At 43.9% G+C, this 137,679-nt stretch overlaps 2 protein-coding genes and 1 long non-coding RNA gene across 13 annotated transcripts; 1 reads left to right on the top strand and 2 right to left on the bottom strand.

Moving 5' to 3' along the window:
* Window positions 1-17,817: 17,817 nt before the first annotated feature.
* Window positions 17,818-23,229, bottom strand: LOC307217327. 2 transcript variants are annotated; one of them, XR_013839563.1, is made up of 4 exons: window positions 22,380-23,229; window positions 22,229-22,286; window positions 21,606-21,695; window positions 18,675-19,606 (listed from the first exon to the last, which is right to left on the bottom strand). It is a non-coding gene; the product is annotated as an uncharacterized lncRNA (long non-coding RNA). The 2 variants fall into 2 exon arrangements; XR_013839562.1 differs by lacking the exons at window positions 18,675-19,606; window positions 21,606-21,695 and adding an exon at window positions 17,818-18,288.
* Window positions 23,230-36,076: 12,847 nt separating this feature from the next.
* NUP50 (nucleoporin 50) lies at window positions 36,077-50,303 on the top strand. Of its 8 annotated transcripts, none has more exons than XM_079975327.1 (10): window positions 36,077-36,191; window positions 37,415-37,489; window positions 38,235-38,438; window positions 40,822-40,902; window positions 43,099-43,182; window positions 44,639-44,828; window positions 46,095-46,745; window positions 48,449-48,527; window positions 49,180-49,298; window positions 49,916-50,303. In XM_079975327.1, exons 4-10 carry the CDS (start codon window positions 40,834-40,836, stop codon window positions 50,116-50,118), a joined length of 1,395 nt encoding a protein of 464 aa, XP_079831453.1. In that variant the 5' UTR covers window positions 36,077-36,191; window positions 37,415-37,489; window positions 38,235-38,438; window positions 40,822-40,833; the 3' UTR covers window positions 50,119-50,303. The 8 variants fall into 8 exon arrangements, with proteins under 8 accessions (XP_079831453.1, XP_079831454.1, XP_079831452.1 ...); XM_079975328.1 differs by having other exon boundaries at window positions 38,235-38,444; XM_079975326.1 differs by having other exon boundaries at window positions 36,078-36,191; window positions 38,235-38,428.
* A 5,353-nt stretch (window positions 50,304-55,656) lies between these two features.
* KIAA0930 lies at window positions 55,657-117,426 on the bottom strand. Of its 3 annotated transcripts, XR_013838605.1 has the most exons (11): window positions 117,144-117,423; window positions 81,986-82,134; window positions 76,789-76,896; window positions 72,364-72,441; window positions 72,138-72,239; window positions 70,234-70,374; window positions 67,363-67,557; window positions 66,634-66,796; window positions 65,324-65,479; window positions 62,083-63,388; window positions 55,657-59,183 (listed from the first exon to the last, which is right to left on the bottom strand). XR_013838605.1 is itself a non-coding variant. In XM_079975354.1 (10 exons), the coding sequence occupies exons 1-10, from the start codon at window positions 117,289-117,291 to the stop codon at window positions 63,348-63,350; spliced, it is 1,281 nt and encodes a 426-aa protein (XP_079831480.1). In that variant the 5' UTR covers window positions 117,292-117,423; the 3' UTR covers window positions 59,958-63,347. The 3 variants fall into 3 exon arrangements, 2 of the variants coding, with proteins under 2 accessions (XP_079831480.1, XP_079831481.1); XM_079975354.1 differs by lacking the exon at window positions 55,657-59,183 and having other exon boundaries at window positions 59,958-63,388; XM_079975355.1 differs by lacking the exons at window positions 55,657-59,183; window positions 67,363-67,557 and having other exon boundaries at window positions 59,958-63,388; window positions 117,144-117,426.
* Between the last annotated feature and the right edge of the window lie 20,253 nt (window positions 117,427-137,679).

Genomic DNA, 137,679 nt, shown 5'->3' with positions numbered 1-137,679 from the left:
TCTGGTGAACCAGAGCAGCGCACGGAAATGCCATTTACCTTCCCGCTGGAGTGGTAGCTCTTTATTTACTTGCACTTCGTGCTTTCGAGCTGCTAGGTTGGCAGGAGTAGGGACCTAGCAACGGGAGCTCACCCCGTCGCGGGGATTTGAACCACTGACCTTCTGATCGGCAAGTCCTAGGCTCTGTGGTTTAACTCACAGCGCCAACCGCATCCCCTACCAAAGCATTAGGAACCAACGAAAAGAAGAGATGCCAAGGTTCCATGTTACTAAATGGGTAGAAATTTATTAGAAAGTATGATATTCCCAGTATATTTTGGCACAGCACCTTCTTCATAGACAAATAATTATACTTTACTTATTGTGGCAATTCATTAAGAATATGAGACAACATGCTTCGAATGTATCAGAGTAGTAAAACTGCAAGCCTAAACAAACTTCCCATTAATTCAGTTGAACTTACTTCTGAGTAGACATGCTTAGGGTTGCTCTGTAAGTGGACCTGCGATATCTTTGTCCTGAAGTGAGTTATGCCCAAATGCATCAAATTACATGCTCTCATCCAATCCAGCAAAGGAGGTCTAACATGGAAAGAGCCTAATGCACAGTTAGTGCAGACGCTAACACACTTTCCCATTTGCATTACATTGCAATACTACTGGGTTGACTGATTTACTCTTTTGACGCACTTCCTCACCCAGTTGTTTCCTGTTGGCTAAATACACTGAATGGTTCCCACCCCTCCCCACAAAAATGGGAATGTGTTAAGAAATGCAGCAATAATACAATTGGCTGAATGTTTTCTCCTATGTGTGTGCTGTTGTTTTTTTAATGTCCAGACCTTAATCATGATGATTTCAAATACACCACATAGCGATTCTCTTTGACATAGAAGCACTCACTCACTTCTCACTCAAAGACGTCTCCTGTGTCAAGGCTCTGTTAACAGCAGCAAAGCAAATCAGAAGTGCCAATGGTGCCCCCATTGGTATCAGTGACACCCCATGTTACCGCTCTTGGATTTTTCCATGACATTGACTCACTGAGGCCACTTACAAAATGGTCAACAGAATGGAAAAAAAATGTATTAGACCTCTACCATGTGCTCTCCAAAAATAGTAAGAGAAACTGATACATATATTTGGATTTTTCTCTTATGTCTTATACTTTCTCATCTACAATTAATTATGTGGTATTTTACCCTCTTTCCCCCACCCCAGCCCCTATCTAGATGTCCTTTTCCAGCTTAAATTATTATTTCATTTTTATGGCTTCACGCTTGAGATGCAAGTCCAGCCTTAGCTGGCAAAACCATTATATCTATTACAAACATGTGCTTTAGTGTGAAGGGCATTGACCTCGGTGCTTCAGTGTTTAGAGAGTTCAAGAATAATTGCTTCTCAATCATAGATCTTGCCTTCTGCCCAAGACTCTTCCATCTCAGTGTGTCTCTGAAGCTCTAGGTACTAATATCGATCCATCAGTTGTGGGATTGGCCTTCAGAATATTATCATTCTGAAGTTCAACCCCTGGAACAAGTTCTCATGCTCAGTGGCCTAAATCAGCACCATGACTCCAGTCCAGCAGAGTTGGACTTCACCAAGATGCCAGGAACTGGACTCCTTTCCAAACCACCTGCGTTAGGAATTCTGTCCTATAATTTTTCTATTGAAATCGGATCTTCAATGGTGACACTGATTTCCAGCTAATTGAGATAGCTTTGGTAAAATTTATCCATGTGTTTCTCTACACCAGGCATGGCCAAACTACAGTTCCCATCATCCCTGACCATTGGTCCTGTTAGCTAGGGATGATGAGAGTTGTAGTCCCAAAACATCTGGAGGGCCAAGTTTGGCCATGCCTGCTCTACATAATTAGGGTTGCTGGCTCCCCCCAGCTCTTTTTACTGGCCCAAATCTCTAAAGCACAAGAGTGCATATAGCTTCTCTTGGGTTTTTGTTTGTTTTACCCCAGCTTTGTCTTGTCCTTAATCCGAAACCCCCAAGCCCTATCTAATTCCAGTTATGGATTTTGAGACACTTTAATTAACATCTTTGATCAACAATAAAATCCTCATGCCTCCTATACATTGTGTTTCAACAGGTAAAAGCCTGTCAGTGCACTGGTACTTCCTAAATACAAATACAGTCACACAAACAGTAGCAGATAGGGGATTATCTACAATAGAAAAATACCTGCCAGTAAGCTTGACACTTCAATGTATTGGCTGTGAACATATTTGAGGTACAAGAGGAGTGTGATGATCCCAGCCATGACAATGTTTACAAGTAAATATATATTTCATGTCTGGATGATGATCTCCTCATTAATGTTGAGTATTTTCCAGGGTGACCTCTCTGGCTGCCATCTTCTCAGTCAGCTGGTGTGGAACCTGCTCTTGCTAGGAGGCAATTACCAGGTGCTTTTCTTGGCTCCTTTCCACTGGCACTTTCCACGCAGCTTGCGAAGCTCTCTTTTGCTTTTCCACCAGGGTGTAAATGTTCTTCTAAAGACTGAACTCAGCTTGCCATATGATTCTGGCTGATTTCAGCCCAAAATGCACATTGCACACAGCAGGCCCATCCTTCCCCCCTCTTGCATAAGGATTATGTGATCATGTGACCTCATTGCACTGCAAAATTCTGTGCCTCATTCCCCTTCATTGCCTGCGGCTTCTGAGGGCATGGAAGCCTGCAATGCAATATTGTAGCTTGGGTGAAAGGACGGAGAGCGAAATCTCTCTTTTGAGAGGTGGGTTGCCAGACATAGTTCCAACTTGAGAACTTTTTACCTGGGATTCAAAATTGCCACCCGTACATTCATCCACATCATCCTACATTTGCTAGTGTTGATGAAAAAATAAATGAACAACAACAAAAAAGAAACCAAGATGTAACTTTGCAATTAATCGATTTTTGTGGATTTCTAAATTGTTTTCGAGGTTACCAGCATGAGTCTGACCAAACTGCGGGGGGCAGTGGAGGACAGGAGTGCCTGGCGTTCTCTGGTCCATGGGGTCACGAAGAGTCGGACACGACTAAACGACTAAACAACAACAACAAAATTGTTTGTTACAAGTCGTGAGCAATAAGTGAGTTGACTGGACTTCTGTCTCCATTAACATTTGGCAACCACCCTCAGTTTAGATGCCTGCTCAAAACGTCTTTGTTTCAACCAAAACCTCTCTGAATATATAAAAAAATACATGTATGTGTTTTAAAATTTTGTTAATTTTATTTGTATATTGATAAGACAGAATTGTAAAAGTGGTATGTATACCACTTAGGAATTCTTTAATTAAGTAGACTTCTAAATACATAAATATCCCATAGTGTTGATAGAACTTGTCACTGGTTGGCATGTCATGTTTCACAGATCAAGGTTTGATATGCTATACATGGTTTTTTAAAATGATTTCTTAAATTTGAGGGTGTTTATTCTAAAGTAAGTTAACTTAATGCCCCCTCCTCCTTGCAACATCCCCTGAAAAGACTATCATGAGAGTCAGGGAGGGCTGGGAGGGAGGGGGAAATTGTCCTAAATCTCTGGCAACTTACTCTTGCACTTAGACACCTAAGCTGAATGGACATGGCAGTAGGTTCCAGTACGTCCCTGTTTTTATTCAACTAGCTGACCCAATAAAATACAGTTTTACAAACTGTTTTGTATTTCTTCTGCCTTAGGTAGGATTTGATTATAGCAGCTTCATCCGTTTGCTTGTAACAATAATTAGACAGCTGTAAAGGTCTCTCCCATCTCAATCAAGAACTGAATGAAAAAGAGTGGTAGCTGGGAGTCTCTGGAGACCTGAAGAAGACTTGTAGCAACACACTCTTTGCCTTTTGTATCTTCTGCCCAAAGCTCAAAGTTTCAAGAAGACTGGGGACTCCCCTACATTAGTAAAGAAAAAGCGATTTATATGCGCTATAGCACGGGGACTGTGGAGTCCTGTCTTTCACCAACACGATTTCCCATAATCAAGTTTGCAATGTGTTTTCCTGAAATGCTTTTCTGATGTGTCCAGATCCAGCCTAGGTGAGCAAAGCTCATCCTATGAAGGAGTCCGACATCCTGGTTGCTCATTCCAAGGTGTGCCTGCTTGGTCCCCACACCCCAGAGCAGTGAGAAGTTCCAGAAGGGGCACTGCCCCACTTTGGTTTCCTTTGAGTACAAGGCAGCAGCAGACCAGGCAGTAGCCACCCACAGGCGGAGCTCAGGCCAGGAGGGAGAGACCTAAGCCAGGCCTCCCGAAGCCACCCTTAGTCTCCTGAGGCATTGTGAAGTCCTGTGGTACTTCACCCTGGGCTTGCGGTGCCCTAGTTTTCCAGGGACAGTCCTGGAATTATGAAAACCATCCCGGCTTCTGATTTGATCCTGAAATTCCCCTATTTCCTCTGTCTGTGCCACCACTGCTGACCTCGATGAGGAGGAGAAGGAACCAGCACTTGTTCCAAGCGATGGCAGCTGCTGCTGCTGCTACCAGGGAGCATCCCATGGCCTCTCCATGGCCACCGCTGCTGGCCTCCTCCCTTGGGCAGCTCATGGCGGCTTCTGGAGGGTGGAGGAGGAGGAGGAAGAGAGGCCACTGTCCCCAAGGCCCAGCCCTGTGTGATGCCCTAGCTCTGAGAGGCAGGCAGAGGGCCATCCTGAGCAGGAAGAAAGGGGGAGCAGAACACAAGAAGTCTTGTTTTTTAATAATAATAATAATAATAATAATAATAATAATAATAATAATGTTTTGTGCATCTGTGTCCAATACTGCCCCTTTCTAAAATTTATTTAGTGGTGTAAAATTGGGATTAACGGCTTTTCTCCCTTTTTCTCATAGGAAGTGCTCTGTGAGGGTGGGGAATGACATTCGATGTCAAAGCCTGCTATATATGACAGCCCAAAGTTTCTGGTGTTTTATCAAAGTGGCACAGCTAAATGGTATGTTTTTTATTTGTTCCTCAAACAAAGCAGAACTCCCTCAGGGATAATACTTCCTTTTGTGTTGGATAATACTGTACAAAGAACACCCCACCTCCCAATAATATTTTACAAATATCCAAAAATTTGGCTCTTTGGATTTTAATTAGTGCTATGTCAAGAGCAGCACAATGTCAAGATCTCTTCTCTTCTCAATCTAACTCATTGTTCAGCTAAAAAAACCAAGAGTACACGCTGGACCAAAATCTCATCTATGTCACTTGCGCTGGAGAAAGATGCAGAGTGTGCTTTGTGTAATAAAAAGGGAATGATATATTCCATTCGAGCTCATTATGCACTTCAGGTTATTTGAGGTTGTCCTAATTAGTTGAAATGAACAGGTGGCAGTAACAGCTCAGCGTAGAAAGCAAAGATTTAGATGAATAAACATTGGCTGCTTCTACAGTTGGGTGGGGGAGCTTGGCTTCTATGAGGCCATCTAGTGGCAGAGTTTGGAATTGCTATATTGACCATTTTAAAATTGCTCAACAGAAATATGGAATTTTAAAAGAAGGAAAGAGCAAGCTTATTACCACCTTCACAACTTGGCACCAGTTAACCTGTGAGATGGCCTTACCCTGCATGTGCCCACTTGGCCACTTAGATCATTGCAAATGGCACTGCTGCAGGTGCCACATAATACACATTTTCTGCACTTGTAAGAACTGGACCATTTAGTGTGGCAGCCCCTGCACTTTGGAACTCCCTGCCTATTGAAATCAAGCAGGCGCCTCACTGTACTCTTTTCAGCGCCTGATAAAAAGATTCCTGTTTAGACAAGCCTACCGAGATGCTTTGAAATCGAGGTAATTTTAATCTGTTTTAGCTTTTTAACTTTTGTGATTTTACTGTTTTATACTTTGTAAACCACTTTGAGGGTTATATATATACACACACACATATACACAATCGACCATATTTTGTATGATGGCTCCTAAGATCAAGGAGCAGGTTTTTGGCTATGTTTGGATATTGTTGGATGCCATTTTGAATCAAGATGGCAGACTGAACCTTTCAAAACTGTGCTGAATTTATCTACTGATTTTCAAACTGCAGTGAGTTTGTTTGTTTGTTTGTTTGTTTGTTAGAATTCCCAAGCAGTGCCAGGTTAGAGGCTGCTAGTGTTAAATAAATTTAAATCAAATTGATTTATCATGTTAGCACTTAGCAATTGTGCTTAACCTTCACCCATTGAAACCAATGGCACTTTCAAGTGCACAACCTTGGCTGGATCATACTCTTTGTTCATTCCATGTGCTCTCCTAGAAGTCTCCACCAATAAGGCCTCAATGCTGCACAGTTTAGCCATGATTTATTTATTCCATTTATCTCCCATCTTTCTTTTAACTAGCTCAAAGCAGCCACCAATTTTATCCTCACAACAATCCTGCAAAGGTAGGTTAGGCCAAGAGAGAGTGGCCGGTCCAAGCTCACCAAGTGAGGGGGCACCTGAACCTGGAGCTCCCTGCTCCTTGCCCATCACTCTAACCAGCAGATTTCATATAATTTGATCGTTGTATGTGCCTTGTCCAAGAAAGTAGCCTAATAATTTGAAAAAATAAATAAATGCAAAGTCAAGTGTTTTGCCCGATTCTAGGCCTCACTCTCACTTTGCTCACATATTTTAAGGAAATCACAGTGCACCGTGACAAGAAAACCTTGTCATATAAATATTTTTGCTGCTCAGGACTCAGTCGTCACACATTCCATTCCCGCCTTCAGCCTTATCCTTTTCCAGTTTGAGATGTGATTTATGACGCAAGTGATTCAGGGGGTTGGACTCGATGGCCCTTGTGGTCTCTTCCAACTCTATGATTCTAGGACCTCACCTCCGTAAGGGTCCCTCCCAACAGGTTCATCAATAAGCAGAAATGCCACAAACTTTCTTTATGTGGCCACTCAGGTAAATAAAAAGGAGCAAAACTACGTAGCACAAGACAGGGTTGAAACAGCTTCCCAGCAGCTTGGAAAATGCAGGGATATCAGCATTATATTTGCAGATTTCTCAACTTCTAAAGATGATAGTTTGAAAAAATAATAATTTAAAATTGCTAAGTGATCTCCCATGATAAAGTCACCCTTATTCAGTTGGTAACCAATTCATACACAACTGACATTGTTCTGGGAATATTTAACAGGTTACATTATTAGCCAACAGTATCAGGCTCCTTCATTTCACCTATTACCAATATGTTAGGCTTGAAGAACCAAATTAAGGAAGACAGAGGGACCAGGGGGTTATTTAAATACATTAGTGTCTTTGTTTGACATCTCTAATTTCATATGCTAGGTTTTCAGTAATAATTACACCAAAAATAGAAGCAGAAGTTTGATGTAGGCAAACAACTTGTTTTAAAGACTAAATGTCAGACATAATCTAGTGCTGTTCCCCTGCTTGTCTATCACCCACCTAAGGAGCTGTTTTGAACACACCAGAAAAGACTCAGCTTTGTCAAAATGCCATATCGAACTATTTTGTTATTTATCTCCTTATTGCAATTATTTGTCTCAACTCAAACCCTAAATAAACCTACACCTTCATATTGTGCTGAGTTTATACATGACCTGAATCTATGGTCAAGTACTATTATTCTGCTCTATAATCTAGAAGATATAGGCTTTTGTCTAACCACAAATACATTTCTCCAAGGGAATGAAAATAGAACAAGTGATCTTATCACTACTGCTGTAATTCTGTAATTTAGCAATTTCTGGGCTAGTCTACTGTAATGTCCTCTATGTGGGGCTGCACTTGGAGACCATTTGGACATTGCGGCTGGTGAAGAGGAGAAGGTCCTGCTGGCTCAAGTCAATGTCTAATCCTGTTCTCACAGTGGCAAACCGGATGGCTCTGAGGAGCCTACAAGGAGGACCTGGAGGCAGCAGCACTCAGCCCCCCCCCCCCCCCAGTTAATAGACCTTGGTAGTCCTACCCTCCATGAATTTGCTGGTGACCATCACTGTCTCTATGTACTGTGTGAATAAGGGCTTTCTTTTGTCTGTCTTGAATCTTCCAGCATTCAGCTTCCCTGGATGCTCCTCCGTTCTGGTGCTGTGAGAGAGGGAGGGAAGCTTTTCTCTATCCACTTCCTTCACGCCATGAAGCAAGTTCTAAACTCATCTATCCTGTCCCCTCTTACTCGCCATTCCTCTAAAGTGAAAAGCTCCAAATATTGTAACCTCTCACACTGATCATTCTGATCACTCTCTTCTGAAATTTTGGGGTGAGTGGACAGAACTGTCTATAGAACCTGCATGCGGTTGCACCAAAGAGTTGCATTATTTTGGCAATTTTATTTTCAATTCATTTCATAATCATCCCTAGCATGGAATTTGCCCTTCTTCTTTTTTTACAGCTGCTGCACAATGAGTTGACATCTTCCTCAAAACAACCACTACATTCCCAAAGGCTCACTTGTGGTCAGTCACAGCCAGTTCAGACTCCATGGACATATTTGTGAAATTAAGCTTTTTTGTCCCAATGTGGATCACTTAGAGTGAATTGCATTTGCCAATTTCCTGCTCATTCACCTAGTTTGCAGAGATCCTTTTGGAGCTCTTCACAATCCCTTTTCGTTTTAATTGCTCTGAACAATTTGGTATCATCAGCAAACTTGGCTATCTCACTGCTCACCCCTAATTCGTGAAAAAGTTTAAAACATAGGTCCCAATAGCAATCCTTGGGGGGCTCGACGTTCTACCCAGTCAGATGTGGTCTCCCTTGGGGAGCAGCCACAATGCTCTAGAACTTCCTTTCAGGGGATATCAATAAGCCTCCTCCCTTCTGTCTTTCAAAAATAAAAAAATAAATCCAGAAAGACGTTGAAATTGCTGCTTATTTAAAAAAAACCCAATGGCGGTCCAAGCAGGACATCTGGGTATCACCACTATTTAACATTCCCACAGGGAAGCAGTGTTGGGGACATGGAGGGGAAATGAAGTGGAAATTGGATCCAGCCACCTGGAGTTGTTTGGAAAGCTGTCCAGAGCGTTGTTGCTGTCCAGCACTGTTGCCAGAAAAGGCCACTCAGGCCCACCAGTGGAGGAGGAGGAGGAGGGAACCAGAGGACCCCTTGCCTTGAGCTCCCTCAGACATGGATCTGGTCCCACCTGAAAAGCTGAGGTCAGTCTCTTGTTCCTCTGCTAGAGAGTCTGGTTTACATTTAAGTTCCCAGCACTGGCAAGACCGTCAGCATCATTATTATTCTTTGCCAGCAGACATTAATATCCTTTATCCATCTGTAATGAGAACCAAAGTCCCCTCCATACATGAATATTTGGGGTCTTGAAGGAGGGTGTATTTTGTATTCAAGAGATTAGCTCATATACTTTACCTTCTGCTACTGGAGTTGCCATGTGAATTACTCTTTCAGAGAGATTATTATAGCAAATCCTTCCACACAAATGCTCAGAGTACAAAATCAAGCTGCTGTAAAACATCTTATGCACTTCACTAGGAGAAATTGCAAGCGGTCTTTTTTCTGAGAACTGTGTGTTTTATAGTCCTATTGGACTCCTCTTTTAAACAAAGAGGCCTGCTTATTAGTACATAGTATTGCAGAATAATGCTAAGTAAAGAAAAAAAATCAGGTCATAGTCATGGGATACATAAATCATGTTTATGTGTGCATGTTCTCCTCAGAGTGATTGTATGAGATGTTACATTCTTTCTATTTGCTGTCTGCCTGCTTTAGTTTTTTTTTTTCCATTGGCAAACTGAATCAAAGTGCAAAAAATGGTTGAGTAACGCAAATCCTGCTCCCGAGTGTCTCAATGGCAGCCCCAGATTAAGGCCGTGTGGGTGGTTCCCCCGCACAGGGCGACAAAAGGAGGGGGCGCAGAATAATAATACATAAAAAGAAGTTATTGTGAAAATTATAAATATTATGGGAAGGCACCAAATTTTGTCCTTGCTCAGAGTGTCATATTACCAAAATCTGCCTCTGTCAGTGGGCAACATAGGTCCTCATATTTGAGAATGAGAACTAAGGAAATCTGCAGGGGAAAAAACAAGTCCATTATCTGCTGGGGTGACATACACGGCAGTGACCAGGATCCAAAGGGATACATACGATTATTGCATGTGTGCACTGGGGCTTTTCTGCTAGAGAGAGAGGCTTCTCAAAAATAAACCTGTCTTGGCAGCCGCAGCATCGCACCGTTCCAGGATGATGCATTTCTGCAAGCCCTGTTCAAGAGAGGCTGTCATTTTCATGGCCTCAGTACATTGGCTACAGAAATGGTGATGATCTGTGGCTTGCTGAATTAGAAGTTCCTGCAGGGTCATAAATGCTACTCTAGGGGAGAAATGCATTTTTGACAAGATGTTACTCACAAAGGACTCCTTATTAGCCTTTCCTGTGCCAGCTAGCATACAGCTGCATGAGACGGAGTAAGAAGTGAGCTGCAGAGTTTTGCAGTGCAGAAGCATGACTCTTTCTCTATACAGGCGACATTAATTAAGGAGTAGTAAGAGGCAGGAGGGGGAAGCAGTAGTGGTGTTCACTGCTTCGAGGAACACTACAGGGCAGATGTAGGCACAGCAATAAAGGGCAAAACGGGAAAGAAGAGGCTTTTCATCAAAGTCTATTATTTAGCTTAGTGAACAATAATAGCTTAACTGCTGCTCAGCCTGCTGCCCTCTGAAGTGCATATTATTTCAAGTATTTCTCGATATGAAACGAGGATGGCATGATCCTGCATTTTCAAAAATAAAAAGAGGGAGAAAATCAAAATGTTTTCTGACATGTTTCTGTACTTGAATTATAAGGACTTGAAAGAAAGAAAGAGAGAGAGAGAGAGAAAGAAAGAAAGATCAGCACAATAGCTTAAAGTTTCCCTGAATGCCTCTTTCCAGCCAAAGAAAATTGTGGGTTCAGATAACTGAGAAATGAAAAAGAGAGAGGCAATTTCTTAAAGGTTTGTCATGTTAACCGGTTTTGCCCAGTTCTATTTTTTAAAAGCGTGACAGCTTTCTTGCATGCATCTCTAAGGTGATTGCCAGCTGCAATGTGGGTTTTGTTAACTTGAAATGCAAGAATGGGCACTTCCAAAGCATTTGTGTAGCACTTCACCAAACATCATTTGCTGAGGTGAATTTAGGATTAAAACTGTACACAAGTTAAAATGGCAACCTTACTGAAAACTAGGATTCAACCAGGCTATCACAAGCTGGACCAGGCGTAAAGCCTAACTGGTGCTGCCCAACCTATGCTATGCTTCTTAGATCTACATTGTTTAATGTTTATTTATTACAGATTAAACCCCCTATGAATGTAGGCTTCATAACTACTGTAGCTTTCCTTTCCTCTCCCAGGTCTTGTCTGTCTTGTCTGTGCTTAAGGAGTCGAAGGCAAGGGAAGTGCCAGTACAGCACACAAAACAGTGGCGTAGTGTGGGGGGTCCAGGGGGGGCCGGCCACACCGGCCGCAACATCTGGGGGGGGCGCGCTCGCACTCGCAGCTCTCTGCCCCTCCCTGGCTCACTCAGGTTAGGGGGCGCAAATTACTTGCCTTGCCCCGGGTGCTGACAACCCATGCTACGCCACTGACACAAAAGGTGGGTTGACAGAGGCTGCTTTAGGGGATCATGACGAATTCAGTTGCACTGGGCAGTCATGGGGCATCGGGGCTGCTGCAACAGGGGCCACCGCAACTATTGTTCAGAATGGAGCATGAGAGGTCGGGGCCTGCCGAATTTGGCATTGCACAGTGCACCACCGAAATCCTAGACCCCAAGTTCTGCCACTGGGAATCAGGCAACACTATGGGCGTCCCAGAGAGTGGAGGAGAAGCCGTGGTAGTTTGTTAAGGGGTGTTCGGAATTGCAACTCCGTGAGGGGTAAACCACAGTGCCCAGAATTCTTTGACGGAATGAATGTGCTTTGAATGTATCTTAAAGGTACAGTTCTAGTTACAGGTAGGTGGCCATGTTGGTCTGCCGTGGTCGAAACAAAATAAAAGAATTCCTTCCAGTAGCACCTTAGAGACCAACTAAGTTTGTTATTGGTATGAGCTTTTATGTGCATGCACACTTCTTCAGATACAGTGTGAGATATGGCTACGGGTTATGGGATGGGGCAAACACCACTGGGAGGGTGAAAGCAATAAAAGGTCTTCAGGTCCTCAGATGTGGCAATAAGCTCATTAGCAGCTCAGATCCAGTTTTTTCTCCTTCCTCTTGGCTCCTGCAGCTGAGGCTGGATGCTGAAACATTTAATACTGTTCTTCCCAACACACTGTTAGGAATTGCTGTTGCGGGGGTGGGGGTGGGGGGGGAGTTGCAATCCCTTCCCACAATTCAGTCTCCTGAATCTTTCCCATCCTAAGCAGAAATACCAAATCAAACCCTCTTCTGCATTTTTTGCACACACCAGAGGGGTGGACATGGTCCTCTAAGCCTAAGATCCCTTCTTTCTATGGTATTCATTTATTAAGCATATGGGCAGCTGTTGCAAAATACCATCATTGAACAACAGTGAAGAAAACGATACCCAGAGAAACTGGGATATATCAGAGCTTCATGAATGAAGCTATTTAAAAAGTTTGTGTTAGAAGAACAAGCAGTAGATAAAAAATTAAATGCATTCAGAACTCCAGTAGAGATAGGCATTGTTCTCAAGCATGTTTCCTGCTTTTTTGCAGCTCAATGTATGCATATTTCTTGTAGACAAGGCCTTAGGGAAAGAGGGAATTCAAATGAGATGTGCCATAGCTCAGCTGTCTGCGTCAGTCTGATTATCCTTTCATATATTCAAGAAGATTTACAAATGGATCGGCGTGCGCTTTCATTCTGCAAATGTCCTTGTCTGCATGATAGTCAGCAATTCCCAACTATGGTCCTCTCAAGGACGCTTGTTCTTTGTGCAGAGAGGTGGCATGATCTTTATAAGGGAATATCTCTGGTTCCTTGGTGCTAAATAGCAAGGATAACTGATGGGTAATTTTGCCTGCATGCAGTATCAAGCCTCACTGTAAAAAAACTAGCACAGAAATCAGACTTAGTTACACATACATGCGCTAGCACACTGTGGAGGCCCACTATTCCTATGTTCCTTAAACTACAAAAGTGTCTTTAAGAATGATTTTATTTGGGGGGAAATTATCGCTCTACACTGCCCCCTTCTGGGCTCCAATGGCGTTTTCTTGCTGTTTCTATTATGCAAGCACTTCTACTCTTTTTAGTTAGTGCACTGCTCTTCTCATTCATTCTTATGTCCTAGTCCTGAAGGGTAACACATTTCTTTTTCCATTTTAGCCCAAAACATATTTAGAATAAATTTGCACAAGTCAACCTGTAGTTTCAACACAGTTCCAAGTACATACACATACACATAAAAACAATGGCTTACTAATCTTGCTAAGCTTATTGTAACATATGCAGCATAAGGACTTTTCAGTTGATTCAAAATACTATGGACTGCATTGCCATATTAGAACAAAGTATTCTTTGCCTTGTGATCTTGTTTTCTGCATTTTATTTTTCTTCCTTTGCAATCCATGGATCTACAACTTATCTTGAAGAAACCTTACTAGATAGCTGTTGTCTGTGCACCTCCAGATAAGTCTTCTTCAACCCTGAGTATCCAGATATTCTTGGAACTACAACTCCCATCATCCCTGAGGGTAGTCCAACAACACCTAGGAAGCCCAGGTTGAAGGAGGCTGCTGTAGAGTATAGCAAAGTCAAGAGTGGGCAGTGGGGTTGAGGTGGGGAGGCAGCATTCACCTGACCTCGGGACTGCCGACTTTGCTCCTACTTAACAGAAGGTAAGGAGGAGGTGTGAGGAGGTTGGTGCAGTGCAAACGCAGCAGCAGGAGTACTGAGTTGCCTCTGCTAGTACATTTGCCGCACACTGACTGCCCCTCAAGCAGCTTGAGCTGTCAGGAGATCAGGTGGGCACCCCATCTGGCCACCTGTTCCATCCTAGCATGTTCATATTACTTGTTAGCCCTTCAAATGGTCAACCAAATTACATTGTGGAGATTGTCCTAATATTTGAGATTGAGGAACTAGGAATAAAAAGGCCATTCTTTCACATCTGTTTGAGTCAGCAGTGTGTCAGTGTAACATCACCAACACTGATAGAAACTGTTTTGATAGCATCATGATTATTAATGCAGTCTTTGTTTTCTAACAAAGTTGAACTTTTAGCTCACTTACAGTGTCTTCAAGTTTATTGTAGAGGGCTCACCAGCAGTAGATATGTAGGTTGCCTGGAGGCAATCTTGAGAACAAAGCTCTGAACGACATACTAGCCATTCCAAATGTCACCTTATTTTTCCTTCTTACTCCATCAAGCCAACTACAAAACGGGTAAAATGCTTTGAATACTATCCAGGAAAAGCAATGTATCAATAGAGACAACTGACTCATGTAGCTTACCAATGAGTCATTGTTAGATTATTGGCTATATTCACAATAAAACCCAACACTTTTTTAAAAAAAAAGCATAGTCAACAATATATAGAGACCAGTTTGGCTAAATAAGAGGCTTATCTTCAGTTTAGATTACCCTTCAGTAAAACCCACAACTGTAAGAATCATAAAACCATAGAACTGTAGAGTTGGAAGGGTCTCTAAGGATCATCTAGTCCACCCCCTGAATGTCAGAATATGCAGCTGTACTGAACCTACAACCCTAGTGTTATCAGCACCATGCTCTAAGCAGCTGAGCTATCGAGTAGACCACTTTTAACTCTAGACTACAATCATCCTATGGAAACACATTTCCTGTAAAAAGAACATCAAATGATGAACTTTATAGACATTTGATTATATGGACTGCATTCATAGACACATGCTGTCCCCTAATCTATAAGTGTGTGTTTCAATATGGCTAACATCTTTAATTATTCTTTTAGGATGCATTACATTTAGTGAATTATATCAAAATAAGGCATTTTAGAAAGTAGGGCTTTCACTGTACTAAGAAGAAAATACTTAGAGAAATGTTAACTGAACCTATCATGTAACTAGATATGGACCTTATGGACCTAACTTAGTCAGGTGTGATGGCCTGGGAATCTGATTCAGAGGCTGAACCGAAGGAATCCCAGCCTGCACAGGAGTCCCCGCCTCCAGGGCCGGCTGAGCCGGGGCAGGGCCTTGAATCTGAAGGGCCTGCACCTGTGCCGGATCCTCAGGAGCAAACACCAGATGAATCCACTCTGGCTCCGGAGGTGATTGAGGACCCATTGCCTGCAGTTGCTCCTCTCCCAGCTCTGTCAGGAGAAGGTGAGGCTGCCTCTGGGTCCAGCAACTCTCCAGCCTCTCCTGAGCTGCAGAGGCTGAGGGCAGAGAGGTGGAGGGAACTAAGTTCTATCAGGAGGAGTGCTCGCCTTAAGGCCAGGAGAGGCGAGTCACCTGTGGGCTGGGACCGCCCTAGGCCCCAGAGGAGATAAAGGCCAGTCAGCCCAGTCCCAGGTTGCGGGAGCAACGTCGTTGGAAACCTGTTTCTGCCAGCACCCAGACCTGTTCTTCCAGAGTGCCCGACCACGCCCAGCTTCTTGCTTTGGACCCCGCTTCGCTCTTGGTGGACAGTCTCCAGACCCTCAACCCAGGACCAGACTCTGACCACGCCTCACGGTAACCTCCCCCCCCCCTGGGACCATCACATCAGGTTTCACTCTGAGTAAAACTTTCTTGAATATCTCTCTGTAAGAGGTGGGAAAGGTTCCAACCCTTTTCAGAGCAGGTTTCTCACTGTGAGCTCTCCATGGTGCTGAGGCAACTGGCCATGGGTGACCTGACTAGAACTCATGTAGCTACAGTAGCAACTTGGGGGAGGGATCTGCAATGGTGTCAATGGGGACTTCTCTCCTAAGGCTCCTAACTTCAGGAGTGGGTGGTTTTATTTTTGCAAGGGAAAAGAGAATCCTCACTCACATACACATGCTGTATCCATGGTAAGGATCTACCCCTTGTATGTCTGCAATTTTTCAATAAAAAAACCAGAACTGCAGCTAATGAATGTTTGTTTGGCCCTAAGGCAGGATTAGCAGTTTTGCTGCTGGCTGAGAACTTGATTTCACTATGCTCTGCTTGAATATTTGAAACAAAGACATCATGGCTCTCAAGTACTCTCTCTCTCATCCAAAGAAAAACAAACCCTGTAGCAGTATCCGGGATTCCCTGCTGCATTTACTGTTTCAGTAAGTGAATGTTGGCATAGGAAAACTTAACTGATTAACAAGTATTTATTTCTGGGGCTGAACTATTTGTAATGTTCATTATGAAGCTGCAGTCCTTCAGCTAAGAGCAGACACCAAAGTCCTGACCTTTTGTGTTCCTTGAAGTTCCCACAGTATTTTTGCAAGACTGGATGTATTAAATATAGCTTGTGGCCAGGTTCCAACCTGGGCAATTATATTCTGCCTTAAATCTCCTGTGCAGTTCTAAATAGTACTCTGCACTTCCTGACACCTTTAGCTGTGCTTATTATATACTGAATGCAATTGGAGCTGAAAATATAGTAGCTCTATTTAAGGAAAATACAAACTGAACATTATTGGCAAGTGAACAATGTTGGAGTAGTTATCACAAACAGGAATGTGCAAAGGTTTTCACAGCACAATCCTAAGAACATTTACCTGAAAATAGGTCTGTGTTCACTCTTGAGCAAATGTGCTTAGGGTTGCAGCTGAGGAGAGTGAGAAATTCAGTTTTAGTTCTGATACTCAGTGCTAAATTACCTGGAGTGGCTTTTCTGTCTTTTTAAATGTAAGTACTATTTCTTACTGAAATAATGACCATGCAGGCACAGAGGCACCATTAATACCATGCAGGCAAATGTTTCCAGGCTTGATTTGTAACTTTCATGGTCTTTTATTACTGTGGAGAAGGAGGAAAAGAAGGTGTGTGCATACACACACACACTGTATGGAACTGTCACGAGCATCTCATGTTCTTAGTAGCAATGATATGTGCAGTGCATTGGAAAGTTCAAACCTAATATCTCTTATGAGAAAGGAGTTGAGGCTGGGGGAAAGGGACCTTGGGTGACCTAGTGAATTCAGAGTCTGAACAATGATAGAGCACTTTCATAGAATCACGGGATCATAGAATTTTAGAGTTGGGTATGTTATAACAGTGTCCCAATGGGAAAACCTGTGAAAGAATAATTGGAAATCTACTACGTGCTAAGCCATAAAGGAAAACTTGTTTAAAAACGCAACACCGGTGGTATTTAACTCCATGGAAATTAGCTAAAATGTACAAAGGAGCCAAAAGTAATTGTTGGAGATATGGAGACCAAACAGGCTCGCTGTACCATATATGGTGGCAATGTAGCAAAATAAAGAAATTTTGGGAGGAAATCCACTTTGAACTAGAAAAAATGTTAAGAATCTCATTTATTAGGAAACCAGAGGCATATCTGTTGGGCATTAATGATTCAGATATTCCTAAAAAATTTAAAGATCTTTTTTTGTATGCAACAGTGGCAGTGAGAGTTCTTATAGCTACAAGGGAAGAGCAACATAATTCCTTCTAGATAAGAGTGGATACAAAAATTGATTGAATATGCTGAATTAGATAGTCTATCTGAAAAAATAAAAAATAAACCGAGAGTTGAATTTGTATCAAAATGGGAAGCCTTCAGATCATATCTTAAACAAAATTATACCATGTTAAAATCTGTAGCAGCTTTTGAGTGATCCCAGCAGTTTTAATAATTGCTTATATAAACATTTATAAATGTGAAAATATTAACATAAAAAACAGTATTTTGACATGGCAGAAAATTTATGTAAAAATAATTAAGGAATAAATGTGAGGTTGGGTATAAAAGATAGTGAGATTTTTATTTTTATTGTAACATGAAATTGCAATCACAATTTTTATCTTATTGACAGGTTGTGCAAATTTTATTTTCTTTCCTTTTCCATCCCCCCTTAAGTTGTACCTATTGTTTTCTTTTCGTATGTAATAAGCATTGGAAAAAAATAAATAAAATAAGTTGGAAGGGATGACAAGGGTCAACTAGCCCAGCCCCCCGTGATGCAGGAATCTCAATGAAAGCATCCATGACTGATGGTCATCCAGCCTTTGCTTAAAAACCTCCCAAGGAAGGAGAGTCCACCGCCTTCCGAGGGAGTCCATTCCACTGTCAAACAGCTTGTACCATCAGAAAGTCCTTTCTGATGTTTAGCCGGAATCTCCTTTCTTGCAATTTGAATTCATTGGTTCAGGTCCTGCCGCCCTCCAGAGAAGGAGGAAACAAGTTGGCTCCATCTTCCATGTGACAGCCCTTTCAATAACTTCCTGGTTATTTACTAATTCTTTCCAAAGCAGCAAAAGAGCAAATGCGTAGCTTTTTTTCTAGAAGGAAAAGGAAATGTTTCATTTGTTAGCTTTGTTTTTAGCTAGGTGAATCAAATGTTTTATTTGTTTTCTGTTTTAGGTATTTAATACAGGGGCCTCAACCAGGAGACCCAGACCACAGAGGGGAAAGAAACCCAGCTGTTATGCAGATATTAATCCTTAAGACTAAGAGAACAACAATAACCCATTAACTGCATCACATCATCACCCAGACCCAGCTGAGGTCCATGATTGTTGTTCAGCTGCTTGTTGCTGAAATGCTGGCTACTCAGCCAAAGTAGGCATAGATCAGTGCTGTTGTGGCATTTGTGAGGGAGGGTAGAGAACAGGATGGATCCAGACTAACAGCGCAATCCAAATCATGCCTACCTAGAAGTAAATGCTTTTAAATTCAATGGGGCTTACTCCCGGTAAGCTGAGTTAGGATTGCAGCCTTGACTTACTGGTAAAGGTAAGGTTCACCGGAAGCGGCTTAGTCATGCTGGCCACATGACCTGGAAGCTGTACGCCGGCTCCCTCGGCCAATAAAGCGAGATGAGCGCCGCAACCCCAGAGTCATCTGTGACTGGGCCTAATGGTCAGGGGTCCCTTTACCTTTAAAGGTAAAGGAACCCCTGACCATTAGGTCCAGTCGTGGCCGACTCTGGGGTTGTGGTGAACCAGAGCAGCGCATGGAAACGCCATTTACCTTCCCACCGGAGTGGTACCTATTTATCTACTTGCAGTTTGACGTGCTTTGGAACTGCTAGGTAGGCAGGAGCTGGGACCGAGCAACAGGAGCTCACCCCGTCGCATGATTTGAACCGCCGACCTTCTGATCGGCAAGTCCTAGGCTCTGTAGTTTAGACCACAGCACCACCCGCATCCCATGACTTAGGTCCCACTTATTTCAGTAGGAACTGGCCTAAACCCACCTACATGGGAAGAAGCCTCCACTGACTTCAATAGAACCTGCTTCTAAGTAGACAGTTAGGACTGCAGCATAAATGTTCCTAGCTTCCTGTCCAGATCCAGCCCACTGTGCTTAGCTTATGCACCGAGTTTGTGAGAAGGCAGGGCAAGAAGGACTCTTGGGCAGCAACCGTGCCAACGAACAAGGAGGTACCTGTTCTCACCTTATTCACTTCAGAGGTGGTTCACACAAAACACATTGCCAATGAACTATACCCTAGGTTTGCACGTTTACATTATAAACCCATAAAAATAATTCAAAAGGTTCAAAGCATTTGGAATTTTGATGTTTTATCTCATTGGTAGCTGATTCAACTTTCTTCTCTGGATTTATTACACAGTAGGGGATCTTTGACTTGAAGAACTTGTGCAAAAAGAAGAGACAAACAAATATTGAACTAAATATAAGTGTATATTTCATAATATGCTTGGTATTTTATTAATACAACCATCAAATTGCAAGTCAGAAAGAGGGTGGGTGGGTGCTCACATCTGGAAGACATTTAAATATTTCCATGTGGCATGCATCCATGTTCTTACCTTATAAAGTATTCTGGTTTGGGATTTTCTAATCTTTACATAACTCACTTACTAAAAAAAATATTGCAGGCTTTCCACAAGTAGCTATTTTCTGAAGTCACCCCAGGAAATTTGTGTGATATGAAATCCATATGCTTACATTATGTCCTTCACACAGCCTTGATGTGCAAAGGCAGCAATAGCATTGTGTGTGGCCACTTTTGCAGTTTGTAACCTAATGGCAGCAGTATTTATTTTCAGATTGACGGGCTGAAAGAGACCAAACCCTGGAAAATATCCGTGAATTCTACCCAAATTATACTTGCAATCTCTTCTCCCAATCCACTTAATACAATTTTGAAGTCAAAAATGTTGTCTTGGTCACATGCTCAAAGCTTAAGCAAAGAAACTCCAGGGAAGTATAGAGATCCTATTACCATAGCAATATAAAATAGGAAATCAACACACATCAGCTTCTTTAACTTGATTCAGAAGACAAATGAGAGGAAAGAGCAACTGCAGACCTGTGTTGTACAAAGGCTGTGCCAGGATGTGGCAGCAGCAACATGTTCATCAAGTTCCTAGCTTGGTCCTAGAACCACTCCTTGTTTAGGCTCGTGCTGGAGTCACTTTGAATCGTGGATCTGGGAGCGTTGTATCAGTACAACGTAGCAAAAGTATTATTATTTTTTGAAAAAAATATTTTATTCCTTATTCTGAGGAAAAACAAGAGGATTTTTTGTTTTGCTTATCAGTCATTTTCCTAAAAAAAATTCCTTCCAGTAGCACCTTAAAGACCAACTAAGTTATCAGTACAACGTAGCAAAAGTATTATTATTTTTGAAAAAAATATTTTATTCCTTATTCTGAGGAAAAACAAGAGGATTTTTTGTTTTGCTTATCAGTCATTTTCCTAAAAAAAATTCCTTCCAGTAGCACCTTAAAGACCAACTAAGTTAGTTCTTGGTATGAGCTTTCGTGTGCATGCACACTTCTTCAGATACACTGAAACAGAAGTCACCAGACCCTTCTATATAGTGAGAAGGTGGGGAGGGGTATTACTCAGAAGGGTGGTGGGATTGGGTGATTGGCAGATAGCTGTGATGAGCCTGTTGACGACTCTTAACGACTGCAATAGGTCTTACAGGAAAAAGCAAGGGGTGAGAAGGTGAAAAATGGCTTTGTCATGTATAATGAGATAAGAATCCAATGTCATTGTTCAGACCAGGTCTCTCCATGGTTTTAAGTTTGGTGATAAGTTGCAATTCAGCAGCTTCTCTTTCCAGTCTGTTTCTGAAATTCCTTTGTAATAGAACAGCTACTTTGAGATCTTGTATAGAATGTCCTAGGAGATTGAAGTGTTCTCCTACTGGTTTCTCTGCCTTGAGAATGATTCTGATGCCAGTCCTGCCTTCTCCCACTGCCTCCCTCCACCCCTGCGCAGGCAATGCTCTTGCTGGTCCTGATCCCGCCTTCCCTCGTCAGCATGGGGAGCACCAATGACTCAAACTTCCTCTTCCAGTTTACTGTACAATGTTTCCTCAGATAACTAGCAAAAATGTGCATGTTCCAGATAAGTGTGGAATTTGAAAATCTCGTTGCAGAGGAAGGTGTGCCATTCCCTTCATCAACATACCGCCCCGAAGTAAGAAAGAAATTTCCACAAACTAATGTGGAAAATGTTGCAAAATGCAATCCTGGCCCTCCTGAAGATCTGGATGGATGGTTCTTATAATGCAGGGGTCCCCAAACTACGGTCCGCAGGCCGAGTCCAGCCCGCCAGGCTCATAAATCCAGCCCGCCAGCCAAAACGCCCCGCCGGGTTTACCTCAGTGCGCGGGGACTGACTTGGCAGACGGCGAGGACCTTCTGCTAATGAGTGAACGTGATGCCATTTCTTCTTTCTTCCCGGCCTTTTCCACATTCTGCATAATCTAAATAGGATCATTTGTTTGTATAGTTAGGTTACTTCCTAAACAAACAATGCAAAATTAAGAGACAGTCTTTTTTTAAAAGAAGTAGTAGTAGTAGTAAGTGGTTTGTTCCTTATGGCTGGGGGTGCCAGGACAGGAAGCATCTACGTAATCCAGTGACGAAGCATCAGGGGAGCATCTTGCTTGATTTAGTTCTTTGGGGGCAGAGATAGATAAAGAGATAGAGAAAGAGGTTGCATTGGAAGTAAGCAAGAGCACCGCAGGGACTTGAACCCCGTCCTGGAAACCAGGAGTGCCAACCACCAGCGCCTTTTGCTCTCGTGAAAAGCAAAACCTGAGAGAACACTCTGAATACAGAATGTTCTCTCGGGGGGGGGGGGACACTTAAGTGTTATGAAGTTGCAGACAGAACACAATCAAGGGATATTCACCTAGATGTGTTTAAGTCACAGAGTGCCATGTTGACTGCCATTAATTTGCAGGACACAACAGAGAGATTGGTTCCAGTCTTCAAACGCTGCCTTTATGCTCACCTTTTTCTTTGTCCCTCTGAAGTGTCAATTCATGGGCCTGGAAGTTCCTTCTGCCGGTCTGTGAAAAGCAATCTGGACTCATTAGTTTGTCCCCAGCCCTTTCCCACCAGTTCCAGAAAAATGTTTTTGGAACACAGCTCTTCTTACTGACCTGACTTCTGCAGGAAGAGCTGGCTTCACCTGAGTGTGGTGGGCTCTTGGACAGAACTGTGAAGAGATGAAGTGGGGGAAATGAAGAAGCCAGCCCAAAAGAATTGTACTGAAAAAGATGACTGAATTGTGGAGTGTGAAGTTCACTTGCCATTAAGTTTCCTGAAGGCTTGCAAAATTCTATTTCTTGCGTCCCTGAGATGCACCTGAAAGAGACTAGGGTCTTCGGCAGCCCTCCCCTCCAGACACAGGAGCAAAAACAGCCGGTTACCTAAAGCAGCGAAGTCAATCCCACACTGTAGATGTTCACTTGATGCATCAAGAGTTCTGACAGGGACTCTTACTTGTCAATGGAGAAGATCTGCTTCTGGCACAGGTAGGTCTGTGAGGTCTGTAAAAAAAGAGCTGGAACAAAACAAGGCTGGCTGTCCCACCAAAAGGTGTACCTTACTGTGTGCTGATGGCACAGGAAAGGGCCTCCCCTGCAGTGGTGTCCCAACAAAATAAGGCCCTCTCGCTGGAAGCACCGAGACAGACTGCATCGGCTTTTGAGTTCACAGCTCTTCTGAAAAACTGGTTGGATAACCAACATTGCTCATTAAAAGCTCTTTGGAACACGTAGTTTGCATATTTAATGTATTATTCCATTTAGAGCCTACCTTTTCTCCAATGGGCTCACGGTATTTGAATGGTCCCCCTCACTGCGACCTGAAAGAATCTTTGTACAAAGAGTTGCAAGCAGAACACAGAGAGATTTTCTCTTTAGCCAAGCAAAAGGCTGCTACAAGTACAATGGAGCATTTAGAGACCAGTGGTTAGTTATTAGTGCCTAATAACTCAGATTCAGAGGAAGCAGCCAGCCCCCACCCGCCCACCATGGACCCCCCACCCCCCCAGGGATCCTTCCAGACCCAGCCCCCAACCTCCACCCACCCCTGCCCCCCATGAAAGAAGCCAGCCCCCACCCTACCACACTGCCCCCACCCCCACCCCCAGGGAAGAAATCAGCCCCCATCCGACCACCCTGCACCCCCCCAGAAGAAGCCAACCCCACCCAAACACCCTCCCTCATTCCCACCCCACCACCAGGAAAGAAGCCAGCCCCCACCCAAGCACCCCTGCCCCCCTCAGGAAAGGAGCCCCCCAGGAAAGAAGCCAGCCCCCACCCAAGCATCCTGCCCCCTCTGGAAAGGAGCCCCCCAGGGAAGGAGCCCCCCAGGAAAGAAACCAGCCCCCCCAGGAAAGAAGCCAGGCCCCACCCAACCACCCTGCCCCCTCAGGAAAAAAGCCCCCCAGGAAAGAATCCAGCCCCAACCCAACCACCCTACCCACCTCAGGAAAGGAGCCCCCCAGGGAAGGGGCCCCCCAGGAAAGAAGCCAGCCCCCACCCAACCACCCCTGCCCCCACAGGAAAGAAGCAAAACCCCCCAGGAAAGAAGCCCCCCAGGAAACAAGAGAGCCCCCCCCAACCACCACTGCCCCCACCAGGAAAGAAGCAACCCCCCCGGGGAAGAAGCCGGACCCCACCCAACCACCCCTGCCCCCCAAGGGAAAAAGCCAGCCCCCACCCAACAACCCTGCACCCCCTCCCCCCAGGAAAGAATCCATCCCCCACCCAAACACCCCTGCCCCCCAGGAAAGAAAAGATCCCCCCAGGAAAGAAGCCAGCCCCCACCCAACAACCCTGCCCCCACCCCTGCCCCCCAGGGAAGGAGCCCCCAGCAAAGAAGCCAGGCCCCACCCAACCACCCTGCCCCCCCATGAAAGAAGCCAGGCCCCACCCAAACACCCCTGCTCCCCCATGAAAGAAACCAGGCCCCAACCAACCACCCTGCCCCCCAGGAAAGAAGCCCCCAGCGAAGAAGCCAGGCCCCACCCAAACACCCCTGCCCCCCCATGAAAGAAGCCAGGCCCCACCCAACCACCCTGCCCCCCCATGAAAGAAGCCAGGCCCCACCCAACCACCCTGCCCCCCCATGAAAGAAGCCAGGCCCCACCCAACCACCCTGCCCCCCAGGAAAGAATCCCCCATGAAAGAAGCCAGGCCCCACCCAACCACCCTGCCCCCCCATGAAAGAAGCCAGGCCCCACCCAACCACCCTGCTCCCCAGGAAAGAAGCCCCCAGCAAAGAAGCCAGCACCCACCCAAACACCCCTGCCCCCCCCATGAAAGAAGCCAGGCCCCACCCAACCACCCTGCCCCCCCATGAAAGAAGCCAGGCCCCACCCAACCACCCTGCCCCCCAGGAAAGAAGCCCCCAGCAAAGAAGCCAGCACCCACCCAAACACCCCTGCCCCCCCCCATGAAAGAAGCCAGGCCCCACCCAACCACCCTGCCCCCCCATGAAAGAAGCCAGGCCCCACCCAACCACCCTGCCCCCCAGGAAAGAAGCCCCCAGCAAAGAAGCCAGCACCCACCCAAACACCCCTGCCCCCCCATGAAAGAAGCCAGGCCCCACCCAACCACCCTGCCCCCCAGGAAAGAAGCCCCCAGCAAAGAAGCCAGCACCCACCCAAACACCCCTGCCCCCCACAGGAAAGGAGCCCCCCAGGGAAGGAGCCCCCAGCAAAGAAGCCGGCCCCCACCCAAACACCCTGCCCCCCCATGAAAGAAGCCAGGCCCCACCCAACCACCCTGCCCCCCCATGAAAGAAGCCAGGCCCCACCCAACCACCCTGCCCCCCCATGAAAGAAGCCAGGCCCCACCCAACCACCCTGCCCCCCAGGAAAGAAGCCCCCAGCAAAGAAGCCAGCACCCACCCAAACACCCCTGCCCCCCCATGAAAGAAGCCAGGCCCCACCCAACCACCCTGCCCCCCAGGAAAGAAGCCCCCAGCAAAGAAGCCAGCACCCACCCAAACACCCCTGCCCCCCACAGGAAAGGAGCCCCCCAGGGAAGGAGCCCCCAGCAAAGAAGCCGGCCCCCACCCAAACACCCTGCCCCCCCATGAAAGAAGCCAGGCCCCACCCAACCACCCTGCCCCCTCAGGAAAGAAGCCCCCAGCAAAGAAGAGAGCCCCCACCCAACAACCCTGCACCCACCCCTGCCCCCCCAGGGAAGGAGCCCCCCAGCAAAGAAGCCAGGCCCCACCCAAATACCCCTGCCCCCCCCCAGGATAGAAGCCTGCCAGGAAAGAAGCCAGCCCCCACCCAAACAGATTGCCCCCCCCAGGAAAGAAGCCCCCAGCAAAGAAGAGAGCCCCCACCCAACAACTCTGCACCCATCCCTGCCCCCCAGGAAAGGAGCCCCCCAGGAAAGAAGCCAGGCCCCACCCAACCACCCCTGCCCCCCCAGCGAAGAAGCCAGCCCCCACCCAAACACCATTGCCCCCCCCGGAAAGAAAAAAGCCACCGAGGAAAGAAGCCCCCCAGGAAAGAAGCCCTCCAGCGAAGAAGCCAGCCCCAACCCAAACACCCTGCCCCCCCCCCCCGCTGCCTCCAGGTGGGAGATCACTGCCAGTTTTTATCTTGAATTGTGGATCAGGCCCTACTTCTGGTTGGACATGGCTGTTCTACTCCTTGGAGGCCACAATATAAATACACTGAAGTTCTGCCCATTAGGAAAGGAGCTTGTCTGTAGTCCCCAAAAAGCATCCCATGTTGGCTGCAACCTGAGCTAACATGAAATTAAATGGAACTATGTTGTCTCCTACTGGGACGCGGGTGGCGCTGTGGGTAAAACCTCAGTGCCTATGGTCGGCGGTTCGAATCCCCGCGGCGGGGTGAGCTCCCGTCGTTCAGTCCCAGCTTCTGCCCACCTAGCAGTTCGAAAGCACCCCTAAGTGCAAGTAGATAAATAGGTACCACTCCGACGGGAAGGTAAACGGCGTTTCCATGTGCTGCGCTGGTGCTGGCTCGCCAGCTGCAGCTTCGTCACGTTGGCCACGTGACCCGGAAGTGTCTGCGGACAGCGCTGGCCCCCGGCATCTTAAGCGAGATAGGTGCACAACCCTAGAGTCGGACACAACTGGCCCCTACGGGCAGGGGTACCTTTACCTTTTTTTATGTTGTCTTGTGCGCCTCTGCTTTGCTCTTTATCACATGCACAGCTTTCTTTCCCCCTGGATCCCCCTACCCTTCTCACTTTCAAGTCGTACCTCTGTTAAAATCTCCCCAATCTTGGTTTTTCTAACTTTGGCAACAGAACCCCCTTCCTGTTCTTTTTACGAAATGGCTTCTCCAGTTGCCTTTTAAATGAAAAGCCTTTTTATTTTCTATATTTATTCTTCATGCTGCCTGAAGCCGACTTCATATTCTCCTACCCTTGACTGGGCTTCTTTTTACATCCAAAAACTTGCTGGTTGAAAGGTAAAGAAACTTGATTTCGCCCCTGACATTCTTTCATTTGTCTTAATTTTCCCTTGGCTTTTCTAGTCATCAGGTGTTTTTATCTTGATTCTCTTCATCTCGGTATCTTTCTATCTTCATCTTGGTATTTTTATGTTTTCAGTTTAAATTTTGCTTTTGGGGGCTTTCTCAAAGTCTACCATCTGTCCACAATGTATTCTCCCTGTTTTATTAGGATTAATTATTTGATGGTCTTCTATTTTCTTTCAGTTTCCTTTAATTTAAAATGTTTTGCCTCTCCTAACACTTTTTCCGGAATTACTGAAAGAAGATATCTATCTATCTATCTATCTATCTATCTATCTATCTATCTATCTATCTACAAGCAATATTTAAAATTGTCAACTATGAAAGTGAAAATTCGCTGTATCTTTTTAAAATTGTAAATAATATTTTTTCCATGCCGTACAATTCCTTTGTTTACTTTAAAATATATATATATTAACTTTAGTTTTGAAAAGAAATCTAACCTAAGCTGCTTTGAGTTTCCACTTCTTCCCCCAGCCTCCCTCTCCTAATCCCTCTGCCCATTAGCTCCTCCAGCCAGCTCTGACCAGTGAAAGGGTTAAGCCAGTACTGTAGCCAGGGACAGTCTCACTCACTAGAATCTGGCTCGCTCCTTCCACCACCTATTGCTCAGTAGGACACATAAAAAAGTCCCTTGGTGCATTAATACAGTGGATACAAATGTGTTTGTTTTCAACATGGGATCACTGCGCATGGGTGAGAAATTAGTACCGGCCCAACTCCCTAACAACAGGGTTGCTGGGATACCAACTTGAATAAAATATAGGGTGGGGGGCAGTAAGCCCCACCCTACATAATCAATCACATGACATAGCACCCCCCCCCATTTGAATGGCAATACCCTCAACTTTTGGGGGGAGTTCCAGCCCCCTCAAATATTGGGGGGGGGGCTTAAGAGGAGTTAGCTCCTAAACTGGGGTATATACCATTCCTGGATCAATGTCTTTGCTTGCTTGGCTATGTGTAGCACCTGCTGTGCCTTTGAATGGCATTTTGCCCATGTATCACACTGATGGGAGCATTAAAGATTTGGGTAGACACTGCAGTCTGAGTTTGAATTTTTCATTGAGTGGGAGCCGGGAAACTCTCCTCCACTGTGTGCTTTTGTGAAGGTTCTCCTGACCCTCCCATGGCCAGTTTTTGGGATGATCTATGCTCTTCCCTTTCCCTATAACAAGATGTTCTGGTTCCTCCAATAATTTCTAGCCAGTTGTAATTGAAAGTGGCATCATGAACAAACATATCCTAGGTTATCCAACCCCCATAAAACATGAATGTGCTACACAAATGTATGTAGGTTTTTGAATGACACTCTTTACTACTGGTTTGAAGCAGGGGTGCCAACTTGAATAAAATATTGGGGGGCCATGTAAGTCCCGCCCCTCATAATTGACAAGGCATGGCGAACACATACCATTTGAATAGCAATGTCCATCACCTTCAGAGGGGCAGCCCCCTCAAATATTTTGTAGGCAAAAGGACCTCAGCCCCTAGAAGTTGGCTCTGAAAGTTTGGAGTATCCTATGGTAATTTGTGGGGGACGCGGGTGGCGCTGTGGGTTAAACCACAGAGCCTAGGACTTGCCGATCAGAAGGTCGGCAGTTCGAATCCCCGCGACTGGGTGAGCTCCCGTTGCTCAGTCCCTGCTCCTGCCAACCTAGCAGTTCCAAAGCACGTCAAAGTGCAAGTAGATAAATAGGTACTGCTCTGGCGGGAAGGTAAACAGCATTTCCGTGCGCTACTCTGGTTCGCCAGAAGCGGCTTAGTAATGTTGGCCACATGATCCAGAAGCTGTACACCTGCTCCCTCGGGCAGTAAAGAGAGATGAGCGCCACAGCCCCAGAGTCGGTTACGACTGGACCTAATGGTCAGGGGTCCCTTTACCTTTACCTTTATGGTAATTTGTGGACTTGTGGAAGGAAATGTAAAATAATTATATGAACTATGAGCATCTTGTGAAATCTGATGGTGCAATTTTGATTCTCCTAGTTTCTACCTGTTACCCTTTTGAAATCATTCAGATCTTCTGAATGAAAAGCTGTATGTATCAAAAGTTGTTTTTGCTTTAAAAGCTGCAACTGACCGTTTTCTGCTTTTATTTTAGACAAATTATGAATGTAATCCTTGTTTTGTAGGTGGCAACAGATGTTATTTATGAAACAGTTTCTTTTTTGGGTTTCCCAGTGCTTTTCTTCACTTAGGAACAGATGGAGTTTGATTTTCAAAATTACTATAATCTCGGAACAAAATGTCATTTTTATCCAGCAAGGCAATGACACAAGCAATGAAGACCCCATGTCATCTGGATCCTGAGGTGCAAGAATATTGCTTCTGTATAGGAGATTTTAACATGGTCATGGTTTAGGCTTGTTGTCAGAGCCAGAATTTTTCTATACCTGTATAAAATGCATGCAGGTATGGCACAATTTAGCACTGTTTCATGATAAACAGGTTTTTTTCTAGCAGGCTTGCTAAGGAACGAGTTTCTCAAATGTGTATCAGAGGAAGAACACAAGTTTTGCACCCCAAAGTCTCCTGGAGAGGAAAAGGGGAAACCTGGACATTCCAGAATCAAATCAGAAACCAGGGCAGCTTCTGTAATTCGGGGACTGTCCCTGGAAAATAGGGACACTTGGAGAGTATGCTACTACCATTCTGCCACAAGGATTATTGTGGGCATGTTTAGCAGAAGAGAACACTATGAAAAAGAGAAACAACCCCGGCTAACTGTACAAAACCACTGTCAAGAAAGTGTGGGGATAATGTTGGCCACTATCTCCCCTTGTGTTGTGATATGCCCTTTGTGAAGTTAGGAACACTGAAGTCAGTTGGCTTTGCTTTGGAGCAGACATGGGCTGCCTGTCTTCTTGAATGAGACTACGAAGCAGGTAGCGTTTGCACCGTCAAGCCCAGGCTTGAGTCCACACAGGAGCAAGTCTAAAACTGCAACACCAGAAGGATCTGGTTATGACTCAGACTACAGAGGCTTCTGAAGTTCATTGTTCATTCAGAATACAGATTTGTGCAGTCCATAATGCTCAGCTGCGTTATGCAATGTCACTTCCCCATTCAATTATACAGCCTGACGTGCAAAAGTTATTTTCAATGAAACTCATAAGAAAACTCTTGCTGATCACAGTTGTTGCAGGAACGCCCCCCCCCCCAATCGTTCGGTTTGTACAAACACGACACACACACACAACATACGCGACGTTTCTGTTATAAATTCATAGTAAATCAACCATACATCAGATTTACAATGGTCCACTTTTATTTTACTCCATGAAGGAAGAACTATCAAAGGGGTATGGTTTGATACAGGACGGCCATAATCCCTTAACCACACCAGCACATACAGAGGAGCCCTACCCAGTTGGCATGACAACCTTGATGGTCCCAGACAGAAGACCATCAAGGTCACAAAGGACTTGCATATGGGAGTGGATTCAACATGGACTGGAACAAAGGACAATGATCAGATCTTCCCTCTGGGGGCAGGAAACTTCCAGCTCCCCTTTGCCTCCTGGAAGTGACTCATGGGGAGGGGGAAAGGAGGAACCAGCCAGGTGACAAGACGACAGGTTACCTCCACAACTCCTCCCTCAACCCCTTTTTTTGTGAGGTGTCAATGATGTAGTTGTGATGTAGTTCTAGGGGTGTAGTTTGGGGGATTAATAACTAATAAAAGTTGGGGTTTTCTTTTGTTCTGGGCTTCCATTTTGTTTCACGTGGTGGCAGGTGGGAGTCCTGTCGCGACAGTCTTCAATAAAGACCAAGCCTACTGGCTGCTATTTTGCTCTGGTATTCCTGGCTGGTCTCCTTGTTTTTTTGCCCAAGGGAGCCCTCAGATTTCTCCATTAACACAGTAAAACTGCATAACTTGCAAAGCCAACTGATTTGTAGGTGTTTGCACAGTTCTAGAGTGGTGAGGATGACTTCAAATCTGCAAAACCAGTTTGGCACATTCTTCACCTTTTAAACTGGGGGGAGTGGAGTTCCCTTTTACTCTTAACAATTGGACAATCAGCATAAGTTTGTTTGCAAATGATTTTGACTATACAAACAGCAGACTGGGAAAGTGCTTTTTAAAAAAGGCACTTTCAGAAAAATAAAATCTGTACTGAACCTCTACTCCCCTCAAAACGTTTCCTTTGTATCATTTATTAAATCTCAACATGGCTTTTGGGAGGCAGCTTCTTATTTTCTGACTTAGAATAAGGAAAAGCTGCACCTGAAGTAATCTGCCCTGAGTTAGAGACCACCAATTGAAACCAAAGATTTTCTGCTGTCCTGTTGTGATAGCTGATGAAAATAGTGTGAGTAGTAACCTTTTCAATGTAAATAGAATGTGCCTTCTAGCTGCAGCTCTGGATTACCTTTTCCATTCCTCTTTATGTCCCTTTGATTCCCTGCAGAGACAAAGATATAATCTTTACATTCTCTATTTAGATGGAAGGTGGTGCTGGATGCAACTCCAGGTTCCTAAATAAAACTAAACCAGCACTTTTGAGGGATGATGAAAACTCCTGGCCTGCGAAGACACTCTGGAAGATGGGTTTGCCTTTGGCTTGCGTCGCCATACGCTGGGAACCGACCACACCTCACAGTAGGATTCAGTACTGTTAGATGAATAATCTCTGAAGTATATCATTTAATATCACACACACACACACAAAAGTGCATCCAGATTTGCAAATATTTGCATGGACTATATTAAAGCTCCCAGTATTGTGGGGGGAGGTTCAAGGGAAAATAACAACAAAGGCAAAATGTTATTTGGTATAGTCAAATGTAAAGCAACAGTATTTGATTTTCAAAACTGCAGTGGTTTTCCCAACTCAAAAATAACTTTGCATGTCAACACAATATGACGCATATCGCCTCGTTAACCATTTGTATGTTAGCATGAGATTTAATTTTATCTACTCCTGTAATTTTTTAATATTTATTGTAACCAGCTTCTGTTTATATGATGTTATTCCACTGTATGTCGGTGTTGCACCATAAACAGTGTCTGAACTGTATAAAAAAAATTAAAATTTATGAACCAAACATTATGGTTTCAAGAAACTGAATCTTTAGCTATTCATTACCTGTGACAACCTTTGCAGAAGATTTTTGCCATATAGTAACCATGAATGTTTCATCTCAGTGCAACTACAGGTGAAACTCGGAAAAATTAGAATATCGTTGAGAAGTTCATTTATTTCAGTAATTCAACTTAAAAGGTGAAACTAATATATGAGATAGACTCATGACATGCAAAGCGAGATATGTCAAGCCTTTATTTGTTTTAATTGTGATGATCATGGTGTACAGCTGATGAAAACCCCAAATAAAAAATCTCAAAAAATTAGATTAATTGAAATCAGCAAAACAAGGACTGCAAATAGAGCAATATTGGACCTCTGAGAAGTAGAAGCATACATATGTACTCAGTACTTGGTTTGGGGCTCTTTTGCATCAATTGCTGCTTCAATGCGGCGTGGCATGGATGCTATCAGCCTATGGCACTGCTGAGGTGTTATGGAAGAGTGTAGCCATCTACCAGGAGATTTTGGAGCACTTCATGCTTCCTTCCGCAGACAAGCTTTATGGGGATGCTGACTTCATTTTCCAGCAGGACTTGGCACCTGCCCACACTGCCCAAAGTACCCAAACCTGGTTCAATGCCCATGGAATTACTGTGCTTGATTGGCCAGCAGACTCGCCTGACCTGAACCCCATAGAGAATCGAACTAATTGAAATATTTGGTCGAGTAGCAGGTTTTAAATTGAATAAACAAAAAACGAAGGTGTTGGAAAAAAATTTAACAATGGAAGAAAGAGAGAGTTTTCAGAATGAAACAGGCTTGGAAATAACAAAAAGGGTAAAATACCTGGGGGTAAACTTAACATCCAAGAATGTGAACTTATTTAAGGATAATTATGGAAAATGTTGGTCAGATGTTAAAAAGGATCTGGAAATATGGTCAAGGTTGAAACTTTCCTTGTTAGGCCGAATCGCTACTATTAAGATGAATGTATTGCCTAGAATGCTGTTTTTATTCCAGATGTTGCAGATTGTGGACAAGATGGATTGTTTCAAGAAGTGGCAGAAAGACATATCAAAATTTGTCTGGCAGGGCAAAAAGCCCAGAATTAAATTTAAGATTTTAACTGATGCAAAGGATAGAGGGGGGTTTGCCCTGCCGGACTTAAGACTTTATTATGAATCAGCAGCTTTCTGCTGGTTGAAACACTGGCTACTTCTTGAGAACACTGACATTTTGGATCTGGAAGGGTACGACAATAGTTTTGGTTGGCATGCATACTTATGGTACGACAAGGTAAAGGTGTATAAAAGCTTTAAAAACCATATTGTAAGGAAAGCATTGTATAATGTTTGGATTAGATATAAAGATCTGCTGGAAAGTAAAACCCCCAGGTGGGTGTCACCAATGGAAGCCAGGGAAGTTAAAAAGCTTAATATGGACTCTAAATGGCCAAAATATCATGAGATTTTAGAATATGATGGTGAAAGGGTGAAACTTCAGAGTTATGAGAAACTAAAGCCTAAGGTTCGAGATTGGTTGCATTATCATCAGATAAATGAGACGTTTAAACAGGACAGGAAAATAGGATTTCAGAAAGAGAAGTCAAAACTAGAAACAGAATTGTTGGAACCCAATACTAAGAACTTATCAAAAATGTATAACTTGCTGATAAAATGGAATACACAGGATGAAACGGTGAAATCAGCTATGATTAAATGGGCACAAGATATCGGTCATGATATTATGTTTGCTGACTGGGAACAGTTATGGACCACCGGTATCAAATTTACTGCATGTAATGCCTTAAAAGAAAATATTATGAAAATGATCTACCGGTGGTACATGACCCCAGTCAAGCTCGCAAAAATTTATCATTTGCCTAATAATAAGTGTTGGAAATGTAATGAGACTGAAGGCACTTTCTACCACCTTTGGTGGACCTGCCCAAAGGTGAAAGCTTTCTGGGAAATGATCTATAATGAAATTAAGAAGGTCCTTAAGTGGACTTTTCCTAAGAAACCAGAGGCTTTCCTCTTGGGCATGGTGGGCCAAGTGGTGCTAAGGAAGGATAGGATTTTCTTTATGTATGCCACTACAGCAGCAAGAATTCTACTGGCAAAGTATTGGAAGACGCAAGAACTACCTACTCTGGAAGAATGGCAAACAAAGGTGATTGACTTTATGGGACTGGCCGAGATGACGGGCAGAATCCGGGACCAGGGGAAAGAGACAGTGGAAGAGGACTGGAAGAAATTCAAAATATATCTTAAAAGTAATTGCAAAATTGAGGAATGTTAAGATGTCAGGGGGTAAGAAGTAAAGAATTGCAGCAGTAAACAAAAAAACTTAAGAAATTTTTATGAAAGGGAATTAAGACAATGGACCTAAGGGTTGCTAAAGAATTATTAAACAAGGATGCAGGGATGGGGAGGTATGGGGGAGTCAAAGAAAAAAGGGTATGAACTGATGAGCTTGAAGTCATATTGTTTTATACTGTTCTTATTATTTGTTTGGAAAATTAATAAAAATTATTATAAAAAAAAAAGAGAATCTATGGGGCATTGCCAACAGAAAGATGAGAGACATGAGACCGAGCAATGCAGAAGAGCTGAAGGCTGCTATTGAAGCATCCTGGTCTTCCGTAACACCTGCATGGTTTTCATCAGCTGTACGGCATGGACATCACAATTATAACAAATAAAGGCTTGACATATCTTGCTTTGCATGTCATGAGTCTATCTCATACATTAGTTTCACCTCTTAAGTTGAATTACTGAAATAAAAGAACTATGGATGGAGGCTCACAACATTATACATGGCAGAAAGTGAGGAGGAATTAAAGAACCTTTTAATGAGGATGAAAGAGGAAAACGCAAAATATGGTTTGAAGCTCAACATCAAAAAAACTAAGATCATAGCCACTGGGCCCATCACCTCCTGGCAAATAGAAGGGGAAGAAATGGAGGCAGTGAGAGATTTTACTTTCTTGGGCTCCATGATCACTGCAGATGGTGAGAGCAGCCACAAAATTAAAAGACGCCTGCTCCTTGGGAGAAAAGCAATGACAAACCTAGACAGCATCTTAAAAAGCAGAGACATCACCTTGCCGACAAAGATAGTTAAAGCTATGGTTTTCCCAGTAGTGATGTATGGAAGTGAGAGCTGGACCATCAAGAAGGCTGATTGCAGAATAATTGATGCTTTTGAATTATGGTGCTGGAGGAGACTCTTGAGAGTCCCATGGACTGCAAGAAGATCAAACCTCTCCATTCTTAAGAAAACCAGCCCTGAGTGCTCGCTGGAAGGACAGATCCTGAAGCTGAGGCTCCAGTACTTTGGCCACCTCATGAGAAGAGAAGGCTCCCTGGAGAAGACCCTGATGTTGGGAAAGATGGAGGGCGCAAAGAGAAGGGAACGACAGAGGACGAGATGGTGGGACAGTGTTCTCGAAGCTACAAACATGAGTCTGACCAAACTGCGGGAGGCAGTGGAAGACAGGAGTGCCTGGCGTGCTCTGGTCCATGGGGTCACGAAGAGTCGGACACGACTAAACGACTAAACAACAACACTGAAATAAATGAACTTTTCCACGATATTCTAATTTTCCGAGTTTCACCTGTATACCTCAGTGAAGATCATATAGCCATCAGTTAAATATCATTGGGTGATGCATAACTTCATTCCTATTAGCTTGCAACCAGAAAATCCAGGAAGTTAGAATGCTATCTTATATCTGCTTATATCTGACTTTAATGTGAGTTTTGTTTGTTATGCAGGGAGGGGGTCACCAATTTTGGCATTTTCCCATTATTTCTCCCTTCTCCTCCCAGCTTAAGCAGGCCTTGGATACAGCAATAATTCTTCTTATGTATCTCTCACAGTGTAACTATAGGATTGCTCCGTCCATTTAACTAAAGTTTTTAAAATAATGTTTTAACAAATTCATTGATTTTGGGGGATGCTTTCAGATGAGAGTTTATTGCTGAATCGGTTCTGCTCACGGGCAAAACTATTTTTGTAGATTCTACGCATCATCATCAAAATGTCAGCCCATATGTCCTTTACATTTTCATGTACCACGAAAGACCTGGTAAGTGAAATATATCCCTTTTCAACAGCAGAGTTAATAGGAGAAGTAGTCCTCGAAAGAAGCGCGGAACTTCAGGGAGAAAGAAGAGCGGCAGCGTCCGGCGGAGCAGTGCTTCGGCCGGGCGGAGCGCCGAGGCGCGCGGCTGCGGAGGAACACTCCGCCCCCTCCGCAGGTGGGCGGGGCAAGGGCGGGCGGGCGGGCGGGCGAGCGAGCCGGAAGCGGAAGTGGTGTGGCGGCCGCGCTTTCTGCTGCGCGTGCGCCCGCCCGCCCGGCCTCCCGCCTTCCTCGTTCTCTCCGCCCGCGGCGCCATCAGGTAACAGCCCCGCAGCGAGCGGGGAGGGGAGCGGGGCGGCTTCCCCGGGAAATGGCCCGGGATAGCGCAGCGGGCCCCACCCCCCCGGGGCGCGCGGCGGGGCGGGCGGAAGTCCGCTTCCGAGGCAGCCGTTAGGCGCGCGCGGCTGACAGCTCCTTCCGGCTTCGCTGAGGCGGAGGAGGCGGCGCGCGGATTCCTAGACCGGCCTGCCGCTCTAGGGCGCGCGGCCGGCTCCCTCTCCAGTTTCCGCCGCTGAGGGAGCCGCGAGGCAGCCGCCGCGTCGCCGGAGGAAGGTGAGGGGCGGCGGGGAGAGAGGAAACGCGGCGTGTTCGTGGCTTCATTTGTTTGTATTTTATTCGTTTATTTATGGCATTCGCTCCCGGCAGAGAAACAAGCCTGTTGTTTCTGTGCGTGGGATTTGCATGCCGAGTCTCCACCCTTAGATCTCGGGAGGGTTCGCAGCGTGACGTGAGAACACGCGAACACGCGGCGAGGGGGGCAAAAGCAAAGCCGTAACCGGCAGGGACATGGAAAGAGCCCTAGGCCGGTAACCAGCCGAACGCCCCGTGGAGCAGGATCGGGTGCTCAGTGGAGGGAGCCCGGTCCCCGAGGCCTCTGGAGAGGAGGCAGGGACCGCCTCCCCCGGAGGGTTTGAACCCCGGCCTCGCCCAGGCCTCTGGCCACGATCCTCATCATCATTCATATTATTTATTACATTTCTATACCACCTTTTGTCTGAGAATCACAGGGCTGCTTACCATATATAAAAAAATACAAAGATACAAACAAAACCGTGACCCAACCATCACCCCACACACAGGGTTTTAAAGGCCATACTGTAGCTTGTTTAATTAGCCAAAGGAGAGAAGGGAGAATTAGTCTGGGGGAAGAGGAATGTTTTTGCCTGGCACCTATGGCACACTGGCTCTGATTTTGGGGCTTGGATTGCCACCTCCTGTTTTTCTGGTGTTGCCTATGTTCTATCATCAGCAGCAGCCTTATCACAAAAGCACAGAGAAAGTTCAAGGTGGTGAAGCTTTTCTTTTTTTTCTTTGGCATGGAGTTGAGTGGCAAGTAAAACATTTCTTCCTGCTGAACCCTCCTGAGTGTTATGGTCCTGTTTAAAATAAGGGGCATGGCCTGTTTTTAAATCTTGACAACAGTGAATCCTTGCAACTTGCCATGGTCCTGCCTTGATATTTGTTTTTATTTACCACCTACAGCACATTCCTCCTGTGAAGATGTGTGTGCATACTGCATAAGAGCTGCTTGATTTGTGTGGTGCCTGGGTTTCAAAGGTATGTGTGAGTGGTTGATCACGGGGGCCAGATTTGGAACGAATGTGAACTTTTAATGCCCTTTTTAAAGAAGTGGTTAAAATTAGGTAGAGTGACTGCTTTTTGTCAGTCCTAGGCAGGGCAAGAGTTTGATTTCTAAAAGAAAAGAGAGTTGTCAGTAAACACTTCAGCTGCTTAATGTCTGTAAGTTAGGCCAGTGTTTCCCAACCTTGGGCCTCCAGCTGTTTTTGGACTACAACTCACATCAACCTTAGCTAGCAAGACCAGTGGTCAGGGATGATGGGAATTGTAGTCCGAAAACAGCTGGAGGCCCAAGGTTGGGAAACACTGAGTTAGGCAGCTGTTGGAGACACCAGGAGCAGGGGCCAGTTAAGAAAGAAAGAAAAAATGGGACTCATAGATGGGCTCCAGCTAGCTGGCCAGTCAACTCTCAAGCTTCAGAATTATTCCTTATCCTAAATGTGGTGAGGGTAGTTACTTAGTAGTGTAGGAAATATAGTTTATGCATGTTTAGAAATACTGTCACCTTGATTTCTTCATCTGATCAGATTGGAGGCCTGATGTTGGGAAAGAGGTTCTGGGTCAGATTAAGCCTTCATATGCACCACAATGGTTGAAAAGCTAGAGTGTTTGGTTTGCATCTAAGAGATGTGAGCTCATGTCTGTTTTCAGACATGATTATACAGTGTTGCATTGGGCAAGTGGCTTTTTCTCAGTTTTCTGTTTATACCAACCTATCTTACAGGGCTTTTGTTGGGAAAACAGACTATGAATAACAACCCTTGCTACTATCCCAGAAGCTAGAGGATGCTCTCCTCTTTGCCACCACTGCATTATGACATCATCAACCATATATAGGAGCTGCTGCTTGCCTTCTTTGAAACATAGCTTCATCTTCCAGCATTCTGAAAGCATTAGGAGATAGATCAGGAACTTCTGGTTTGTGGTGGTACAAGTGGGAAGTTTATAATGATTATGTACTATAAGTAAACATGAATTCATGGTGCTTGAATGTTTTGACAAGAGGAGGCACAGGCTCACTTCTCATATCATTCCAAGTTATATGCCTCTATCCTACTGAGGCAGACCAGTCTTCCCCCCCCCCCAAGTTTCTCCATTTGGCCCCCTAGACCTCTTTGGGCATACTTTCCAGCTGTACACCTGACATCACACAGGCAAAGCCCCTTTGCTCAGCTTCCAGAGCACCCAACAACCAGCTGCTTGTCAGGAACACCTGACAAGTGGCTGTGCAAAACAGGGTTAAACTTATCAGCTGATGCAAAGGAAGGGTGATCCTGCTTGGCCCAGGTATGTAAGAGAACTCCCTGCAGAAAACCTGCTTCGTTTGGCTGTGCCTTCAAAGCAGAGATGTGATACATATGTGCCCTGAAATGTAAGAGGTTGCACCCTATGATATTTCTACGCTGAACTTAGATATGTGCAAGGTAGGTGCAGTGACTGTTCACAACACCCCTTGATAATGCATTCTTCGTTGATTTGCTATGCTAAGGTAGTAGCCGTTTTGCAGTCTTATCAGCACAGTCTATTTCTTTGGGGCTTAATCAGTCTCAAGAATTTACCCAAGTTACTTCCCAGTACCTGAGTAAATTTAAATTTCCAAAGCAAGGAATAATTGCTACCAACAGTTATTACTGTTGTGAATGGTCACTGTACACACTTGCATTTTGCATCTCGTGCTCGTCTTGTGCTAATGTTAACATTGGGTGATAAGCAGCTATGACTTGCTGCTTGTGCAACTGACTTATTGCAGTTTAGATTTCCTTGTCTACCCAAAAATATTTTACGAACGATCAAGGGACTCTCTGGAGCAGATGGTATCACAGGGGACTTTGAGGGACGGCAGGTGAAGGAGACATTCTGTTGCATCCACCTGTGGATGTTGCCTATTCTTTTCCCCTCATGCATCTGTTTCAGTCAACTGACACACTAAATGCTTCAGCTGATTAATTCCTGATTGCTAGTCTGCTGTTAGAGAAACCAGGAAAAGGCCCGCAAAAAAAGTAGACAGATATAGGCTTTTGCTGACTTAAAGCACATTTCATGAGCTACATAAAGGCCTAATTGAATGATTGTTTGAGGCATCTCAAACAGTTGGCTGTTCAAGACCTTTATGTAGTTGAAGAAGTGGGTGTTTAATTCCACCAAAGTTTATGCCATGATAAGGTGCCACAAAACTTGGGGTTGTAATTAACAGTGCTAAAGAGATGGTATTGTCAGCAGAAGTATTTCTTCTTGCCTGATGGATCTCCCCTCTCTTCCCCCTGCATGCTGCTATGGCGATTTTCCTGATCCTCCAGAGCATCTTTGGGAAGTGTACACTGTGGCAGGAGAGTGGGAAAGCCCATTGCGCTAGCAGGTATAATTGTGCTGGCTTCTGCTGGTGCTACAATTTAGTTGAATGCTGCCCTTTGTTTTGGTGGGGAAATTTTAATCTTCATAGCACCTGGAATTTGGTTTCCTTGGTATCTGATAAGCAGGGAAGATAAAAGTAAATATGTTGTAGGTGTTAATAATTCAGTCCATAAAAATAATGAAAAATATTCCTGAATGATACTAAACATTATTATTCTATATGGGATGAATGTGGGATGACTCCTTGAACTAGATCTGTGATGGCTAACCAAGAAGAGTCCAAGACGTAAATTCTAATTTGTGAAAAGTACCATGTAAGCATAAAATTGAGTACATATGCAGTAGCTACTTCCTCCCAATGACTTGCTGTACATTTGTTTCAAATATGCTGAACTAGGGGACAAGTGGGAGTATAAATCTAATGCATTCATAGCTGGACCACTACGTGTCTCCAGGTGTGCCACAAACATCCCTTTTCCAAACCCAAAATACTATGTAAAGGAGGAAGTAGTCTTCCAACAATGTGATGTTTTCCTATACCATCAAAAGTACCAAGTGACTGAACCTGTAAATTTGTTTTAATTCTATATTGAAATTCTTAATGAACTATTTCTGTTGGAAATGTTGGTGCCTTTGTAGGTTCAACAGATAAGGAAACAGACAGGCAACTGGAGAACACCTTGAGATACATAAAGCTACATTCTTTTATGGATGAAATGGTTTACATTTGTCAGAATCTGATTACTCTTTTTGTGACTTATTTAATTTTAACACTAAGGCATTACATAATGAACCATTTAGTGCATTTTAGTTTTTTAAAAATCCATCACAAGTCACTGAATTATTACGTAGTGTCTGGTAATGCAAGCTGCTCATTGCAAGTTGCTTGCCACCTATTTAAAAACCACTAGATGTGAAGCATGGCTGATTACTCTTTCGTTTTATTTGTTCTAATACAGTAGTGCTGTACAATGGCTAAGAGAGTAGCAGAAAAGGAGCTGACTGACAGGAACTGGGATCAAGAAGAAGAAACTGAAGAGGTAAGGAAGGTTAGATGCTTTTATTAGAAATAAAATTGAAATAGTTGCTAGAATCAATAGGAAGATCATGGAAAACTAAATGATTGCATTTTATTACTATGTTGGCACTGTATCGCAAGCTAAACATAAAAAGAACAGATTACACCAGGTAAGCGGATTCTCCCTTGTAACTTTCATAGACCTATGGGCAACAATTAATTGCAAGCACATTCATGTAGCTAGCTAGTATCGGGGCTGGCTCATTCACAAGGCAAGTGGTCCACAGACTGCAATGGCTGCATCACACCTCATGTGGAGGCTGGATCCGCTGCCTTCTTGGCAGCTCCCCCACCCCCACCCTGCAGTGCCATCTCTACAGCAACATCTCAGCAGGTAGGAGGCACTGCTTTTCTCCTCTCACCCCTAGGGAGGAAATGGCAGGAGCTGCCTTCTGGGGTCATCACCTCCCCCTTTACATCCTTTGATTCCCACTTCAACTCTCAAGTAAGGTTGATCTGATTCCTCTCCTGGTTCCCGGTCCCTCTTGTTCCTGATGTAGATCTGCATTCACTCCTTCTTTCCTGGTGGGGAGGGGCACCATTTCATGGTTTGCCTCAGGTGCCAAAATGTATTGGGCAGGCCCTGGATGGTTTTGTCAGTTATATGCAAGGGATGTGTTTTGTCAAGATTACATTTTGTGTAGTGAAAATCAAGGCTGTTATTCTAGTCCTTTGTCAAATGAGTTCAACAGAAAAAGGCTTAGAGGTCCTGGGGTGTTTGTGGTTCTAGGCTTTTCAGTAATGGCCCATCTCAGAGCATCATTAAACCTTTTCACATCTTTGCAAATGGAATGCACTTCCTGAAATCATTCAAAATGCCAATAACCAGAGCTGTTTCTAGTCTTCCTTAGCAGCTACTACCTACATTTCCATAAATCTGTTTTATTGGATTGGAAAACTTGCAATCATCTCAAAGGCCATAAGTGAAACCTAATGCCATTAAAATTAGTTCACATTTTTTCCTTTGACCTTAACTGTACGTGAGTTACATCATATGTTGTATCAGCAACCTAATAGCTTCATGAATGTATTCAACTTTGGCTTCTTGTTTCCGGTGCTCCAGGAATGGAGTTTCTCCCAACGCTGCATGAGAGAGACAGATGGAGATAATCAGATAATGATGGGGGAATTTCATTATCTGTTTTCCTCTTCGGTTGGAAGAGGGACCAAGCTCTCACCCACAGTTTGCCTGGCGGTCTGGCACTTGCTTCCCCATGGAATGCAAGGGCAAGCTAAGGCACTGGGTGCATGGAGTACTCTGGCTGCTACGAACCCCTCCCATCCCGTTCCTGGTTATCCTGTTAATTGGGCTTTAATTGGAGCAAACTACAGGCCAGAGACGAGATAAGAAACTGAAAAGATGTAAAAGGTTTGGACTGAGAGCGGAGGCAAAAGGCCTTCTCGGTACCAGTGCCTGCCCTGTGGAACTCCCAGCAGATGTCAAGGCAATAGACAACTATTTTACTTTTAAAAGACAACTGAAGGCGGCCCTGTTTAGGGAAGTTTTTAATGTCTGATGCTGTATTGTTTTTAATATTCGTTTGGAAGCTGCCCAGAGTGGCTGGGGAAACCCAGCCAGTTGGGCGGGGTATAAATAAATTATTATTATTATTAGATACCCTAAATCAGTTAGGATCCAATTTGGCATGTTCTGACATACTTAATGTGACAATTTTACTAAGTTTTACTTATTTCACAAGTTTTCCTAATATCCCATAGTAGTTGCAATGAAAAATTTCATTAAGAAAAAAAAGCATTGAAGCACACAATGTATTTTAAATGCTATATTCAAACAGAAACCTGTTAAGTATATTGACATAATTTTTTATGTTATAAAAGGGTAATTATTTGACTTCCTATTGACACAACTTTGGGAATGTTTCTTGATAAAGTAGGGTTTACAGAGTCTAAATATTTTTGTAGCAGTCAAGTGATAAACCCTTTATCGACAAAAGATTCACAAGTAGTTTTTGTAAAATGCTATTATTAAAACTGAATATATAATGTCTATTTGCTTATTATAAAATGTTGAGCCTTATAGTGTTAAAAGTGAATGTGTATTTTGAAATTAGGGTTTTGTAATACAAGGGAATCAAGAGGCAATTTTCTGTGTGCAAGTGGAACCTTGTTTGTTCTAAGAATATAATCTTCCTTGCAGGTGGGAACGTTCTCAGTGGCCAGTGAAGAGGTTTTAAAGAACAGAGCAATTAAGAAGGCAAAGCGTAGAAATGTGGGGTTTGAGGTACATAAATGCACTAATTTTATAATAAATGTCTGATTCTTGGTCCAACCATTTGTATTGCCAAAAATGCACAGGTAATTGTTTCTTATGTGGAAAGTACTGTAAATAATGATGCACAAATTCAGCCAAGTATTGAAATGACTGAAGGTTGTTTTGACGAAATATTTCCTGTTTGAAGTGAACCGCACCTAGGAAATTCATATTGTGTGAAATGGCCCCAAAGCAGAGCAGAATGTTGAAAACAGTTGGAGGAAGACAAGAGTGATAGAATACTTCCCATATTTATTTCACCACTCTTTCTAGGAGCCAGACAGAGATAAATCTTCTGTCCTCTGCGCAGCAACCCAGTTGCCATGCCACATTTTCTAAAGTGAAAGTAGCCATTGCTTGCTTGGATTTTGCATCCCTGTTCATGATGGTAGCTGTAGTGTGTAAAAAATAATAATCTGATAAATGTTTTTGATTCTGTCCCCGTCACATCCCACTGCCCAAATACATGCACAGTCTGTTTGAAAATAGGTTTGCTTTTAGTATTATTATTTTAAACTTCTTGCAAGTTCGAAATCTTTCTCTTCCTCAGTCATATTCTTCTAAACAGATCTCCAGGGATTTGTTCAATTTTTTTGAAAACCCAGAAGCAAAACCAATGTTCTTAGAGTTGCAGATGTTTTCAGTTTTCAGTTTGTCTGTTAAAAGTGATTTTATTGCTGGTGAATTCCATACTGATTGCATTCACATGACACAGCAAGCCAAACTGTGACTTACCAGGATCTCACAAATGTACAGGCTCCCAAAAAGGAGCCTGCAGCCATGTTTTTCCTCCATGGACTTTTTACTGCCACACTGAGCTAAGCCAGAGTTTGGCTTAGTTTGTCATGTGAACCAGGACTCATGATTAAGGTCTCGCCTTGCAGGCGAAGCCAAGCCTTTGTTTGTTAATGTGTGTGTTACTGTTGATTGCTCTCTATATTGAAGGGTGGGGGTAGCCCTTCAGGTGGCTCAGGAGTGAGTGATTACTCTGAGCGCTCAGGTTTTGTCCACATGGGTTGGGTTTTCTTTAATCAGAAGATACCATTTGTCTTGTGATAGTGAATCTAATTTCACAATGGCTCAACATATATTGGCTGGTCCACACATACATGTACACTTCATTGATACCCATGGGTTAAAGGCAAGTCAAATGTCTGAACTATCTACATGGAAAAGATACTTAATGTTTGGTGATAAGAACATTCCATACTTAGTTTCCAGAGATGTCTGGAAGGATACATTTCATCATTTGATGAATGTGTGTGTGAGAATCAGACAGGGACCAAATATAATACGTCCTGTAGAATATTTACCTTGAATAAGGGAAGCAAAGATTTTGTATGGGTGGACATTAACATAATCATACTGATGGAACTTTGTGGGGATACAGTTAAAAAGTGAGATAACTGTTTTACATTTCTTTCAGGCTGAGAGTGGTGGAGCTTTTAAAGGTTTTAAAGGTTTCGTTTTGCCGTCTGGAGGTGGAGGATTTTCTGGCTTTGGCAATGGCACCGGAACAAAGCCTTTGGGGGCGCTATCTAATGGCGGCGGCAGCACTGCAAATAGCTCATCGTTCACCAATTTAAAGACAGCTGCTGAAACAACTACTACATTTAGTAAGTTCACCAGTAAAAGTTTCTCATCAGACGATACTTGTAAAAATGTTTTTAATGATATTAAGGGAGTTGAAAGGTTTATGTAAGTATGTGTCACATCCAGCCCTCATATCAACAAGCATATAGATGGAGGTGATGATCCACTTGGCATTGTGTGCTTCAAAAAGCTGTTGGGCAAAAAAAAACAAAAAAAAAACCACATATCCATGCATGGCTAAAATGGTTAAATATGAGCCAAACATTCTGGATGTTCAGTATATAAATCACTTACATAAGCTGATTATTTACCTATTGTTCATTTATCACATCTTTAAAGTTGCACTATTTTCCCTCACATTCCCCCCCCAAGAGATCTGCACATATATGAACATACCAATTACTACATATTTTTGTTTCTGTCCCCAAGGCTATTTAGGTTGTGTTAGAAAGTAGTTAAGCGTTCATAGGCATCTATATCTGGATATATTGTATATATTTTATTATACACACATATACTCATTATTTATATTTTACCATTATTAAGTTAAATTATAATATATTATTGTAATAGCACATTATAGTATGGAGCATATATATATTTTTCTTGTTATATGTTGCCTAGGAGCACGTAAGGATTTATAGTGTCATTCATTTTTTCATTTCAATAAGTTATGAAGAGGGCTGGTCTGTCCTATCCTGAATACATTGCTCATTTAGACCATTTGTGCAGTGTCCAAGTTCCTTATGAGCCAGTCTTCCACCTTTGGTATCTCTTGACTTTTTCCATGCTTGCTCTGCTATCATAGTGCTGCAATAAATGAATGATAATTTCTTCGTCTTCTTGAACAACTACTTCCTTCACATATAAAATCTATACATTTATATCAAATGACCCATTAAAAGTACTAAGTTGGGCAAAATATTTTAATTTCACCTATTTGCTCTTGGAGCCTGAACTGACTCTGGCTGGTTGGCAATGAGACCTTGGGGTCATAGTGGATACATTAACAAATATATTAACCCCAATATCATGACGGAACAGAGCTCTGGTTCCCAGTCTCACGATGGTACAGCTATCCATATAGATAGAAAGATAGATAGAGATAGATATATAGATATATACCGGTATGTATATTAAAAAAATTGGCATTACCTGGAACAAATCAGTAGAACAAATTCAGTAAATAGAATGGGGGGGGGATGCTTGCTAGAAATGGGTTCAGGTCAGGTTTATGTATGCATACAACATTGTAAAGAAAGTTCATAAAATGCTCTTGTTTCTAATAGGTTCTGTGGTGTCCAGTGGTTCAGTGAATAATACTGTAACTGAGAAAAAGCCTCTAAGTGTGGAAGCAAATGGTGAGAGCCAGCAGCCATTGTCCTCTGGATTCACTGAGAACAAAGCATGCAGCCCTGATGCTTATCATAAACAGTTAGCCGCTCTAAATTGTTCGGTGCGTGACTGGATAGTAAAACATGTAAATGCCAATCCACTCTGTGACCTGTCGCCGATTTTCCGAGACTATGAGAAATATTTAGCTGAGATAGAGCAACGCGGAATGAGTAGTGACAGCGGTTCTGAAAGTGACAGTAACAAGACAGTTGGAACTCAGCCTGGGTCTGCATTTGGGAGTCCGAATCTTCAGCAGAGTTCAGCGTTTTTCTTCAATAACAACAAATCTGAGAATGCACCAGGAAAGAAAACAGAAATGGAAAAGAAAACGGAACCAAAACTAGGGTCTACGTCAACTGTCTCCTTTACTTTTAGCAAGAGCGTAGACAACTCTGGTCTGAATTCTGGTGCATTACCTAGTTTCTCATTCTCTCCTGGAAGTGCAAGTTTATTTGGAAAAGATACAAGCCAAGGCAAGGTTGTTTCTTCATTTTCCAGCAAAGCACTAGATATTCAGACAGAAAGTGGTGGCAATGAAGATAAAGGTAAACATTTATTGTTTTAGAAGTTGAGAAATGGGATTCAGTCCCATGTTTCTTTGAAATCTGGTGAGCTTCCGGCTGATGTGCAGAATTGAAATCTGTTTCTCATGCCAGAGGACTCTAGGATAGGGTGTCACTGAGGATTACAAATAATAGCTGGCTGCCCAGGCCAGCTAAAACTTATGGACCCCTGCAGGAATGCCTTTTAGTATTGGGTGACTTTGAATAGAATTTGGTGCTTTACTAGCAATCTGCACTGCTTTTTCTACTTTGAAACTTCCATAACAAATGTTTGTAGGTGAAATTATTGAAAGCCCTGCTTTGGTTCTCCTTCCATTTAAATAACCTTAACTATAGATGGGGTTAAGCAGGGGTTGGGGGATAGGAAAAGGGTAAGAGCACCTCCACTGCCCTGTCACATGATGATGATGATGGTAATTTAAATTAAAAAAATTAAAAAATAAATAATTGATAATAATAATTGATAATAATTATTATTTATACCCCGCCCATCTGGCTGGATTTCCCCAGCCACACTGCAGCTTCCAACAAAATATTAAAAATACAATAAAAAAATCAGACATTAAAAACTTCCATAAACAGGGCTGCCATCAGATGTCTTCTAAAAGTCAGATGGTTGTTTAACCCAGGGTTGGTGTGTTATTTATTACAAAGAATCTCTCTCTCTCTCTACATATATATATATATATAAACCTTTTTGTTATTTACTTTATGGCAATTGGGAAAAAATAAAATAAGCTTTTAAAGTTACAGTTCAAGTAGATAATTTTAATCAAGAGTGTTCTTTAAGAAATGTAGAAAGCTTATAAGCCATATTTTAATGTTCAAGGCTTATAAATGTAAGAGTTGAAGTAGAAGTTGAGTGTGAAATGCAGCAGTGTTAATGCTAATCAGCACAGCTTAAAATATATTCTAATATCCAGGGGTCAGCAAGGAAGGTTTCCCTCGCCTGGGCCAGTTCACTGCAGGGGAGGTCCCTCCGTGGGCCCACAATTTCCGGCATCTGCACATGCACAGACACGATTTCCGGCGTGTCCCTGCGCTGCGCCGGTTTAGTGCAGTGCACAGGGACTCGCCGAGCGGGTGGCTTGGTTCAGGGGCGGCTCGTGGGCCGCTTGTGGCCAATGGGCCTTAGGTTGCCGACCCCTGCTAATATCTGTAACTTCTTTCTCTCTAGCACATTGTTTGAAGATTTTTTAGAAATACATTTTATACTGATGACCCTATCAATTAGTATCAAACTGACAGTCCACCTACCTTTTTAGACATACTGTGATCTTGCTCACATGGAACCAGAAGCTGAGCCATGGTTTAGCTTAGTGTTATGGCCGAACCTTGAGCTCATGGTTTGTTTTCCCCAAACAAGCAATGGTGAGTGGTAAGCCACAAACAAACCTTGGTTTCAGGCCACAGCTATCTGGGGCAAGGCCAGCCATGAGCCCAGGTTTGGATGCAACGCCAAGCCATGGTTTAGCTGCTGGTAGTGGAGCAACGAAGGAAAAGTAAAGCACTTGTGAGTTGCTCCTTGTCAAGCCATAGTTTGGCTTACTATGCCATGTGAACCAGGTTGCTGTATCTGATATCTAATATCCCCATGTTTTTTTCAAACATCAAAAGATTTTTATGTACTGCAGTATCTTTCCTTGTATATACGTAACACTTACCTGAAATTATTCTTCCTACAGGGGGTGATGAAGAAGATGAGGAGCCACCAAAAGCAGTAGTGAATGAAATAAAGGAAGATGATGCCTTCTACTCAAAGAAGTGAGTTGTGTTCTATGATACTTATTACCACGATCATGCTCTTACTGTAGAGAGTTCAGTATGCCTTTTTCCCTAATTTTGTATGTGTGAGTGAAAGTCATTAGCAGTTTATAGTGCATTACAACTACAAACTAAATGAAATTTCTTTTGCCGAAGTTATTTTGTATCTCTTTATACTACTGGAGTTCAGACTTTGATAATTCCAGGGGGTACAAGTTAAAGGTTGCCTCTATTTTGGCACAAAGTGACTCAACGAACTGCTTAGCCTTTGTCTCACCCAAAGAACCGCAGTCTTTTTGTCAGGAGCTCACTTTAAAACACTCTAAAGGCAGTTTTTTGTGCAGCTGGGGGACTGCTGTTTCTCAGAGTAAATCTGAGGCCCCCTTGAGCTCATGGTTCTTTAAATCTTGGCCATTATTTTCAATATACTCTGGAAGATTCTAACAAATAGTTTTATCATGTTCCAAAGACTTCTTTTCTGGAAGGACTATTTATATAACTATTAGTCTGGCTAGTTCCAGCCTGAGTTTAAATGTATTATTTGTTTGCATGCTGGTGTTTGCCACATACAAGCTACTTGGAGGCTTTTAATCACCTTTCACATTCATGCACGTTCTGTAAAATGAATCTTGTCTATGTTTCTTTTTTTCAGGTGCAAAGTTTTTTACAAGAAAGATAATGAATTTAAAGAAAAAGGTATAGGAACGCTACACTTAAAACATGCAGGAAATCAGAAGATTCAGCTATTAGTACGGGCAGATACCAACTTAGGTATGTTATTATTATTATTATTAGTTCAGTAAACTTCCAAGCCACTGCTAAGTCAAAGGCTTCTGGCTTCTTTCACATAATTAAGATATTTATGATGGTCCTTTTTTGCTCTCATGCCTACAGCTGTATAGAATTTTACACATAAGTAAACAACAGGCACATCTAGTAGTGGCTGTGATTTGTGTCCCAAGTTGGATGTATGCTGTTGCTAGCACATAGTTGATGCAAAACAGCACTGACAGCCATTACTGCAAGTTTGGCTTACCAACCATGTAGTGTTTGGCCACTGGATCTCAGGAATTTGTTTTTCTTTTTGAATTGCTAAATATTAACACAATGAGATCCTGCCCATTTTTAGGAATAGTAGCTAATGTGATGAGGAAATGAGGAAATAATGGAGGCTTGTAAGTCAGTAACAGCACAAGCTTTTCCCAGATAAAAACATCTCTTGTAGCAAGGAGCTGTGGCAGTGAACCACTGCCAGGTGGAACAGCCTGCGGTTGGCTAGGTGGATCAGTAACACCTGATTTTCTCATACCTAGTGTCACCATACCACGACCTAAACATTCACATTTTGTATTTATTTTGCTCTTTTCCCAACTTCCACTCTGTTGCAGGCAACATATTGCTGAACATTTTGGTGCCTCCTAAGATGCCATGCTCCAGAACAGGGAAGAACAACGTGCTCATTGTCTGTGTTCCAAATCCACCCATTGATGAGAAGAATGCTACCGTCCCTGTTCCTATATTGATAAGAGTGAAAACAAGTCAGGATGCAGATGAGTTGCACAAAATTTTACTGGAGAAGAAGGAGGTCTAAAATCTGGGCTGTTGAAAATTACAGACGAAACTTGCCAAACTGCTGCTGCTCATTTCCCCTCTCTTGACTCTGCTAGTAACTTTTTAAACCACTTCTGACATTCTAAGGACTGTTTAGGAACTCTGAAGAGCTTTGGTGAGGGAAAAAAATTAAGATGGCCAATAAAAGCTTTTAACTTGACACAAGAGTCAATTCTTCCTCCCTTCTAATTTGAATATCTAATGCATGAACCATATTTGAAGAAAACCTGCATATCAAAAAATAAACATTTTTATTATACAGAATAAAACTGATTTATACTCAAATGGTGTAAAATACTACACCGGAAATTGTGTAGGTGGAAAGAAATTTGACAAACTTCTTTATCTTGCATCCAAGTTTGAATTGAAATCCTCTCCTAAATGTGAAATCACAGTTCAGATTATGTTGAAGGAACAAATGTTTTAAATTGAACAGTATAGTTTTTGTGTTTTAGTAACAGCTGTTAAAAATCAGTACCCTGATTTTTAAGGCCAAAGTTGCAGGTTGTTATTTTCTCATTCCCTAGAGAAACAACTGAGGGAAAAGGTAGCATGGCTATATTTTTTTCAATCCAATCCTGTCTCTTGGATTTTATCAAACCTGGAGCATCTTGTGTTGAGATATTTGATGGACTTTCTTCCATTGTACTCTTGCCAAAGCCTTATCTTCAGGCTTGAAAATTCTGTACAGTCCCCTTTAATGCCAAGGGGCTTGTGCAAGAGAGCTGTGAATTGTGCCCACACTATTTTGGGTGTGCGCCAGTGTGCATTTAATGGGATCAGCAGTCAGACCGTGAATACCCTGCTATTTAAATAGTTGTCTTACTAATGTAGCAGTAGCTAGTAAAGCCACACATAACCAGTCCACAAATATTGGTTATCAGGTTCCGAAACATCTGAATCTTTAAAGTTCTAGTCGTACCTTAAAACTGGAAGGGAGCTGGGATGCTGTGGAAGCAGGACCCGTATTGATTATGAATTGGTGCCTTTTTTGCATCAAGTTTTAAGTGTTGGACTTCCTAAAAAGTAAGTGTGGAGTATTTCAAGAGTTCAGCACCCCACACTGAAATATCTTGGGGTACAGTGTCCAGCAAGTAGTAATCTGACCCAATCCCCATTAAAATAAATGGGAGTTACCATTTATGTTAGTGAGGTTTGGGCTAATGAGCTTCACACTGGATTGTTCTCTTTAGCATTCAAGGTGGCGAACAATCAGAAATGCTAACTTGCTTGTTAATATTATAAATGGGAACATGCATATGGAGTTCAGTCTTACTGTTAGAGGCTCAGGTTGAATGGCCAAGAGCTTCAGTAATATTGTGTGCTCTTGTCTTTGAGAAATAGTGTCTTAAAAATCCTCAGTGAGCTTTGTTTACTCCCCTGTGTCTGGGCAAAGAGCCTGCTCTTTTTCTAGAAAGCAGATAGCCTGTTCCCACACCCTCCTCTAACATAATTTTAACATTGAGAGACTGTTAATATTACAGGTATGCTGTGTATTTGCACTTGTCTGATTCCTAAAGTGCAACTGTGTATATGTAACAATTTTTCAATTATCGAGTAGAATAAGAAATAGCATTTCATTGACATGGAGTTTGTTCTCATAATTTTTTTGCTATGTCTTACGTGATGCTGCTTCTGTAAGAAATCCAGAGTGCGCATGTTGCTTTTCAAAGTTAAAAGCAGCATGAAAGAATAATCGTAATGTCCATTAAATGTTTGCAAGAGCTGGTCAAAAGGCGTTGCTTGGAAGTGGTTGTGTTATGGAAAGTGGTCAGTTCCTTCTTTCTTAGAGCAAGCATAAAATGGGATTATTTCACGCTGCTGCTGAGGAAGGCATTCCAGAAATGCATTGGAATTTCCTGCACCTCTTGGAATGTATGTCTGCTGCATAAAAATGTGAAGATCCCTGCTGTGGGTGCACCTTTGCCATCCTGTGTGGGTTGTGACATGATATAGCGAAGGCTTCCCAGGCACTGCCCTTCACTCACCCTCTTGGGGAAAGCTCCATCAGCCTTCTGCAACCTGTCCACTGCCAGATGCTTAGACTGCAGCCCCATCTAGTAGGTTTTGGATGGAGCTCCTATGAGCTGTAGTCCAAACCTGGAGGGCACCAGGCTGGAGAAGGCAGTCATAGATACACAGAACAAATGCATAAACCAGCAGACTTGAAATCCTAAATGTAAGTGTTGACTTTGTGATTGGCCCATCGCTTTCAGTAATAAAAATTATTATAAGAATAACAATCTGAATTACTAAGTAGATCAAAATTGGCTTGCTAAGAAAGAAGGAGAATGTGCATAGACTTTGTTTTGTAGGTTTCTGATGTTGGCTTGCTCCTGCTGTGAAAGGTAAGATCTCATTTTTGTGTGTTGGTTTTACTCTCAGAGTAAGTTTAAAAGGCTGTATAAAACTGGACGATCATTTTTCTTTTGCACAAAATTGTAGCTTTAATTATATTTAAAAATCTTAATCAAGTCTATTGATACTTTGCTGCATAACAATAAGGCAGTGTCTTAATTTGCAGTCTGATCACTTGTCGCCTTGTAGACACAGTGTTTGTAGTCTGACTATATTGCTGTAGGATTTAAGTGACTGTTGTTCGCCTGTTGCCTGTTTGCAAGATTGCCAACCAAACTTGCAAAATCATTTTTACAGAAGTAGAGAGTCTAAAGAAGTCCATCTACTGATTTATTAGATACTGCTGCTTTGCACGTCCAGAGTTTTCTCTTGGAATGACAGGATTAAAGGCCTAGCTGCCACTGAGCTGGTCACTGGTGTCCGCCCTGCATCTCTTCAGACTGCAGGTAGGGGTTCTCTTGATTGGATTCACGTTGGCTAGAATGGTTGTGGCCTAGCCTTCTCCCTGACATTCAGGATTCTGTGCGGAAGGAATTATTTTGTAGGAAAGAGTGTTTTGTTACATGAGCCCCGTCTGCCACTCAGTCCAGATGCAGGCCTGCCACTCAAGGGAGAACTAGGGCAAACCTCAACTTATTTGGGGAGTGTGCTGTTTCTCTATTTTTTTAATTCATCAAAAGGTTTGTCATCAAAATCCTGTATAGAAGGGGTGTGGAGAATATTTGGCTACTTTTGCTCTGTTCTCAATCTGCTACAAGTAGTTTGTAAACTGAAAATATGTCGCTACATATAAGGAGCAATAAGTACTGTATTGCATCTTGCTTTAACTCCCTTTGCAACATAATGTAATTTGACAACTGTTCTGTCTAATGCCTTAAGTTATTTTTAGCAGAAGTTGCTAAACTGTATACCACAAATGTAAACATTTGATAAATTTCACAGTGCATGGAAACCATGTATAAAAGCTTAATGAACAGCTATCTGAACAATCGACATGAACCTTTCTTTCCATTTGACTGTCAACATTTTTGTTTGTTCCCCATCTCATAGGACGCCATCTGAAAGGCTAAACAAGAATTGAGACTTGCCTTTTATCATTTTTCACATGTCCATTTGCTAGCTGTAGTTCTTTCGAAGGAAATGTATAAAAATCCATGGAAATGTGAATAAACAATTAGGATGTGTGAACTCCGATCTGTACATGTTTGCATTCTACCTCCTGGGCTTGGTGGCAAAGATGGTCAGGGTCAGTGCAGCCAGGTAAAGAAGAAGTGGCCGGGGGTGATAACTTGGTCGTAGAGCACAGTAGGATCCACATTCGGTCCATTGCTCCTCCAGTTCAGGAAAGACGGCTGACTAGCAGAGCCCTCTGTCTTTGGCCTTAGAGAGAAGCTGAATAGCCGGTGGGGATATGGTCAGTCATGGTCAAAGGCAGCTTCATATGTTAAGCGTCTTAATGACCTAACATTTGATCAATGGAGCTCACGCTGCTGTGAGGGGAGGTGGCATTTGCTCTGCTGCCCGTGGCCTGGACCCGCTTACTCTGGAGGGAAATTGAAGTAGCCTGTGGGAATTGCAGTGAAGTGAGTGGGTGTCCTTGGGAGAGTCCACTTTGGGGCACTTGGTTTAAGTTCTAGGTTTCTTCCTTTGCAGAAGATGCTGCAGAAAGATCAGGAATGTTATTGCCTTGACAATGAGGAGGGTAGTGAAGACTTACCAAAGTATTTCATCTTACAAGACTGTTTCGAAGCAAATGTAGTTCCTTGACTTCTTTTGCAGGGGGGGGTGTTAATATTGCTGGAGTATAAAGCAGGATTTTTAGTAATAAATGGATTCAGTTATTTAATAGATCTTATACTGAGAATTGCTAAATTACCATGTCTAGCCACAGCATGGACTGGTGATTTCTTGCATTGTGGTATTGCATAGCTCACACAGTGCACTACAGTTCTGCTTTAATTTAAAGAAAAAATGGTTTCTGAGGCTCTGGAGAAGTTTGAAAAGAGTATCTATTTGTCATTAGTGATTTGCAGGGGTCAGGCAGGGACACAACTCGCTCTGTCATTAGTAGAAGCAAAAGAAGTGCAAGTTGGAAAAACCCACTGCCATTTAACTTAATTTTATATATTTCGGAATATAGCATTCTAAAGTAATGTTTCTACCATATACTTGTCTAATATCGATGCATACATATGACAACTTGAATTTCATGTTACAGGAGGTGAAGACCCACAAGCATACTGTCCTAGGGATAATGTACTCCAGCAGAACTAAGCCAGCCTTTGCCAACCCAGTGCCTCATCAGCCCCAACCAGCATGCCTAATGGTCAGGGGTGATAGGAGTTGTATTCAAAATAATAAAGGGCCTGAGGTTGGGCATAGCCTTAAATTGTGGGAAGTGTTTGTGTTTGAGAAACAACCGATTGGGACCAATCTGATAGGTGCTTCTTACCCAAGATATACATACAGTGTAACCTTGGGTTATGTACCATCCTAATGAATGCTTCGGGTAATGAGCTCTGCTGACCTGGAAGTAGTACCTCACGTTGCGAACTTTGCCCCGGGATGCAAGCGGAAGTTGTGCACCGGCAGCACTGCAGCAGCGGAAGGCCCCGTTAGTGAAAGCGCGCCTCAGGTTAAGAACGGACCTCCGGAATGAATTAAGTTCGTAACTGGAGGTACCACTGTACTGAATTAAGTTGAATTTTTACCCTTGTTGTATATGACATTTTAGCTTTCCTCTCGTTTGTTGGGACTTAAACGCTACCTTGGCACACCAAAAAGGCGTGGTGTGACTAGTTACTTGATTCTTTTCAATGCCAAATACTCATGCTTTTTTTAAAAAAAAACCTTCCAATTTTGATAGATTTGCCAGGTTGATGCAGCTGCCCAAGAAATGCAAAGGCCAAAACTTGCAGATGCAGAGCTAGTTGTGCAATTTTTTGGCTCCAGGGTTTTTGCTACTTTGGATGTAGTAGTAAAATTTACTGCTTGCTATTCCAGCATGATCAAGATGTTGAATGTCCGCAGTTCAGTTTTTATGACCACAGTCAGCATCATGATAGAATCCATCACAGAACAACATAGAATCCATGGCCCATATTGTAGGCGTGGACTTCTGAATAATTTCTCACAAATCAGCATACACACACACTTAGCATAATGTTTCTAAGAATAATTTATTGGCAGTCACTGTTCATCATAGGCGTATGTAATATTTGTTTTTTCCTCACGTACAAAAGTGTTCCTGTTGCATTTTCCTTGCTTAGTGGGCTCAGCGACATAGCTGTAAAAAAATTATAGCACAAAGCTGACTGAGGCAGAAACCATGCAACATGTATATCTGATCATACATAAAGTATGTGAAGCAGGAGGACCACAGTGGTCATTTCAGTCTCTTTATCTTGGCCTCTCACTGTAATTACAATTAGTGTACAAAATACTATTTAAAGAGTGTGAGTATAGGCAGTTTATTCCACTGTACACTTTCAGTTGCTGTTGCCTTAAGTGTAATAAATTCAATGGTGAATGAGCACTGACTACGGGCAGCTAATTTCTTGGGCAGATTCTAAACCACTGTGGTCAAAAAAGTTTCATCATATTTCATCTCAATGGGATAATGTGCACTTTTGGGCCCAAGAAAGCACTATAATTGTTTGATCTACATAGAATTGTGATGGCAATAACTAGAGAGAAACTGGTTCCTATGACTTTGATGGTGATATGATGAGACAAACATTCCTAATACCCATTCTAGATGGCATTCCATTGATAAAACAGGTCAAGGCTTGGTTCCCATCTGATTCTGTGTGGACTCATTTAAAAGTCACAAACAGGGTCTCAAGCTCCCATCATCTTTGACCACTGGTAATGCTGGCTGGGGCTGATGAGTCCAACAACCTCTTTGGCGTGGGGCACAATTGTTCCCACCTTTGCTCTACTGAGTCACTGGGCCTCATGGCCCTCTCTGGGGCAGTGTTCAAAATCAACACTCATTCCAGAAATGTACCGTAATTGGATGGTGCAATCTAATGCATGTCTATAGAGGAGTAAGTCCCACGATGCACCATGGTGCTTTGTAGTGCGTGTGTGTATAGAGCTGCAGCCTGAAAGAAAAAGCAGGATTCAACAGCAACAGATTAACATCCTAAGAAAGTTCTTAAGATCTCTCTAGTAGTGTTTAGAATGTTAATTTGTGGTTTCTGGAACCGACTGCAGGAGTTAATTGGTTTTGTACTGTCATGGTTTTCATACTGATGTTTATTGTAGCTATTTGAATTGCATTTTGCTTGGGATTTGAATTATTGTGAACTGTTTTGGGAGTCAATTTCTCCATAGAAATTTAGGTTTTAAAAATAAGCAAGAAATTGGCAAATGATGTTCAAGTTCAGTGTACTGAAAGGTATTTCCATGTTGACTAGCAGCTTGAATATATCTTTGCATAAAAGAACAGTTCTTAGCATTCTGTTAGATAGATGCTAGAATCAACATTTGCCCTGCTTCAGGTGTATAAATGAAGGTCATCTGTTCATATTTAAGAAAGGAAAGGAATGCACTGTTTGTAGTTAAGGTAAATCCTGTCCATCACCCCTGATGGGAGGGAAGGCTGGCCTCATGGAGCAGGGATCCTAAGGCAGTCAAGAGAGATGCACAAAACTAGGCTTATGGCCAAAGGCTGCTTTCAAAAAATAACCTTTGGGAAGGCTACTGTGTGCTTCCCATGTGATAGCAATCAAGAATGCTTGTTCCTCAGTTATCACCCTAAGGATTATTACGAGCATTCTCAGTGTCTGTGCAGTGAAGTACCTCTTTGATGCTAGGAGGCCATCCTATATGAATTAAATTACCTGCCATTGATTCCAATACAGGATATTCTAATACAGTGGAAAGAATTAACATTTTAAAAGCTCCAACCCCAATGTGATCAAGAAACAGATCCCACAAGTGGGCTATAAAGGTAAGAGTAGGTTTAGTTCTGCATTGTTAAGAGTCACCAGGAAGCCACCTTAGGCCAAAGTGTACCGCTTTTCCTAAATGGCTTTCACAAACACCTCAGTGGTAGAAAGCGAAGCCCTGGTGCTGTGGGAACTGAGTCAACGGAGGGCAATACCCATCTTCTACCGCCTAACACTCTGCAGCCTAGCTCTCACCGCTCACTGGTCTCTGTTGAAATGACTCTAGTGTGCCTTATAATCAACGAATCCACAGAATCCACAGACACTATTCCTATCTATTGGATATTTTGCTCATACACATTTCTGGCATCTCATCATGACCTGAATTCATGTCTCTTACTGAGAAATCTGAGTGCAAGAGTTTCTTCTGCCTACGCACTAGCTGCTGAAGGTAGCAAGTGAGCTTATCTGGAGTGCTTAAATTTACATCGTTGCTCTAAAGAGACTGCCCTCTTACTCATAGGAGGGTATACTAAAGTTGCAGTTCAGGTGGACGGACAGGAAAACCATTTGGTGTTCCAGCGTACAAAGTACTGAACACGCCTGGGTGAATAAGGCCCTGTGGTAACTGAATAGTTCATTTAAGGTATTTAACATTAACCATAAAAATTGATCTAGCACTTAGAAAAAGCAGACCACACCGTCTGAAGGCAGCAGTGGGGGGGGGGGAGCTGAAACATTGAGATGTAAATTATGAAGTGGTTTGGCTGACGTTTGGTAGTAAATAAAAATTAAGGCTATGTCTAACTAGACAGACTTGCTTCTGGTACAAATGTGGTTTGTGCCAGTATAAACAGCAGGGGCAGGGAACCTGGAACCTGTTCCCTTCAAGGCGTTTCTGTAGCCTGACAAACTGAAGCAATCAGTTTTCAGCTGCATCTGTTGACGTAAAAACTCAGGTAATCAGCAAGTAACAGTACAAATCTTGATCAGAGTCCCTACAGTTCTGAGGTTCTTAAAACTCTACATTGGGCAGGGCTGGTCAAAAGCATCCAGGAAGGCTCTGCCAACCCCCCTTTGGATGGCTTTAAAAGGGGATTAGAAAAATTAGTGGAGATGATGACTGTTAATGGCTATTAGCCACAAAGGTGATATTCTGCCTCCAGGGTAGGAAGCAAAATGCTTCTGAAGACCAGTTGCTGGAAACAGCAGGAGAGATGCTCTTGTGTTCCAGTCCTGCTCCAGTATAGGACAGGCCACTGTGAGAACAGGATGCTGATCTAAATGGGTCACTGGCCTGATGTGGTTTTGCTGTCAGGTATTTTATGTAGCTGCTAAGTTGCTTTGAGATACAGTGGTGCCTCGCAAGACAAAATTAATTCGTTCCGCGAGTTGCTTCGTCTTGCGATTTTTTTGTCTTGCGGAGCGCGGATTCCCCGGGTATTAACGGCTTTAAGAAAAAGGAAGCAAACCCGCAAGACATTTTCGTCTTGCGAAGCAAGCCCATAGGGAAATTAGTCTTGCGAAGCAACTCAAGAAAGGAAAAACCCTTTCGTCTTGCGCGTTTTTCGTCTAGCGAGGCATTCGTCTTGTGGGGCACCACTGTATTGTTCTAGAAAGTGACAAATAAATGCAATAAATAATTGATTAGCATACAACCAGTCGTGACAGATTTTTTTACTTCCTTTTGAATCTGAAACCCTTATGTAGTGTGAGTATAGTATGAGGAGACCCTGACAGACGTTCTGCCTGTACAAGGAAACAGGTGTAGCCTCCAGCCCATGACCATTGCCTATCAAGGAACAGGGGTAGAGCAATGACTTGGCAAAGCTGTCTCAACACTTCTCCAAACATCAGCATTAAGTGGCTCAGCCCACAAAACACTTCTCAAGAGAGTGCAGCATAAATTTAGGGTGGAGAGGATTCTTTGTGTCATTAAAGTCCTTCAAACCCAGCCATGTACAGATGCACATTATGTTCACATATAATCACAGAGCTATTTGGAATTTAGATTTTACATATAGAGCTGGATTTTAAAAGGCACAGAATAGGCTGGCAACAGCCCAACATTTTCACCTAAACACAACCCCTGCAAGAGATGGTTGCCTAGTAGCCCCACTGCTGCATAAACCTGACATACAGAAAGGCCTCCAGATCAGCCCCAGAAGCCCCAGATCAGCCCCAGATCAGCCCCAGAAGCCCCAGGCATTTCAGTAGAAATATGTGGGCATGGGAGCATATGTGGGCATGGGAGCATCTTTACATTTCTATGTATCCAGCTCTTTATGCCACTTTAGGGGGACTAAAACAGGCCTCACCAGCACGATGTGGTCTAGCCTTTACTTTCTGAGGTAAAGCATGACAAGAGGAGTAACCGCGCTCTAAGCAGAAACTGACATTAACCTGCAAAACATGGAAAATTTAAACATGCCTCTAGGAGTGAGATGATCTCTTCCCCTTTTAATCTTTTGGCGATTTGAATTTCAAAGGTGCATATAATAAGAACTGTAGGTAGCCATTTTGCTGAAGAATTACATGTACAATGCCAGCCTGAAAGAGATTTGGATTATATCCATCTCTGATCAGTTTAATGAGGAACAGTAAAAAATAAATGAACAATTAAGACTTCAGTTGCATTTTTTCCCCAAGAATGCCCAGTCCACAGAATCCCTCCCCCCTTTTGATGTGTTCAGTGGGACTTGCATTAAAGTCACCAGGCTGTCTCTGATTACAGATAGGTAGCCGTGTTGGTCTGCCATAGTCAAAACAAAAAAAATTCCTTCCAGTAGCACCTTAAAGACCAACTAAGTTAGTTCTTGGTATGAGCTTTCGTGTGCATGCACACTTCTTCAGATACACTGAGTGTATCTGAAGAAGTGTGCATGCACACGAAAGCTCATACCAAGAACTAACTTAGTTGGTCTTTAAGGTGCTACTGGAAGGAATTTTTTTTGTTTAGGCTGTCTCTGAATTATATTATCTTAAGGCTACAATCTGATGCACACTAACCTAGGATTAAGCCCTGCTGAACACAGGGGGCTCACCTCAAAGGAAACATGCATATAGGACTGCACTGTGAGTTTGGAAATGAATGTGGACCGATTCTTTTACCCTCCTTAACTGCATTCTTGATTTGGCAGGGGTTTTAAAGTATTCCCATTTCATACCTCTTCCACATAACATGTCATTTCACAGACTGATGACCTAGGATGAGGGGCGGGGAAATTCAGAACTTGAGTCGCAGCAGGAAAAGTAGTACGAAAAGTGACAGAGGCCATTTTTGGCAGCAGCACCTTGTTTGCTGTAACGTGCAAGTGTACTTTGTTCCAGCATGGCGGACGTTCCAGGTTTTTGTGTGTGTTTTTTAAAAAAATCCACAGTGGTTGTAAGTTTCTTTTATAGCAATTTTTGTCACTTGTTTGCAACTGCTGTTTTAAGGAAGCACCAGTTTTAAGAGCTAAGATATACAATCAGCAGCCACACACAATTTGTTTCTTGGCTTTACCACTTCAGACAGTAAGCAGAGAACTTCATGTCTTAACGTCTCCAATAAAACCCTGCCACGTACAGAGTAGTTCAGAAGGCGGCTAACTTCTGCCCCCGACACATTGACATTTTGTGTGTGCAGGAAAGGCTTTGGTCATTCCTGTTCCCCTTAAGATGTTAGGACACCCCAACAGCCCTGTTTCACCTGCAGTAACTCAGTCCATGAGCAGGTGCAGCATGCAAGGCTGCAGGCGAAGTGGCTCAGTGCAGGAAAGAGAGTGAGGGAAGCAAAGGCTCCAGCAGGAAGAGGGATTCCACAACAAATATTCAGGTACAACTGCAAGGGGAACAATCCATGATATAAAGAGATAGTTGCATTTGATAGGCTGAACTACTTAATGCCATAGGTAAAGTTCACGACAAAAAGTAGTCATGGAAGGAAGAAAAATAGTAGTCCAGGGTTTGTGTTCCATGGTATTAATCTCCATACAGAGAGCAAAATCCCACGAATCTCAGTGGCACTTGCTTGTTTACATTCCTGACTGCTCTCTGCCAGAATACTCTATATTTGTTGCATTTGCTTTAGAATGGAAATGGAACTAAATTTTTTAAATAAAGAGAAACACACCTATCCCTGCACAAAACACACACATTTTTTCTTCCCACCCTTTATAGCTGCCAATCAGACTTGTTAATCCATGTTTTGGCTATAATGCATTATTTTAAAAGGTAGGGCAGTGACAAAGGACAGTTAATGAGATTTACAATTAAAGGAGCCGTTTCAAGAACTGGAGTTTGAGCAAGCTGAATTTCAGGATGAAGGCAGCCATACTGTTATTCCAAAGAACACTTTCAGATGATTTTTCACTTATGGGGGAGAGCCAGGCTCATTCCCAGCACCACAACTGGGATGATGATCACACATAGCAGGAAATGGCACACTGGAACAGTCACCCGGCTCATCCTTCCCCATGTGAGTTATTCAGGCTGTCCATCATTTTAAAAAAAAAAAAGAAAGAAATTAGCAGACATGGGCTTGGTCATGTTGCTCCACAAACACTTCAAATGCAAAACTTATTTGGGGATTGAGAAATGGGGGTGGGTGGGAGAGAGGATATTTATGACAAGACAAGCACCAACCAACAGATGCTCTCCATGGGCAGATCTTTTAAACTCAAGTTTAAGAACCTTTTTAAAGAACTCACCTCAGAACAGTACCTATGTTTGTAGAGCAGCGAAACCTTTGCTATAAGCAAACAGGTAAGCGTCTTATGCATCCTCTGCTACAACTGCAACATACTTGGTTCTGCAATCAGCACCCCACAAATACCAACTCTCTGCCCTTGCCTGGATTTCCTTTTTGTTTCTTTTTCCAAAATGTCACAGTAGTGTTCTAGAGAATTTTAAATAATTAGGCTTCTGTATACCAAAGCACAGCGAATCACAGAATTAGCAGAACCAAGATCCAGGAAACTGAGTTTCATTATATAGCACTAATGAAAAGTTTGATGTATAAAAGATTTCTAGTAGCCCACTTCAATTAGTTTTAATTTCCAATGGTGTGGTAACTGGCTGAGGTCTGCTGCGTTTTTTGGTACTAAAGTCTTTGTGTGTCCTGCTTCTCCTATGCAGACATTCTATGCTACTAGAGACAGGTTTGCTCCTAGAAGTAATAGCCATAATGAAACCAAATCACATTTAGCACATTTCTTCAAAGTGTTGAGCTCACTCTTTCAAGCCTTTTTGGCTGTACTTTTCGCTCATCTTTGGTAGGTGAAGATGTCATTGCGGAATCAGTTTTTGCTACGTGAGCCTTAAAACTATATCACTCATGGGAAGCGTAAAGACCAAGACTTCAAGTTCCATTTGGTCTGCTCCATCTAAGTCCCTAACTTCCCTTTGCTCTTATACTATTCTGCTACCCTATCAACTTTAAAACACATACACAAAGTTGTTTTATGATGCAACAAAGGAGTGTTCTCAACCATCTCTCAGAAGTTCATTGGTACATCAGTATGAAATCCTATGGACATTTCTCTCGAAATATATAAAGGTTAATACATTCTGTACAGGTTGGTTGGTTTTCAGTTATGAAGTAAACACTGTAACAAATGGTTCATAAAGCATAGTTTTAAACACAGCCCCAAGTTTTGTGTTGTTGGGGGTTCTTTTTGTTCTTTATTTCCCCCTTTGTCTTCTTTATTGGTCAAGTTATTTCTGCCAGTCATAACTATAAAGAGATGTAGTCTTTTTTCGTTGTTGTTTTTTTTAAGGGAGTATATAGTATGTATAGTAGAGGGAGGGAGGAAGAGGCACTTTTTGAATGGCTGGCTGGTAATTCCCAAAACATCCCTTTTTTCAGTGTTATGTTAAGTTTCTGACGCTAGGTGATGCTGCTGTGACAGAAGAGCACTGTAGTTGTTTTTAGGCACTTGGCTGCATGGCTTCCAAGGCAGTGCCCAGCTCTCTGCTATGTCATCAGAATCGGTTTCTGCCGCACCTCCAGAATATCTAAGCAAACAAGAAAGATGACAGGATCGTGGTGAGGATTCCAGGCCACAGTTCTTTGGCTATAATATCTCAATGAGTAAAGATGCTTGGGCCTCATTTGCAGAGATCTTGAAATCGTTGGGGTGCTTCCACATACCGTATTTTTCGCTCCATGACACACTTTTTTCTTCCTAAAAAGTAAGGAGAAATGTCTGTGCGTCTTATGGAGTGAATGTGTGGTCCCTGGAGCCGAATTGCCCAGGGGCAAAAAGCAGATCATGCTTCTTCTCTTTTTTTGAAAGAGGGAAGTGGGTGTTGAAACAAAGCCACTGGTTGTTTGCCAATCGGGGAGAGATATAAAGGACGCTAGAGATAAAGGAGGCTGCCTGGGTGAGGGGAGGTAAAGACAGCAAACTTGCAAAGCGGGGAAACAGGAAGACTAAAGCAATAAAGAGAGAAATTAGAAGAAGAGGAGGAGCAAAAAACTGTTCCAGCTAAGGAAAAGACACTAAGGCAAACAAGAGGGAAGGGGGTCTTGAAAGGAAACAGCTGATCGGTGGGATTGGAAGAGAGATAAGGGACGCTAGCGATAAAGGAGGCTGCCTGGGAGGGGGGAGGTAAAAGCCCATGGATCCTCAGGATTTTTGCGTTGGGTCACCCCAAATTCACCATCAGATCACAGACCACAGCATGAACCACAAAAATCATACATCCACTGTTTCGTTCAGAATATATTTCTTTTCTTGTTTTCCTCCTCTAAAAACTAGTTGTGTTTTATGGTCAGGTGTGTCTTATGGAGCGAAAAATACGTTAAGCTAGAACCCTCACATTTTAAACCACATGTACTCAACATTGGCTTAGTGTTTAAAAAAAACAACTAGGAGGGGAACATTATTTCCTTTTGGCTGAAATTGGGGGGTAGACAAAACATACCCCGAAATGGTTAAAGTGCTTCCACACTGTCACAAAAGCAGAAATTTGAAACGCACACACAAACATTCAAAGACACCCTGACTATCAAGGGCGGTGAGTCTAATGGGGGAAATGTACCTTTCTTTCTTGAAATGAAGGTGCTGCTGCTGCTGCAGCTAAAACCTTGTAGACACAACCATCCAAAGCACAATGGCTATTGGCAGAGGTTGAAAATGGGGTATTGCTTTGAACTACCAAAACAAGAGACATTGTGAGTTGGATCCTGGCTGTGGGCTGTATCCAGCCCTGCTGTGCTGCTTGCACAATGAGCCTTCTCTCCCCTGCACAACTTCAGATTCTGCTCGGAAGGGTTGGATGATCCTCCAAAGACCGAGGCAGGTTTTGAGGTTTGTGCAGGAGAGAGAGGAAAAGGAACCTCTATTGCAAGAGTGGAACTCTGCTGCATTGGATGCAACCCTAAATTAATTGCACTGAAGTGCAATGGAATTTGAATTATAACTAATTTTTCACACTGATTTCAACAGGATCGAAGTGCAACTAGCTCAGTATGGATCCAATGCCAATGTCCCTAATTCCATGAATGTGGGTTAATACTGCTGTGACAAGCTGTAGCACAGGCTCTCCTATGTGGTCCCAGGGCTGCTCAAACTCTCCTGGAGGTGCCGGAAGGAACAGAAGAAGCAGCTCACTTCAGTACTTAATAGATAATGACTGAATTCTCTTCACCACTTACCAGACAGATCAGCAGCAGCTCCAATTGTTTGGGGTGTCTTCACATCGGTACATTATTGAAAACTTACCCAGCTGTGCTCCCTTTTAGAGTTAATTCATGCTTTTGAGATAACTGTCACTTGGACAGAAGGGGCACACTCCACTGGGAATGTCTCCTGCACAAGCGCCCATATGCAGAATGGGAGACGTTCTTCCATACCTGCCACTCATTTCAGCAAGGCACGTGCAGGAGAAGCTGCTGGTGAACGTCAGGGTTGTCCCGTTCTGAAACGTGGATGAGGCTTTTCTCACCTGTTAAGATCCGATGCAATGGCAATGTGACGTAGGTTAGATGTGCATAGAGAAGGAAGTTTTCATCTGTTCTGTTTAGCTTCAGCCATGAGCCCACCAGAGATCTTCCCGTTCCAGACAAAGACCGCGAGCGTAGGTTTGTTGCGTTGTGCAGATCTGCCAAAATACAACAAGGCTGCAGGAAGTAAGCAAAACATTACTGCCCCCAAGACCATTGTCCAGCAAACAGAGGCCCTACAAGGCCCTTCAAGGGCAGCACCCCATGTGCCAAGACTGCCTTGGGAAGCTCACAAGGCAAGGGATGAATATCACAGCCATGCACCCAGCAATCACAGGCATCCTGCCCTCTGAACAGGAGAGGTTCCATTCAGCAGTCAGAGCTAAGAGCTGTGTGTGTTTTATATACAAATCAGCCCATTATTCAACTCAATACTACCTTCTCTGACTTGGAAACTGTTGAAGTTACCTGCTCGGTTCCCTGTGATTCGGTTGCTGGGGGCATCATGAGCAGAATGTGGAACCTTTTCTGAATTAAATGCATGTCCTTTAACACTGATTTATTTACAATGCCATCATCAGGAATGAAGGATGGCAAATGTCTTTCTAAGCAAGTCCATCTTCCTCAAGATCCTAAGCCAGTTAGTCAAAAGTCCTTCCCACTACACAGAATAGCTTGTTCAGCATCACTTTAGACCTGACCTACAAACACAACAGAAAATGAGTTGATAGAATTCTGCAGTGGTAAGTTGTACCAACACATTTTGCATTTTGGAGGTGGGAAGTCATTTCTGAAGGTTCCCTCACTTAAAAAGCTCCCTGCAAGTAGAAAACGAGCAACACCTGGCAGAAAAGGTTCTAGTCTTGCCCTCCCCCACTGGGCTAGTTTTCCACTTGCAAAGAGCTTTTTAAGTAAGGGAACATTCAAAAACGCAATTTCCACTGCCTTCAATATGAAACGGTAATGTCACCTCATTATCCTGCATGTGATCTGCAACCTCAGGTAGATTTATTGTCCAGTCCTGCTAATCTCACAAGATAACCTCCCACCACAATGTAGTGTTTTCCACAGTTGCAAATACAACAATCGGGTCCACTAGGAGGTTCCATGGGTCAAAGGGATGATAATAAGCAAATACATCTAAGTTTAGTTTGCAAAGGCATGAACTCTAGTTCTCAATGGGACTACTACCTTAGTTCATCTTCTCTCATTTTTGTGTGTCACAATCCAAGCCTGATTTAGTGACCTCAGTGTACACCAGCAGCAACCATCCCTTGAGCCCAGCCATGCCTCAAGATGGCTCTTCTCTCACCTCCACTATCATCATCCCTAAAGAACTCTTCACTGTCATTGGCAGAATGGGATTTCTTCATTTCAGCAATTCGATTCCGCGGCACTTTCCTTTTGAGGGATGGGGAGAAGAAAGAAGGGCGGTTGTTGCGTTCCGGAGTTGGAGGTGTGCTGAATGAAGTGACCTGAAAGAAGAAAATCAGAAGTAAATTGGGAAGGGAGGTTATGAGATAATATTGACTGCTCTATGTTTTGATTGACACTGTATTTTATTTTGAACCTCATTCAATGGTTATCTGCTCTGAATTGCAGTCTGGTGGATATAAAAACTGCTTCCTGAACACTGTTTTGAAAATGCATTCTTCTGGCTACTGAACAAACACACATGAAAAAACCACCATTTATGTACAGTGACCATTTAGGGGCAGCTGACCTTTTAATGCAAAATATCCAGTATTTTAATACAGTGATTGCCAACTGGCAATATAGAAGACATACCTGGACTTCACAGGCAATTTTACTTAGATCCTCTAACTTTAACAGAGAAGGAGATATTTAAAGGTTTTCTGACAGTTTCACTTTAGAGTCAAACTGGTTTCCAAAGCTGCAAGATGAATTCTTTCTACTGTTTTGGTTTTTATTTGACGCAGACATCCTGCCCAACAGAGGTAGATTTGAACAGCAAAGATACACTTCTGGCTCCTCAACAAACGGAGTTCTCCAGAGTCCAAGATTGGAGAACTTAACTCACTCTCTCATGTAGAGGTGAACTTGGGTTTGAATCTTCCTCTGTCCCATAGGGAGACGTGTCACCAGTTGAAACGCGACTCACGGCCATTTCCGCGTGTCCTTTTCCTTGTGGCCCTTTCATTCGCACAAATTCCATATTATTGTATTTGTAAAAGCCAAAGGACATCCTTTGTGCCATTTTTGCTGCAACGCTTACCTAGAATGAACAGTAAAAATGTAAGACTGGTTATGGGATTTCCCAGCCCAGGGAAGGTTAATGCCTGCCTTGCTGTCATTCAGGTGCCAGGTTGAGGCATTTTGTTATCTCAGAGGTTAATAATAATTTAGATCTGTGGAAAAGCCAGATTCATTTCTGTGGAACTGGCACTTCTAAAACTGTCCCTTAATGTCCATTCCGTGCTTTTAAGAATTTCACCTTTTAGTGTGGCAGCTCCTCTTCTCTGGAACCTCCTGCCTATTAATATTTGGCAAGGACAATCATACTCTTATTGACACCTGCTAAAGAGAGTTCTGTTTACCTAAACAAGTATTTTTATTATCTACATTTGCCTAAAAAATTTTTTGATCTATATTTTGATCATTTTATTGTGTCTGCTGTTTCTAAAGTCTGCATTTACTATTGTTTTATATTTGTGAAGCCCTTTCCACTAGTTTAGGCCAGTATACCTACTGCAGCCATCTATGGGCAGAGATGCCCTTTTCAGTCTTATCCATGCTCTGGCCATGTTCAGTTTCAATAACTGTAACTGAATGTGGGCGAACCCTTGAAAACATTTGGAAACTTCAGCTGGCTCAGAATGCAGCAACCAGGTTGTGGACCAGGACTTGCATATCTGAGCATATTTTGTCTGCACTAGAAAATCTTAACTGGCTTCCACTTACCATATTTTTCGCCCTATAGGACACACTGGCCCATAGGACGCACCTCGTTTTTCGGGGGGGGGGGATGAATAAAAAAAATTATTTTCCCCCAACCACGGGGCTGGGGCGGGGGAAGCCCGAGCTTCCCCTGACCCCAGCCCCCAGAACAGGCTGCTATCTGCAAGCCTTGCGAGCCCGGCGGGAACTCCCGCCGGGTGCGCAAGGTTGCGGACACCTGCGCGAAGCACGGGGCGTCCTCCGGAGGGCGCCCGTGCTCCGGGCTGCTGCCCGCAAGCCTTGCAAACCCACGGGAACTCCCCCCGGGCGCGCAAGGCTTGCGGACACCTGCCCAAAGCACGGGGCGTCCTTCGGAGGGTGCCCCATGCTTCAGGCTGCTGCCCGTAAGCCTTGCGAGCCCGCGGGAACTCCCGCCAGGCTTGCAAGGCTTGCGGATAGCTTCCTGAAGTCTGGAGAGCGAGAGGGGTCGGTGCGCACCGATGCCTCTCGCTCTCCAGGCTTCAGCAAAAGCCTGCATTCACCCCATAGGACGCACACACATTTCCCCTTCATTTTTGGAGGGGGAAAAGTGCGTCCTATAGGGCGAAAAATACAGTATGTCTTGGATACAAATTGAAGTGCTGATTTTAGCTACCAAACTCTTTAAAAAAAAGTAAAAAAAAAGTGGCAGCACTGTGTGATGGGATGATGAGCTGCTTGTGCGTAAAGCTTAGTCCCTCAGAGTTTGCTCAACTTAGCAAGGCTCTGTTTTTAGCGGAGCCCTTAAGCATGGCTCCCTCAGTCGCTGGCAGAATCCGACAGTGGGTGTTTACGGAATCTACTCCAGCATAAAAGCTCCTTGACGGAAACGCGTCGTCTAGATTCTCGGCGCGACAGTTTCCGGCAAGGAGTGGGTGTACCTATGGGAGGACCTGAGACTTCTCCGCTGTTATCGCTGGAAGACTCCCTGAGCCATTCCTTCGTCTCTCTCTCTCCCTGATGTCCCCCTCTCCCCCTGCTGGTGCCTTCCGCCGCTGCTGAGTCTCTCCTGACTTCTGAGAGCCCCTCCACCTCCTGTCTTTCCGATGGCTGTTCCCTGACACACTGTATGTAAAGGACTTCCTTCTTTCATACAAAGCTGTTTGTTTATTAAAGGTCCTCTTTGGTGATCTTGCACCAAGAGCTTCCACCTTCAGATATTAGGTGGGTGACAACTGGCGTGAGGTCTTTATCTGTGGCAGCCTAGGGAATTCTCCAGGCAGTCTGGTTTGTTTATACACAACCATTTAGGCACATGGCTAAAAACAGAGGATAATCTAGAAAGTTCTTGAAATGCACAGAACATTTTTGCATGAAGCTGGTACAACAGTATGCATTTGGACTGAGAGTTTTCTACACCCAAACACCTTTCACGTTTCCAAGAGAACTCAAGTGGATTTTGCTTCTCCTAGTAACAGTTTATGGCTCCTTAAGAAATTCTGGCTTTACCTTCAAAGAGTCAGAGGTTTAGGAGTAAACTGGGAGTGAACCCTCCCTGCTCCCTGACCACATAAGCACTTTTCTCCCAGTGAGTTGTAGCAATGCAGCACGACAAGGTAAAGTGAGGAAGGGACCAGGGTAGACTTATCCCTCATGTTGTTGTAGAAAACAGGCACCCCACTTCCCAATAGTCACTTTAGGCATAAATGAGGCAAATGCAGGAATACCTAGTGCAGTCACCTGTGAGGTTTCAACCTAGCTAGGCAGGTGACCATCACCAAAAGGGCTCTCACCCCATTGTCTTTTTTTTAAATGCTTTTTTGAATTCAAAAAAAGCACACATTCAGAAAAAGAAAAATACATATTCCCACATGCTTAGTTTCTTTCCTTATACACAATTTCTATAATGACTTCCCATCACCCCATCGTGGATCCTAAATGCTTTAATCATGTGTCACACTTTTCATTATCAGTCCAAATCAATCTCCATTATTTTATTTTCCTATAGTTTTCCATATTTCTGCAGGGCTCTCACCCTATTGTCATAGACCTTCTTGAGGGCTTCGTAGCGGATCGATCCCTGGAAGATAACTCCTTGGAAGGTGTTGCTCTTGTCACTGGCCACCAGCTCCACACAGACCATCTCACCTTCTCCTACAGTCATATCGCTGAACACCTAAATGAACATCCAGAAAACATGCACTTAGTAGAAGGAGGAAAAATCAGTAGCTCTAGATAGCTAAAACTTCATTTGCTGCCACCTATTTTACATAGATTGCAAAATACAAACATCCTTTTCAAGGCACACGATGCAGGACTTTGTTTCAGAAAAGCAAATTACAAATGATTGGCCTGGAAGCACTAAAACCTGTAGCAGTATCCTATTTTATTTTTTTGAGCAAGAAGGGCAGTAGGGGGAAGAGCATTAAACATGAAACTGCCCAAAATGCTCACAAAGCATAACTTAATGCAATATAATGCTGGGGGCGGGGGGAGAGAAATTGAGGGTTGTGTGACTGAACAGAAAGGGAACCAATTTTCGTTTAACTCCCCTTCCCCACTGAAGACACCTCTGCTCTTCCTAAATGGGGCATGGGGTGGGGGCAATCATCAGAAAGTGCTTCCCTCCCAATTCTGCTGACATACGGTCTACTGTCCACTGAGGAACACAACACAATCATGGTGAGGCTGCAGTCCTCTCTCTGGACCCCTGGGAGGTACAGGGAGAGAGAGAGAGAGAGACCACACACCAGGTCTCCCATCACCACCTTGTCATCAGCTGAGCCAAAAGGTGGTATATGGGGGTCTTCTTATTACCCCCAAAGACCCCCTAGTCCAGGGGAAATTTAAGAGCTGACTTGAATCTCTCCTTTTCATTTCTAATGGGAGAGAAATAGCGAAGAAGAAGAAGAAGAAGAAGAAGAAGAAGAAGAAGAAGAAGAAGGAAGAAGAAGAAGAAGAAGAAGAAGAAGAAGAAGAAGAAGAAGAAGAAGGAGAAGAAGGAGGAGGAGGAGGAGGAGGAGGAGGAGGAGGAGGAGGGCAGAAGAGTACAAAGGTGCTTCTGCTCTGCCAGCAAGAGCAGGTTGGGGGGCTGGATATGGTGGATTAACAACCTCCAGTTTTGCCCTGAGCCAACCTTCAGAGTGTCTAAGGAAAAGGACAATCTCTAAGCCTTTGGCAATATCTGATAAAGGTAAAGGGACCCTGACCTTTAGGTCCAGTGGTGACCAACTCTGGGGTTGCAGTGCTCATCTTGCTTTCTTGGCCGAGGGAGCCGGCGTACAGCTTCCAGGTCATGTGGCCAGAAGGACTAAGCCGCTTCTGACGAACCAGAGCAGCGTACGGAAATGCCATTTACCTTCCCGTTGGAGCAGTACCTATTTATCTACTTGCATTTTGACGTGCTTTCGAACTGCTAGGTGGGCAGGAACTGGGGCTGAACAATGGGAGCTCACCTCGTTGCAAGGATTCGAACCGCCAACCTTCTGATTGGCAAGCCCTAGGCTCTGTGGTTTATTTGATAAAATACTGCAAAATTTTGACATGCAGTTTATTTAAGCAGGTTTAACAACTACTGAGCTTTTCCAAGTCTTTCCTTTGGGCTTTGAACTTGCTTTACAGTATTTTGCATATGTCTGTCTGCAAGTGATTAACACATGTAGGCAAGGTTCCTCTATGTTTACAGGTCCTCTGTACCAACAGAGAAGCCAAGAGCTGGCCTAGGCTCAGAGGGGAGACCGTCAGGAGCCCCACATAATCTGCTCCAAGCTTTCTAAGGAAAAGGAATACAAGTAGAGGAAACAAACTCAGATGTGTCCAGATGTTCCCATGCAGTGCAGTTACGTTACGTAAACACAACAGTGTTGGCTGGAGCTACCACAACTATTTGAAATTAAAGACAAGCACAAGAAATGGCATCTGTTCTTGTGAGTGACCTACCTCTTCAAAGTTGTCAATCATAAAAAATATGTTTGGATAGCTGATCTTCGATTCCTCCCCTTTGCTATCCATAGGGTGCTTACTTGGAGATGCAAAGACTTGCTGGAAGAAACCATTTGGAAGATGTTATTAGCTTGCTGCACGGATATTGGCATGTACAAGAAGGGAAAGGGGCTGAGATCAAGGCTGTCCCTTCAAGTTTCTCACGGTGAACTGCACTTCTCACCTGGGATTTCTTTTTATGAATGTGGATATCCCCTCCATCTGAACGAGTACACACCGCACAAGTCACTATGTAATCCAGCTGAAACAACACCAAGGCGTTGGAAAAGAAGCATTAATGGTTGTACACAACCAAAGCAGAATGACAGCCTTAACAGCTTTTTCATTAAGCTTCCCTCCCCGGCATCAGCAACTACAGGAGAAAATGTGACCTTCCAGTTTCCATTTCCTCTCTGATTCATAAATACTCTGGTCTGCTTTTTAAAGGCAAGTTCCTTCCCCAGTCAATGTCTAACTGCTCTGCAGATACCCTCCTCCCAGGACACACACAGCCTAGTTCAAAAACAGCACTTTTATCAAATGAGGATCATGCAACCAGAGATTTCAAATCAACATACAATTCCTCACCTCTGCAGCTCCTCACCAGGTGCACAATTTCTACTTTGCCCCTTGTTTCCACAAGTCTTCCTCCTCTTCTCGCTGACGTTCCCTCATTCAGTCCCTTCTTACAACCCCCTTTCCCCAACATTCCTTGATCTGCAGCCTTTCCCAACCACCGTCTGCTCTTGTTCTGAGCTACCTGTTTCCTCTTTCCTCTACTCCTCCTTTGCCAGATCTCTCTGCTTACCTTGACCCTTCCTAAGATCAGAGCAGGTCAGCCAAGGGCAGGAGTGCCAGCTTGGCCCCCAATCATGGGCGCCCGGGATCGTGGGTGCAATGCAGCATGCATGGCCCTGGCACTTAAATTTGTGGGCGCTCAGTCCCTTCATGAAGAATTTTGTGGGTGCTCAGGCCCCAGGGAGTTGGCACCTCTGGCCAGTGGCAGCCAGAGACACTTCTACCTGCAGAGGTTTCACCATCACAACTTTAATATCCCTGCTCTGTGACAATAAATATAGCAGGCCAGAGAACAAAGGCCAACAGAAAGAGGAGGAGTTCTCCAAGGGCAAAACCAGCCTGAAAGGGGAACAGAAAGCTACATCCGCACATCTGAAACCTGGGGGGAGGGGGGGCCAGAGGGATTTTATTTTTTTAAAGTGCAGACACCATCTTCAAAATTTTGTACAGTGGTACCTCGGGTTAAGTACTTAATTCGTTCTGGAGGTCCGTTCTTAACCTGAAACTGTTCTTAACCTGAGGTACCACTTTAGCTAATGGGGCCTCCTGCTGCTGCCACACAATTTCTGTTCTCATCCTGAAGCAAAGTTCTTAACCCGAGGTACTATTTCTGGCTTAGAGGAGTCTGTAACCTGAAGTGTATGTAACCTGAAGCGTATGTAACCCGAGGTACCACTGTAGTTGAAAAGTTACCTGCTTTTTGATGATACGTTTGAATTCTGTCACACACTCAATATACAGAAGGGTAAAATAGCTTTTTTTACTTATGTCGTTTTTCATGTCTTCTTTTTAATTGTCTATTGTAGCAGTATACCAGAATCAAAACAGCCTCAATAGCAAGGAGGCGAACCATTAACTTTTAGCTTCCCCAAATGAAAACTGATCACCAGAGAAGGGTTCCTGCTTTTTTAGTTGACTGATCTAACAATTAAATATTGTTGGGCTAAAAAAAAGGGAACACAGCACATGACAAACGTTCTAGAATGACCCAACATCTATTTGAATCCAATCTTTCCTTAAACAGTGCTCAAGTCAGCTAAAACCACAAATTAAAACTAAATGTAAATCAACAATATAACAGCTTTAAAAACTGAATCATTTCTCTCTCTTTTTTAAAAAAGTCAAGATTCCAAATTTTTAGCAAGAAAATTCCCAGGCTGTACATGATGTCTAGCATCTTCAAACTGCAGAGAAGTCTAGACTGTCAATTAAGTGGAAACAAAGATCCGTCTCTGTACTCCAACATACTGTGCAACAGCTAAGGCAGGAGCTGCTAACCTGACACAATAGGAGACAATTGTCTTCTAGATCAGAAATGACAGGCGCCAGCTCAACCTAGAACCGTGTATATTCCAACATAGTAATCTCACCAGGATTGTTTTCATCTATAGCTGATATAATTCAGAATGGTTGTCCACTGGTGCACAGCCAATGTATGATTACAGTAAATTGCACAGACATATATTTTGCATTGATATGCATTAAAAACAGAATCTGTGTGGTTTGAGGTCAGGGTCTTCCAGAAATGAAAATATTAAATCAAGGTTTAAAACCAAGAATGGCTTAGCATTATGTAGGAACACAACCATCGTGGAAAGAAGAGACTAAGGTGGCCCAATTAACCAGGGTTAAACAAGAATGTTAAGATTTGGAAAAACCAGTCTTCAAGAGTCGTGCTTAGGTTTGTGTGACCACCTTATCTCCAAACACCAAGCTATAAAGACACAACCAAAGAACAAATGGAAAACAAAACAAACTATGGGGGCAAAAGTCATGGCTCATCAGTGAGACAACTCATGGTTTGCTGAACAAACCTTGTTTTAAGACCAATGATGGCTTAGAATTACATAGGAACATAGCCAGAGTGACTAGGGCTGATCACATGGACCTTTCCCACAGTTTGGACAATCCCAGGATGAAGAGAGTCCCATGTGATCACGCCTGCCAATGCCATTGCAGTCATTTATACACTTTATTACTGCTATGGAATGAGCCCACAAGTAAGTAGTTTCCATCTTCCTAGCATATGTATTATTTAGAACCAGGGTAGAGAACCCGTGACTGCCCAGATGTTGCTGGACTCCTACCAAACCGGAGAATCAGTCATAAAGGCTGAGAATGATGAGGGATGAAGTCCAGCACTGGAAAAGCCAGAAGTTCACCACCCCTGATTTAAGAGGATACCTGAACACTTTCTTTTTGGTGGTTTGGACAGTTACTAGACACTTACAATGCTAAGAAAAAATCGACAAGGCATTAGCAAAAACTACATACAGAAGGGCACACACAGAATGGAGTAAAGCTGGACCTCTGAGGTTTATGTGATGGGTGTGGGTTAGTGATTGTGGATATGAGAAGAGCAGAGCCCTTCACCTCCGGAGGCGGCGCGAACGGCAATGGCGGTCCTCTTCCTTTCGTGAGGAGGAAGCTCCGTGGAAACTGGGTCGTCCGCTACGGCGAAGCGGAGACCCACATCGGAAACCCACAGGCAGCAAGAGCCTGTGGTCTTGAGACTCGGCGGGCGCCAGAAGCGGCTCCCGAAACGCTGAAGGAACCCCGTAAGGGGCTCCGGAACGTGGAGGGGGTAGCGGCGCTGTGAGTCGTTTCGCAATCTACGGACAAGATGATAAATTGCTGGAAAAAGTTTACAATGATGTAAGTGGGAGCGGGAGACGTGAGGGAGTCCAAAGAAGCTTTGAAAATATGTTATGATACATGTCATATTGATTATTATTTTTGCATTTTGTATTTAAAAAATCTCAATAAATATTTATAAAAAAAAAAAAGAGAAGAGCAGAGCCCAGACACATGAACTGGCTAGGCAGAGGAATGATTATTTCACAAAATCCAAGAGACTGGTTCTTGTGCCTCTACCTGCCATGCTACTGAATAATGGAAGGTAAGTGGCACAGTCAGCTTCTGGATCCTCTCCCTTTACCCTTAAGTATTTGAGAAGCACTGAATTTGTGCTCCCCACCCCCTCCCCTGAGAAAATCAAGTTGCCACCTCTGAATGCAAATTCTGGGACAGAGCTGATTTTCTTTCCAAACTCAAGGAACATTCCTGTATTGCAGGGGCCTGGACAAGATGACCTTCAGGGCACTGTTCTTTCCAACCCTACTATTCAATAATTCTATTATCACCCCAAGAAGGCACTTTAAGAAGTTCTCTCTTTTCCCTTGTTGTGCCTACTGGACAGCTTCCATTACATTATCCTATTTGCACTAAGGAGAAGGACGATTCTTCTTCAAAATAATCCCCAAAATACTGGTCTTGCCTTGCAGCCAGCTAGGAAACGAAGCTGCATCTGGAAATGGTAGGCACCATTGGCCTTGGACTGATTCCTTAGATGCCTTCCCCCAGCTTGGAGCAACAAGCAACACAGGTCACCATCAATTCACAAGCGACACATAAGCCCCAGCACTCCATGAAGAGCTCATTTATGGATGACCACCTCGGATGCAGCCTTATACTATTTAGCTCAATATTGTCAACACTGACTGGCAGTGGCTCTCCAGTGTCTCAGACTGGAGACACTCCCACCCCTGTCCGGAGATGCCAGGAACTGAGCCTTTTGCATGCAAAGGAAATGTTCCACAGCCTTTGCCCTTGACCAGGCAGCCCGGCTGTCAAAACGCAGGCAATTTTGGACAGATGAAAATCCTATATCCGTATGAAGCAAAGGGTACAGAGCCAATGAAACGGCCTCCCCATCACAACCACACACAGACAAAATATCTGTGTTCCATAAAGGGAAGGGGCTTCCTATATTAATAAATCAAAGCCTGGAGAAACAGAAAGGTTAGGCTACCTTTTGAAGGATAAGGTTCAAGCAGACACTTTCCTCCCAGTCGATATCTGGATCTCCCAGGCCAGGCAGCTTTTTAGAATCCCTGCGGTACACTTCCACTTCAACCTGCTGAGGGGGGAAAACCAAAAGGTGTCTTTAAGTAACGGGAAAACTCATATTTGAGTGGCTACAAATTTATTAAAAGCAAAGGTAGCCCCTGCCCACAGGCTCACAGTCAAGAAACATAAGCAAAGGAGAAGGGCAGGGAGATTATTCAAAGCAGTGGTCATTCAAGGTTGTAACTTCCAAAAATTGGGTTTGAACCTCAGATTATCACAAGTCTTTTGCAATTCTTTTATGTGACTGAGAGGAACAGTGATAAGAAGCAGTGGTGCCACCACTACTCTAATTCAAAGTAACCATTATGACCACCAAATACTTCTCCCTTTGGACTTTAACTCAACCAGCTCCCAAACTCTCTCCTCCCCCCCTTTTAAAGTTTAATATGAGAGGTGTTATAGCTCAAGGCTGCCTAGAAGTTCCACTCATTTCGCAGCTTATGCACAGTAAACCCAAAGAATTGCAATAAATAAGCTGTTTTTGCAATTCCAGAATGCAGCACCAGATATTTCTCAACAGGAGGCTATGGAGATTACTGAACAGACTGGGAGGAGTTGGGCCCCTATATCAATTGTATGTGCAATAGTTGAGTTTTTTTCAATTTCAGGAATAATTGCACCTATAGCCAAAAGTAAGATTCTGTTCTGGTTGCTGTTGCCAATTCCTTCTTTCCCAATCGTCCCAGGCCCACAGAACGAAATCTCGCCCAACTCTTGCATGAAAATCAGGGTGGTATCCAGCTGAGAATAAAAAATTTCTTTAATGTCTTCATCGGCATCCAGTGTTGGTGCATAAGCGCTTAGAATAGTGGCCTGTTGGTTTTTGGCGAGTTTTATTCAAAGGGTTGAAAGTCACTCATTAATGCCAGTAGGGACTTCTGACAAGAGCTTCACAAGATCATTTTTGATAGCAAAGCCTACTTCATGTATTCAATGTTCGTGTTCATGTAGACCTTTCCAAAAGAATCTGTAGCCTCCTTTTTCTTCCTTCAGTTGTCCCTCTTCTGCTCTTCGAGTTTCTTGAAGCACTGCAATATTAATGTTAGAATGTCTCTTGTGATGATGGCAGTTCAACGCTCATTGTCTGTGTTATCCAACGAAGTCTGTATATTCCATGTTCCAAATTTCAATTGTCTTTTGTGATTGCTGAGTGGTGACCCCATTGGGCGCAGTTATCCAGTCAGGGAAAAAGGGAGGCAGACTATGTTTCGGACGCCTTTTCTAGCCCTTGCCCCTATTCAGGGTGAGCAGAGTGGATCCTAAATAGGACTGCTCAGGCATGGATACAGCTGCCAAGCTGCTCAACTGCCTCATTGCTTGAGTCAGAATGACTGTATCTGTATCCACCGCCCATATGCTGGTTCATGATTGGGGCTTCCAGATTTCACACTGGGAGGAGGACAACAGGATAATGCTTCTGAGAAGGCTGCTGGATGAGTGGACCATAGAAGGACCACATGAGGAGGACAGACAGTGTGTGACTTTCAAAGAGACACAAGATTTCCACACCAGAGAGGTCAGGCACAAAACAGCCCTTAGTGAAGCCAAGATCCAGAGAGTGCCCAAGGCAGTGTGTGCTGAGAGTCAGTTCAGAGGCAAAGACTGAAGGAAGAGGAAAGGGAGAGGAGACAGGGAGGCAGCTAGGTCAGAGGGACACATGAATGTTGAAATTTCACCTCACTGCAGAGAATGGGCACTGTTGCCGAGGAGGGTGACTAGCCAGACATCAGGAGGGTGACAGAGAACAGCAACATGGGGATGCAAAGGACAGAAGAGGGTAAAAAAGCAGCAGGATAGAGATGTGGGGGGTGAGGAGCAGGGGAGAAGGAGGAGGAAGCATTGGTGGGCTGTGTCATAGGGAGGAAGGCCATGTTTCAGCAAGGAAAAGTAATTGCAAGGAGGACCACTTTCTCCATAAGGGCACAGCAGCAGTTGGGGATGCTCAAGGATTTGTCCAAGTGAAGTGACTTCATTTGCACATCCCAGACTAATCTTCTTTGGTTTTTGCACTTCTCAAAGTTTGGCAAAAACACGATTCCCAGTTCAGAGAAATAATTAAAAAACAAAAGCAAAATGCATACAAAAAGGCAGTGTGGTTTTATTCATATTGCACTGATAATTATTTTATTATATTTTACATAAACACAACTCAGGGTTGTGCCTGATTAAATAGTTTATAAAATTATTCTAAATCAATAACATTATTTTGTGGACAACTTATGCGAAAATAGGAATGTTTGCACAGTTTGTTTTTTGCAGGCGCAGCGTGGAGTATGAGAAGGGGAAGAGGAGCTGGGCAGAGAGAGGGGCAAAAGAAGGTGCCGCTTGCCAAGAGAAAGAAATATGCTTCCCATGTTAACAATACATCTTTGTTTGGGGTCGAATGCAACATCCCAGCAGTGTCTACACTATAAGCACACGCAGAGCTCTTACTGCACATCTTATTGTAGAGCCTGACACCAGGCCGCAGTCAGGAAAACAGGGGCTTCCAAGAACACAGAAGGTGGCCATCCTTGGTCTATATATCTAGGGGCTCTCACCACACGGGTTCAGGGCACCGACTGTTCCACTGTGTTGAAGACCCAAGATCAGCCATGGTAGGAGAAGCAAAGAGAGCCAAAGGAGGTTCTTCTTCCTCCCCACTGTCTTGTCACCTCCAAACACTGTGATTTCTCATTTTCTCCAACTTAAAGACCACAAAGTGATGGCATATCAAGCTGCCACTTTCTCCTCTCTCATTGAATACAAAATTGCCACAGCTACCTATGCCACAATGAGCCAACACAAGCATGCACAATCCACATTTCTGCCATGACAGGAAGCAATCATTCTGCAGGAAATGGGAACTTTTGCATCCTCCTTGTCCTCCTCACACAACCACCTCTGCACTGGTGAGAAGATTTACTCTATACAGTGCTTCCAGCTTTCAGGTCGCATTTTATGTCAAATCAATATACATTATCATATAAACATCTGGTTGCACTTTGCCTTAAACGAGACTCATAAAAAGGAAGAATTTCATCAACCTGTAATCTATCACTAAATCAAGCTTTTAACCTATCAGAAGGAAAGAATACGCTGCTAGAAGTGGTGTTAGTGATACCTAAGTAAAGGAGGGAATGACTCATGTATATTTCCCCGCTTCTCTTCCAGCCTTCCCAGTTTCCTGCTTCACTCGATAGCTCTTCACTCCATCTCTCCCACTCCCTGGCTTGCCTTATTTCCCCCAGCACATTGATGCTGCCACAGCAGCTGCCACCTACTCAATTCTTCACCTGGGCAGATGAGTTGGAGATACTGACGGATGCCTAGAAGAGCCATTTTATTTCCTCTCCTGCAGTTCTAAGAGAAACAGAGTAGTCCAGATTTAGGATATCAAATATCCTAGAAAGAGAGGAATGTATAGCCCTGTGCAATAGTTCTTCAAACATTTTTTCCTACCCTCTGTTGCTTAGAGGTGCATGCTGAGGAATTCCTGTGCACCTCACACAGGGTCTAGTGCCACATAAATCGAGCATGTGCCTGACCCAACCAGGATTTTCTGGTAGCTGCATATGGCAGGGGAAAGGTGCCAGGACTGGGCAAGCTCTTTGTCAGAGAAAAAGCTTCTCATGAACGCTTCTCATGAATGCACCTCACCTCAAGAAGCTTCTGAGAAACTCCAAGAGCTCTCCAGAACACATTTTGAAATCCACTGTGGTATAGCCTTGACTCTGAGCAAATTCTTAGGTACTAGGAAGTTTCAAATATAGTTGTACCTTGGAAGTCAAACGGAATCTGTTCCAGAAGTCCGTTCAACTTCCAAAACATTTGGAAACCAAATTGCAGCTTGGAAGCTCCTGCAGCCAATCAGAAGCTGTGGAAGCCCCGTCAGACGTTTGGCTTCCAAAAATAGTTCGCAAACCAGAACAGTCACTTCTGGGTTTGCAGCATCCGGGTGCCAAAACATTCAAGAACTAAGCTGTTCAAAAACCAAGGTATGACTATATACAAGTACATAAATATACACAGAAACAATTCCTGTCTCACAGAGACAGTTCTTCACGTTGCATCAATGTGTTTTGATGCAGCATATGTGTGATTTGCTGCTCTCTCACAAATGGAACGGTGTTCTCTATGAGAATAAATGTGAGCAAAGCCCTGAAGTCTCTATTGGAGCCCTGAAGTCTAGGGCTGGGAAATATGAAGCCCAGGGATGGACTGTGGTCCTCCCAGTCTCTCTAGTTAGCCCTTGAGACTCTCCCAAGACCAGGCCCCTCTCGTCTTGCTCTGTTTTTGCCTGGCTGGAATGTATCCCTGAACTGCAAGAATGGTTCTTGTTTGCCTGGATGGAGAAGAGTGAGAGAGAGAATAGAAACATTGGACTATTCACAGTTGAATGTGCCCTGTTGCATCTGTTGCCCATAGCCTGACCCACTTCTGCCCCTGCCCATCACTGCCATCCATCCCCCCCAGAAGATTGCCTGTGAGGGAACGCAAGTCTCTGGCTGAGAAATGTTTGCTACCCATGAGCTATATCATACAATCACTTTTTAAAAACAACAACATCAGGTTACAATCTTTACATTTCATAATGTCCAATCTAGAAACAAAATGCATTTGTCTTCTGACTTCCAAGTGGATTTTTTGTTCATCACAAAATAGCTCCAAATCAGGTCGATTTAAGGGTACTTGTGGCCAGCTTCACAAACTTTATATTCAGGGAAATGTGGTGAGTGGTTGTTAAGTGGGTATGTTTCATTTCCTCTGGAATTTTATAACATGAGCTAATACCTACCACATGATCACAGGCACCGACTGTCATATAAATGGCCTCCGGGTTCTAAGTGCTATAACGTGGCAAAGCACCCCAGAACACATAATTGTAGTATTCTTTCCCATTTCATTGCCTAAGATCATGATGGCCAAATATTTCATGTAAAGATATCTTTAATTTTTATAAGCCAGCAAATCACACACATCCCAAGAGTCTATCCAAGCTTTACGGCATCTCTCGACACACAGCATTGCTCAGAATGCAGGCAATGCCAAAACACAAATTGCACTTAACCTGAAGGAAAAGGTGCCTCTTGGGTGTATGATTCCATTACCCAACTTACCTTCTTCCCATCTGTATTGTCTCCACCAACGTATGACAGTTTCCTTCGGACATAGAAGAGCATGTCATCTTGCCGGGGGGCCCATTTCTCCATAAAGTAAGTGGAAAACATCCAAGTCCAGAATACAATGCGGTCATCTTTGAAACAACCTTTTAGAAAAGAGATCCATATTGGTTGGTTGGTTTGATTTATTCCTTGTCTGCCCTTCGCCCTAAGGTCCCAGGGCAGGTTGCAACATTAAAACACAAGACAGTAGGCCCGCAAATTACATGCATTTAACTTGTGTGCCTTCAGCTTTACATATGTGGTAAATAAAAAACAAAAAGAAGTGGAAAGGAGGTGGGTTTCCAGGAAAAATGGCTTTGGCAATCCCAACCACCACTGAACCTAATGGGTTTTGACTAGAAACAATTTGGGCTTTAGGCACGATCCCTGGAATGTACCCGCAGCATAAGTTGAAGCATTACTGTATTAAAAACCAACAGCTTACAATCACAATCAAGATGACAATTAAGAACCTCCGAACCCACATTGCAGCAGTTTTTAAAACACCAAATGCCTGAACTTGTAATGCTGGCCAATTTTTTCCATTTGTTTCCTAGCAGGATCCTACCCGGTTAAATCCCATCTTTTATTATGTGGCAGCCACGCAAACCTCATATATAACGCAACTTCCTTTGAGAATGGAGGTTTGAAGCAAAAGTCTCCCTTGCCAACCTGCCCCAGGTGAACTGCAGCTCCAGTTGGCTCTCCCCAACCCCAGGGAGTGAGAGAAGGAGAGAAAACTGGCCAAGAGGACAAAGTATTGAACTGCACTTTGAGCTGGGCCTTTGGAGGAGGCAATCTCAGTGGCAAAAAGGAACAGCAATGACATTTAGGAACCCATTTTTACAGCAGTGTCCCTGCTTGCCCCAGCAATAATTTAGATTCATGATCAACCATTATTAGTCGTTGTCATTAATATGAGGCAATCGTTTTCAGCTTATAGGCAACTTGAGCAAGGCAGCTTCCTTGCTTTGCCCGCCCTCAGCTTCAGCTGCCATAAGCATGCTGATTTCAGAGGAGGGGAAGTGGAAAAGGGGAAGCATAGCTGCTTCCTCACACTGAGATGACTGGAGATGTTTCCCCCTGGACAGGGTGTTTTCAGACTGTTGGCTTACTGAGGTCCCGTTGTGTTTGCAACAGTGACCATCACACAGCTCCAGAACTACCAGAAGGAAGACTTCATCCTGAAAAAATGTACAGTATTTCTGTTTGCTCAGATATCATAAGGGGGAGAGAACAGAAAAGTCAAGCATCGTTAGAAAGGCACCTTGTGGAGATCATGTGAAGCACAGCTTTTATCACTATTTACTACAGGTTATTGCTGAGACTTGTCAGCTGGTGACGGAGGCTTGCAGCTCACTGCCAAGAGAGTCTTGGCAAGACCCCACATAAAAAGCAAATCATTTAATTTCCACTCCTGCATTAGCCTGCATGAAATATGCTACTATCTTGAAAAGGTCCCCTCTTAATTACCCTACAGGGACCCAAAACGGCATGGGGGAGAGGAAGGGAAGCTGCACATACCCAGTCCCTGCTGCCAACTGAAGCACTTCTAGCAGAAATAAAAACAAGATCATTTGTAGGGTGAATGAGGACAATCTCGTGAGCAAAAACAGCTCACCGATTTAGAAAGAGCAGGAGCACAGTCACTTTGCCTCTACTCCTAGGCAAAGGCACAGCCATAAAACTCAAGTGACAAAGCTCTTCCTTCAGGCTGAATATCTGAAAGCTGTTTCCTAGCGGGGGATGTGAAAGCCGACATACCAGTTCTCTGTATGCAGGGTCTTTTCTTTCAGGGAGGTCCACTTTAATTAAGCAATCTTTAATTATCCAAAAATTTAAAAGGTTCAGCATTTATAATGCAATTTTATATAGTGCTGCTTCTGAGCGCTCAAAGTTCTTCCTGTACATCTTTTAAAGAATCTTTTCCACACCCCTGCAATGTTAAGTCACCATTATCCCTAATAATAATAATAATAACAATAATAATAATAATAATAATAAATTTTATTTATACCCTGTCCTCCCTGGCCAGAGCCAGGCTCAGGGCAGCTAACACCAATAAAATCACAGTAAAAACATAATAGGGGGGAAAAGAAGGGGGGGAACCAATTTAAAATACAGGTTAAAATGCAATTTAAAATGTAGCCTCATTTTAAAAGTAGATGATAGATCAAGACCATAAGGGGAGGGAAATAAGGGAAGTCCAAACCAAAGGCCAGGCGGAACAGCTCTGTCTTGCAGGCCCTGCGGAAAGATGTCAAGTCCTGCAGGGCCCAAATCTCTTGTGAAGAGCATTCCAGCAAGTCGGGGCCAGTACTGAAAAGGTCCTGGCCCTAGTTGAGACCAATCTAACCACCTTGCAACCTGGGACCTCCAAAATGTTGTCATTTGTGGACCTTAAGGTCCTCTGTGGGGCATACCAGGAGAGGCGGTCCCGTAGGTACGTGGGTTCTAGGCCGCATAGGGCTTTAAGGGTCGAAACCAGCACCTTAAACCTGACCCTGTACTCCACTGGGAGCCAGTGCAGTTGGTAAAGCACTGGATGAATGTGATCCCGCAGCAAGGACCCACAGATGGCGAGCCAAGTCAGATGACATCACATATTTAAGGCAGAAGAGGTGAGATCTGAAATGGGAACTTCTTAACTGATAGCCACTATGCTTTACTAACTCAATAAAGAGAAGCTGCCAAGAGAGGCTAACTATAAAATATAAACATACAGCAGCTTGTCATAAAATAAAACCTGCCTCCCTCAAAAAACAATCTCATGGTGCTTCAGTTGGCTGAATAAGAACCTGACCTTTCTCAAATGTCTTATATAAGTAGATCATGGCACTGCAGCTCACTATAGTTGCATCGGTGGGGTGGGGTGGGGTGGGGGACACCTGAGCATAGACCAGGGACATCCAGGTTCAAATCTCCACTCAGCCACAAGGTTCACTGGGTGACCTTGACTAGACCCTTGAGGAACACTTGAGGGAGTTGGGCATGTTCAGTCTGGAAAAGAGGAGACTGAGGTGACATATGAGAGCCTTCTTCAAATATCTCAAGGGCTGTCACATGGAAAATGGAGCAGGCTTGTTTTCTCCTGCTCTGGAGGGAAGGACTTGAACCAACAGATTCAAGTTACAATAAAGGAGGTTCCAACTAAACATCAGGAAGAATGTTCTGACGGTAAGAGCTGCTCAACAATGGAATGGATTCCCTTGGCAGGCTGTGGACTCTCCTTCCATTGAGGTTTTTAAGCAGAGGTTGGATGGCCATCTGTCATGGATGCTTCAGTTGAGATACTTGCATTGCAGGTTTGGACAAGATGACCCTCACAGTCCCCTCCAACTCTACAATTCTATGATTCTATATCAACTTCACATCTTTACTGAGACTGCTTGAAATCAATTTTCTGGATTTAAAATTGCAGGACACCTGAAATGGACAGATGAGCTGATAAAAAATTCTGCTGTGATGAATACAGCCAAACTACACACGCTCTGAACTGGCCTATTATGTCCCTAAAGCTAATGCGAACGTACAAAATAATTGCTTGCCATGGTTCATGGAGAATCACAGCAATGCCCTGAAGTGGTTAAACTGAGAGTTCAACTGAGATGCTAAAGCCCAAGTAATAATTGCTACAGATTCTTTCCATGCCTGCACCTGCCCACTTTTAACATATTTCCTTCCTCCTTTAAAATGCAGAAACAATATGTATAAATAAAGCATCTATTCTGAAGCATCTCTCCCTGATACATTTTTATTAGGACTGAATAAAATGGCTTTGTTCAGCTAATCTAGACTTAGTGAGTGGTATTCATCTAAGTTTTACTCAGATTACCTACTGAAATCGAGGGACCTAGCATTAATTTCTGTGTAAAACTTAGTTGAAAAAATCCAGTAGGTTGCAGGTTTTTTAAAAAGTGTTCAGGTGTTGAGATTTCTGTACTGCAGGGGGTTAGACTAGATGACCATCAAGGTCCCTTTCAACTCAAGAATTCTATAATTCTTCTGGTAACCTAAATATAAGTATGTTTTGCAATCTATTCTCCATTTCTGTAATATTCTTAAAGGTTTGTGGTGCTAATGTCAGGACTCAAGTCTGCAGCAAATCCTGAACTTGGTACCTGAGAAAAATCAAGGACGAATTCAGTCTGTGTAGCATAAAACCGATTATAGCCAATGGCAGGAACTAAAGCCACACCATCAGCGACAGGTCAGAATGCATCAGCCGACACGTCCCCAGCTTCTGTAAGTGTCCAGATTTGGCTTGTTTGCTGGGCAAAGGAATAAGGGACTCTGCTGTTGCGACAGTTTGTACTTGCTCAGACCGCCTTCATTTTGCTGTGCATCTGCCTTGCCTCACCCCCAGGCTTGCTAGAAGAGGGACCTGCCACATAGCTTTTCCATCAACTGATTTATAAGCCTTTTATTTTACCTTCTCCTTCATTAATTCCAAACCCAACTGCTCGCTAGTTCTGAGATGGCTCATTGCCATCATACTCAATATTACTATTAATACCCTTCCCACAGTAGAGAAAGCACACACAGGTTAGAAAAGGCACCCTTCATTAAGCGTAGCAAATTTACAACAAAAACAAATTACAAGGCAGCAGCCTTTGGGCCAACCTGTACTTCTGTTTTACTTACTCATGATCAATCTTGTAGCACATATAACCCATTTCTGGTCATCTTCTTCTTGAGCCCTTGCAAACAGCAGAATCATTTTGTGCATGATATTGAACTCATGAGACTCTGTTAGTGTAATATGAAATACATTTACAGTGGTGCCCCGCAAGACGAACGCCTCGCAAGACGGAAAACCCACTAGACGAAAGGGTTTTCCGTTTTGGAGGCGCTTCGCAAAACGAATTTCCCTATGGGCTTGCTTCGCAAGACGAAATGTCTTGCGAGTTTTTCTGACTTTTCCCCCCTTTCCCCCCTCTTTTTCTAAGCTGCTAAGCCACTTATCAGCTGATCCGCTAAGCTGATAAGCCGCTGAAAGCCGCTAAGCCGCTAATAGCGCTAATCCGCTAAGCCGTCAATGGTCTTGCTTCGCAAGACGAAAAAACTGCTAGACGTAAAATATTTAGGGATTAATATGACAGCAAAAAATATGAACTTATTTAAAGACAACTATGAGAAATGTTGGAAACAAGTGAAAAAAGATTTAGAAATTTGGTCAAATTTGAAGCTTTCTTTGTCTGGTCGAATAGCAGTTATAAAGATGAATGTATTGCCTAGAATGTTGTTTCTGTTCCAAACATTGCAAATTGTGGATAAGATGGAATGTTTCAAGGGTTGGCAGCAAGACATCTCTAAATTTATCTGGCAGGGCAAAAAGCCCAGAATAAAATTTAAGATTTTAACTGATGCAAAGGAAAGGGGGGGATTCGCCCTGCCAGATTTGAAACTTTACTATGAATCAGCAGCTTTCTGCTGGTTAAAAGATTGGCTGCTTCTTGAGAACACAGACATTTTAGATTTGGAAGGTTTTAATAACTTCTTTGGGTGGCATGCATATTTGTGGTACGACAAAGTTAAGGCTCATAAAGGCTTTAAAAACCATATTGTTAGTTAGGGTTCCAGGTGGAGAAATCGAAATTGGAAACAGAACTGTTAGAACCTAAGACTAAGGTACTTTCAAGAATGTATAACTTGCTGTTAAAATGGAACACACAAGACGAAACGGTTAAATCGGCTATGATAAAGTGGGCACAGGTTATTGGGTATAATATCATGTTTGATGACTGGGAAAGGTTGTGGACCACTGGGTTGAACTTCACTGCTTGTAACACTTTGAAGGAAAATGTAATGAAAATGATATATAGATGGTACATGACCCCAGTTAAACTTGCCAAAATATACCACCTTTCTGATAATAAATGTTGGAAATGTAAAGAAAATGAAGGAACATTCTTTCACCTCTGGTGGACGTGCCCTAAAGTGAAAGCTTTCTGGGAAATGATATATAATGAGTTGAAAAAGGTATTTAAGTATACCTTCCTTAAGAAACCAGAGGCCTTTCTTCTGGGTATTGTCGGCCAGAGGGTGATAAAGAAGGACAGAACTTTTTTCTTGTATGCAACAACGGCAGCAAGGATACTCATCGCTAAATATTGGAAAATCCAAGATCTACCCACACTGGAAGAATGGCAGATGCAACTGATAGACTATATGGAACTGGCTGAGATGACCGGCAGAATCCGAGACCTGGGAGAGGAGAGGGTTGAAGAAGATTGGAAGAAATTCAAGATTTACCTACAAAAATATTGTAATTTGGTTGAATGTTAATAAGGATGCTAGATCACAAACAATTGAGCACCACTAAAATAGTTGGAATTAGGATGATAAGTGAGATTGAAGAAAAATATAAATTTTTTGGAGAATTATTAATTATATTTAAACGAGCGGGACATAAGAACGCAAACAAGTTGATAAATTGCTGGCAAAAATTTATAATGATGTAAGTGGGAGTGGGAGACGTGAGGGAGTCCAAAGAAGTTATGAAACTATGTTATGAAATATGTTACATTGTTTACTAATTTTGCATTGGTATTTAAAAATCTCAATAAAATATTATTAAAAAATAAAAAAATAAAAACCATATTGTTAGGAAAGCATTGTATAATGTTTGGATTAAATATAAAGATCTGCTGGAGAACAAAACTCCAAGGTGGCTGTCACCAATGGAGGCAAAGGCATTGAAAAAGCTCAATACGGAGTCTAAATGGCCAAAATATTGTGAAATCTTGGAACAGGAGGATAACAAGTGGAAATTGCAGAGTTTTGAGAATCTAAAAGACAAAGTGCGAGATTGGCTTCACTATTATCAAATAATGGAGGTTTATAAGTTGGACAGGAAAATTGGTTTTCAGGTGGAAAAATCAAAATTAGAAACAGAACTGTTAGAACCCAATACTAAGAATTTGTCAAAAATGTATAACTTGCTGTTGAAATGGAATACACAGGATGAAACGGTTAAGTCAGCTATGATTAAGTGGGCACAAGATATTGGTCATAACATTATGTTTGCTGACTGGGAAAGGTTGTGGACCACCAGTATGAAATTTACGGCGTGTAACGCCTTGAGAGAGAATATTATGAAAATGATTTATAGGTGGTACATGACCCCAGTCAAGCTTGCAAAAATTTACCACTTATCAGATAACAAATGTTGGAAATGTAAAGAAAATGAAGGTACATTCTTTCACCTCTGGTGGACATGCCCAAGGATTAAGGCTTTCTGGGAAATGATATATAATGAAATGAAAAAGGTATTTAAATATACCTTCTTGAAGAAACCAGAGGCCTTTCTCCTGGGTATGGTTAGCCATGTGGTGCTAAAGAAGGACAGAACGTTTTTTATGTATGCTACGACAGCAGCAAGGATACTTATTGCAAAGTATTGGAAGACACCAGATCTACCCACTCTGGAAGAATGGCAGATGAAGATGACAGACTACATGGGACTGGCAGAGATGACTGGCAGAATCCGAGACCAGGAGAAAGACAGTGGAAGAAGATTGGAAGAAATTTAAAGACTATCTTAATAAATATTATAAAATTAATGAAGGTTAGAATTGACATGGGTTTAAAAACTATGTGGTTTTCAGGGGTGTTGATTATGGAAAAAGAATAGAATTATTAAAAAATAATGGGAAGTAAGGGAATGGATTTGCTGATTAGATAATGAAATTAGAATACAGAAGGGGGAGGTATGAGGAGGTTGGGGAAATTAGGTTTAAGAAAATAAGGATGGAAATTATACTTGCTTCTTTTGGTTTTTTGTTTGTGTATGTTTTTATTGTGAAACTTTAATAAATATTATTTTTAAAAAAACAAAAACCGCTAGACGAAGAGAATCGCGGAACGGATTCTTTTCGTCTTGCAAGGCACCACTGTATCTGTGTCCTTGGCAGAGCTGTTGCTAGTCCAGGTAGACAATACTTACCTAGATGGATAACACACTACAGTATAAGGCAGCTTCCTTCCTTTCCTCCTGACATCCTTCTCCCAAGCAGAGAAAGTTAAGTTTAAGAGCTGCCCTGCAGATACGAAGGTTCATGCATTCCAAACTGCTTCCAACAGCACCACCCAGAAGCTTCTGGGAAGACCAGAACAAGGCATGGAAACAGCCACCTCTCCTGCCTTGCGTCCCTTGCATCTGACACTCAGATATGCTGACTCTATGGGCTCTGTGCTCAATGGGAGAGTGTCTGCTTTGCATGCCGAAGGCTCCAGGTCCAATTCCTGGCATCTCCAGGTAGGACTGGGAGAAATTCTTGCCTGAAACCCCAGGGAGCAACTTCTGAGCCACATGGATCAGTGGCCTCATTCAGTACAAGGCAGCTTTCTGTTCCTCTGAACATGCAGTTAATCATAGCTAACAGACCTTAAGACGTATCTTCTGAGCATATTCCTTACCCACTTGGAAAGCCATCTGAACTAGTGAGATGTCTTAGCAGTATATAATCTAACGACGCATTCGACGAAAATGTATTTTTTCTGCATCTATTACTAATCACTTTGAGTACAGTGGTACCTCGGGTTACATATGCTTCAGGTTACAGACTCCGCTAACCCAGAAATAGTGCTTCAGGCTAAGAACTTTGCTTCAGGATGAGAACAGAAATTGTGCTCCGGTGGCGCAGCGGCAGCAGGAGGCCCCATTAGCTAAAGTGGTGCTTCAGGTTAAGAACAGTTTCAGGTTAAGAACAGACCTCCAAAATGAATTAAGTACTTAACCCGAGGTACCACTGTACTGGGTGATCCCAAGTTCTAGTATTATGAGGGGGAAATATATTGCCCCACAACACTGATTGCTCTGCTGGTCTCCCCTCCCCCCCCAACCCCCCCCCCCCTCTAAATGCTACTAGATAGCATTGTACTGGAAGCACAAGTGATTCTGACAAAGGATGCAAAGGATAATAAGGCTGTAAGCCACACAGAGTTCAATACAGCTTACTTTCTTGTGACGGCATTTTGGGTAGCAAGACTGCATCCCTGGGTCACCTCAGTTCTGATTTTTGATTTTGCAGATTCTTCATGACATCAGAATTTGCGTCACATACATTTATTTCTACATTCAGACACACCATTCCCTGAAGCACACCAACTGCCCCAAACTGATGAGGATGAGTCAAAGACACGGGCATGTGTAGTGGATCCCAACACTCACTGCCCCCAATTAAGCCTGTAGTGAACCTGGCTCTGCTGCCCATCACAGCCTGCAGTATTTTTCCGTGTATAATATGCCTCCATGTATAAGACAACCCCCATGTTTTTAACCCAAAATTAAGAAATTAAGTTGTTTAGCTTTTTTGGGGGGGGGGTGAGGGAGGTCACTTCCGCCAATTGCTCACCTGTCTGCCGCCACTGTCAATCGCTTGCCACAGCCACTGCCAATTGCACACCTCACCACAGCCGCCAATCGCCTGCCCACTTGCCACCACCAACAGCCCACCCACCTACTTGCCACAGCCGCCAATCGCCTGCCCAATTGCTACAGCCACTCGCCAGCAGGCCTTGCTGCAGCCATCAATCACCCGCCCAATCACCGCTGCCAATCTCCTGCTTGCTGCTGCCATTAATCGCATGTTCCCCCCTGTGCATTCACCATCCATGTACAAGACAACACACAATTTTTGCCTTTTTTTTTTTTTAAGCAAAAAGCACCGTCTTATACATGGAAAAATACTGTCATTTAGAGAAATTGTAGCTTACTCCAACTGTGGCTGGTTCAGACAAATGAGGATCAAATCAGGATTTCGGATGAAAAACTCTCCTGAGACTCACCACTGAAAGCTCTAATAATGCTGAACTGTGACTTAGTATTGTGTCTCAGCCAGTGTCAGATAAACTTTTCTATGATTGAGAGTTTGGCAAATTCTGTGGAGTGTTTTAGAGACAGAAGGTACATGAAGGAGCAAGCCACCTACTCACAACTGCCTTCTGTGTATAGAAACAGATATTTATTTCCATATAATCACCTCTAGATAAACACTGCTGTTATTGTATTCTGTGCTAATGAGTGGCTTGGCTGAGGTACTGTGCAATGTTATCCATGTCTGTGTACTGTATGATACTTCTCCCTAGAGATCTGAAGGCCTGAGGACATAGCTTCTGACAATTCTTCTTATCCAGTGGCATTTATCAGTTCAGGCTGATGGAGGTTTCTGGCCTCGTTTAATATGATGAAAAGGTTGTGGATTTAACTCCCACGTGCTACTTGGCTAATGTTCATAATGTCACAATACATCAGAAAAGTGCATCCTAGTAAATGCAGCCACCACACGGATAAAGGAGTTTGCTACAAGCACTAACTTATCCATCCTTACTTTGTACAAATTCTTACACTGTGAGGTTGTTCCCTGTTTGTGAAATGCTATCCCCAAGGAAGTTCGCCTGGCGCCCTCATTATACGCCTTTAGGCGCCAGGCAAAAGCGTTCTTCTTTAACCAGGCCTTTGGCTAAGCAACATCCAGTGCCCTTTTAAAATGTGGGGTTTGGGGGGTGTCGTATTGGATTGTAGTTGTTTTTGTTTTTATTATGTATTTTGTGTTTTTATATTGGGATTTTATGTTGTAACCACCCTGAGACCTGCGGGTATAGGGCGGTACACAAATTTAATAAACAAAATAAATAAATAAAAATTAAAAGGTTTATTATCCAGTTATTTCCTCTCCACATGTATTATCTTGTTGTAATCTTTACAACAACCCCACAGTTCAGTATTGGTTATCCCTACATTATTTGTGTGTCTCTGCATGTACTGGGGATAAATCTAGAGGAGAAATTAATTTTGCTTCAGGTTTTAATGTGAACCCACCCAATTTACATTTCCTGAACCCATCTGTGACTGAAGCATAGCTGTCCTTTGCAATTTGCACTTCTCTGTATTTTGTAATGCCAACAAAAGTGTGTACAAAAATGTGTATGTAAGTGCAGTTACTGTGCAAAAACCCATTACAGTGGTACCTCGGGTTGCAGACGCTTCAGGTTACATACACTTCAGGTTACAGACTCTGCTAACCCAGAAATATTACCTCGGGTTAAGAACTTTGCTTCAGGATGAGAACAGAAATCACACAGCAGCAGTGCGGCGACAGCAGGAGGCCCCATTAGCTAAAGTGGTGCTTCAGGTTAAGAACAGTTTCAGGTTAAGTACAGACCTCTGGAACGAATTAAGTACATAACCAGAGGTACCACTGTATACTAGAGACAGTGGCTTGTAAAAATACTGTACTGTATTAGCCAATTGTGTTTTTAAAATGTGTCTTTTAGGAGAAATGTGCATACACTTTATGCAGAAATGAGAGTGAAGTGCACTCAACACTGCAAAAATGAGAAACTGGGAAAAACCAAAGGCAACTCATTCTTCCCTCTCTAGCTGAGCCGAGGCTCTCCAAAGGCTTCCCGGAGAGTTCAGGGCAGAGGTGAGATTTGAACTCCACTCATTCTTGATTTGTAACACTGTCTTTAAACTACAGCACTGCTTCAGCTCTCTCTCATATACCACAAAAGAATCCTCCCTTCCCAGCCAGGGTCTCAAGCAGCTGTATATTGGTTTTTAAGACAAATATTACACTAAACATCAATCACTATGAACAAGAAACAGAAGCACAGTAAGAGGGGAAACAGTACTTTTCTGCTTGTACACAATGGGAATTGCCAAACTGATTTTCAATAAAAGAAAAAGATTGCCAACATTCTATTCCATTATTCCAATACAATTTAAAGTGTTTCCAGTCTCTTTTGAAGTTATTAACACTCCACAGAGTGTTACATTAAAGAATTCTGATAACTTGTAAAGTAATGAGCATTGAGCCCCAAACAACCTTTCGAAAAATCTCATTGGTTTCCTAGCACTGGCAACAGAAGTCAGTGTGGGATGTTATTTTGGGCATTGCTACAAACTGCTTTTTATTCTACTCACTGTTACCTACAGAATTGACTGGATGTTACATGCATGTTGTTGGCTCTCTAGAATACGACTTCGTTAACAGCACAATACTTACGGTATGTAACACATTTCACACATTTGGAATGTTTTGCTTATGTTGTCTGAAGAGCTGATCAGAACAAGAGTTTGTAAATGTGTTGGTTGTGGTGTCTTATGTGCAACAGCTTTTGCATTCATTTCCATTAATTTATTCTCTCTACACTCACATTGTGCTATTCACATATCAATCTTATACAAACACAATGTCCAAACAGCTGACCCAGTACAATCTGTGCTGGACAAACTCCTTTCCATCTGTAGCATGCTGACCCACAGGGCCCTATGTCTTGGATACTAACAGCTGGAAAGGCCCATAAACCTTCTATAACATCTTGGTGTCTGAGCCAGTGGATTATGAATGGCTTGCGTCAGCTGAAGACAGAGTTGTTGTGGCCAGTGGTTGCAGAGGCTTTGAAGTTTGCAGCCTGTGTGTACTTTATTAATACTATTCTACTTAACTAATACCTAATTAGTAGTTTCTTACCCATCTCAAGCATCCTGAGCCAGTGTATATAAAACAAGTTTAATACAGCCATAGAGCTTCTGTGGCCAGTTTACATGTTTTCCTCGGAAGGTGGTGGACTCTCCTCCCTTAAAAGAATGTTTCAGAGAGAGATGCTTCAGCATAGCAGCTTTGTTTATGCAGATGGTCCAGTATAAAGGAGGCAGGAGATGTGTTAAAAATTGGGCGGATGCAGGCATGGAAGAACTCAGTAGCAATTTTTACTTGGGCTTTAGTATCTCTGTTGAACTCCCAGTTTAACCTCTTCAGGGCATTGCTGTGATACTCCATGAACCATGGCAAGCAATTATTTGTACATTCACATTAGCTTCAAGGATGTAATAGACCAGTTAAGTGAACTGTAGCGTAAGAGAGCAGACCAAGAGATATGTAGGTTAGGCAAAGCAGTTAAACGCCACTCATCTCATATAAAATCCTCCAAAATTTCACACTTGAAAACAGAGATACTCTTGTGTAATTGTGGTATTCATTTTCTCACACCAATCTGAACACACATATTCCCCTGAACATTTACAATTGTGGAATTCTCTTCCCTGCCTGCTCTATGCTATGAACATTCATTGTACAGAATCTACGAGACACTCTATGCACATGGGCACTATGTACCAAGCCCTTCATGTTGTTGACATCTGTCTGCCTCATGAGACAATGGAGTGTGCCTCTAAGGGTGAGATCAAACTGCTACATTAGCAACATCCATGGTGCACAAGCCTGGGCCATGTGTCTGGAGGTCCTGGGTTGCCCAGACAACAAGACCCCCCTCTTGGCCTCAATGATGTGGTCCAAAGGAAAGCAGAGCAAGATGTCTGGCACCAGCTGGGCTGCAGAGTTGCCGGAGGAAGCTGTACAAGACACCATCCAACCATCTTAGGTACTACACTCTGAATTTGTGTAGGGTTTACTCCTTAGCCTTTTCTTCTCCCAAAGATATCCCTCAAGGCACTGGAGGTTTAGGACCAAAGTTTTCCTTCTCCTAGATGGGCTACCTTCTCAGGTAGATGAGCCCCACCAGCCCCTCACTGCGCTCTACAGCATGTTCAGTAACCGCCTTCTTGACCACTGGACTCATTACTGGTCATGTCCACTAAATCCGCTGGAGCCTTTCTTTGCACGCAAGGGAAATCTACCAAGGCTCACCTGGTTTAGCTGGCCAGTCACATGCTGATAGCTTCTATAAGCCACAGGTAAGAGCTGTATCAGTCCAGCAACTGTTTATATGGGAAAGGTGAATGCCAGCCCTAGGCATGCTTACTTGCAAGTAACCCACTGCAAGTTCATTCCATGAGGTTTCCTTTCAAAGTGACAGGGCTTCAGACTTGCTTCTTCCCCATTTACTTCAATGGTGCTTGAAAAGGAATGAGTCAGGCACTGTAAAACAGTTCTAAGATTTAGGAGGAGGAGCTTGGAAGCTAGAGGAGGATACCTAGTTAGAAGACGGAGCCTGGCAGGGTGTGATTGGGACACACAAACCACACAGCACCTTGAGGGTGGAGCGTGTCAATAGCAAATATTCTTGTGAGGTAAAAATAGCTTGTTCTCTCCATTTTAGCTACCTGCATTGAGAACTTCCTCCTTCCCCTGGAGACGCTGAGACCAGAGGGTCTAGCCCAGGGGTCAGCAAACTTTCAGCCATGGGCCGGTCCACTGTCCCTCAGACCACGTGGTGGACTGGACTATATGGGGGGGGGGGGGAATGAACGAATTCCTATGCCCCACAAATAACCCAGAGATGCATTTTAAATAAAAGGACACATTCTACTCTTCCCTCCCACCTGACTTTCCTTTCCTCCCAAACAGTTAGTTACTCACAAACAAACAGGGGGTTTTTTTTGGGGGGGGGGGTTTGAGAACTCCAGCGAGAAAACCTTGGCACAGCACTAGGTGAAGCCCACGCTTACCAGAAGCTGTATGCATGCAGCACTCTGGTATTATCCTTATTCAGCTAAACATATTAAGAAACACCCAGCCCCAGATTTCCTGCACACATCAAAAGTGTTTGTAGGCTTAGGGCTTTGGAATGAACTTATAAACCTCAAATTGCTAAACTCTTTAGCACTTACAGGAAAAAAGCATAAAAGATTATAATGAAAATAGTAGATTAAGCAATCCACTACTACCGAGTTTATTCTTGATCCTCTTATTGACACACAGGCTGAGCTGAAAAAACTCACTGATCTTAGGAAATATCACAAACAAGTCGCATTGCCCCGCTCATGTTCAACAGGGGAACAGGCTGCCTCAGAAGGTTGTGGACTCTCCACTGGACGTTTCCAAGCAGAGACTGGATGGCCACCTGTCACCTTGAGATTCCTGCAGTGCAGGGGGTTGGACTAAATGACCATCGGGGTCCCTTCCAACACTACAATTCTATGGCTCTATGATTCCACATTGTCTCTTTTTCTCCAAATTTCCTTTGCCACAGTAACATCATCATTGGCTATGTAGACACCATTTGCTACATGATCCCCAGTTGGCCAAGTATATCTGTTAGTGATCCAGAAAGAAAGAAAACCAGCAAGAAGAAGTGGGAGTGTCAATGAAGCAACACCAGGAAAACAGCAGCAAACCTTTTGGGAGAAAGTTGAATATTCTCATAATTAAATGTTATGGGGAAGAGTTGCTTTAGCCTCCTCCCTCCCTCTCCCCCAGGTCAGAGAGAGAGAACCATTTCTAGCCTGAAAATCAAACCAGGATATTCTACCCAGCCCAAAGATGCTGCTCAAAGTAACACATTAAATAAATCTGAGACAAATTTGTAAATGTGAGTTTAAAATGCACACGTGCGTTCGTAGGAGAACAGTAATTCAAGAAATGCCTCATTATCTCATTAAACAGCAGCCCTTAAGAACACAAATAGGCCTGTGACTGTCTTTCAGTTCGGAAGAGGCTCCCACACCGCATGTTTTCACTCGGCTGCCAGATCCTCATCCCAATGCCCTTTAAATGGACTGACCTGCTCTATTTCTTCACTGCTTCACATGCCAACCCAATTTTTGCCTGTCTGCAGTGTATGAGTCACTGGCAAACACACTCCTACACCTCACGCCAAACTCGTTACTCATACAAACGAAGAAGCTGTCAGGCTGAAAAGTGGGACAATGGAGTCAAAGACTGTGGATCCAACTGCCACAGAGGAGGAATCCAACTCTAAATTTTTGACCGCTACACATGGGCTGAAGTCATCTATGCTTCTCTGAGTGCCTTGCTCAGATACATGCTCAGCAGAAATAATAACAGCAAAATGCCAAACAAAGAATTAAAACCAAAGCCATGTATACATTTATCATACACACACACATACCTAGATCTGCTATTGTGTCTATAGACACAGACATGCGAACTCACATACTATATGTATGTTCTTGGAAATAACTAAGTTTAGGAACAAGCAATAACCGCTCTCAGAATCTTGACTGGGGACAGCTCCATGCTACAGACAGGTACTTACTACAAATAGGTTGCTTGCTCTGCGGCACAGACCAATATAAGGTTGCCAGACGTCCTCCTTTCCCAGGGACAGTCCCCGGATTTACAAATCAGTCCCCTGACAAAATCCTATCATTCCTACTGAAGTTGAAAAGTGTCCCCGGATTCATTGAAAAAAATCTGGTAACCTTAGACCAATATCCCTGTGTTTGCTCCACAAAGTTAGCAATGATCCAGTTGTTGTTGTAATTGTAGCATTTATTTACAGGAAGTAAAAACCTGGCAACATACCATGGGTTAGAAGCAACAGCATTAGCTCTTGTGTTTTTAAACGCCCTATGGAAACACACACAGAGGGCAGAAAACGTTAATGGTTCATGCCACACAGGCCAACCCAACCCTGCATTGCCTAGACCAGCATTGTCCAACAGGTCGATCGGGATCGACTTGTAGATCATGTGATTGCTTCTCGTCAATTTCTGTTGATTGATCTCTCTCCCCAAACAGCCCTTTCTCTGAGGAGGCAGCATGCAGGGCTTCTCTCTCCCCCTCTTTCTCTCTGAAGGAGAAGAAGCAAGCGGACGGAGGCGTACGCAGATGGAGAGGCTGGGCAAGAGAGAGAAGGCCTGCATGCTGGCTCCTCGAGAGAAAGGGCTGGTTTGGGTCCAGAGAGAGAGAGAGAGAGAGAGAGAGAGAGAGAGAGAGAGAGTGAGTGCTGGACATTCCAGGATCCAGCCCTTGAGGAGAGGACTGCCTTGCCCCTTGCCCCCCCCCACTGTAAACCAAGGAGCTCTTTCACTGAGCGCGGTGAGGCTTACTCCGGAGTAAACACACACAAGGGAGAGGGCATCCTTCCTGGCTGCTGCCATCCTGCCCATGCGGGGAGGGGTGTGGGTGTGCAGCCCTGTGCGCTGGCTCCTCAGAGAGAGAAAGGGCTGGTTTAGGTTAACTGGAAAGGAAGGGGTGGGTTGGATCCAGGGGAAAGGGCTTCTACAGGTTTCATCCAGTTCTTAAGGTGGTCTCGAAGGCTGTCAACTCTGCAGTTGAGTTTACCCAGTTTCTGTTTCGAACTATGGGGGAAGCCGCTGTGGTTGACATGTGCCCCTGACTCATTTGAAAAACAGCAAGAGTCCTGGGGTACTTTAAAGACTTAACACATTTTTATGGCATGAGCTTTTGGGAACAACAATCCATGCATCATGTTCTGATTCTGCAGGACCCTGTCCTCAATGCTATTTTCTTATGTTATTACAAGTATACAAGGTATTTATTTTTTTAAATATATTGATTTATGATGAACTTTACAGGTTTTATGGAAGCAACTATCATTTGTTATTATTTTTATCATAAGCTCCGCTAAATATAATAAGCTTAAGTTGAAGAAAGACAATGGGAGAGAGTGGTAGATCACTGCCAGTTTTTAATATTGGATGGTAGATCTCAGGCTACTCGGGCCTTAGTTTGCCTACTCATGATCTAAGCCAGGGGTCCCCAAACTAAGACCTGCGGGCCGGATACGGCCCAAGGAACTCATTTATCCGGCCCGTGGCAACCCCCGCCGCCCGCTCTTACTGGCACTGCGCTGCGCGGCTGCCCACTTCCAGGTCAGAGGAGCACTGGAAATAGCTTGTGCATATGAGCAAGCGTTATTTGTGCATGCGCAAGCGTTATTTCCAGTGCACATCGGGTCAGAGGAGGCCCGTGCACATGTGCACAAGCTATTTCTGGTGCTCCTCTGACCCAGAAGTGCGCCGGAAATAGCGTGTGTGCACACGTATGGGCACGTGCTCCCCCGCCCTCTGGCCCGTTGCGCAATTGGTGCTGGAGACACTGGCCCAAGGCGCAGTAAGTTTGCTGACCCCTGATCTAAGCAGCTATTCCCAGGTCTGTGCACTCTGAAGCAGCTGCAACAACAGGGAGACCACTTTATGTACCTTCCCCCAATGGGCTGCAAATATGCAGCTGCGAGGAAACCATTTCTGTCCTGTGGGTGTACTTGCCAGCCACTTTCACTGGATCACCCTGGTTTTCTGAGAGAGGAAGAGAAACTTCTGTCTACTTTCTCCACAACACACATCATTTTATATGCCTCTATCTTGTCCTCCAGTGCTCCTTTTTTCCTAAACTAAAAAGCCCTAGATGTTCTACTCTTTCTTCAAGAGAAAATGTGTTTCAGTCCCCTTTCCCTTTTTGTGCATGTTTTCCAGCTGCACCTCCTTTTTCAAAGGGAGTGATGGGAACTGCAAGTGGTTCAAATTTCTAACATGATAGGCAGGTGGATCAGGTTACAAGTAATCACAACTGTATCCTGCCCTTTCTCCAAGGAATTATGGGCTGTGCATATAGGGTGAACCCTCTCCCCAACTGGGTTGGTGGGGGGAGAGAGAGAACAAACCTCACTCAAGTGTCCTTCATGGCTGAGCAGATATTTGAATCCTGGCCTATCCTGGCCTATCCTGTCCAAGTCTGACCCACCCTCCAGTATAGACCACAGGCACCTGGCTCCCAGAAGCCTCCCTTGCCCTCTATGAAGAGAGATGCTGAGGCAACTCCCCTCCAGCATCTCCTTTAGTGTCTAAAGATACTAACTGACAAGGCTTAACATAAGAAAATCCAGGGCAGCCTTAGGGCATAGTGAGAGATGTGCAAGAAATCCACAGCACAGAATTCACATTTCAAGAACGGGCCAAGAAACCTAGTCAGCATTTTAAGCAGCACAGGCTCTCCTGAAATAGAGGTGCACACTCTTTCGTCAGGCATACGAGGCAACCATATGCAAAACACCATGGTAATACATTAGCTTTAGGCATCTTAGCTTTGGGGAATCTGGTCTAAGACATGTCTGCTGTGCTAATTCTACAGCAGGAGGAACACCACCATGACCAATGGTGACCAACGATGGGAGCTATTGCACAACAATATCGGCTGCCCCAGCCTCATTGTACACCTTCAAGGTTGCTTTTGGCTATTGCAGTTGGTGTCCACTTCACATCTATAGAACTGTGTCTCAACTTGTGGTTCTCAGACTGAGAAAGCCTTCGCAGTATTAGCCGTGGTTGCTTTATCTGAAGGTCAGAAGTGGTGCAGCAACAGGTAAACCACTACCACCGATCTGCCTCTACAGTGCAGCACAGGAGCAATGGCCATGTTTACACTCTGTTTACACACTGCAGCAATGAAGCCCAGCATGAGCTGCCTGCAACCTAGAGCACTGCCCAGAATCCTTTGCAACATGCAGAGGTTCTTCAGCAGATAATTTATAATCCACAGATCTAAGGGTGGTGAATAGGAGCCAACTCTTAGGGGCCAAGGTCTCTTTAGCTCCCCAATAAAATATTTGAGGGGGCTGGGTCCCTCAAAGTAGAGGGACATTACCATTCAGATGGTGTGTATGCACTACATCTTGGGACTGATTATGTAGGGTGGGGCTTACCTGCCCCCCATATTTTATTCAAGTTGGCACCCATGGGGGGATTAAGTTTCAGGAGCTGCTCTCACCCCAAATACATTTAGAACTTTTCCCCTTTCAACCTCCCATCTAAGGTAAGTGGTGAAAGAAAAAGGGGAACAATAGGAAGTCACTTATCTAGGCATCTTTCCTTTACTTTCTACAAGCTTCCTGGAAACAGTTTAATTTCACCCACCAATTAAATGCTATACAACACTCTTTAAAATGCCAGCCTTAAAATGTCCACAATCCATTGAACCTGCTCCATAAGCAAGCTAAAGTAAAGCTGAACTATTTATTTGTTCCAAATGTAATCTAAAATACTGTACTGGTCTGGTTTGCAAGGCGCACTAAGCCAAAACTTGACCTAATGAGACTGTGTGAGCTCCCAGACACAGTGCCCCTCCCTGGTACCTTTCACTGCTGCAATGCACTGAGCGAAGCCAAGGCTTGGTTCAGTGATGTTGTCCAATATGGTCAAGCTGGGGGCAAAACTAGGCTTTATTTCTCATAGGTGAAAGACCTAGTTTGGCACACCCACGTGCATTTGCGTACACACACAGAGGCTGGGACCCTCAATGATGCGCCTCTGGAGGCTTCACCTGGGGCAAAAATCCTGGCTAGCCCCTCCTCCCCCATATCTAGGGCTCTGGGTCAAGCTCTCTCTTCTCACTAACCATAAGCTGATCTTGGCAATAGCCTGTGGTTAGTGAGCAGAGAGAGAGCTTAACCTTGATTCCTGGTTCAGAGAAGTTGCTCAGCTAAATCTTGCTTAGCTTAGTACACCAGAACACCCCTTATTTCCTTGCTTTCCCTCTCAAAGCAATTAAGAATATTTCCAATTAAAGGGCATCCAGCATGCTGAATCTCTTTCTCAACCAGAAGCCTTTGTACTCTTAATTACAGGTTTGCTCAAAATCTTTGGTTTTAAGATTAAAATGCTGAGATACAAAGAGAATCATTTAAAGGGACGCCTAAGGCAGATGCTGCATTGAAGGGAGCTTTAAAAACAGCTTAGAAACCATCTGATGAACGAAAAAGGAAAATCATTGCCCTTGCCTATTTTATTTATACAATTCGTATCCCACTTTTCTATAAACAATTATATCCACAGCATCTTACAAGACCCAAATAATGTTAAAATAATCACTAAATTTAGTACATGCAATTACAAAAGAAAAAGAAATAAAAAGCAGCAGCAAACTAACACAAAATGGCTAAAGATTAAAAGCTTGCTTTAATTGGGAGAGTTTTTAAAGCTCAGCTGGAAACAAGAAGAGCAGGAGTCCAACACATCTTCTCAGGGAAGGAATTGCAGAATGCTAGGGCTGCTGCCCAAAGGCTCTGTAGCTGCCTGTGGTCTCTCTGGGGGTGCCAAAGAGCAGGGCCTCTGAAACTAAGCTTAGAAATCAGTCGGCTTCATGTGTGGAAAGAGGAGTTGTCCTAGCTGTGGATCATTCAGGGATTTTTAAAGGCTAGCATAACTTTGAAAGCACTTTAAACTGAGCCTGGAAAAGGACAGCCAACCAGTTTGAGGTAGCATCGGATGAACTACTGAATATTCTTTGATCTCCAGCTCCACTCAGAGACATTTTGCAACAGCAGCAATTTCCAAAGCATCTTTAAAAGGCGCCTGCAAGGGCAAGGAACCTCTGGTTCTTGATCAAACCTTGGCCCAAGAGGTTGTTGGGGGAAGTCACACCCACCTGCCATACACCTGACTTCATACACAACATCATATATGACATCAGGTGTGTGGCAGGCCAGGCCAGGCCTTCACAGGAACTGTTGGGGGCATATAGTGGTCTCCGATTTCTTCTTCGCAAGGGGGTCCACTCCCAACCATCCCTTGGCTGATGAGGAAGAGGAGACTGCCTTGTTCAAGGATGGGGAGATAATTTCCATTCACTAGAAACTGCTTCTCCCTCTTAGCACACCTGTAGAGAACCCACAGTAATCCAATGTGAATGGATCTAGTGCGAGAATTATCATGGCCAGTTCTGATTTGTCTCACTAGCTGAAGCTAGTGCTTTTCACCAATATCATCATCTGAACAGCCAGACCTTTGGGCAGGAGGCGGGAGGTCTATGCACTTAATCTGTTCCTGCTGCCATTTGGACCCTATCCATGATAAAAATATAAGGTGTTGTTTGTTTTGCTTTAGGTTTTATATCGTGGTTTTGGCTTTTAATATATTCATGTAGGGTTTGGATGTAAGCATAAGAAAGAAAGAAAGAAAGAAAGAAAGAAAGAAAGAAAGAAAGAAAGAAAGAAGGGGGGGAACCACTGGATCTACAAGCTGCAGTTTGGATCCTAAACTGCTTGACTGGGGTGGGGGGTGGGGAGAAAGATTGTCATTCCAGTTAGAACAGACAATATCTAGTCTGATCATAATTATTTTACAAAAATGACTTTAAAAACCATTCTACACTGCCTTGGCCTGAGGCAATACAACCCAGACACAAGGGAAAACTAGGCCAGAACTGAAAGTGGAAAAGGTGGCAGCAATCCCTTCTTCCATAATCTAAAATTCTACACACTTGCAGCAGAGGTCACGTCAACCCTCCAAAACTATTTTTCTCCAGTTATATCTCACATCTTTTTGTTTTAGACAGCTGTTTGCCAGATGGGGCATGATAGCCATTTAAATACATACAATAAAAATATAAAAAGAGCCCTGCTGGGCTGGACCAAAGCTCCCTCTAGCTCAGGACTCCCTCTAGCCCTGTGCCCCTTTCCCACAGTGACCCACCAAATGCCTCTGGGAAGGGCAGAAGTAGGGCCTGTTGCTCTTCCCCCTGGCAAGTGAAATTGAGTGGCATATCATCCCTGGAAGCTGCATACAGCCACCATCAAACACAGCTAATAGTCAATGACAGACTTGTCTAATGAATTTCCCTTTAAAGCCATCAAACCTAGTCATCTTCTAAGCAGTCTTTCTCAACCTGTGGGTCTCCAGATGTTGCTGAACTACAACTCCCATCACCCCTAGCTAGCAAGGCCAGAGCTCAGGGATGATGGGAGTTGTAGTCCAACAACATCTGGGGACCCACAGGTGGAGAACCGCTGTTTGCAGCATAGAAGTTCATAAACTGAGGCTATTCATTTTATCTGTCCTGAACTTCCTGCCAAGCTGGTTAATCAGATGACCATGAATTCCAGTGTTCTGAGGAAGAAAACCCTCTGTTGTCATAGAATCATAGTCATAGGTCTACACTATCTGTTTTGAGGTGCAGTGATCAGAACTCTGTACCTTCTTCAAACTGTTTCCAGTTCTCTTTAATTGCCACTGCCTGCTCATCATCATCATCACTTTTAATTTGTATACCGTCTTTCTATCTTACAATACCCAAGAATAGAAGCTGAAGAAACAAAGAATGTACACCTTATAACAATCTAATGCAATACAAAAATGTGATAATAAAACATAACTTTAAAATAAGCAACCTACATCAAATAAAATAACATTCAACAATCATTAGAATATTATAAAATAATATTAAATATCAGCATATAAAAATTAAAACAGAAACCCACTCTAAATAATTTCTAAACTACAATCAATAAAACAACGGCAAGCCACAGTGCATAAAATAATACAATACAAATTGAGAAGCAGAGACTGGAGGGTGGGGCAAGGCAGGTGGAAGGAGGCCTTGCCTGATGAAGCCTCACAGTTCTTCCTCCAGGCACAGCTCCCTTACGAGGACTCCCAGGGCTGGGTGTGTGTGTGTAAATCCCTATTATTTCAACGCCTTCCAGCATCTGCTCCATTCTCAAATGAGCACTTTACACAAATCTCACTAGATTATCAAGAGGTTCAACTGTCAAAGTGAATTGCTAGAATCTAATAGTTAGATGACATTGGGACGCGGGTGGCGCTGTGGGTTAAACCACAGAGCCTAGGACTTGCTGATTAGAAGGTCGGCGGTTCAAATCCCCGTGACGGCGTGAGCTCTCGTTGCTTGGTGCCTGCTCCTGCCAAACTAGCAGTTCGAAAGCACCTCAAAGTGATCTAACAATTGTTAGATCCTAAAACTAAGAATTTGTCAAGAATGTATAACTTGCTGTTGAAATGGAATACACAGGATGAAATGGTTAAATCTGTTATGATTAAATGGGCACAAGATGTTGGACATAACATTATGATGGCTGACTGGGGAAAATTATGGACCACAGGTATGAAGTTTACGGCATGTAATGCCTTAAGAGAGAATATAATGAAAATGATTTACAGGTGCTACTTAACACCAGTCAAGCTTGCAAAAATTTATCATTTGCCCGGTAATAAATGTTGGAAATGTAAAGAGATTGAAGGTACATTCTTTCACCTTTGGTGGACAACCCCAAAGATTAAGACCTTCTGGGAGATGATTTATAATGAAATGAAAAAGGTATTTAAATATACCTTTCTGAAGAAACCAGAGGCCTTTCTCTTGGGCATGGTCGGCCAATTGGTGCGAAAGGAGGATAGAACTTTTTTATGTACGCTACAAGAGCAGCAAGAATACTCATCGCAAAGTATTGGAAGACACAAGATCTACGCACCCGGGAAGAATGGCAGATGAAGGTGATGGAGTACATGGAACTGGCTGAGATGACTGGCAGAATCCGGGACCAAGGAGAAGAGTCGGTGGAAGAAGATTGGAAAAAATTCAAAATTTATCTTCAAAAATATTGCAAAATTAAGGATCGCTAGAAAGATGTTGGAAAAAGAAAATTATGTGGTTTTAGTAGAAATGACATAAAGGATTAAGTAAAAATGAGTTGGTGAAAGAGAGAATGTAAAATTATGGTATATTAAGACAAATTATTAAGATAAAAACAAGGTTGGAAGGATTTGCTGAAATAATAATTTGAATTAGAATACAAAAATGGGAGGTGTGAGGAGGTCAAGGAAATAAGTAAAGGAAAGAAAGCTATGTAAAGGTTTGATTTGTTCTTTTTTAATTGATTGTATTTTTTCTGTCTTTTTTATTTTTCTTTTTCTCTTTTTTCTTTTTGTTTTTTTTAAATGAATATTTATTGGCATTTTCAATAAAAACACACAAAAACAACAATTAAACAAAAAATAACAAAAATACAAAGATCCAAAATTTAAAAAAAAGAAAGAGAGAAAAAAACATTTAAAAACACATAAAATTCCAATTACTTATTTTCATTTAACTTATTCCTCAGACCTCCTCACACCTCCCCTTCTTGTATTCCAATTTAAATTATTAATTCAGCAAATCCTTATTATCCAAATTTAAACATCAGTACTTAAACCTCATTGCTCATTCTTAAACATTTTTCCTAAAGTCGACCAAAATTTCCCTTCCACGGCTTTCCCCAGTTCCAAGCAAATAGCAAAACAAAATAAAAACAAAGCAAGTTATAATTATATACCCTTTGGATTCCCAGACTCCACCCACCCCCTTTCCGGTTTCAGTCCCCAACAAGTGTTCATCAGTTCAATATCTTGTTTAGCCTGGAGATCTCACATCCGAGGCTTTTAAATCTCTTTCAGTTCCTCTCTGCCGGCCTTTTTGATAGTCCTTAATATTGAACCCCAAATTTCGGAGAGGCTTCGGCCCAACAGGATCCATATTTTTTCCAGCCAGCCCTCCATGCTTAAAAATAGAGCCTAAGGGGTACTCAAACATACTCCTTTCAAGTCCAAATGCCCCCACAGCTCCAACTTCCACCTTGATCAAATTTATAATCCTTCGGTCTTCAGATCTCCACATAAAGGGATCTCTCGGTTTTAGACTCACCAATTCAGGCCAGGCTTTCCACATCAAGTTATTATTTTCCTTTGTTGCCTTCCTGTCAGGCCACAAATTGCAACTCTCATTTGACATCTGCGAAATTATAGCTCCTCCTTCCTTTTCTTCAGGGACAGCATATGTCTCCTTCTCCATATTCTCATAACTCTCAAGTTTCTCTATTTGTCCAGTTGTATGAGCTTCCTGCTTCGAATCCTTATCAACCTCAACAAAATTGTTTACTGCTGAGGCCAGAGTTATGACGCTTGTAGCCAAAACATCAATTTCACCTTGTAGCTTTCCCAAGAGAACAAATGTTCTATCCAGCTCAGTCAGAATTTTCCTTCCTCCAGCCATTCTTGTAATGTCCTAAACCCCCTCTAGGGGGATTTTAGTTTCTTAGTGTTTTTCAGCTCACATCCAATAGTCAATTTAATTTGTATCAGTCCTTCTTTATTCTCAACAAATTGTAACAAATATAACCAGCAGAAGCGACAGAAACAAAGTTCTCTTTTTCCCTCTGACAGCCAATTTGACAGCTGTCAAATTTCTCAGTACTTCATCAACAGGCTCTCTCGCGGGACACTCCCGGGTCCGGGGGGGTGAAACTTCAGCTCCCAAAGTTAATCTTTTATACTCCAGTAAAATTTCTTATAGTATCAAACCATGAAGGTTGAAGTCTTTTAGAAAAGGAAAGAAAGAATCCTCTCGACCTTAGATAGCAAGTTCTTTGCTTTAAATTATCTACAAAAGGGGGGGCGGACTTCCTTTTTAACCCTTCCCCACTCGTTCCTAATTTAACAAAGATTTTTTAAATTCCGGATTCCTTCTTACTCACGGGTTTTTACTTTAAAGTCCAATTATTCCAAGGAAAAAGTCAGCGCTCTCCGACAATGGCTTGCGGCTTCACTCCGCAGAAGGAGCAATGTACTCTCAGCACCGCGCCGCACCCCGTCCCCGTTCCAAAGCCTTTAAAAAGGCTCCTTCGCAGTTTGGGGGGGCGCAAATGGTGCCCGCCGAGTCACCAGGTTCACAGGCATCCGCGCCTGTGATTTTTAAGGGTCCCCGCGTCGCCGCCGCGGAAAAGACCCGATCCTGCGGAGCCGATTCCCTCCGGAGCTCGGAGGGAATCCGCCATTAGTCGATGGCGCTAACCCGGAAGTAACCTTTAAAATTTGAATAAATTTAAAAAAAAAAAAAAGAAAGCACCTCAAAGTGCAAGTAGATAAATAGGTACTGCTCCCGTGGGAAGGTAAACGGTGTTTCTGTGCGCTGCTCTGGTTTGCTAGAAGCAGCTTCGTCATGCTGGCCACATGACCTGGAAGCTGTACGCCGGCTTCCACAGCCAATAAAGCGAGATGAGCGCCGCAACCCCAGAGTCGGCCACGACTGAACCTAATGGTCAGGGGTCCCTTTACCTTTACCTAATTGTTAGTTGAACAAGAGAGGATAGGAGTAATCTAAAAACATATTCACAAGATCTTGCAGAGCAAGCAGTTACAGACACACCAGAAATAGGCTTCACCTTCTACCTCATAATAGGCCAATAGTAAAATCAAAAGGATTTATACTGATCTTCAACTGAAACTAACCTTATGTATGTTGAGTTAATTTAATATTTGCATTCTGCTTTTCCAGTGACAAATGTTGAGCTCAGAGTGGCTCAGAGTAATCATAATAGTCTTTTTTAAAAAATACAAAGCAAACAGCAGCAACAAACTCGTCAAAACAATTAATACAATTGAATAAAGTCATAGTAACTCATTGCCCAGATACTTCTTGATTACACAGAATCTTATTCCAGAACAACAAAAAATGGATTAGCTGTATGTACAACTGCCACTTCTCTCCTTCCTTGACTTATGCCCTTCCCAATCTAAAATCTAGACTGGGAACTCCTGAGCAAAAGGGGCTGTTGTTTTGCTTTGTAAACACCATGTTTTCCAAACGCCAAGTTAATTTTTGTCAGATGCAGAGAATGTGTTAGGGCTCCTGCTTGGGTTCCATTGGCAATGGTCCCCTCTGGCAAAAGTGTGGCAGAGTAGAAAGCATGACACAGAATGCGCCCCCCCCCTTGCCATAGTGGTCACTGTCAGTGACACTTTTGCACAAAAAGAGGATATGTCATACCAAGATGGTTGAGTTTCTGTTGTTCTGATCGGGAAAATGTCTAGTTTCTAATCGGGAAAATTAATTTTAGACTTTTCTTAGCAATGTGTTTTAATACTCACTTCCTGTTTTAACAAACTGCATGCGCATTGAAAGGGGAAGGTGGCTCAGAAGCAGACCAGCAAACCAGGTTTAGGAAGATGAAAGCATCTAAAAGCTAGCTGGTAGACAAAGCATTGCGGCATAGAGCGTTATGGATACGTACAGAGCTGAAGCAATCACCTTGACAAAATTGCAGCCACTCTAGATCACTTTTCCCTGTCAAATCATGAAAGCCATTATTGTCTCTGCCATGCCATGCCCTGACACGGCAAGTGCCTTGGGAATAAAGGTAAAGGTAAAGGTACCCCTGCCCGTATGGGCCAGTCGTGTCCGACTCTAGGGTTGTGCGCCCATCTCACTTAAGAGGCCAGGGGCCAGCACCGTCCGAAGATACTTCCGGGTCACGTGGCCAGCGTGACGAAGCTGCAGCTGGTGAGCCAGCACCAGCGCCGCACACGGAAACGCCGTTTACCTTCCCACTAGAAAGCGGTACCTATTTATCTACTTGCATTTAGGGGTGCTTTTGAACTGCTAGGTGGGCAGGAGCTGGGACCGAAAGACGGGAGCTCACCCCGCCGCGGGGATTTGAACCGCCAACCTTACGATCAGCAAGTCCTAGGCACTGAGGTTTTACCCACAGCGCCACTCGCGTCCCTGCCTTGGGAATACTTGCTAGTTAAAGAGGCGAGGATGGTGGCACTAGACATTTATTGCTCAAAGGCCAGCAGAACCCCTGTTGCAAAAGGTAAGTGGCAACAGAAAAGAACCAGAGTGACCCAGATACCCTCTTGCCCACAGATTGGGCATACCAGTCAAGTTTTTAAGATGCATTTTGGCTGTATATATAATAGGTGCAAAAGCATAAATATTGAGGAAATATAAAATTAGTGTGTTAAATACCTTCAATATCTTAAGACATTGCTTACACTGTTTGAAATTTTCAAGAGCATAAAAGTATTTCAGCAAAAAAAATTACAGGCAAAGCTTTGAATTGGATTCAATATTTTGTGACATTTAAGCTACATGAAGCATATTTTACTTATTCAGACCCCAATTAAGCATTACAGTTCAAAAACTTTTCACTATTGGGAAAACATTTCAAGATATTTACACAGCACATAAAATTAACATGGTTCACTTCACCAACTTTATTATTTATGTACTGTATGTGTTTACTTATTGAAATACTCGGTGCTTTTCTTCGGGGGGGGGGGGAGGAGGTGCCAGTCCTGCATATCCTTGAGTATCCCCAGAAAAAAATGCACTGGAAATATTTATAAACTGCACTTTTATAGGATATATCAAGGTGGTCAATTTAGGTCAATGATTTTTTTCTGGAAAACTCACACCATTGTCTACCAGCTCTATGAATTTGTGCTTCACATAACCTTAAGACACCACAAAAGTGGTTAATCTTAAGTATGGGTAGTGAAAGCAAGCCAACTTCCAACTGCAGTTAATGAAGGTGGCTCATTTTTACAAACCATAGTTTAGATTAACCACAATTCAGAGTTCAGATGCCACACTAAACTGCAGCACATCATAACAGAAGCAGGTGCTTTCCATCCCATCTTCACGGCTATTGCTGGAGGGGAACTGGTAAATGGGGAGCAGGGGAACCCAGGGACTGCTAGCGTAGTTCTTAGCAGTACTAACCCATGGTTTCATATTCCATCTGAATACTGCTACTGAATACTGCTACAAAGCATCTAGAAGAACATGTTTATGACCGATCTTGCACATTTCAGTTGCTGGCTCCATTATTGATCTTCAGAGCTGTTGAGCACCCAAAGCTGTCATGCCCTTCAACTGGATTTGCAAATGCTCTGCAGTCCCCTTAAATCAATTCCTCTAAAGTGGACCTGCCTGTTGGGGTTTGGCAGCAGCCCAATGGAGGCTTACTAATTCTGAAACAAGGTATCCCTGGAAGCCCCACTCAGCACTTTTCCATCACTAATAATAGAAGTGAGATCTAAATAATGATCATTTAAATTCTGGAGTTCCTCCAAATGCAGCCCAGGGAGTTCTACCACAGAACTGACTGCATTTTTTAAAAAAGTACTGAACTGCAGCCAAAGTTATATGTGGGCTTTTCTTTGGACCTCTGGCATCTTGCATTAATAGAAGAGAAAACACATTCTACTACTTCCGGGTTAGCGCCATCGCCTAATGGCGGATTCCCTCCGAGCTCCGGAGGGAATCGGCTCAGTAGGGATCGGGTTCTGCCGCGCCGGCGACGCGGGGACCCTTAAAAACCACAGGCGCGGATGCCTGTGGACTTGGTAACTCGGTGGGCACCATTAGCGCCCCCCCCGACCCGCAAAGGAGCCTTTTTAAAGGCCATGGAACGGGGGACGGGGAGCGGCGCGGTGCTGAGAGTCTTTTGCTTCCCCTGCTGAGTGAAGCTGCATGCCATGGACGGAGAGCGCTGACTTTTTCCTTTGAACATTCGGACTGAAAGCAACAACCCGTGAGTAATACAGAAATTGGACTTAAAAGGGAAATTTCTTCTTTTAAATTCAGCACGATCGGGGGAGGTGTAAAAAGGAAGTCCGCCCCCCCCCGCCTTGTAGATAATCTAAAGCAAGGATTAGACAACTAAAGTTGAGAGAAACATCTTCGTCTTTTTTGAAGAAAAATTATTAATTTCGTGATTGAACAGTACAATTAATTTTGCTGGAGGATAAGAGTCGGTTTGGAAAGTTAAAGTGTAACCCCCCGAGACCCGGGAGTGATCCGTGAGAGAGCCTGTCAAAAAGATACAGAAGACTTTGACAGCTGTCAAATTAGCTGTCAAAGTTGGGGAATAAAAGGAAACTTTGTTTCTGGTGACTCTGCTGGTTAGATTTTCTTTAATTTGGATACAAATTGTTGGGAACAAAGGAAAATAAGTTACATTGGACTTTTGGATTGAAACTGGAAAGATACTAAGTAAACATAATCCCCCTAGAGGGGATTTTTGAGACACCGCAAGAAATGGCTGCAGGTGGAAAATTACTCAGTGAGCTGAATAGGACCTTCTATCTCCTGGGAAAGCTCCAGGAACTCCAGGGAGAGCTCCAGGACCAGAGCGATATTTTGGCTACAAGGGTAATAACAGTGAATAAAACAGTAAATAATCTTACTGGAACAGGAAGAGACTTGACACAAGTCTTTGTTGTTGAACCAAAAGCCCTTGAAGTTGGAACAGAAGCCGTTGCAGCTGGGAAGAAGGAATCTGATAAATCTGAGAAAGTGGTACAAGAGATATATGAGGATTTGGTGGAAAATGAAGGTGAAGCTACAATGTTGTGGAAGATCAAGCTAGACCAGAGGCCTGGTAGCACAAATTTGATTAAGATGGAAGTTGGAGCTTTTGGAACATATAGACTTAAAAGATTTAGGAAACAAAATTTGAGCTCCACTTTTAAATACAGAGGCCTGCTTGGAAGAAAAATGGACATTATTGGGACAGAGCTTCTTCGAGAGTTGGTGTTGAATATAAAGGACTGTCAAAAAAACCGGCAGAGAGAAATTGAGAGAGGTCCAAGAGCCTCGGAAGTTTGGGATCCAGGTTGAGAATAGATGGACTGATGGACATTGGTTTGGGGATCAAAACCGGGAAAGGGAGGGTGGGATTTGGGAATCCAAAGGGTGTTAAAACATAATTTGTTAAGTTCTTTTTTTATATATATTTTTTGCAACTTTATGGAATGTGGGAAAATCGTGGAAGGGAAATTTGGGTCGACTTTAGGAAAAAGGTTTAAGATTAAGTTAAAATTGGGTTTTTTAAATTAAATAGATATAAGGTTCTTAAAAATAAATTGAGGAACGGAAGAAAGAAGAAAAGGAAAATAACAGCATGATTTAAACAAATTATTAAGTTAAGGTTGAGAAATAAGATAAGAACTTGTTGAGCGGATAACATAAACTGGAATACAAGAAGGGGAGGGGGGAGGTCTGAGAAATAAGGTGAAGGAAAATAAGGTTGTTTTTTTAAATATTATGTGTTTTTTTAATTGTTTTTTTGTTTGTTTTTTTGTCTTTGTACTATTTGGAAAATTTCAATAAATATTAATTAAAAAAAAGAGAGAGAAAACACATTCTACTGCCAGGAAGAGATCTAAGTCGCCACACCAAAAATGGCACTGTCATGAATGCCTTCATTAAAGCAGCCCAACAAAACAGAAGCAGAGCGCATGCTTAGAACCCCTGGCATCCTTAGTTAAAGGATATTATGGAAGAGCGGGGGCGGGCTCTGACTGAGACTTTGGACTACCACAGGCAATGGGGCAGATCAAAGGTCTGGCTGTGTAAGGTAGTTTCATATTTAAACAATTCTAAACTCTGAAAACAACAGATGAAGAGCTATAGGGTTACGTCTCACTGAGATGTGTTGGCCTTCTGAATAGTTCACCCCAAATTTTAGCTCTTGTTTTCCTTAAGGGGAATTAACACAAGCGGAAGAAGCAAACCACAAGTTCTCCTTACTAATAAAATGGGAGTTAAATACTAAGAACAGATTGCTCACCCCTCTGTGACTTCCTGTATACAACTGACAGTAATTAAACACACGCACACGAATCTGAAAAATAAGAGCTACACTTCCAAGTGAATGGCAGCCGAATATTCACCCATAAGGAATTTAAAGAGGTATGTTGTTGTTGTTAAGCTCAGCGTACAGGGTTTGCTTCCTCTAAGTGGCAGATTATGTAGGGGGTGGGGATCTGAAGGTAGTGTCCTAAAGGCTTATCATACTGAAAGCAAGGGGTGTTATATTCAACTAAGTCATACTGCATGACTAACATTGGCTATCACTCAAATCTTATGGTAGGAAGGGTCCTTTTCTATAGCTGCCAGAGGATATGAGAGAGAGAGAGAGAGAGAGAGAGAGAGAGAGAGAGAGAGAGAGAGACTAATTGTGCATATTTCTAAGCTACGCTTTAAATCAAAGACAAGAATGCAGAGCCTGATGCCTCGCAAGACGAAAAGAATCCGTTCCGCGACTCTCTTCGTCTAGCGGTTTTTTCGTCTTGCGAAGCAAGGCCATTGACAGCTTAGCGGATTAGCACTATTAGCGGCTTTTAGCGGCTTTTAGCGGCTTTTAGCGGCTTAGCGGATAAGCAGATAAGCGGCTTAGAAAAAGGGGGTGGGAAGGGAGGAAAGTCGGAAAAACTTGCAAGACATTTTCGTCTTGCGAAGCAAGCCCATAGGAAATTTGTTTTGCGAAGCACCTCCAAAACGGAAAACCCTTTCGTCTAGCGGGTTTTTTGTCTTGCGAGGCATTCGTCTTGCGGGGCACCACTGTACTGGCTGATGCTATCGTGGAAAAATACAACAGAGAAAGAACCGATACTAAGATACAGCCAGTTGGAGCTCTGAGCAACAGCAGGATGCACATGTTCAGGGCAACACCTCAATGGGCCGCCAAGACCTGTGGTGACATCATCCAGTCTGCTGAGCAAGGGGAGTGAGTTAAAATCATGTCCTCCTGTCAGAAGTCTGGAACAAGGCAATAGGATGCCTTTATGCCACAATTCTGCCACCAGGGGAATTGACAAGCAAGCAGAAACCTTTATTAACTTCCTGCTCACATTCCTTTTTCTTTTTCAGCAAGCTGCAAGACTAAGAAACAAAGCAGACAAGACAATCGTCTTTCCAGGCTCCCAGCCACCAATTAACCTAGATCACCCCTCCTTCCCCTTTGTACAGTTTAAGAAATCCAAACACTGTTTCAGTAAATGCAACAGTAGTGTTGTTTATCAATGGTTATCAAAAATATATTTGACACACAAATTAATAGGTCCAACAATCAAATAGAGAATTTTAGTGACCTGCTTTTTAACCTATTTACACAGAGATTAGGCCAGATCCTATCCAGACATAGACCTCAGAACACACAGCAGGTGTTGGATCAACACAGGAAGCAGCCACGGTCCAATTTCTTTTTGGGGGGTGGGATGTGGGGAGAGAAAAAGATACTCTTGTTTGCATTGCTTTCTAGATACAGAAGTACACAGCCAGCTTTATTCTCTCAGCATAAAGCTTCAGTTTTGTTTTCCAGTTTGTTTTCTCCCAGAGAAATAAAATCAATGCTGCTTTATCAAATTCCCTCACAGATGGCTATGGATTGTTTCCATGTGATGTGAGATCTCAGCTGTTAGGCAGAGTCCGCACATGCAAAATGCTCCTGTGGCTCCTGCTCTGACAATAGGATCCATGCACCATAAATTACAGCCATGAGTCAGAGATAAGAGAGACAATGAAGAAAAGGCTCTATGCTGGCTATCTGAACAAGTGTGTAAGTAAAAGAGGTGGGGAAAGAGGGAGAACCAAGCCATGTGGATTTCAATTAAGCTATAATGCTGCCGCAGTGCTTTCCAGTGAGCCCCCAGAAATGCACACTCTCCATCCCTTTCCTGCTATCTAGCTGTCTTCTCCCACCATCTATCTCAGACTAGTAAATAGCCCAACAAAAACGCTTAATAGCTCAGACAGGGATATCTCTGCTAGCCTGATGCAAACACAGACTGAAGGGAAAACAGAACCCAGACTCTCTTACCGCTTGCAAAGGCCTCTCTGTGGGGAGACAGTTCTCTTTTGCCACAAGCAGTTGGACTAGTGGCCACTTACAAGGGTCTCCTGATCAATTTAACAACCGGAAGATAAGAGAAACTTTGTCAAATCTAGACAAGCAACCTCAAGACAGTCATGTACTGCTCCATTGTGGTTTTTGGCATTGTTAAGGGAGCAACAGGCATCAACTATACATTGAAGCAATATACAGAAACCCCAAACATGTGGATTTTGGGGCCTAGTAACCATATTTTGACAGGCAGAGTGCTTCTAAGAACTGCTTAGCATGCTGTTTCTCATACCTCAAGATTGCCTACATAAGAGCATGTGATGTGGGTTAGCTAACAGATAAAGACATGCTTGCCACTGTTATATTCACCGATCAACAGCAGACACAAATTCCCACCCTGCTTTCAGCATCTGCTTATCAGCTGAGCAGGAATCCCTGAAGTGAACATGAGGGGAGGGGCAGTTTGTCATGAAACTATCTCCTAAAATTACCTTTTTCTTGTTTAGGTAAATAAAAATCTTTTTTTGGGGGGGGGGGAGTACAAGGAGTCTTGTATTCTCTCGTATTCTCCTGGGCCCACCCCTTGAAACCTATCAAGGAGGGACAGGAACCAATGCCTCCTTGAGCAAGTGCAGAGTACATTTCCTCCCCCACTAAATATCGACAAAGAGCTCAATCTTATCAGGAATCTGGCGGAAGGATTTGCAGATCTCAGGAGCCTGTTTCCAAACAGACCTGGGTACTGGCATGTCTTCTTCTTAGAAATTAAGTAGGCCTCCTTTGCATCTGGTTCACACCCTAAAAGATATGGATCTATAAAGTAGCCCAAAACTGGGCTGCCACTTTTATAACAAGAGAGAGAGAGCGATGTCTTGGTTCTGTGCCTTTGACAGCAGCCTCGCCCGCTCAGAGCAACGCAGCACAGGAACTGCCCCTCCTCCCTTCTCTCCATGGCACGAAGAAGGGTCTGCTGCCAGGTTTCTGTGGCTACCAGGCTGCCTTTGGCCCTGCTGGTCTGTCTCTTCCAGTCTGAAAAGGTGGCAAAGGCCAGACAAAGCTACGCGCGGCGTTTATTCTGTTTCAGCGCTACGGAGGCGCCTCGGGGCAGAGAGCTGCCCTGGCGGGGGGGTCCGCCCTCCTCTTCCTGGCGGGGAAGCCCCCGACCACTCACTCCCTCCCTCCCTCCCTCACTCACCCAGCCCGCTGATCTCCTGGCGGATGTTGACGCGGTTCCTCTCCTCCACTATCGCCCGCAGCATCTGCTGGAGAGATCGGTCCAAGTCGCCTCCCTTCTCCTCGTCTTCTCTCGGCCCAGCCTGGCCGAAGGGCCTGAAGGATGCCATGCCGACGCCCCCCGAGATGCGCTCATCGCAGGCTGCCGGGGAAGGGGGAGCCGGCGGCAGGACTGCCCCCCTCCTTCCTTCCTTCCTCCTCTCTTCCGAGGTCGGCGAGGAATCTTCTTTCAGATATAGAGATGTCTTTTTCCTGCCTTCCGCGGAGAAGAATAGAGGGCGAGTCTGTCTCCGGCCAAGGGCTGCTTTGGTCAGGGGCTGAGCCGGGGACCCCGCGGCAAGGGCAGAGGCGCGCTCGGCTGCTCTGCCATGGATGTGCCCAGAATGAAGTCCGGCGCCCGGCCCGGGGGTTCTGCTTCCGCCTCCCCGATCAGCTGAGAGGCTGCGGCGCCAGGCGCCCCCCCCCCAGCACTTCCTGCAACACGCGGCCAGGAGGAGGAGACGCCGATGGGCGCGCCCACAAGGCGGGCGGGCGGCTGAAGTCCGGGCGACACGAGGAGGGAGGGAGGGAGGGAGGGGAGGCCGGCGGGCGAGACGCGGAGGGGACCCGGCCTGGCCTCCCTCCCAGCTCCCTTCCCCCCTTTGCTCGTGCGATTTTGTTCTTTTATCGATAAGAGATGCCTTAGAGAACAAAAAGAAACCAGTCCTGTTCCTGCTTGATTTATAAAATAGAACACCGCACTTTTTAAGATGATCGTGAGATATCCGGAAAGTATAAAACAATGCAGCTACGTGAGAACCTGGATCATGCCCAGAAGAGTATACTGATGGTCCTTGACTCGTCCCTCTGCCCTCGCCACACTCCCCGCCCTCATGTCTGGCACATCGTAAGAACAGGTTTCACAGGGAAAGCGTCCGCCCACCCCCAGCCCCAGCCCCGCCTTTGTGTTGTATGAATGCCACCAGCTCCTAGGCCAGACGTGTATAGAGTAGTTCGTGCTCTGTGCATCAGCATAAGGACATAAGAAGAGCCAGCTGCCTCAGCCCTATGGCCCTTCTGGTCCAGCATCACAGCAGCCACCCAGAGTTGCTGGGGAAACCCAGCCAGATCGGGGGCGGGGTATAAATAATAAAATTATTCTCATGATCATCATTATTCTTATAGCCAAGCAGATGCCTGTGGGGGAAACCAGCAAGCAGCACTCCAGCGCAAGACAAGGCACCCCTCCTGTGGTTTCCAGCAACTGGCATTCGGAAGCATTTGCTGCCTCGGGCTGTGGAAGGCAGAGCATAACCCCCATGGCCTTCAATAGACTTCTCCTCCCACAAATTTTCTCACCCTCTTTTAAAGTCATCCAAGTTGGTAGCCATCACTGCCTCCTCGTGGGAGTGAGTTCCACAGTCCGTGCACTAACTACCCAACCTCAAGTTGATATATTATTTTTAATGGTTGCACATTTCTGGAAAATGCATAGGCTCAGGCTTTGGCCTGTCTCCAAGGGAGACTCTCAAATAGCTACCCGGATCATCATGCTGGGAGATAGAAAGAGTACTCCCCTTACAAAATATAAAAAACAGGATGAACTGGTGCTTCCATGACTGCGGGGTGGGGGAAGCATGATGATTTTCACTATTGCAATGGTTCATTTGTCACAATTTAACAAAACCAGGTGATGTTTCACAAAATCTGCCCCTCTGTATGATCCCAATCAGAAGCTACCACACACACAAACCGGATATAATAATATATAATAATTTATTATTTATACCCCACCCATCTGGCAGAGTTTCCCCAGCCACTCTGGGCGGCTCCCAATTGAGTGTTAAATACAATACAGAATTAAATATTAAAAACTTCCCTAAACAGGGCTGCCTTCAGATGTCTTTAAAAAATAGGATAGCTGCTTATTTCCTTGACATCTGATGGGAGGGCGTTCCACAGGGCAGGCAATGAGGGAACTGCCAGAAGGCCCTCAATGCTGGATCTCAGTGTCCAGGCTGAATGATGGGGATGGAGACGCTCCTTCAGGTATACAAGACCGAGGCCGTTTAGGGCTTTAAAGGTCAGCACCAACACTTTGAATTGTGCTCGGAAACGTACTGGGAGCCAATGCAGATCTCTCAGAACTGGTGTTATATGGTCCCAGCAGCCACTCCCAGTCACCAGTCTAGCTGCCGCATTCTGGATTAATTGCAGTTTCCAAGTCACCTTCAAAGGTAGCCCCACGTAGAGCGCATTGCAGTAGTCCAAGCGGGAGACAACTAGAGCATGCGCCACTCTGGCGAGACAGTCTGCGGTCAAGGAGGGTCTCAGCCTGCATACCAGATGGAGCTGGTAAACAGCTGCCCTGGACACAGAATTAACCTGTGCCTCCATGGACAGCTGTGAGTCCAAAATGACTCCCCGGCGGCGCACCTGGTCCTTCAGGGGCACAGTTACCCCATTCAGGACCAGAAAGTCCCCCACACCTGCTCCCCCTGTTCCCCCCAAAACAGTACTTCTGTCTTGTCAGGATTCAACCTCAATCTGTTAGCCGCCATCCATCCTCCAGCCACCTCCAGGCACTCACACAGGACATTCACTGCCTTCACTGGTTCTGATTTAAAGGCGAGGTAGAGCTGGCTGTCATCTGCATACTGATGAACACCCAGCCCAAGCCCCCTGATGATCTCTCCCAGTGGCTTCATATAGATATTAAAAAGCATGGGGGAGAGGACGGAACCCTGAGGCGCCCCACAAGTGAGAGCCCAGGGGTCTGAACACTCATCCCCCAACACCACTTTCTGGACAGGGCCCAGGAGAAAGGAGCAGAACCACTGTATAACAGTGCCCCCAGCTACCAGTCCCTCTAGACGGTCCAGAAGGATGTTTTGGTCGATGGTGTCAAAGGCCGCTGAGAGATCCAGCAGAACTAGGAAACAGCTCTCACCTTTGTCCCTAGCCTGCTGGGAATCATTGACCAGTGTGACCGAGGCAGTTTCAGTCCCATCATCCTTGTGGTTTCTTGTATGGGAAGGAGACTCTTCTATTATTTTAGAATAATAACCCAGTGAATCAGAGTAAATAAGAAACATGGCATGTATGAGCAGAAGAGTATACTATATTTAAAATGAAAACATATAATTTGTAAACAGAATTTGTCATTCTAACAACAAAAAGTAGGGCTAGGAAAGCCGGGTATATAATTAAAGAAATTATTTACAAAAATTAGGAAGGATCCAAATCTCTATGAACTATCAGTTTTGAATACATGTAATTTCAAATGTCATATCCTAAACTGGCCTGTTTTGGCATAGGCATTCTATGATGTTTGGAGTTCCTTAACAATTTGAAACTTTGCTGGAAACTTTCCAAGACTCAAGGCACGTGACTTTTTCATCCGTTATAATTTCACTAACCCAGTTTGATACAATTATTTATTTTCTCCCCTGGAAAATCTCTGAAAGTAATTGCAAATAAGAAATATGGATGAAACAATCTGTTTCCCATTAAAGTCAATGGGGAAATTCCCATTGATTATAATGGAGCTGGCTAACTTACACCCAATGAGCTTGTCTAGCAAGCACTGGGGAAGATGTTTCCCAGCCTTTTACCTCATCCCCACCATTGTTTAGAAGCGAATGTCAGACTTACGTATGCCAAAGCACACTTAGTGCATCTGGCTACTTTATAGTGGGAAATGAAAAGAAAAAATTAATTTCCTGTCTGGAACTGCTAATATTTCTGTGCAGAATATTGGAGTCTAATAATTGTATATAGCGGTTTAGAGTGCCCAAGCACTTCATGTCCACTTTTTGGAGCAGCTCTGGGGAATGTCAGCATTGCTCTGCAGCAGAGGTGGCCCCCTCAAAGCCCCTTAACTGAGTTCATGGAAGAGGGGTAAGAAGATCATAAGCAGGGAATTCCGGGTTCACAACTCCCATTGCTTTGCCAAGGCACCACAGTGGCTCTGTAGTGCAGGTGGGGGGGGGCACATCTTTAAAGTTAAATGTTACAAATATTATGCCTGAATGTATCCTTTCAACTTGACAGCCCAGGGAAGTTAACTAGCTTTAAAAATAATATAAAATTGACTCCTTTGCCAGTTTCCTCCATTCCAAAGCTATTTTCCCCTTGAAAGGGACTCCAGGAAGTTCCCAGAGGTGACAATTGCTGAGCTGATTGTTGGCCAAGGAAAGCCTAATCCCCTCACCAGACTTGCCTCGGGATCCAGACACGCAAAGGAAGTTCTATTGTACTTTGGGTGGTGGGACTTCAGAGGTGTTTGCCTGTGCTCATCTTATACCTGGGTCTTGCCCTGCCATGTCTGCTTATGCTAATCTTGTACCAAGGACTTGTCTAGACATGTTTGCCAAGGTTGAACTAGTGTAACCCCTGTCTACCCCTCCCCTTTTGTGACATGTCAGTGATGTAGCAATGATGTAGCAATGATGCTGTATAAACTGTATTCTGGGATATGGTGGGAAAGTTTTAAAAGTCTTTGTCCTCAGCGTTCAACATTCCTCTTTGAACCTGTTGCGCAATAAACTTTGGTCTACAGCTATTTGCTCTGGTTGGTGACTGGACTCCTTCCTTTATTCCTCAGGGACCCGCGGGCTCTGCCCAACGAGCTGGGTGACTGAGCAGCCTCACACCTAGATTTTTCCGTAACAGGCCCATAGCAGAGTTAATGCTTTGCATGCATAAGGTTGTAGCGTCAGTCATCTGGCATTCTTGATCAAATGATCTTGGGTTGTGGGTTAGGAAAGGCATCTGCCTGAGACCTTAGACAGCTAGTACTGGTCAGAAAAGACAAGAATGAGCTCAGTAGACCAAGGGATCGAGAAGCTTCAGTCTTGTCTATGGATCCTTCTATGGTCTTTACTGGGTGGAAAATTCTAGAGAAAGGGGTGTTGAGTGAGCAACAGATAGAAAAACCTAAGCTTAGGAATCCTGCAGTTCCCACCAGAAAATGTTTCTCCCAAATACAACCATTCAGGAGACAAAAGGTTCTCCTTTGCCTTCTACATTACCAACAAGCAAACTCTGAATTCCGCCAAACCTTCCACAGATCACATATATTTTTCTGGTGCCACCTTAACTGAAAGAGCCAGAAGAGGCAGGCAGCATGGATGAGGAGCAGCATTTAATTAGGGAAGAGAATGCAAACCACAGCAGTGCTCCTGGTAGCCTGGCAACAGCGAATTGGGTTTGGATGTTTCTTTTTGGATTCACCCAAGACTGGGAAAATTAGAATCCATTGACTGAGGGCAACATCAAATGGACAAGTGGCTTCAACTCACAGTAAAGTCTAGGGTGGACAAGCCCCTGGATTGTCCCTCATCCTTGACTTGGGGATGGAAGAGATCCTTCCCGAGCCATTTACAGTGGCACCTCTGGTTAAGAATTCAATTTGTTCTGGAGGTCTGTTCATAACCTGAAACTGTTCTTAACCTGAGGTACCACTTTGGCTAATGGGGCCTCATGCTGCCGCTGTGCGATTTCTGTTCTCATCCTGAAGTAAAGTTCTTAACCTGAGATACTACTGCTGGGTTAGCAGAGTCTGTGACCTGAAGTGTTTGTAACCCCAAGGTACCACTGTACCACTGTACCTTAACCCAAGAATGTGGCTGAGGCACCTGCCCATTGAAGACCTTTCAGCAGGTATCTTGGCTTCTTAATCCTACCCTGTGCAAACCCTTCTGTATAATTTCTGTGAAAGAGTAAACACACAACCATATTTATCAGTTCTTCACAATTCCCTTGCGTCCCTAGTCACCAAAAAGCATTCTGAGCAGCCTGCACCTACCAGGATGTTCTTTTGCCTTAGGTCTATTTCTGCCATGAGGCAAATCTGGGTTTGCTGTAGAAGCACATTCCGTGTGACCACAGCCAGTTCTGAGAAGGCTACATATAGGATATACCCATTGGCCACATCCACATGTTACATTTTTAGAAATACCCTTAAAGCATCTCAGGTGTGCATGTAACACCTGTGTGAAGGGGCATATACAACCATCTCTACATCTGGGCTTCCAAAATGGGGAGGGAGTGGGAAAGTGGCTTTCAACAAATCGTAGAATTGTAGAGCTGGAAGAGACCCCCAAAGGTCTCTGCAATGCAGCAGCCTCATCTAAAGCATCCCTGACAGATGGCCATCCAAGCTCTGTTTTGAAACCTCTAAGGAAGGAGAGTCCACCACCTCTCATGGGAGTCTGTTCCACTGTCAAACAGCTCTTACTTTCAGATAGTTTCCCCTGATGTTTAGCCAGAATCTCATTTCTTATAAATTGAAGCCATGGGTTTGAGTCCTACTCTCCAGAGTAGGAGAAAACTACGGTAGCTTGCTCCATCTTCCATGTGACAGCCCTTTAGATATTTGAAGATGGCTGTCATATCTCCTCTCAGTCTCCTCTTTTGCAGGCTAAACATATGCAGCCAGCTCCTTCAACCATTCCTCATAAGGCTTGGTTTCTTGGTTTCAGAAAAATGGCAAATATGGTACAGATGCCTCCAGACACCAGTCTTATCAAGGAACCATTTTTCCATAGCTGAAATTCAGTCATATCTGTTTTAAGTAATTGTAGAGAAATTAACACTGTGATGGCTTAGAAGCAAGGAAGTGAATTATTCGATAGGGTGGCACAGAATGCTGTTGAATATTAATAAGGGCTGCAAGAGAGTGAACAGAAGGATGGCTCTCTGAATTGCCAGCCTTTAGGAGTTAAGGTACAGTGAAATCTGTTCATGGAGGCACTTGTTCAATTTTGAACTCTTTATAGAATAAGGTTGCCAAGGATTTAGTTGGCTCCTAAAGAAAAGAGATCTCCAAGATGGAAGGGACTGTGTGGAGCTCAGTGGAGCCATTGCTGCAAGTACTGGGACATTTCAGAATGATTACTTAATGGTGACTGAGACGGTTTTGTGAACTCTACAGGAGGGATGGCAAACCTTGGTATTTGCAGGAGTCACTCTATTCTCCAGCAAACCAGAAGCCAAATTAATCTGTCCCCTTATAAAAGAATCCTAGAACATATGAGTCCTGTGCCCACATAGATGTGATGGGAGCATCTACAAGGGACGAAGGGGTTAATTTTTACATCTAAAAGAGAAGCAAAGCACTGCATTGTTTGTTTGTTTTTGTTTGTTTGTTTGTTCATACATACATACATACCCCACCCATCTGGCTGGGTTTCCCCAGCCACTCTGGGCAGCTCCCAACAGAACATAATAAAACATGAAACATTAAAAACTTCCCTAAGTTTTTGATGCTCTGTGGCTTCAGGCACTTTTCTTCCAACCCTCCTTAATTCTCCTTAAGCCCAGGCTCAGATCTTGCTGTGATACAAGAACTTCTTATTCTGGAGTATCAGCACTAACCGGTTGCTGTGGCATGAGAGACAGAATTATATTTCTATGGTATCATGATTAGTTAAATAGGACTCAGTAAGACCATATCTGAAGATGTAACAAAACAAAGGGATGAATTATTTTGCTATTTTGGAAAACCCTTTCATTTAGCATTCTCATAACAAATCCTTGATTTTTAAACAACCTACACCCCAGGAGCACTGCTGCAGACACCATGGTGCAAACACATGAATTTAGTAAACTCCAAAAGTGAGAGTGAAGCCCAAAGAACATGAATTATAAATCAAGTTTCTATAGTGCCCTTTATCCTGAATTCCAAACAACGCATTTCAACTTCAAGTGGAATCTTCCAGTGCTTTGGTGAAGCAAGTAAATTCTGCAAAATTTGCTGCCATGCAAATGAGTGATCACTTGTAACACAATCATACAGGCCCAGTATGTACCACAAGGGAAGCCTTGTGGGCGTGTGGCTAAGGAGATTTAAACAGCAGCATGACACATTGTCAGGGACTGGGCAGAGGAAGGGGAGGAATGGCAGCCTGAACCTGCCAGAGAAGAGGGAGACAGTATGGATTTACAACAGTGGTTTGCGGAAGGTCATAGCACAGAGGCTGCAGAGGGGAGAAGCTGGGAGATATTGGAAGAGGAGCAGCAGGAAAAAGAAGCACCAGGGGAGAGACAGCTGATAGACTCAGTGTCTTTAAAAAGCATTCCAGATCCCCCTCTCCCAGAACCCAGCAGGCATTGAAAGTAGGAGAACAGAAAGCTCAGAGGCAGAAAGCACAGATCAGCCAACACAGGGATGGCGTATAATACGAGAGATGGAGGGGGTGGGGGCTTTACTCAGAGCAATGCCATTGCTGCAAGAGAGGCACTTTTCAAAGCCTCTCTCTGTGAATAGTGAATAAAGACTTGGTAAGAACTTGGTAAGAACCCACAGCGGGTGGCGCTGTGGGTAAAACCTCAGTGCCTAGGGCTTGCCGATTGCATGGTCAGTGGTTCGAATCCCCGCGGCGGGGTGAGCTCCCGTCGTTCGGTCCCAGCTCCTACCCACCTAGCATTTCGAAAGCACCCTTAAAGTGCAAGTAGATAAATAGGTACCGCTTTATAGCGGGAAGGTAAACGGTGTTTCCGTGTGCGGCTCTGGCTCTGGCTCTGGCCAGAGCAGCGATGTCACGCTGGCCACGTGACCCGGAAGTGTCTCCGGACAGCGCTGCCCCCCTGGCCTCTTAAGTGAGATGGGCGCACAACCCTAGAGTCGGACATGACTGGCCCGTACGGGCAGGGGTACCTTTACCTTTACCTTTAAGAACTCTTCTTGTTTATCTAATTATTGGCTGCCCACTGTGGGAGGGATCAGATTCCCCGAAGCTTGACACACATGCAGTCACACACACCCCTTAAAAGAGGAGCTTCAATAACTCTTTTAAAATAGCCTCAAAGGTATAAGGAGCTACTGTATATATTTTTTAAAAAACTCAGTTCACAGAAGTCTATGAGAAAACAGACCCTCCAAGTGTCCCTATTTTCCACAGAAAGTCCCAGATTTGCAGCAGTCATTCCAGTTTTTGATTTGATCCCAGAATGTCCTGCTTTTCCGTAGAGCATCCCTATTTTCATCAAATAAGTGTTGGAAGGTATGGAGTTATGTGACCCCGCAAGCCATGAAGTTAAGAACTACACAACCTTTAGAAGACATCCGAAGGCAGCCCTGTATAGGGAAGGTTTTTTTAAAAAAATGTTTTATTATGTTTTTATATATATTGGAAGCCATGCAGAGTGGCTGGGGCAACCCAGTCAGATGGGCAGGGGTATAAATAATAAAATTATTATTATTATTATTATTATTATTATTATTATCATCATCATCATCATCATCATCATCGTTGTTGTTGTTGTTGTTGTGTTGTAGTTGTTGTTGTTGTTGAACAGGACGCCCCTATTTTCATCAGAGCAATATTGGAGGGTATGAGAAAAAAGCAGCAGGGGGTTCCAAGAGTCACCTGTTCCATCCTAGTCTCTTGGCATTGATGCCATCCAGTTGCATACCATCTCATGCATCTCCCTCAGGCAACATGGGTTTCTTATTAGAGTTGGAGCAGCAGAGAGCAGCAAAGAAATTGTTGCTCACTGGGACTTTTCCTCTGATATCTCCAAAGTCCAAGAAGAAGCCATTCAGTCCCACGGATGAGTGAAGAAGTGGGTTGCCAAGGAGAAGGTAGGAAGGGGACTTGGCTGTAGCATGTTCTAGGACCCATGGCTTCTGCAGTTATCTGGAGGTTTCTTGCCACGTGGCACCTGTGTAAATTGTGAGAAGCTGATCTTCATTAGGGATGCTTTTGGAATTTGCCATGACTGGGCCAGATTTTGGTATTTCCACCATACCAGAAACATTTATTGAAATGGAATTTAAAATGTCAGAATCTGTTCCAGATAGGCATTTCTAGAATTTGCAAGCTGGGTGATGGGCCATTCCTGGTCCCTTTTCTCTCTTTTGCTGCAAACTTCTTTGGTATCTCCTGATGGAGAAAGTGTTATTAAGAGTGATTTTATGTGTGAAGAGTTACTTTTCGGATTTAATTATCACCTCTGTCCCTGCAGGTGAAAATTGCTGATCCATAAAACCATTCACAGGCACTGAGGAACATAACTGGCCAAACTCAGAAGAAAACACAGCATGGCCATTGTAATGTTAAAAAGGTAAAGGTACCCCTGCCCGTACGGGCCAGTCGTGTCCGACTCTAGGGTTGTGCGCCCATCTCACTTAAGAGGCCGGGGGCCAGCGCTGTCCGGAGACACTTCCGGGTCACGTAGCCAGCGTGACAAAGCCGCTCTGGCGAGCCGACACCAGCGCCGCACACGGAAACGCCATTTACCTTCCCGCTAGAAAGCGGTACCTATTTATCTACTTGCACTTAGGGGTGCTTTCGAACTGCTAGGTGGGCAGGAGCTGGGACCGAAAGACGGGAGCTCACCCCGCCACGGGGATTCGAACCGCCGACCATGCGATCGGCAAGCCCTAGGCACTGAGGTTTTACCCACAGCGCCACCCGCATCCCTCGTAATTGTAATTGTAATTGTAATTGTAATTGTAATTGTAATTGTAATGTTACAGTATTGCAAATAGGTACTCTGTTCAGTTTACCTATATGTGAGGAAATGGTTTAAACACATCTTAAACTTACATTCCTGCCATGCTACTACAGGCACTGACATAAAATGGTAGCAGATCAATTCTTTACAGTAAATTGAGTGTTAGGCTCTGTTAAAATATACTCTAGAAACAGTTGATTTCTTCTTAAAATGAAGTTTTGAACAACTGATCCATCATCCTGCCACACCAGGGGTATATTAAATGCTGACTGAAAGTTTGCACTTTGAACCAGGAGCATTCTAGCAAAACTGGAGGGGAGGGGACTTTTACCTTGGAAACCTGATGCTGTTTCCCTTCTGCAAGACACCCTAAGGGAGTGCAGTTGGAAGAAGATACTGAATATTAGTTAGAGTGTAATGTTGCTTTTGTAATGAGATGTGAAAGGCCCGAGATGTTCCACTACTAAGATTCCAATTAGATAAAACAGGAATGAAATTGGTTAGTACTTATAAGCAGATTCAGTAAGCCATTTGAATTTTTCTAAAAGCCAGAGCAAGTAATTGTTTCAAATATCTGCCCCTCAGACTCACGTGAACAACAACCTAGATTCTCAAGGCTTTTAAACTAATTATCAAAGTTTGCCCAAATTGACTACTGTGTTAGCATTTGCATTTGTATTTTGGTTCCTGAATTTTTGGTAAGCAACCAATCAGCAGATTTGGATATTACTGCAGATGCAATAATTTGTGCTTCTTATCATGTCCAAAGGGAAACCTCATAGGGTGGCCATCAATCAGTCCTATCGTGAGAATATAATGCGGTAACACCCTGGCCGTGAGCTGTGATTCTTGGAAGAAATGTAGCAACACCAGTATAATGAAGGAATGGTTCTAAAGTGTTCGTGAAGACAGACTTTGGTGGATTAAGCCGACAAGATCAATAGTGGGTCCAATGGTCAAGAACATGGTTTCTTCCCATGCTGTAGATGGAAGTGAGGGGCAGGTGGGGCGCGTCCACCTGGAAGGCAGCCCATCTAAGAGAAGGAAAACTGACCCTCAATCTCCACTGCCTTGAGGATGTCTTTGAGAGAGGAAAAGGCTAAAGAATGTACCCTACACAACTCTGGAGTGGAGTCCCTAAAACAGCTGGATGGTGCCTTGTACACCTCATAGGGTTGCCATATGTCCTCTTTTTCATGGGTATGTAAAATGAGTGTCGTCATAGCGATCCGTAGTTAAAAGCAGAAGTCGGCAAATGTGTCCTCTTTTTTGCTCTTCAAAATATGGCAACCCTGAAGCTCAAGAGCACTAACTAGAGCAGGATTCGAAACTAAGTCCAGATTTGTACAAACTTTTCAAGTCCTCACTCCTGAAATGTATCATATGAATATCAATTTCACCTGATAAATTCAAAGTTCTTTCTCATAATCATTAATTCAGTGGAAGCTTGATTCACATTAGAGACAGCCATAATAACATCTTTTGGCAATGAATTCCATATGCTAATTTTGCTGTGCAAAGACTTGTATCAGTTGCGTATGGATTCCTTTGGATTTCACTAGAGGGCACCACTGACTTGCAATTTTCATTCAACGTAGCACTTCTCTCTTGCTAATGCCAAAATCAGAACAAAGAGCACTTCTCTTACCTAAAACCAGCTGCTCCTGAATATTTCCGAAGCCAGGAGAAATGCTTGTTGACACTGTAAGCAAGAATATAAGTGCATTCTTGAGGTAAAAGAACAACTCTAATGTCAAAGGAAGCAGCAATTGGAAACACATCAAATAATCTCCTCATCTTTGATATGAAATAATCACTTCCCACAAATGCCATTTTCTTTATCCCCCCCCCCCCCGCCGCCGCCGCCGCCGCCACTCCCACACTTGTTTTAAGCTTGGAATGGGTTTTCTTCCTTCTCCTCCCCCACTACATTCCTTTTGGGACATAAAAACCCAAGAGAAATGGGGATACAGAATAATAGGAGGTACTGTGGATTAGAAGACTGCACCTCAGTACAGTATATGAACTCATTGTTTTGTGTATAGGAAAGGACATTTCATACCTATGCTCCTGCCTCTTCATAAATGCAGGTGACTAAGCGAACAACCTGGCCATTCATCAGAGAGAGGAGGGCAGGGAAGGATCCATAAACAGGCTCAGGAAACCAATATAATTCAGTTTACAGCTATTTTTCATAGAGGAACTGGCTACAGTTAACTGTGGCACATGAATGCCATGGGATTTAATAAAGCTCATTATGGCATCAACAAATCTCATCATCACATTAAGAGGCTGAATATAATGAACAGCATATTTGCAGGAATGCAATTAAAAACTTGCATAAAGTGCTTGTAAAATATAATTAAACCAAAGAACTAATTCCAGTAGTCTTTATCCAGGCATACAATATATCAATAATTATTACTCTGCTTATTAGGATGAAAAACAGGAAAAAACACTCACATCAAAAATATTAAATTGGACAATAACCAACACAAAAAAATCAGGTTTAATTTCGAAAATCCAGTTTTTAGAACTGAGTGAGAAAGCTTGCATGTGAAATGTAAAAGGGGCAATCTCTCATGTGTGGTGTGATGTGGTACAGATCATGGAAACATTGGTCCTGATTATTATGCAAACTGTCCCTAAATAGTCCATTGTGGAGTTAATTGGTTGGTCCATATCACCTTGCGGCTGGAGGAGGGGGAGAGGGCAGAGGGTGAAGAAAGAGCTCTGAGTGGAGGGGGGCTATTTTCACATCTTCTGGATCACCTGAGAACCTCAACAAACCCCCTGGTTTACCTGGAACTGTGTGTGGCAAGTACAGCTGAATGGGACACAGACGTGAGCAGACCCAGGAAGGGCCACCCACCTTGGGACTGTGCATAAAAAGCAAGTCCAGAGGGAGAGCTGAGAGTTTGTTTGGCCCCCAGCTGAGAACCCAGAGGGGGTGTCAGAAGGAAGCTTTATATATAACTGTATTTTTGTAATATTTTGTTTAAGTTGTCTGCTACTTCAGTTTTCTGTACACTGCTTAGAGATCTTTTCAATGTATGAAGTGTCATAGAAATTAAATAATCTAATGGAAAATAATAATAGTATGGAGAACTATGTACATTTGCAGACTGGTATGTGTTGTGTGTTTCCCCATTCGCATACCTATCACACAAAATTCTAATGTATACTTATACACAATACTTATACAGGCCACTCTCATAAAAACACACACCATTTACATGTGCCACCTGATACGGAAGGGGGGGCATGTCTTCTTCACCTTCTTCTTCGCTACAATATATCCATTTATTTCCAATTGTCAATGTCAAAAGGGACTAAAATCTATAAAATTCATAGAAACTCAACGTGCCAATTTGCTCAATTTCTCTAGGACTCCATGACACCTCCCCTGTCCTCCATAATCCCTCAAGCAAGGTGTCAAGACCCTAATCCTGTCAAATTACTCTGCCAAGCCTTTCCTCCGGGCAATGCCAGGTGGCAGACTATACATATTTGGACCATTGTCTTCTCATCACCGGTACTCAGGAAGTGTTTATCTGCGCATATCTCCAACTCTGCATATTCCCCCCTCCCTCCTCCATATGTTAATCCGTGTAACCCAACCTCACTTTAATGTATTCATGATGTAACCATGATGTATTTTGCACTGTATTATGGGACATGGAGGGAAGTTTCAAAAGTTCATGTCACCCCTTTCTCGCTGTTCAATCTCGCCTTGAACCTGTTGCGCAATAAACTTGGATCTTCTGCAGCTTGCTCCTGTCTCCGGCTGAGCTCATTTTCCTCCGCAGGGACCCGCGGACTTAGTCCGACGAGCTGGGTGGCAGAGCAGCCTCGCACCCAGATTTTACCGTAACACACCTAACAACTGAACAACACATTCATAGTACTGGCCCAGCCTCTCCTGTCCCCAGGGCTTATGTGCTGAAGACTCTTTCACTACTGAGGAGTTGAAATGTGCATAAACATCCCAGAACACCTCGGATGCTAAGCCAGTGGATGGAAAGTCACCTTTCAACCGGCCAGGCATTCACCTATAATGACCACAGTCACTGGCCTCCTCAGTTCCACCACACCTTTCTTCTGACAAAGTTGCCTTATTTTGGTAGGGTGTTGTCTAAATCACCAGTTTTGTATAAATCTGCATATGCTTTGATACTTCATTTGTCTTTCTACAACCATAGTTACTAAGTGTCCAAAAAGATCCAAAATCAGGATTTGAATTTGTGTGTGTGTGTGTGTAGCATGTATAGCACAAACCAAATAAGCTAAATTTGATTATCAAATATTAAAATAGGGCCAAGGAATAGTGCCTATGCATAAAGCCCCCCAGTTATTCTAGTGAACTTTGTACATCTTGACTGCCTAACCATAATGCCCCTTATGCCTCAGGCGGCTTTCCAGAACACCTTCCTCATGGTACCTAGTCAAATGCCACTGTTTCATAAGCCTCCAGTACCTCATTGTCTTGAAGGGGCTAGATACAGAGGAGTAGGGGAAGGCACCAGCTGGGTTACCCCCAGGGAAGAAGGCTCAGAGCCCAGGGGATTGGGGGTGGGACAACAATGAGTGGTCAGAGGGAGAAGAGGGAGAAGACTGGGAGGAGGAGGTGTCAGAGGCTGAAGGGGCAATAAGGTTTAGGGAGCAGGAAGAGACTCAAACACAGAAGCAGAGGGTGGTCAAGAGGCAGAGATGAGGCAGACTGCTGAGGAAGCCAGAGAGCCTCCACCTCCTGCTGCAGTCTGCTCCCCTCCTAGAAGATGCAAAGAAATGAAGAGGGCAGACCAAAGAGAGATACGACAAAGGAGCCTTAGGCTGCTGGGGAAGGAACCAGGGGAGGAGTCTTAGGGAGCAGTGGGAAGGCGGGGGCCTTCAGACACTCCTCGCAACTACCACATTGGGGCAAGACCTACTGGGAAGAGTTGCTGGGATCAGTGTCTTGGGGCAGGGATCGTTGGTACTACAGTACAGTGGTACCGCCGGTTGCAGACAGGATCCGTTCTGGAGGTCTGGTCAGATCCTGAGGTTTTGCACATGCGCGTGTGGTGAAACCCAATAAAATACTTCCGGGTTTTCCGCAAGTGCATCCCAAAGTTTATGTAACCAGAGGGTTACATAAATGGAGGTATGACTGTATATGAAACAGTAAAAGGTAAATGACTCCTGGATGGTTAAGTCCAGTTAAAGGCGACTATGGGGTTGTGGCGCTCATCTCGCTTCAGGCCAAGGGAGCTGGCATTTGTCCACAGACAGCTTTCTAGGTCATGTGGCCAGCATGACTACTGGTTCGCGGAAGACTGTGATGTGTGCCAGAGCACATGGAAATGCCATTTACCTTCCTACCGCAGCAGTACCTATTTATCTACTTGCACTGCCACGCTTTCTTTTTATTATTATTTTTTAAACATATTTTTTATTAGCAGGCCAATCCAATCACATTATTTCCAAATCATCATTCCAAATTATACAGCCAAATTTTTAAATTTATTGGGGGTACCCATACATCAAGCTCTGAACGAGGATCAAAACATCACTTCTGTTCCTGCTTTTATCAAACAGTTCTATCCAGATCTGTCCAGATAGTCTCTTTATTACTTTCTTCGTCACCTTGTTGTTATCATATATTCCTTTCTTTGCGATCTCTGATAGTCTTCACAAACAGTTTAGAAACAAACAACATCTGTGTGGGTTTTGCACAGTCCAAAAGTCATATCTCATAAGGACAGCCGCCATTCCTCCCCTTCTTTTCTTTTTTTTAAAGAATAATATTTATTACTTTTAAAGTTTACAAAGAAGAAAAGGAAGAAAAAAGAAAAAAGAACAAAAAAGAGAAAAAACAATACAATACATAAACAATACAAAACACAACCTTAACAAATTATAATAATAATAATAATAATAATTTATTATTTATACCCCGCCCATCTGGCTGGGCCTCCCCAGCCACTCTGGGCGGCTTCCAAAAGAATATTAAAATACTATGATACATCAAACATTAAAAGCATCCCTGAACAGGGCTGCCTTTAGATGTCTTCTAAAAGTCTGGTAGTTGTTGTTCTCTTTGACATCTGGTGGGAGGGCATTCCACAAGGAGGGCGCCACTACCGAAAAGGCCCTCTGCCTGGTTCCCTGTAACTTGGCTTCTCGCAGTGAGGGAACCGCCAGAAGGCCCTTGGTGCTGGACCTCAGTGTCCGGGTAGAACGATGGGGGTGGAGACGCTCCTTCAGGTATACTGGACCGAGGCCGTTTAGGGCTTTAAAGGTCAGCACCAACACTTTGAATTGTGCTCGGAAACGTACTGGGAGCCAATGTAGGTCTTTCAAGACCGGTGTTATATGGTCTCGGTGGCCGCTCCCTGTCACCAGTCTGGCTGCTGCGTTCTGGATTAGTTGTAGTTTCCGGGTCACCTTCAAAGGTAGCCCCACGTAGAGTGCATTGCAGTAGTCCAAGCGGGAGATAACCAGAGCATGCACCACTCTGGCGAGGCAGTCCACAGGCAGATAGGGTCTCAGCCTGCGTACCAGATGGAGCTGGTACACAGCTGCCCTGGACACGGATTTAACCTGTGCCTCCATGGACAGCTGTGAGTCCAAAATGACTCCCAGGCTGCGTACCTGGTCCTTCAGGGGCACAGTTACCCCATTCAGGACCAGGGAGTCCTCCACACCTGCCCGCCTCCTGTCCCCCAGAAACAGTACTTCTGTCTTGTCAGGATTCAATCTCAATCTGTTAGCCGCCATCCATCCTCCAACCGCCTCCAGACACTCACACAGGACCTTCACCGCCTTCACTGGTTCTGATTTGAAAGAGAGGTAGAGCTGGGTATCATCCGCATACTGATGAACACCCAGCCCAAACCCCCTGATGATCTCTCCCAGCGGCTGCATGTAAATGTTGAAAAGCATGGGGGAGAGGACAGAACCCTGAGGCACCCCACAAGTGAGAGCCCAGGGGTCTGAACACTCATCCCCCACCACCACTTTCTGAACACGGCCCAGGAGGAAGGAGCGGAACCACTGTAGGACAGTGCCCCCAGCTCCCAGCCCCTCAAGACGGTCCAGAAGGATGTTATAGTCGATGGTATCAAACGCCGCTGAGAGATCCAGCAGAACTAGGAAACAGCTCTCACCTTTGTCCCTAGCCCGCCGGAGATCATCAACCAGTGCGACCAAGGCAGTTTCAGTCCCATGATGAGGCCTGAATCCCGACTGGAAGGGATCCAAATGGTCCGCTTCTTCCAGGCGTGCCTGGAGTTGTTCAGCAACCACTCGCTCAATCACCTTGCCCAAGAATGGAAGATTTGAGACTGGGCGATAGCTGGCCATCGTGGCCGCATCTAAAGATGGTTTTTTAAGAAGTGGTTTGATAACCGCCTCTTTCAGCGGGTCTGGGAAGGCTCCCTCACGGAGGGAAGCATTCACCACCCCACAAAGCCCATCGCCCAGTCCTTCCCGGCTAGCTTTTATAAGCCAGGATGGGCAAGGATCAAGGAGACAGGTGGTTGGTTTCACTCGTCCAAGCAGCCTGTCCACATCCTCGGAGGTAACAGATTGGAATTGATCCCATGCAATTTGACTAGACAGGACTCTAGCACTCCCCCGCCCCGGCCCTGCTCCCACGGTGGCGTCTACCTCTTCCCGAATCTGAGCGACTTTATCTGCAAAAAACTTTGCAAAATCATTGCAGGAGATCATGTGGCCCGTACTGGGCCCTGATGTAGCAGGTGGTTCCGCTAAATTGCGGACCACCTGAAAAAGTCTCCTGCTGCTGTTTTCTGCAGATGCAATAGAGGCGGTGAAGAAAGTCTTCTTCGCCGTCGCTACCGCCACTTGGTAGGCTCGACATTGAGCTCTAACCTGTGTCCGGTCAGCTTCAGAATGAGTTATCCGCCACCGGCGCTCTAGCCGTCTCAACGATTGTTTCATTGCCCTCAGATCCGTGGAAAACCACAGGGCTCTCCGGGCTCCATGCAATCGGAGAGGGCGCTTCGGAGCCAAACAGTCAATAGCCCTGGTTAACTCCACATTCCAGCGGGCCACCAGGGAATCAGCTGAAAGGCCATCAACATGGGATAAAGCATCCCCTACCACTCTCTGGAAACCATTTGGATCCATTAAGTGGCGGGGGCGGACCATCCGAATCAGTCCCACCTCCCTGCAGAGGGGAATGGTCGCGGAGAAGTCCAGTTGCACCAGGAAGTGATCTGACCATGGCACTTCTTTTGTTTCACTTTTAGTTAGTGTCAGGTCACCAACATCCGTAGAGGTAAACACCAGGTCCAAGGCATGTCCGCGGCTATGGGTTGGGCCAAACTTATTCAGGGACAGCCCCATGGAGGCCATGCTTTCCATGAAGTCCCGAGCGGCCCCTTGTAAGGTCGTGTCGGCATGGATATTAAAATCCCCTAGGACAACCAAACTAGGTGTCTCCAGGAGAACATCCGCCACGACCTGAAGCAGCTCGGGCAGGGAATCCTTGGTGCAGCGGGGAGGTCGGTACACCAAAAGGAATCCTGTACTGCCCCTATTGCCCAACTTCCAGAACATGCACTCAGAGAACTGGGTCTTCCCAATAGGACGCCTGGTGCAAACTAATGACTTCCTAAAAATCACTGCAACCCCCCCTCCCCGCCCACAAGGCCTGGGTTGCTGTGCGTAAGAGAAACCTGGTGGACAAGCAGCAGCAAGAACAGGCCCATCCGTTTCATTCAACCAAGTCTCTGTTACACATGCCAGGTCAAATCCCCCATCCATGATCAGGTCATGGATGGCAGTGGTCTTATGAATCATTGACCTGGCATTGCACAGCAGCACCTTCAGGTCATGTGGGTATCCCTTGCTGATTCTAGTATCCATCTGGTCAGGACCAGACCTGGAGGCAGGGATAGTCCTCAGACAACGACTAAACCTGCCTCCTCTGTAATGACATGGTCTGGTCTTAGCGTAACTCCTCCTCCTACCCGAGATCACTGAGATCAGTTGTCCCAGTGCATCCCCCCCTGTGGAACATGCCGCAGCCATTTTGTTGGCTGGGACCCACTCCCCGGCAGCCCTGACCCCTCCCCTTAAGAACAAAATAAGACCTTAAAACAATGAAAACAAAACAAAAAAGAAACCCCAAAAAACAAAAAACAATACAAATAAAAAACTCCAAAAATTACAAATCCATCAAAATCAAAACAAATTCCCAACTAAACATCCATCCCACCCCCACCCCATCCCTGCATATACAGTAATAATAATGACAATAATAATAATAATAAAGAAATAAAAAGGAAAAGGAAAATTTTAAAACATTTTAAAAAGAACTCTGCACCCCTCCGGATCCCCCTGGGCCGCAGCAGCAGTGACAGCAATCGTCCCTGTCAGGCCTGTCAGGCCCCGCCCTAGGCCAGATGGTGAGTGGCAGGAAGGAGCAGGGCCCTCAGACACCCACGCAGGAGAGTCCTCCTGGGCAGCAGAGCACAGCAGTCCTTATGGGGCTTCAGGCCCCGCCCCAGGCCAGATGGTGAGTGGCAGGAAGGAGCAGGGCCCTCAGACACCCACGCAGGAGAGTCCTCCTGGGCAGCAGAGCACAGCAGTCCTTATGGGGCTTCAGGCCCCGCCCCAGGCCAAATGGTGAGTGGCAGGAAGGAGCAGGGCCCTCAGACACTCACATACAGGAGAGTCCTCCTGGGCAGCAGAGTCCAGCAGTCCTTTATGAGGCTTCAGGCCCCGCCCCAGGCCAGATGGTGAGTGGCAGGAAGGAGCAGGGCCCTCAGACACCCACACAGGAGAGTCCTCCTGGGCAGCAGAGTCCAGCAGTCCCTGTGAGGCTTCAGGCCCCACCCCAGGCCAGATGGTGAGTGGCAAGAAGGAGCAGGGCCCTCAGACACTCACATACAGGAGAGTCCTCCTGGGCAGCAGAGCGCAGCAGTCCCTGTGAGGCTTCAGGCCCCACCCCAGGCCAGATGGTGAGTGGCAGGAAGGAGCAGGGCCCTCAGACACCCACGCAGGAGAGTCCTCCTGGGCAGCAGAGCACAGCAGTCCCTGTGAGG

Source organism: Podarcis cretensis (genome assembly GCF_951804945.1).
Source record: "Podarcis cretensis genome assembly, chromosome: 5".
Lineage (NCBI taxonomy): Eukaryota > Metazoa > Chordata > Lepidosauria > Squamata > Lacertidae > Podarcis > Podarcis cretensis.
Note: the sequence above shows the minus strand (reverse complement) of the source record. Positions and strands in the feature narration are given on the sequence as shown.

What these genes read in the sequence shown, in the direction of transcription:
- NUP50 (XM_079975327.1), top strand. Translation starts at nt 40,834, where the DNA reads ATGGCTAAGAGAGTAGCAGAAAAGGAGCTGACTGACAGGAACTGGGAT. An exon ending in TGGTGGCAATGAAGATAAAG is followed by an intron (nt 46,746 to 48,448) that starts GTAAACATTTAT and finishes TTCTTCCTACAG; the next exon opens with GGGGTGATGAAGAAGATGAG. An exon ending in GATGCCTTCTACTCAAAGAA is followed by an intron (nt 48,528 to 49,179) that starts GTGAGTTGTGTT and finishes TCTTTTTTTCAG; the next exon opens with GTGCAAAGTTTTTTACAAGA.
- KIAA0930 (XM_079975354.1), bottom strand. Translation starts at nt 117,291, where the DNA reads ATGGCATCCTTCAGGCCCTTCGGCCAGGCTGGGCCGAGAGAAGACGAG. An exon ending in CCAGGAGATCAGCGGGCTGG is followed by an intron (nt 82,135 to 117,143) that starts GTGAGTGAGGGA and finishes CTTTTCTAAAAG; the next exon opens with GTTGTTTCAAAGATGACCGC. An exon ending in TGAACCTTATCCTTCAAAAG is followed by an intron (nt 72,442 to 76,788) that starts GTAGCCTAACCT and finishes GTGTTGTTTCAG; the next exon opens with CTGGATTACATAGTGACTTG.